Here is a 115,890-nt window from a genome sequence, read left to right on the forward strand (position 1 = left end):
GTGCTCTGCACATAGTAAGCGCTCAATAAATACGATTGATTGATTGATTGATTGCAGAGCACTGTACTAAGCGCTTGGGAAGCCCAAGTTGGCAACATATAGAGACGGTCCCTACCCAACGGTGGGCTCACAGTCTAGAAGACTGTGCCCCCAATCTGGTAGTTGGTAGATCAAAAATCTCCAGTGGCTACCAATCAATCTGCACATCAGGCAGAAACTCTTCACCCTGGGCTTCAAGGCTGTCCATCCATCCCCTGGCCCCCTCCTACCTCACCTCCCTTCTCTCCTTCTCCAGCCCAGCCCGCGCCCTCCGCTCCTCCGCCGCTAATCTCCTCACCGTTAGGCCTCGTTCTCGCCTGTCCCGCCGTCGACCCCCGGCCCACGTCCTCCCCCGGGCCCGGAATGCCCCCAATCCCTCTGCCCCTCTGCCAAGCTAGCTCTCTTCCTCCCTTCAAGGCCCTGCTGAGAGCTCACCTCCTCCAGGAGGCCTTCCCAGACTGAGCCCCTTCCCTCCTCTCCCCCTCGTCCCCCTCTCCATCCCCCCATCTTACCTCCTTCCCTTCCCCACAGCACCTGTATATATGTATATATGGTTGTACATATTTATTACTCTATTCATTTATTTATTTATTTATTTTTCTTGTACATTTCTATCCTATTTATTTTATTTTGTTGGTATGTTTGGTTCTGTTCTCTGTCTCCCCCTTTTAGACTGTGAGCCCACTGTTGGGTAGGGACTGTCTCTATGTGTTGCCAATTGTACTTCCCAAGCACTTAGTACAGTGCTCTGCACATAGTAAGCGCTCAATAAATACGATTGATGATTGATTGATTGATTGATTCTATTTATTTTATTTTGTTAGTATGTTTGGTTTTGTTCTCTGTCTCCCCCTTTTAGAATGTTAGCCACTGTTGGGTAGGGACCGTCTCTATATGTTGCCAACTTGTACTTCCCAAGCGCTTAGTACAGTGCTCTGCACACAGTAGGCTTTCAATAAATACGATTGAGTGATTGATGCTCTACGCATGCGCACAGCTCCCCCCCCGGCGCCCCCCATCTGTGTCTCTGGTAGTTGGTACACGCTCTGCGCATGCGCACAGCTCCCCCTCCCCGCGCCCCGCCATGTGCTTGGCCGTGGTAGTTGGTGGACAGTGTGCGCATGCGCACGGCTCACCCTCCCCGCGCCCCCATCTGTCTCTGTAGTAGTTGGCAGTCGCTCTGCGCATGCGCACAGCTTCCCTTCCCGCGCCCTCCATGCGTGTGTTTGGTAGTTGGTAGATGCTCTGCGCATGAGCACAGCTCCCCCTCCCCGCGCCCCCTTATCTGTGTCTCTGTGGTAGTTGGTAGATGCTCTGCGCATGCGCACAGCCCCCCCCTCCCCCGCGCCCCCCATACGAGTGTCTGGTACTTGGTAGATGCTCTATTTTATAGAGTACTTTACTCTATTTATTTATTTATTTCACTTGTACATATTCTATTTATTTTGTTTTGTTAATATGTTTGGTTTTGTTCTCTGTTTCCCCCTTCTAGACTGTGAGCCCACTGTTGGGTAGGGACCGTCTCTATATGTTGCCAACTTGTATTTCCCAAGCGCTTAGTACAGTCCCCTGCACACAGTAAGCGCTCAATAAATACGATTGAATGAATGAAAATGCTCTGCGCATGCGCACAGCTCCCCCTCCGCGCGCCCCCTATCTGTGTCTCTATGGTAATTGGTAGGCGCTCTGCGCATGTGCACTGCTCCCTTTCCCCGCGCCCTCCCATCTGTCTCTGTGGTAGTTGGTAGACGCTCTGCGCATGCGTACAGCACCTGCACCCCATCTGTTTCTCGTAGTTCGTAGACGCTCTGCGCATGCGCACAGCACCCCTCCCACGCCCTCCCATCTGGTAATTATACTAATGATGGCTTTTATTAAGCGCTTACTATGTGCAAAGCGCTGGGGAGGTTACAATGTGATCAGGTTGTCCAACGGGGGGCTCACAGTCTAAATCCCCATTTTACAGAGAAGTGAGGTGACTTGCCCAAAGTCCCACAGCTGAAAAGTGGCAGAGTGGGGATTGGAACCCATGACCTCTGACTCCAAAGCCCGGGCTCTTCCCACTGATCCACCGCCGCTCTCCCTGTGAGCCCACTGTTGGGTAGGGATCGTCTCTATATGTTGCCAACTTGTACTTCCCAAGCACTTAGTACAGTGTTCTGCACACAGTGAGCGCTCAATAAATACGATTGATAGATTGATTGATCTGTGTCTCTGTGTGTCTCCCCCTTCTAGACTGTGAGCCCACTGTTGGGTAGGGACTGTCTCTATATGTTGCCAACTTGTACTTCCCAAGCGCTTAGTACAGTGCTCGGTACACATTAAGCGCTCAATAAATACGATTGATTGGTAGACGCTCCGCGCATGCGCACAACTCCCCGCCCCCCGCAATTGGTAGACGCTCTGCGCATGCGCAAAGCTTCCCGACCCCTCCCATCTCTATCTCTGTGGTAATTGGTAGACGCCCTGCGCATGCGCAGAGCTCCCCCTCCCCGCGACCCCCCCCCATCTGTGTCTCTGTAGTAGTTGGTTGACGCTCTGCGCATGCGCATAGGGTGGATGAGCGGGTTGAGGCGTTGGATTAAGGCTCCCAGTTCCTTGGGGGCCCTGGGTTCAAATCCCACCGGTGCCAGTGTGTTTTTGATCTTCAATTTTATTCATTCATTCAGTCAATCAATCAATCAATCGTATTTATTGAGCCCTTACTGTGTGCAGAGCACTGTACTAAGCGCTTGGGAAGTACAAGCTGGCAACATCTAGAGACGGTCCCTACCCAACAGCGGGCTCACAGTCTAGAAGGGGAAGACAGAGAAAAAAACCAAACATACTAACAAAATAAAATAAATAGAATAGATATGTACAAGTAAAATAAATAAATAAATAAATAGAGTAATAAATCTGTACAAACATATATACATATATACAGGTGCTGTGGGGTAGGGAAGGAGGTAAGATGGGGAGATGGAGAGGGGGATGAGGGGGAGAGGAAGGAGGGGTCTCAGTCTGGGAAGGCCTCCTGGAGGAGATGGGCTCTCAGTAGGGCCTTGCTGAGAGCAATCAATCAATCAATCAATCGCATTTATTGAGCGCTTACTGTGTGCAGAGCACTGGACTAAGCGCTTGGGAAGTACAAGTTGGCAACACAGAGAGACAGTCCCTATCCAACAGTGGGCTCACAGTCTAACAGAGAACAAAACCAAACGTACTAACAAAATAAAATAGAATAGATATGTACAAGTAAAATAAATAAATAGAGTAATAAATATGTACAAACATATATACATATATACAGGTGATTCAGTCGTATTTATTATTTATTATTTCAAATTCAAATTTCAAATTTATTATTTCAAATTCAAATTAATGAGCACTTACTATGTGCAGAGCACTATATTCGGCGCATGGGAGGTACAAGTTGGCACCATTTGGGGACAGTCCCTCCCCAACGACGGGCTCACAGTCTAGAAGGGGGAGACAGACAACAAAACAAAACGTGGACAGGTGTCGTCATCAGAATACATAATAATAATAATAATAATAATGACATTTATTAAGCACTTACTATGTGCAGAGCACTGTTCTAAGCGCTGGGGAGGCTACAAGGTGATCAGGTGCCCCACAGGGGGCTCACAGTCAATCCCCATTTTCCAGATGAGGTCACTGAGGCCCAGAGAAGTGAAGTGACTTGCCCAAAGTCACACAGCTGACAGTTGGCAGAGCCGGGATTTGAACCCATGACCTCTAACTCCAAAGCCCGGGCTCTTTCCACTGAACCACGCTGCTTCCCCAGGCTGTGAGCCCGCTGTCGGGTAGGGACCGCCTCTAGATGTTGCCAACTTGGACTTCCCAAGTGCTTAGTCCAGTGCTCTGCAAACAGTAAGCGCTCAATAAATACGACTGAATGAACGAATGAATGAAATGTTGCCAACTTGTACTTCCCAAGCGCTTAGTCCAGTGCTCTGCACACAGTAAGCGCTCAATAAATACGATTGAATGAATGAATGAAAAGTGGCGGAGCTGGTATTAGCCAGGTCCTTTGACTCCCCAGGCCCTGGTTCTATCCACTGGGCCTTGGTGCTGCTGTTTAATCAATCAATCAATCAATCGTATTTATTGAGCGCTCCCTGTGTGCAGAGCACTGGACTAAGCACTTGGGAAGTCCAAGTTGGCAACATCTAGAGACGGTCCCTACCCAACAGCAGGCTCACAGTCTAGAAGGGGGAGACAGACAACAAAACCAAACATATTAAGAAAATAAAATAAATAGAATAGATATGTACGAGTAAAATAAATAAATAAAAAGAGTAATAAATATGTACAAACATCTATACATCTATACAGGTGCTGTGGGGAAGGGAAGAAGGTAAGGCGGGGGGATGCAGGGGGGAGAAGGGGGAGAGAAAGGAGGGGGTTTAAGTGCTCTCTATCAATCAATCAATCAATCAATCAATCGTATTTATTGAGCGCTTACTGTGTGCAGAGCACTGGACTAAGCGCTTGGGAAGTCCAAGTTGGCAACATCTAGAGACAGTCCCTACCCAACAGTGGGCTCACAGTCTAAAAGGGGGAGACAGAGAACAAAACCAAACATACTAACAAAATAAAATAAATAGAATAGATATGTACAAGTAAAATAAATAAGTAGAGTAATAAATATGTACAAACATATATACATATATACAGGGAGGGTCTTAAACACTTTTTTGTTTGTGTTATCTGTAAAGTGACAATAATAATAATTGTGGTATTTGTTAAGTGCTTACTGTGAGCCCGTTGCCGGGTAGGGACCGTCTCTAGATGTTGCCAACTTGTCCTTCCCAAGCGCTTAGTCCAGTGCTCTGCACACAGTAAGCGCTCAATAAATACGAATGAATGAATGAATACTGTGTGCCAAACACTGTACTAAGCCCGGGGGTGAATATTAGAGAAGCAGCGTGGCTTAGTGGAAAGAGCCCGGGCTTGGGAGTCAGAGGTTGTGGGTTCGAATCCCGGCTCTGCCCCTTAGCTATGTGACTTTGGGCAAGTCACTTCACTTCTCTGGGCCTCAGTGACCTCCTCTGTAAAATGGGGGTGAAGACTGGGAGCCTCATGAGGGACAACCTCATCACCTTGTCACCTCCCCAGTGCTTCGCAGTGCTTAGATCATTGCTTTGCACATAGTAAATGCTTAACAAATACCACCACTTTTATTATTACAGCACTTGTATATATTTGTACAGATTTATTATTCAATTTTACTTGTACATATTTACTATCCTCTTTATTTTGTTAATTTTGTGCACATAGCTATAATCCTATTTATTCTGACGATTTTGACACCTGTCCACATGTTTTGTTGTCCGTCTATTTTACTTGTACATATTTTCTATCCTCTTTAGTTTGTTAATTTTGTGCACATAGCTATAATGCTATTTATTCTGACGATTTTGACACCTGTCCACATGTTTTGTTTTGTTGTCCATCTATTTTACTTGTACATATTTACTGTCCTCTTTAGTTTGTTGATTTTGTGCACATAGCTATAATCCTATTTATTCTGACAATTTTGACACTGGTCCACATGTTTTGTTTTGTTGTCCATCTATTTTACTTGTACATATTTTCTATTCTCTTTATTTTGTTAATTTTGTGCACATGGCTATAATCCTATTTATTCTGACGATTCTGACACCTGTCCACATGTTTTGTTTTGTTGTCCGTCTATTTTACTTGTACATATTTACTATTCTCTTTATTTTGTTAATTTTGTGCACATGGCTATAATCCTATTTATTCTGACGATTTTGACACCTGTCCACATGTTTTGTTTTGTTGTCCGTCTATTTTACTTGTACATATTTTCTATCCTCTTTAGTTTGTTAATTTTGTGCACCTAGCTATAATGCTATTTATTCTGGCGATTGTGACACCTGTCCACGTTTTGTTTTGTTGTCCATCTATTTTACTTGTACATATTTACTATCCTCTTTAGTTTGTTAATTTTGTGCACATAGCTATAATCCTATTTATTCTGACGATTTTGACACCTGTCCACCTGTTTTGTTTTGTTGTCCGTCTATTTTACCTGTACATATTTTCTATTCTCTTTATTTTGTTAATTTTGTGCACATAGCTATAATCCTATTTATTCTGACGATTTTGACACCTGTCCACCTGTTTTGTTTTGTTGTCCGTCTATTTTACTTGTACATATTTACTATCCTCTTTATTTTGTTAATTTTGTGCACATAGCTATAATCCTATTTATTCTGACAATTTTGACACCTGTCCACATGTTTTGTTTTGTTGTCCGTCTATTTTACTTGTACATATTTACTATCCTCTTTAGTTTGTTAATTTTGTGCACATAGCTATAATCCTATTTATTCTGACAATTTTGACACCTGTCCACATGTTTTGTTTTGTTGTCCGTCTCCCCCTTCTAGCCTGTGAGCCCGTTGTCGGGTAGGGACCGTCTCTAGATGTTGCCAACTTGGACTTCCCAAGCGCTTAGTACAGTGCTCTGCACACAGTAAGGGCTCAATTCCTATTGTCTGCTGTATTACCCTGGGCAAGCCACTTCACTTTTCTGGGCCTCAGTTTCCTCATCTGCCAAACGGGGATGAAGACTGTGAGCCCCACGTGGGACAGCCTGATCACCTTGTATCCCCCCCCCCAGCACTTGGAATGGTGCTTCGCACATAGTAAGCGCTTAACAAATACCACCATTATTATTATTATTGTCTGCTGTGTGACCCTGGGCAAGCCATTTCACTTCTCTGGGCCTCAGTTCCCTCATCTGTAAAATGGGGATGAAGACTGTGAGCCCCACGTGGGACAACCTGATCACCTTGTATCCCCCTGAGCTCTTCGAACAGTGCTTGGCAATTAGTAAGCGCTTAACAGAAACCATCACTATTATTTTTATGAGCGCTTAGAATAATAATGATGGCATTGATTAAGCACTTACTCTTAGCCAAGCACTGTTCTAAGCGCTGGGGAGCTTACAGGGTGATCCCAGGTTGTCCCACGGGCGGCTCACAGTCTTCATCCCCATTTTCCAGGTGAGGGAACTGAGGCCCAGAGAGGTGAAGTGACTTGCTTAAAGTCACACAGCCGACAAGTGGCGCAGCCGGGATTTGAACCCATGACCTCTGACTCCAAAGACCGTGCTCTTTCCACTGAGCCACGCCGCTTAGAACAGTGCTGGGCACATAGTAGGCATTTAACAAAAACCATCTTATTATTTTTAAGAGCACTTAGAACAGCACTGGGCACATAGTAAACGCTTAACAAAAACCATCATTATTATTTTTATGAGCGCTTACAACAGTGCTTTGCACATAGTCAGCGCTTAATAAATGCCATTATTATTATTCAAAGATGCCTTCATTATTATTATTATCATGAGAAGCAGCGTGGCTCAGAGGAAAGAGCCCGGGCTTGGGAGTCAGAGGTCATGGGTTCTAATCCCAGCTCCGCCGCTTGTCAGCTGGGTGACTTTGGGCAAGTCACTTCACTTCTCTGGGCCTCAGTTCCCTCATCTGGAAAATGGGGATGAAGACTGTGAGCCCCACGTGGGACAACCTGATCACCTTGTATCCCCCCCAGTGCTTAGAACAGGGCTTTACACATAGAAAGTGCTTAACAAATGCCATTATTATTCTCTGTGCCTCAGTTCCCTCATCTGTAAAATGGGGATGAAGACTGTGAGCCCCACGGGGGACAACTTGATCACCTTGTAACCTCCCCAGCGCTTAGAATAATAATGATGGCATTTATTAAGCGCTTACTATGTGCCAAGCACTGTTCTAAGCGCTGGGGAGGTTACAAGGTGATGAGGTTGTCCCACGGGGGGCTCCCAGTCTTCATCCCCATTTTCCAGATGAGGGAACTGAGGCCCAGAGAAGTGAAGTGACTTGCCCAAAGTCACACAGCTGGCAATTGGTGGAGCCAGGACTTGAACCTGTGACCTCTGACTCCAAAGCCTGGGCTCTTTCCATTGAGCCATGCTGGGAGGTGATCAGGTTGTCCCACTGGGGGCTCACAGTCTTCATCCCCATTTTACAGATGAGAGAACTGAGGCCCAGAGAATAATAATAATGCTAATGATGGCATTTATTAAGCGCTTACTATGTGCAAAGCACTGTTCTAAGCGCTGGATAATAATAATGACGATGGCATTTGTTAAGCGCTTACTATGTGCCTGTTCTAAGCACTGGGGGGGATACAAGGTGATCAGGTTGTCCCACGGGGGGCTCACGGTCTCAATCCCCGTTTTCCAGATGAGGTCACTGAGGCCCAGAGAAGTGAAGTGACTTGCCCAGAGTCAACCAGCTGACAATCGGTGGAGCTGGGATTTGAACCCATGACCTCTGACTCCCAAGGTCGGGCTCTTGCCACTGAGCCACCCTGCTTCTTAGAACAGTGCTTGGCACGTAGTAAGCGCTTAACAAATGCCATTATCATTATTAATATTTGTTTTTACACATTTATTACTCTATTTTACTTGTACATACCTATTCTATTTATTTCATTTTGTTAATGTGTTTTGTTTTGTTGTCTGTCTCCCCCTTCTAGGCTGTGAGCCCACTATTGGGTAGGGACCGTCTCTATATGTTGCCAACTTGGACTTCCCAAGCGCTTAGTCCAGTGCTCTGCACATAGTAAGCGCTCAATCAATACGATTGAATGAATAAATGAATGAACAGTGCTTGGCAGGTAGCAAGCACTTAACAAATGCCATTATTATTATTAATAATAATAAATGCCATCGTTATTACAATCATTCACAGATGCCCTCATTCATATTTACTATTCTATTTATTTTCTTAATAATAATAATGGCATTTGTTAAGCGCTTACTATGTGCCAAGCACTGTTCTAAGCGCTGGGGAGGATACAAGGTGATCAGGCTGTCCCATGTGGGGCTCCCAGTCTTAATCCCCATTTCACAGATGAGGTAGCTGAGGCCCAGAGAAGTGAAGTGACTTGCCCAAAGTCACACAACTGACAAGTGGTGGAGCCAGGATTTGAACCCACGACCTCTGACACCAAAGCCTGTGCTCTTTTCCACTGAGCCACGCTGATTCTCAATAATAATTGGCACGTAGTAAGTGCTTAACAAATGCCATTATCATTATTAATATATGTTTGTACATATTTATTACTCTATTTATTTTACTTGTACATATTTATTCTATTTCTTTTATTTTGTTAATATGTTTTGTTTTGTTTTCTGTTCTCCCCCTTCTAGACTGTGAGCCCGTCGTTGGGTTGGGACCATCTCTATATAATAATAATAATAATAATAATAATAATAATAATAATAATAAAAATAATAATAATGTTGTGCATCTAGCTTTATTTCTATTTATCCTGATGACTTGACACCTGTCCACATGTTCTGTTTTGTCGTCCGTCTATCTCTTCTAGACTGGGAGCCTGCTGTTGGGTAGGGACCGTCGCTATATGTTGCCGACTTGGACTTCCCAAGCGCTTAGTCCAGTGCTCTGCACACGGTAAGCGCTCAATCAATACAATTGAATGAATAAATGAATGACAGTGCATGGCACGTAGCAAGCGCTTAACAAATGCCATTATCATTATTAATAATAATAAATGCCATCGTTATTATGATCATTCACAGATGCCCTCATTCATATTTCCTGTTCTATTTATTTTGTTAATGATGTGCATCTAGCTTTATTTCTATTTATTCTGACGACTTAACCCCGTCCACATGTTTTGTTTTGTCGTCTGTCTCCCCCGCGTAGGCCGTGAGCCCATTGTTGTGTAGGGACCGTCTCTCTGTTTCTGACTTGTACTTCCCAAGCGCTTAGTCCAGTGTTCTGCACACAGTAAGCGCTCAATAAATATCATTGAACGAATGAATGAATTTATTGAGCGCTTACTGTGTGCAGAGCACTGGACTAAGCGCTTGGGAAGTCCAAGTCGGCACCATAGAGAGACGGTCCCTACCCAACAGCGGGCTCACAGTCTAGAAATACGACTGAATGGATAAATGAATGAACAGTGTTTGGCACGTAGTAAGCGCTTAACAAATGCCATTATCATTATTAATAATAATAAATGTCACCGTTATTATGATCATTCTAATAATTATAATGAATGCCATCATTACTGTGATCATTCTAATAATAATAATGATAAATGCCATCATTGTTATGATCATTCACAGATGCCCTCATTCATATTTACTATTCTATTTATTTTGTTAATGATGTGCATCTAGCTTTATTTATTTCTATTTATTCTGATGACTTGACCCCTGTCCACATGTTTTGTTTTGTTGTCCGTCTCCCCCTTCTAGACCGTGAGCCCAATGTTGGGTAGGGACCGTCTCTAGATGTTGCCAACTTGGACTTCCCAAGCGCTTAGTCCAGTGCTCTGCACCCAGTAAGCGCTCAATAAATGGGGTTGAATGAAGGAATGAATAATAAATGCCATCATTACCATGATCATTCGCAGATGCCCTCAGTGTTATTATTATCATTATTATTATTATTATTATTGGAGGCCTTCCCAGACTGAGCCCCCTCCTTCCTCTCCCCCTCCTCCCCCTCCCCATCCCCCCGCCTTACCTCCTTCCCCTCCCCACCGCACCTGTATATATGTATATATGTTTGTACGGATTTATTACTCTATTTATTTTACTTGTACATATTTATTCTATTCATTTTATTTGTTAATATGTTTTGTTTTGTTGTCTGTCTCCTCCTTCTAGCCCGTGAGCCCGTTGTTGGGTAGGGACCGTCTCTAGATGTAGCCAACTTGGACTTCCCAAGCGCTTAGTAGAGTGCTCTGCACACAGTAAGTGCTCAATAAATACGATTGAATGAATGATGCCATTATCATTATTAATAATAAATGCCATGATTACTATGATCATTCTAATAATAATAAATGCCATCATAATTGTGATCATTCACAGATGCCCTCATTCATATTTCCTATTCTATTTATTTTGTTAATGATGTGCTTTATTTCTATTTTTATTTCTATTTATTTTGATGACGACACCTGTCCACATGTTTTGTTTTGTCATCTGTCTCCCCCTTCTAGACTGTGAGCCCGTCGTTGGGTAGGGACCGTCTCTCTAGGTTGCCAACTTGTCCTTCCCAAGTGCTTAGTCCAGTGCTCTGCACACAGTAAGCGTTCAATCAATACAATTGAATGAATAAATGAGCGAACAGTGCTTGGCACGTAGCAAGCGCCTAACAAATGCCATTATCATTATTAATAATAATAAATGCCATCGTCATTATGATCATTCACAGGTGCCCTCATTCATATTTCCTATTCTATTTATTTTGTTAATGATGTGCATCTAGCTTTATTTCTATTTCTTCTGACGACTTGACACCTGTCCACATGTTTTGTTTTGTTGTCCGTCTCCCCCTTCTAGGCCGTGAGCCCGTCGTTGTGGAGGGCCCGTCTCTAGATGTTGCCAACTTGGACTTCCCAAGCACTTAGGACAGTGCTCTGCACACAGTAAGCGCTCAATAAATGTGATTGAATGAATGAATGAATCTTCCTAAGTGCTTAGTCCAGTGCTCTGCACACAGTAAGCGCTCAATCAGTACGTTTGAATGAATAAATGAATGATCAGTGCTTGGCATGTAGCAAGCGCTTAACAAATGCCATTATCATTATTAATAATAATAAATGCCATCATTATTATGATCATTCACAGATGCCCTCATTCGTATTTCCTATTCTATTTATTTTATTAATGATGTGCATCTAGCTTTATTTCTATTTATTCGGATGACTTGACCCCTGTCCACATGTTTTGTTTTGTTCTCTGTCTCCCCCTTCGAGACTGTGAGCCCGTTGTTGGGTAGGGACCGTCTCTAGATGTTGCCGACTTGGACTTCCCAAGCGCTTAGTACAGTGTTCTGCACACAGTAAGAGCTCAATCAGTATGATTGGGTGAATAAATGAATGACCAGTGCTTGGTACGTAGCAAGCGCCTAACAAATGCCATTATCATTTTTAATAATAATAAATGCCATCATTATTATGATCATTCACAGATACCCTCATTCATATTTACTATTCTATTCATTTTGTTAATGATGTGCATCTAGCTTTATTTCTATTCATTCTGATTACTTGACACCTGTCCGCATGTCCAAATAAATAGAATAGATATGTACAGGTAAGATAAATAAATAGAGTAATAAATATGTACAAACATATATACATATATACAGGTGATTCAGTCAATCAATCAATCGTATGTATTGAGCGCTTACTTTGTGCAGAGCACAGTACTAAGCGCTTGGGAAGTACAAGTTGGCAACATCTAGAGACAGTCCCTACCCAACAGTGGGCTCACAGTCTAAAAGGGGGAGACAGAGAACAAAACCAAACATACTAACAAAATAAAATAAATAGAATAGATATGTACAAATAAAATAAATAAATAGAGTAATAAATATGTACAAACATATATAGATATATACAGGTGCTGTGGGGAAGGGAAGGAGGTAAGATGGGGGGATGGAGAGGCGGGCGAGGGGGAGAGGAAGGAGGGGGCTCAGTCTGGGAAGGCCTCCTGGAGGAGATGAGCTCTCAGTAGGGACTTGCTGAGAGCAATCAATCAATCAATCAATCAATCAATCAATCGTATTTATTGAGCACTTACTGTGTGCAGAGCACTGTACTAAGCCCTTGGGAAGTACAAGTTGGCAACATAGAGAGATGGTCCCTACCCAACAGCGGGCTCACAGTCTAAAAGGGGGAGACAGAGAACGAAACCAAACATACTAACAAAATAAAATAAATAGAATAGATATGTACAAGATAAATAAATAGAGTAATAAATATGTACAAACATATATACATATGTACAGGTGATTCAGTCGTATTTATTATTTCAAATTCAAATTTCAAATTTATTATTTCAAATTCAGTCGTATTTATTGAGCGCTTGCTGTGTGCGGAGCACTCTATTCGGCGAAAGGCGGGGAGGTGGAGGGGAACGCGGGCCGGAGGGAGAAGGGGACGAGGGTCGGAAGGTTGGGGGAGACCAGGGTCAGAAATTAAAGTGGGACCAGGGCTGCCAATTTGTACTTCCCAAGCGCTTAGTACAGTGCTCTGCACATAGTAAGCGCTCAATAAATACGATTGATTGATTGATTGATTGAAAGGCCGGGGGGGACAAGGGCCGGGAGGAAGAGGGGGATCAGGGCCGAGAAGCCGGGGTGGGGGGACCAGGGCGGGGGGTCAGAGCGGGGCCAGGACCAGGAGGTAGAGGGCTACCTGGGCAAGTAGGAAGAGGGGGACCAATCAATCAATCAGTCAATCAATCGTATTTATTGAGCGCTTACTGTGTGCAGAGCACTGGACTAAGCGCTTGGGAAGGACAAGTTGGCAACTATAGAGACAGGACCAGGGCCGGGAGGCAGAGGGATACCTGGGCCGGGACACATTGGTCCCAGGGCTGGGAAGTAAAAGGGACCCAGGGCCGGGACGGAGAGAGACCCAAGGGCCTGGAGGTAATAATAATAATAATAATAATAATTGGCATTTGTTAAGCACTTACTATGTGCCAAGCACTGTTCTAAGCGCTGGGGAGGATACAGGGTGATCAGGTTGTCCCGTGTGGGGCTCACAGTCTTCATCCCCATTTTACAATGAGGGAACTGAGGCCCAGAGGAGTGAAGTGACTTGCCCAAGAGCACACAGCAGACAGGTGGCGGAGGCAGGATTAGAACCCATGACTTCCGACTCCAAAGCCCGGGCTCTTTCCACTGAGCCACGCTGCTTCTCTACTGAGCCACGCGGACCATGGCAGGGCGGCTAAGGGGGAGCGGGGCCAGGAGGCAGAGGGGTACCTGGGCTGGGAGGGAGAGCGGGACCAGAGCAGGGAGGCCTAGGGGTACCTGGGCCCCCTCTGATCAATCAATCAATTAATCATATTTATTGAGCGCTTACTGTGTGCAGAGCACTGGACTAAACGCTTGGGAAGTCCAAGTTGGCAACATCTAGAGACGGTCCCTACCCAACAGCGGGCTCACAGTCTAGAAGGGGGAGACAGACAACAAAACCAAACATACTAACCAAACCAAACTACTGTGATCATTCACAGATGCCCTCATTCATATTTACCATTCTATTAATTTTCTTAATGATGTGCATCTAGCTTTCTTTCTATTTATTCTGATGACTTGACACCTGTCCACATGTTTAAAGTCTCCCCCTTCTAGACTGTGAGCCCACTGTTGGGTAGGGACTGTCTCCATATGTTGCCAACTTGGACTTCCCAAGCGCTTAGTCCAGTGCTCTGCACACAGTAAGCGCTCAATAAATACGATTGATTGATTGATTGATTTTAATAATAATAATAATAATGATGGTAGTTGTTAAGCGCTTACTATGTGTAAAGCCCTGTTCTAAGCGCTGGGGGTGGATACAAGGTGTTCAGGTTGTCCCACGTGGGGCTCACAGTCTTAGTCCCCATTTTCCAGATGAGGGAACTGAGGCCCAGAGAAGTGAAGTGACTGGCCCAAAGTCACACAGCTGACAAGTGGCAGAGCCGGGATGTTTTGTTGTCTGTCTCCCCCCCGTCTAGACCGTGAGCCCGTTGTTGGGGAGGGACTGTCTCCATATGTTGCCAACTTGTACTTCCCAAGCGCTTAGTACAGTGCTCTGCACACAGTAAGCGCTCAATAAATATGATTGATCGATTGATTGATTTAGTCCAGTGTTCTGCACACAGTAAGCGCTTAATCAATATGATTGATTGATTGATTGATTTAGTCCAGTGTGCTGCACACAGTAAGCGCTCAATCAATACGATTGAATGAATAAATGAATTAACAGTGCTTGGCACATAGCAAGCGCTTAACAAATGCCATTATCATTAGACTGTGAGCCCACTGTTGGGTGGGGACTGTCTCTATATGTTGCCAACTTGGACTTCCCAACCGCTTAGTACAGTGCCCTGCACACAGTAAGCGCTCAATAAATATGATTGATTGATTGATCATTATTAATAAAAATAAATGCCATCGTTATTAGGATCATTCACAGATGCCCTCATTCATATTTACCACTCTATTTATTTTCTTAATGATGTGCATCTAGCTTTATTTCTATTTATTCTGACGACTTGACACCTGTCCACATGTTTTGTTTTGTTGTCTGTCTCCCCCTTCTAGACCGTGAGTCCGTTGTTGGGTAGGGACCATCTCTCTAGGTTGCCGACTTGGTCTTCCCAAGCGCTTAGTCCAGTGTTCCGCACACAGTAAGTGCTCAGTAAATACGATTGAATGAATGAATGAATTTATTGAGCGCTTACTGTGTGCGGAGCACTGGACTAAGCGCTTGGGAAGTCCAAGTCTGCACCATAGAGAGACGGTCCCTACCCAACAACGGGCTCACAGTCTAGAAATACGACTGAATGGATAAATGAATGAACAGTGTTTGGCACGTAGTAAGCGCTTACCAAATGCCATTATCATTATTAATAATAATAAATGTCATCGTTATTATGATCATTCTAGTAATAATAATGAATGCCATCATTATTATGATCATTCACAGATGCCCTCACTCATATTTCCTAGTCTATTTTTGTTAATGATGTGCATCTAGCTTTATTTATTTCTATTTATTGTGATGACCCCTGTTCACATGTTTTTTTTGTTGTCCATCTCCCCCTTCTAGACCGTGAGCCTGTTGTTGGATAGGGACCATCTCTAGATGTTGCCAACTTGGACTTGGAATGAATGATTCATAAACCCCTTTTAGACTGTGAGCCCACTGTTGGGTAGGGACCGTCTCTAGATGTTGCCAACTTGGACTTCCCAAACGCTTAGTCCAGTGCTCTGCACACAGTAAGCGCTCAATAAATACGATTGATTGATTGATAAACGGAATAAATAAATAAATAGGATTATTCACGGATGCCCTCGGTGTTATTATTCTCATCAGTCAATCAATCAATCAATCGTATTTATTGAGCGCTTACTGTGTGCAGAGCACTGGACTAAGCGCTTGGGAAGTCCAAGTTGGCAACATCTAGAGACAGTCCCTACCCAACAGTGGGCTCACAGGCTAAAAGGGGGAGACGGAGAACAAAACCAAACATACAAAATAAAATAAATGGAATAGATATGTACAAGTAAAATAAATAAATCAATAGAGTAATAAATCTGTACAAACATCTATACATATATACAGGGGCTGTGGAGAAGGGAAGGAGGTAAGACGGGGGGATGGAGAGGGGGGCGAGGGGGAGAGGAAGGGAGGAGGGGGATATATATTCCCTGTCTCCCCCTTCTAGACTGTGAGCCCACTGTTGGGTAGGGACCGTCTCTAGATGTTGCCAACTTGGACTTCCCAAGCGCTTAGTACAGTGCTCTGCACACAACAGGTAAAATAAATAAATCAATAAATAGAGTAATAAATCTGTACAAAGATATATACATCTATACAGGTGTTGTGGAGAAGGGAAGGAGGTAAGACGGGGGGGATGGAGAGGGGGACGAGGGGGAGAAGAAGGGAGGAGGGGGATGTATATTCTCTGTCTCCCCCTTCTAGACTGTGAGCCCAATCAATCAATCAATCGTATTTATTGAGCGCTTACTATGTGCAGAGCACTGTACTAAGCGCTTGAATAATAATAACGATGGCATTTATTAAGAGCTTACTATGTGTAAAGAAAATAAATAAATCAATCAATAGAGTAATAAATCTGTACAAAGATATATACATCTATACAGGTGCTGTGGGGAAGGGAAGGAGGTAAGACGGGGGGGATGGAAAGGGGGACGAGGGGGAGAAGAAGGGAGGAGGGGGATATATATTCTCTGTCTTCCCCTTCTAGACTGTGAGCCCAATCAATCAATCAATCGTATTTATTGAGCGCTTACTATGTGCAGAGCACTGTACTAAGCGCTTGAATAATAATAACGATGGCATTTATTAAGAGCTTACTCTGTGTAAAGCACTGGGGGCGGTTACAAGGTGATCAGGTTGTCCCACAGAGGGCTCACAGTCTCAATCCCCATTTTCCAGATGAGGTAGCTGAGGCCCAGAGAAATGAAGCGGCTTGCCCAAAGTCACCCAGCTGACAAGCGGCGGAGCCGGGATTTGAACCCACAACCTCTGACTTCAAAGCCCTTGCTCCGTCCCCTGAGCCACGCTGGCAGATCCTGTCGGGTAGGGACCGTCTCTAGATGTTGCCAACTTGTCCTTCCCAAGCGCTCAGTCCAGTGCTCTGCACACAGTAGGCGCTCAATCAATACGATTGATTGATTGATCAATGGAATAAATAAATAAAGAGGATTATTCCCGGATGCCCTCGGTGTTATTATTCTCCTGAGATGGGATGGTCAGTGGGCCGTCCCCTCTCCCTTGTCCCCTCCCCCTGGGTGTCCCCGCCTCCAAAAAGGAGACGGAAGAGGAAGAGAGGGGACAACAACACCCTCCTGCCACCCTCCTCCTTCTCCTCCTCCTGCTGCTGTGCTCCCTGGGCCCTCTCCGTGCCCTCTCTGTGCGGGATGGAGTTGTCCGGCCTGCTCCTGGACGAGGAAGGGGCCTTCTCCCTGGCCGGCTTCCAGGATTTCACGGTGAGGAGGGGAGAGGAGGCCCGGGGAGGTTGGCCTAGATTCACTCCTTCTAATCGCATTTATCATCAATCAATCGTATTTATATTTATTTATTTTACTTGTCCATATCTATTCTATTTATTTTATTCTGTCGGTATGTTTGGTTTTGTTCTCTGTCTCCCCCTTTTAGACTGTGAGCCCACTGTTGGGTAGGGACCGTCTCTGTGTGTTGCCAATTTGTACTTCCCAAGCGCTTAGTCCAGTGCTCTGCACACAGTAAGCGCTCATATACGATTGATGATGATGATTTATTACTCTACTTATTTATTTTACTTGGAAATACCTATTCTATTTACTTTATTTTGTTAGTAGGTTTGGTTTTGTTCTCTGTCTCCCCCCTTTTAGACTGTGAGCCCACTGGTGGGTAGGGACTGTCTCTGTGTGTTGCCAATTTGTACTTCCCAAGCGCTTAGTCCAGTGCTCTGCACACAGTAAGCGCTCATATACGATTGATGATGATGATTTATTACTCTACTTATTTATTTTACTTGGAAATACCTATTCTATTTACTTTATTTTGTTAGTAGGTTTGGTTTTGTTCTCTGTCTCCCCCCTTTTAGACTGTGAGCCCACTGGTGGGTAGGGACTGTCTCTGTGTATTGCCAATTTGTACTTCCCAAGCGCTTAGTCCAGTGCTCTGCACACAGTAAGCGCTCATATACGATTGATGATGATGATTTATTACTCTATTTACTTATTTATTTTACTTGGAAATACCTATTCTATTTATTTTATTTTGTTAATGTGTTTGGTTTTGTTCCCTGTCTCCCCCCTTTTAGACTGTGAGCCCACTGGTGGGTAGGGACTGTCTCTGTGTATTGCCAATTTGTACTTCCCAAGCGCTTAGTCCAGTGCTCTGCACACAGTAAGCGCTCGTATACGATTGATTGATGATGATTTATTACTCTATTTACTTATTTATTTTACTTGGAAATACCTATTCTATTTATTTTATTTTGTTAATGTGTTTGGTTTTGTTCTCTGTCTCCCCCTTTTAGACTGTGAGCCCACTGGTGGGTATGGACTGTCTCTATGTGTTGCCAATTTGGGCTTCCCAAGCGCTTAGTCCAGTGCTCTGCACACAGTAAGCGCTCATATACGATTGATGATGATGATGATGATTTATTACTCTACTTATTTATTTTACTTGTAAATACCTATTCTATTTACTTTATTTTGTTAGTATGTTTGGTTTTGTTCTCTGTCTCCCCCTTCTAGACTGTGAGCCCACTGTTGGGTAGGGACCGTCTCTATGTGTTGCCAATTTGTACTTCCCAAGCGCTTAGTCCAGTGCTCTGCACACAGTAATCGCTCAATAAATACGATTGATGATGATGATTTATTGAGCGCTTACTGTGTGCAGAGCACTGGACTAAGCGCTTGGGAAGTCCAAGTTGGCAACATCTAGAGACGGCCCCCACCCAACAGCGGGCTCACAGGCTAGAAGGGGGAGACAGACAACAAAACCAAACATATTAACAAGATAAAATAAATAGAATAGATATGTACAAGTAAGATAAATAAATAAATAGAGTAATAAATCTGTACAAACATATCTACATCTATACAGGTGCTGTGGGGAAGGGAAGGAGGTAAGATGGGGGATGGAGAGGGGGACAAGGGGGAGAGGAAGGAAGGGGCTCAGTCTGGGAAGGCCTGCTGGAGGAGGAGAGCTCTAATCGTATTTATAATCAGTCAATCAATAGTATTTATTGAGCGTTTATTGGGTGCAGAGCACTTGACTAAGCGCTTGGGAAGTCCAAGTTGGCAACATATAGAGACAGTCCCTACCCAACAGTGGGCTCACAGTCTAAAAGGGGGAGATAGAGAACAAAACCAAACATACTAACAAAATAAAATAAATAGAATAGATATGTACAAGTAAAATAAATCAATAAATAGAGTAATAAATCTGTACAAACATCTATACATATATACAGGTGCTGTGGGGAGGGGAAGGAGGAAAGGCAGGGGGATGGAGAGGGGGAGGAGGGGGAGATAATAATAATCATGAAGGCATTTGTGAAGAGCGTACTATGTGCCAAGCACTGTTCTAAGCGCAGGGGAGGCTACAAGGTGATCATTATTTATTAGATTATTACTCTATTTTACTTGTACATATTTATTCTATTTATTTCATTTTGTTAATATGTTTGGTTTTGTTCTCTGTGTCCCCCTTCTATCAGTCAATCAATTGTATTTATTGAGCGCTTACTGTGTGCAGAGCACTGGACTAAGCGATTGGGAAGTACAAGTTGGCAACATATAGAGACAGTCCCTACCCGACAGCGGGCTCACAGTCGAAAAGGGGGAGACCGAGAACAAAACAAAACATATGAACAAAATAAAGTAAATAGAATAAATATGTACAAATAAAAAAAATAATGATAGCATTTATTAAGCGCTTACTAGACTGTGAGCCCACTGTTGGGTAGAGACTGTGTCTATATGTTGCCAACTTGTACTTCCCAAGCGCTTAGTACAGTGCTCTGCACACAGTAAGCGCTCAATAAATAGGATTGATTGATTGTCTCCCCCTTCTCGACTGTGAGCCCACTGTTGGGGAGGGACCGTCTCTAGATGTTGCCAACTTGTACTTCCCAAGCGCTTAGTCCAGTGCTGTGCACACAGTAAGCGCTCAATTAATACGATTGAGAAGCAGTGTGGCTCAGTGGAAAGAGCGCGGTCTTTGGAGTCAGAGGTCGTGGGTTCAAATCCCAGCTCTGCCAGCTGTCAGCTGGGTGATTTTGGACAAGTCATGTCACTTCTCTGGGCCTCTGTTCCCTCATCTGTAAAATGGGGATTGACTGTGAGCCCCTTGTGGGACAACCTGATAATAATAATAATAATAATAATAGCATTTCTTAAGCGCTTACTATGTGCAAAGCACTGTTCTAAGCGCTGGGGGGATACAAAGTGATCAGGTTGTCCCATGTGGGGCTCACAGTCATCATCCCCATTTTACAGATGAGGTAACTGAGGCTCTGAGAAGTTAAGTGCCTTGCCCAAGGTCACAAAGCAGACATGTAGCACCTTGTAACCTCCCCAGCGCTTAGAACAGTGCTTTGCACATAGTAAGCACCTAATAAATGCCATCATCATCATCAGTAAGTGCTCAATAAATACGATTGAATGAATGAATGAATCCGGTTGTCCCATGTGGGGCTCACAGTCCTCATCCCGGCTCCGCCACTTGTCAGCAGTGTGACTTTGGGCAAGTCACTCCACTTCCCTGGGCCTCAGTTCCCTCGTCTGAAAAATGGGGATGAATCAATCAATCAATCAATCGTCTTTATTGAGCGCTTACTGTGTGCAGAGCACTGTACTAAGCGCTTGGGAAGTCCAAGTCGGCAACATCTAGAGACGGTCCCTACCCGACAGTGGGCTCACAGTCTAGAAGGGGGAGACGGAGAACAAAACCAAACAGATTAACAAAATAAAATAAATAGAATAGATATGTACAAGTAAAATAAATCAATAAATAGAGTAATAAATCCGTACAAACATATATACATATATACAGGTGCTGTGGGGAGGGGAAGGAGGTAAGGCGGGGGGGATGGGAAGGGGAGAGGGATGAAGACTGTGAGCCCCCCGTGGGGCAACCAGATCACCTTGTAGCCTCCCCAGCGCTTAGAACAGTGCTTGGCACATAGTAAGCACTTAATAAATGCCATAATTATTATTATTATCCCCGTTTTGCAGATGAGGCACTTAGGCCCAGAGAATAATAATAATAATAATAATAATAATAATAATAATAATGATGGCATTTATTAAGCGCTTACTATGTGCCAAGCGCTGTTCTAAGTGCTGGGAAGGCTACAAAGTGATCCTGTTGTCCCACGTGGGGACTCACAATCTTCATCCCCATTTGGCAGATGAGGTACTGAGGCCCAGAGAATAATAATAATAATAATAATAATGGCATTTATTAAGCGCTTACTATGTGCCAAGCACTGTTCTAAGCGCTGGGGAGGTTACAAGGTGATCCGGCTGTCCCATGTGGGGCTCACAATCTTCATCCCCATTTTGCAGATGAGGTCACGGAGGCCCAGAGAATAATAATAATAATAATGATGATGGCATTTATTAAGCGCTTTCCATGTGCCAAGCACTGTTCTAAGCGCTGGGGAGGCTACAAGCTGATCATGTTGTCCCACTGGGGGCTCACAGTCTTCATCCCCATTTTGCAGATGAGGGAACAGAGGCCCAGAGAATAATAATAATAACGGCATTTATTAAGCGCTTACTATGTGCCAAGCACTGTTCTAAGCGCTGGGGAGTTTACAAGGTGATCAGGTTGTCCCACGTGGGGCTCACAGTCTTCATCCCCATTTGACAGATGAGGGAACTGAGGCTCAGAGAATAATAATAATAATGGCATTTATTAAGCGCTTACTATGTGCAAAGCACTGTTCTAAGTGCTGGGGAGGTTACAAGGTGATCCGGTTGTCCCACGGGGATTCTATTTATTTTATTTTGTTAATATGTTTTGTTTTGTTGTCTGTCTCCCCCTTCTAGACTGTGAGCCCGCTGTTGGGGAGGGACCGTCTCTAGATGTTGCCAACTTGTATTTCCCAAGCGCTTAGTCCAGTGCTCTGCACACAGTAAGCGCTCAATAAATACGATTGAAGGAATGAATGAATGGGCCTCAGTGACCTCATCTGGAAAATGGGGATTAAAACTGTGAGCCCCATGTGGGACAACCTGATTACCCTGTATCTCCCCCAGTGCTTAGAACAGTGCTTGGCACCTAGTAAGCGCTTAACAAATACCATCAGTATTATTATTATTATTGTAGACTGTGAGCCCGTTGTTGGGCAGGGACTAGATGTTGCCAACTTGGACTTCCCAAGCGCTTAGTCCAGTGCTCTGCACACAGTAAGCGCTCAATAAATGCCATTGAATGAATGAATGAATCCACCCGAGCACTTAGCACAGTGCCTGGCACATGGTAAGTGCTTAACAAACACCATAAAATGAAAGAAAATCCCTTCACTTCTCTGGGCCTCATTTCCCTTATCTGCCAAATGGGGATGAAGCCTGTGGGACTGTGTCCCACCCGATTGGCTTGTCTCCCCCCCTGCCAGCGCTTAGTACAGTGCCCGGGCACCTAGTAAGCGCCTCAGAAATAGGAGAATGATTATTACTGTTAGAGGGGGAAGGCGGACATGAATAGACTGTGAGCCCGTCGTTGGGTCGGGACCGTCTCTATCTGTTGCCGACTTGGACTTCCCAAGCGCTTAGTCCAGTGCTCTGCACACAGTAAGCGCTCAGTAAATACGATTGAATGAATGATAGCAGCGTGGCTTCGTGGCAAGAGTCCGGGCTTTGGAGTCAGAGGTTGTGGGTTCGAATCTCGGCTCTGCCACTTGTCAGCTGTGTGACTATGGGTGTGTCACTTCACTGGGCCTCAGTTCCCTCATCTGGAAAATATTGTGAGCCCCACGTGGGACAACCCGATCGCCTTGTATCCCCCCAGCACTTAGAACAGTGCTTTGCACATAGTAAGCACTTAACAAATGCCAATTATTATTATTATTATTATCTAGAGACAGTCCGTGGCCACATGTTTGGTTTTGTTGCCTGTCTCCCGCTTCTATCATTATTATTATTATTATTCTCTCATTCTCTCTCTCTCTCAGAACTTAATAAATGCCATCATTATCACTTCACTTCTCTGGGCCTCAGTTCCCTCATCTGTAAAATGGGGATGAAGACTGTGAGCCCCACGTGGGACAACCCGATCACTTTGTATCCCCCCCCCCCCCCCCGCGCTTAGAACAGTGCTTTGCACAGAGTAAGCGCTTAACAAGTGCCATCATTATTATTCTTATTATTCTCTGGGCCTCAGTTCCCTCATCTGTAAAATGGGGATGAAGACTGTGAGCCCCACGTGGGACAACCCGATCACTTTGTATCCCCCCCCCCCCCGCGCTTAGAACAGTGCTTTGCACAGAGTAAGCGCTTAACAAGTGCCATCATTATTATTCTTATTATTCTCTGGGCCTCGGTTCCCTCATCTGGAAAATGGGGATGAAGATTGTGAGCCCCACGTGGGACAACCCGATCACCTTGTAACCCCCCATTGCTTAGAACAGTCCTTTGCACATAGTAAGTGCTTAACAAATGCCATCATTATTATTATTATTATTCCCTGGGCCTCAGTTCCTTCATCTGGAAAATGGGGATGAAGACTGGGAGTCCCACGGGGGACTGTGTACAACCAGATGGCCTTATATTTCTAGCCTGTGAGCCCGTTGTTGGGTAGGGACTGTCTATGTTGCCAACTTGGATTTCCCAAGCGCTTAGTCCAGTGCTCTGTGCCCAGGAATCGCTCAATAAACAGGATTGAATGAATGCCCATTCTAAGAATGACTATCACTCTATTTATTTATTTATTTTACTTATTGCTCTATTTATTTATTTATTTTACTGTATTACTCTATTTTACTTGTACATATCTGTTCTATTTATTTTATTCTGTTAATATGTTTTGTCTTGTTCTCTGTCTCCCCCTTTTAGACTGTGAGCCCGCTGTTGGGTAGGGACCGTCTCTACATGTTGCCAACTTGTACTTCCCAAGCGCTTAGTACAGTGCTCTGCACACAGGAAGCGCTCAATAAATACGATTGAATGAATGACCACACAAAACATGTGGATGATGATGGTATTTGTTAAGCGCTTACTGTGTGCCAAGCACTGTTCTAAGCGGTGGGGGGGGGGGGATACAAGGTGATCAGGTTGTCCCACGTGGGGCTCACAGGTTTCACCCCCATTTTCCAGATGAGGGAACTGAGGCCCAGAGAAGTGAAGTGACTTGCCCAAAGTCACCCAGCTGACAATTGGTGGAGTCGGGATTTGAACCCATGACCTCTGACTCCAGAGCCCGGGCTCTTTCCACTGAGACAGGTGTCAAGTCGTCAGAATAAATGATAATGATAATGATGGCATTTATTAAGCGCTTACTATGTGCAAAGCACTGTTCTAAGCGCTGGGGAGGTTACAAGGTGATCAGGTTGTCCCATGGGGGGCTCACAATCTTAAACCCCATTTTACAGATGAGGGAACTGAGGCCCAGAGAAGTGAAGTGACTTGCCCAAAGTCACCCAGCTGACAATTGGCAGAGCTGGGATTTGAACCCATGACCTTCCCCACAGCACCTGTATATATGTATATATGTTTGTACATATTTATTACTCTATTTATTTATTTAGTTTACTTGTACCTATCTATTCTATTTATTTTACTTTGTTATTATGTTTGGTTTTGTTCTCTGTCTCCCCCTTTTAGACTGTGAGCCCCCGCTGTTGGGTAGGGACTGTCTCTATGTGTTGCCAACTTGTCCTTCCCAAGCGCTTAGTCCAGTGCTCTGCACACTGTAAGCGCTCAATAAATACGATTGATTGATTGATCTCTGACTCCAGAGCCCGGGCTCGTTCCACTGAGACAGGTGTCAAGTCGTCAGAATAATAATAATAATAATGGCATTTATTAAGGGCTTACTATGTGCAAAGCACTGTTCTAAGCGCTGGGGAGGTTACAAGGTGATCAGGTTGTCCCACGGGGGGCTCGCAGTCTTAACCCCCATTTTACAGATGTGGTCACTGAGGCCCCGAGAAGTGAAGTGACTTGCCCCAAGTCACCCAGCTGACAATTGGCGGAGCTGGGATTTGAACCCATGACCTCTGGCTCCAGAGCCCGGGCTCTTTCCACTGAGACAGGTGTCAAGTCTTCAGAATAAATGATAATAATAATGATGGCATTTATTAAGGGTTTACTAAGCGCTGGGGAGGTTAGAGGCCCCCCTCCCCCCGTGTGACCCCTGTATGACCCCTGCCTTGTTTTCCCTACTGTCAAGGCCCTACTGAGAGCTCACCTCCTCCAGGAGGCCTTCCCACACTGAGCCCCCTCCTTCCTCTCCCCATCGTCTCCCTCTCCATCCTTCCCCACAGCACCTGGATATATGTATATATGTTTGTACAGATTTATTACTCTATTCATTTATTTATTTATTTTATTTGTACATATCTATTCTATTTATTTTATTTTGTTAGTATGTTTGGTTTTGTTCTCTGTCTCCCCCTTCTAGACTGTGAGCCCGCAGTTGGGTAGGGACCGTCTGTATATGTTGCCAACTTGGACTTCCCAAGCCTTTAGTACAGTGCTCTGCACACAGTAAGCGCTCCATAAATACGATTGATTGATTGATTGATTGATTGATTGATTTCCCCCCGGTTGTCAGTTCCTGCCCGGGCATCGGCAGCTGAGCGAGCGGCTGAGGCGGCGCCTCTACTACGGCTGGGCCCCGGACTGCCGCTTGGAGGAGCTCTCGGGACCCGTGGCTGGTCAGTCGCCCGCAGGGCGCATGCGCGCGAACCGCCGGACGGGGGGCGCATGCGTGGCGCGGGGAGGGGGACCGTGCCGAGGGAGCTGCGCATGCGTGGCGCGTGCGGAGGAAGCCGCGCATGCGTAGCGCTGGGGCGCGGCGCGTGCGAAGTGGAGCGCGCATGCGTTGCGCAGCGGCGTGGGGGGGCGAGCGGAGGAGCCTGCGCATGCGTCCAGCAGGGGAGTGCGTGCAGAGGGAGCCGCGCATGCGCGGCGCTGGGGTGGGGGCGCGTGTGGAGGATGCCGCGCATGCGTAGCGCTGGGGCGGGGGAGCGTGCGGGGGGAGCCGCGCATGGATAGCCGGGGGGGGGGGGGAGCGTGCGGAGGGATTTGCGCATGCGTCACGCGGGGGGGGGGGGGCGTGCGTGCCGAGGGAGCCGCGCATGCGTGGCGCTGGTGGGGAAGAGGTGCGTACGGAGGTGACCGCGTGCGGAGGGCGCGGCGCATGCGTGTCACGGGGGCGGGTCGCGTGCGGAGGGAGGGGGTGGAGCGCGTGCAGGGGGGCGATCTGCGCATGCGTCGCGCGCGGGGGGTGTGTGTGCAGACGGTGCCGCGCATGCGTGGCGCGGGAGGGGGTGGGTGCGCGCGCACCTGTGGCTGTTACGGGCCTCGGCCTGCCCCTTCCCCCACTCATTCATTCAATCATATTTACTGAGCGCTTCCTGAGTGCAGAGCACTGTACTAAGCGCTTGGGAAGCCCAAGTTGGCAACATAGAGAGTCGGTCCCTACCCAACAGCGGGCTCACAGGCTAGAAGAAGCGCTTAGTGCAGTGCTCTGCACACAGGAAGCACTCAAATAATAATAATAGCATTTATTAAGCGCTTACTATGTGCCAAGCACTGTTCTAAGCGCGGGGGAGGTTACACGGTGATCAGGTTGTCCCATGGGGGGCTCACAGTCTTCATCCCGATTTGACAGATGGGGGAACTGAGGCCCAGCGAAGTGAAATAATAATAATAATAATAATAATAATGGCATTTATTAAGTGCTTACTATGTGTAAAGCACTGTTCTAAGCGCGGGGGAGGTTACACGGTGATCAGGTTGTCCCACGGGGGGCTCACAGTCCTCATCCCCATTTGACAGATGGGGGAACTGAGGCCCAGAGAAGTGAAATAATAATAATAATGGCATTTATTAAGCACTTACTATATGCAAAGCACTGTTCTAAGTGCGCGGGGGGGTTTACAAGGTGATCAGGTTGTCCTATGGGGGGGGCTCACAGTCTTAATCCACATTTTAAATCCATACTTCAATCCATACTTCATGCTGCTGCCCGGATTATCTTTGTCCAGAAACGCTCTGGGCATATTACTCCCCTCCTCAAAAATCTCCAGTGGCTACCAATCAATGTGTGCATCAGGCAGAAACTCCTCACCCTGGGCTTCCAGGCTGTCCATCACCTCACCCCCTCCTCCCTCACCTCCCTTCTCTCCTTCTCCATCGCAGCCCGCACCCTCCACTCCTCTGTCGCTAATCTCCTCACCGTTAGGCCTCGTTCTCGACCGTCCCGCCATGGACCCCCGGCCCCCGTCCTCCCCCGGGCCTGGAATGCCCCCAATCCCTCCGCCAAGCTGGCTCTCTTCCTCCCTTCAAGGCCCTGCTGAGAGCTCACCTCCTCCAGGAGGCCTTCCCACACTCAGCCCCTTCCTTCCTCTCCCCCTCGTCCCCCTCTCCATCCTCCCCATCTTACCTCCTTCCCTTCCCCACAGCACCTGGATAGATGTATATATGGTTGTACTCTATTTATTTATTTTACTTGTACATATCTATCCTATTTATTTTATTTTGTTAGTATGTTTGGTTTTGTTTTCTGTCTCCCCCTTTTAGACTGTGAGCCCACTGTTGGGTAGGGACTGTCTCTATATGTTGCCAATTTGTACTTCCCAAGCGCTTAGTCCAGTGCTCTGCACATAGTAAGCGCTCAATAAATACGATTGATGATGATGATGATGATTTTAAAGATGAGGTAACTGAGGCCCAGAGAAGTGAAGTGACTTGCCCAAAGTCACACAGCTGACAAGTGGCAGAGCCGGGATTTGAACCCACGACCTCTGACTCCAAACCCCGGGCTCTTTCCATGGACCCGCGCTGACTTGCCCAAAGTCACACAGCTAACAGTTGGTGGAGCGGGGATTTGAACCCACGACCTCTGACTCCCAAGCCCGGGCTCTTTCCACTGAGCCACGCTGCTTCTCTGTGAGCAGAATGGTCATAATGATGGTCTTTGTTAAGCGCCTGCTATGTGCCAAGCACTTCTAAGTGCTGGGGGGGGATAAGCGCTTAGTACAGTGCTCTGCACACAGTAAGCGCTCAATAAATACGATTGAATGATCATGAGGATGGTATTTGTTAAGCGCTTGCTATGTGCCGAGCACTGTTCGAAGCACTGGGGGGGGGGGATAAGTGCTTAGTATTCATTCATTCATTCAATCAATCGTATTCAGCGCTTACTGTGTACAGAGCACTGGACTAAGCACTTGGGAAGTACAAGTTACAGTGCTCTGCACACGGTAAGCGCTCAATCAATCAATCAATCAATCAATCGTATTTATTGAGCGCTTACTATGTGCAGAGCACTGTACTAAGCGCTTGGGAAGTACAAATTGGCAACATATAGAGACAGTCCCTACCCAACAGTGGGCTCACAGTCTAAAAAATAAATACGATTGAATGCGTCAAACGAATATGGCGTGAAGTAGAGAAGAGAAGCAGCGTGGCTCAGTGGAAAGAGCCCGGGCTTTGGAGTCAGAGGTCCTGGGTTCCAATCCCGGCTCCGCCAACTGTCAGCTGGGTGACTTTGGGCAAGTCACTTCACTTCTCTGGGCCTCAGTGACCTCATCTGTCAAATGGGGATGAAGACTGTGAGCCTCCCATGGGACAACCCGATCACTTTGTAACCTCCCCAGCACTTAGAACAGTGCTTGGCACATAGTAAGTCTTCTAGACTGTGAGCCCACTGTTGGGTAGGGACCGTCTCTATATGTTGCCAACTTGGACTTCCCAAGCGCTTAGTGCAGTGCTCTGCACACAGTAAGTGCTCAATAAATATGATTGATTATTATTATTATTATTATTGCCAAGCACTTAGTACAGTGCTCTGCACACAGTAAGCACTCAATAAATACGATTGAATGAATTATTATTACTTGGCAGAGTTGGGATTTGAACCCATGACCTGACTCCAAAGCCCGTGCTCTTTCCACTGAGCCAAATACCATCATTATTATAATTATTACTACCCAGGCAGAATCACCACAAACGCACATGGGGCCTCACACAAATGGTGTCAGCACAAACACACTTGAGGGGGGACCCCCGTTCACCCAGAAGGAATCCCCACAAACACAAACTGGGGGTCGGCGGCCCTCAAGAAGCTGCGTGGCTCAGTGGAAAGAGCCCAGGCTTGGGAGCCAGAGGTTGTGGGTTCGAATCCCGGCTCTGCCACTTGTCAGCTGTGGGACTTTGGGCAAGTCACTTCGCTTCTCTGGGCCTCCGTTCCCTCATCTGGAAAATGGGGATGAAGACTGGGAGCCCCCAGTGGGACAACCTGATCACCTTGTAACCTCCCCAGCGCTTAGAACAGTGCTTTGCACATAGTAAGTGCTTAATAAATGCCATTATTATTCATTCATTCATTCATTCAATCGTATTTACTGAATGAATAAATTCCCCATCCCCCCCGCCTTACCTCCTTCCCCTCCCCACATCACCTGTATATATGTATATATGTTTGTACGGATTTATAACTCTATTTTATTTGTACATATTTATTCTATTTATTTTATTTTGTTAATATGTTCAGTTTTATTGTCTGTCTCCCCCTCTAGACTGTGAGCCCGCTGTTGGGTAGGGACAGTCTCCTTATGTTGCCGACTTGTGCTTCCCAAGCGCTTAGTCCAGTGCTCTGCACACAGTAAGCGCTCAATAAAGAGAATAAAGAGAAGCAGGGTGGCTCAGTGGCAAGAGCCCGGGCTCTGGAGTCAGAGGTCATGGGTTCAAATCCCAGCTCCGCCAATTGTCAGCTGTGTGACTTTGGGCAAGTCACTTCACTTCTCTGGGCCTCAGTTCCCTCATCTGTAAAATGGGGATTAAGATTGTGAGCCCCCCGTGGGACAACCTGATCACCTTGTTTCCCCCCAGCGCTTAGAACAGTGCTTTGCACATAGTAAGTACTTAACAAATGCCATCATTATTATTATTATTATTATTAATAAAGATGATTGAACGAATGAATGTGCCAAACACAGTAGTCCCCACGCAGTAATCAATCAATCAATCAATCGTATTTATTGAGCGCTTACTGTGCACAGAGCACTGGACTAAGCGCCTGGGAAGTGCAAGTTGGCAACATCTAGAGACAGTCCCTACCCAACAGTGGGCTCACAGTCTAAAAGGGGGAGATGGAGAACAAAACCGAACATACTAACAAAATAAAATATAGTAGATATGTACAAGTAAAATAAATAAATAAATAAATAGAGTGATAAATCTGTACAAACATCCGTATATACAGGTGCTGTGGGGAAGGGAAGGAGGTAAGATGGGGGGGATGGAGAGGGGGACGAGGGGGAGAGGAAGGAAGGGGCTCAGTCTGGGAAGGCAGTAAGTGTTCACTCATTCAGTCAGTCAGTCGTATTTACTGAGCACTTACTGTGCACAGAGCACTGGACTAAGCGCTTGAAAAGTCCAATTCAGCACTAGAGAGAGGCAGCCCCTGCCCACATCGGGCGCACAGCTTAGAAGAGGGAAGACAGACAACAAAACAAGTAGAAGGGCATCAATGGCATCAATATCAATAAATAGAATTGTAGATATATACGCATCATTAATGTAAATAAGTCGAATTATACCATCCCCTGGCCCCCTCCTCCTTCCCCTCCCTTCGGTCCTTGTCCATCGCAGCCCGCACCCTCCGCTCCTCTGCCGCTGATCTCCTCCCCGTTAGGCCTCGTTCTTGCCCGTCCCGCCGTCGACCCCCGGCCCCTGTCCTCCCCCGGGCCTGGAATGCCCCCAATCCCTCTGCCCATCCGCCAAGCTGGCTCTCTTCCTCCCTTCAAATCCCTATGGAGAGCTCACCTCCTCTGGGAGGCCTTCCCACACTCAGCCCCCTTTTTCCTCTCCTCCTCCCCATCCGCCCCCGCCCTCCCTCCTTCCCCTCCCCACACCGCCTGTATATATGTTTGTCCAGATTTATTACTCTATTTATTTTACTTGTCCATATTTACTACTCTATTTTGTTAATAATGTGCATCTAGCTTTACTTCTATTTATTCTGATGACTTGACCCCAGTCCATGTGTTTTGTTTCGTCGTCTGTCTCCCCCTTCTAGACTGTGAGCCCGCTGTTGGGTAGGGACCATCTCTAGATGTTGCTGACTTGGACTTCCCAAGAGCTTAGTCCAGTGCTCTGCACACAGTAAGCGCTCAATAAATATGATTAAATCAATCAATCAATCAATCAATCGTATTTATTGAGCGCTTACTATGTGCAGAGCACTGTACTAAGCGCTTGGGAAGTACAAATTGGCATCACATAGAGACAGTCCCTACCCAACAGTGGGCTCACAGTCTAAAAGGGGGAGACAGAGAACAGAACCAAACATACCAACAAAATAAAATAAGTAGGATAGAAATGTACAAGTAAAATAAATAAATAAATAAATAAATAGAGTAATAAATAAATGAACGAATGAATGAATGTGAGCCCGTTGTTGGGTAGGGACCGTCTCTAGATGTCGCCGACTTGGACTTTCCAAGCGCTTAGTCCAGTGTTCTGCACACAGTAAGCGCTCAATAAATACTATTGAATGAATGAATGAATGTGAGCCCATTGTTGGGTAGGGACCATCTCTAGATGTTGCCGACTTGTCCTTCCCAAGCGCTTAGTCCAGTGCTCTGCACACAGTAAGCGCTCAATAAATACGATTGAATGAATGAATGAATGAATGTGAGCCCGTTGTTGGGTAGGGACCGTCTCTAGATGTTGCCGACTTGGACTTCCCAAGCGCTTAGTCCAGTGCTCTGCACACAGTAAGCGCTCAATAAATACGATTGAATGAATGAAGGAATGAATACCCGCAAGTGCTGTGGGGCGGGGAGGGGGGTAGAGCAGAGGGAGGGAGTGGGGGTGATGGGGTGGGGAGGAGGAGCAGAGGAAAAAAGAAGCAGCGTGGCTCAGTGGAAAGAGTCCGGGCTTGGGAGTCAGAGGTCATGGGTTCTAATCCCGACTCCGCCACTTGTCAGCTGGGTGACTTTGGGCAAGTCACTTCACTTCTCTGGGCCTCAGCAGTTACCTCATCTGTAAAATGGGAATTAAGGGTGTGAGCCCCCCATGGGACAACCTGATCACCTTGTAACCTCCCCAGCGCTTAGAACAGTGCTTTGCACATAATAAGCACTTAATAAATGCAATTATTATTATTATTCTCTGGGCCTCGGTGACCTCATCTGGAAAATGGGGATGAAGACTGTGAGCCCCACGTGGGACAACCTGACCACCTTGTTTCCCCCCCAGCGCTTAGAACAGTGCTTCACACATAGTAAGCGCTTTACAAATGCCATCATCATCATCAAAAGGGGGGTTTAGTCTGGGGGGGCCTCCTGGAGGAGGTGAGCCTTCAGTAGGGCTTTGAAGGGGGGGCAGTGTGATTGTCTGGGATTTGAGGAGGGAGGGCGTCTAGGCCAGAGCCAGGACGTGGGCCGGGGGTCCTAACAGTGCCTGGGCCTCAATCTGTAACAGTGACGGAGCCCTCTAGACCATTCATTCACTCATTCAGTTGTATTTATTGAGCGCTTACTGTGTGCAGAGCACTGTACTGAGCGCTTGGGAAGTCCAAGTTGGCCACATATAGAGGCGGTCCCTACCCGACAGCGGGCTCACAGTCTAGAAGATCGTAAGCTGGTGGGCAGGGAACGCGCCTACCAATTCCTTACTACTCTCTGAAGCGCTTAGTAGAGTGCTCGGCACCCAGTAAGCGCTCAATAAATAGCGTTGAGGAGGGAATGGGAGGGTGACCCCAGCCCCCTCCCCCCGACAGATATCGCGGTGGAACTGCTGCAGAAGGCCGCCCCCAGCCCCATCCGCCGGCTCCAGAAGAAATATGTCTGCCACGTGTCCAGGTGGGCTCCCGGCGAGTGGGATGGGGGGCGGGGGGCGCGGGGTGGGCCCTGAGGGGGTCAGGGGGCATGGAGCGGACCCTGAGGGGTCAGGGGGCGCGGGGCGGGCCCTGAGGGGGTCGGGGGGCATGGATGGACCCTGAGGGGGTCGGGGGGCATGGATGGACCCTGAGGGGGTCGGGGGGCATGGAGCGGGCTCTGAGGGGGTCGGGGGGCATGGATGGGCCGTCAGGGGGTCAGGGGGCATGGAGCGGGCCCTGAGGGGGTCGGGGCGCATGGAGTGGGCTCTGAGGGGGGCAGGAGGCATGGGGCAGGCCCTGAGTGGGTCAGGGGGCATGGAGCGGGCCTTGAGGGGGCAGAGGGTATGGATGGGCCCTGAAGGGGTCAGGGGGCATGGATGGGCCCTGAGGGGGTCGGGGGGCATGGAGCGGGCCTTGAGGGGGGCAGAGGGCATGAATGGGCCCTGAGGGGATCAGGGAGCATGGAGCGGGCCCTGAGGGGGCAGAGGGTGTGGATGGGCCCTGAGGGGGGCAGGGGGCACGGGGCGGGCCCTGAGGGGGTCGGGGGGGCGCGGAGCGGGCCTTGAGGGGGCAGAGGGCGTGGATGGGCCCTGAGGGGGTCGGGGAGCATGGAGCGGGCCCTGAGGGGGCAGAGGGTGTGGATGGGCCCTGAGGGGGTCAAGGGGCATGGGGCGGGCCCTGAGGGGGGCAGGGGGTGTGGGACGGGCCCTGAAGGGGTCAGGGAGCATGGAGCCGGCCCTGAGGGGGGCAGGGGGTGTGAACGGGCCCTGAGGGGGTCAGGGGGCATGGAGCAGGCCCTGAGGGGGCAGGAGGTGTGGATGGGCCCTGAGGGGGTTGGGGGGGCATGGAGTGGGCCCTGAGGAGGCTAGGGAGCATGGGGTGGGTCCTGAGGGGGCAGGGGGCATGGAGCGGGTCCTGAGGGGATCGGGGGTGTGGGGTGGGCCCTGAGGGGGTCGGGGGGCATGGAGTGGGCCCTGAGGGGGCTGGAGGGCATGGGGCGGGTCCTGAGGGAGTCAGGGAGCATGGAGTGGGCCCTGAGGGGCTAGGGGGCATGGAGGGGGCCCTGAGGAGGGCAGGGGGTGTGGAAGGGCCCTGAGGCGGTCGGGGGGCATTGAGTGGGACCTGAGGGGGCGGGGTGTGTGGACAGGCCCGGAGGGGGTCAGGGGGCATGGAGTGGGCCCTGAGGGGGGCACGGGGTGTGGATGGGCCCTGAGGGGGCATGGAGCGGGCCCTGAGGGGGGCAGGGGGCGTGGGGTGGGCCCTGATGGGGTCGGGGTTGAGGGGGTGGCATGGAGCAGGCTCTGAGGGAGCAGGAGGTGTGGACGGGCCCTGAGGGGGTCGGGGGCCATGGAGTGGGCCCTGAGGGGACTGGAGGGCACGGGTTGGGTCCTGAGGGGGTTGGGGGGCATGGAACGGGCCCTGAGGGGGTCAGGGGGCGTGGAGGGGGCCCTGAGGGGGCAGGGGGCATGGAGCAGGCCCTGAGGGGACAGGGGGTGTGGACTGGCCCTGAGGGGGGGCACGGAGCGGGCCCTGAGGGGGCAGGAGGTGTGGACGGGCCCTGAGGGCGTCGGAGGGCATGGAGCGGGCCCTGAGGGGGCTGGAGGGCACGGGGTGGGTCCTGAGGGGGTCGGGGCCATGGAGCAGGCCCTGAGGGGGCAGGGGGCGCGGGGCGGGCCCTGAGGGGGTCAGGGGGCACGGGGCGGGCCCTGATGGGGGCAGGGGGCGTGGATGGGCCCTGAGGGGGCAGGGGGCGTGGATGGGCCCTGAGGGGGTCGGGGGGCATGGAGCGGGCCCTGAGGGGGGCGGGGGGTGTGGGACAGGCCCTGAGCGGGTCAGGGGGCATGGAGCGGGCCCTGAGGGGGTCGGGGGGCGTGGATGGGCCCTGAGGGGGTCAGGGGGCATGGAGCGGGCCCTGAAGGGGCAGGGGGTATGGAGCAGGCCCTGAGGGGACAGGAGGTGTGGATGGGCCCTGAGGGGTTCGAGGGGCATGGAGTGGGCCCTGAGGGGGCTGGGGGGCACAGGGCGGGTCCTGAGGGGGCAGGGGGCATGGAGCGGGCCCTCAGGAGCCGGGGGGCGTGGACGGGCCCTGAGGGGGTCGGGGGCCATGGAGTGGGCCCTGAGGGGGCAGGGGGCATGGGGTGGGCCCTGCGGGGGTCGGGGGGCACGACCTCGAGGGGGTCGGGGGGCGGGCTGGGGCGGACGTGCCACGGGAAGGGGCGCGCACAGCGTCACCCTTGAGGTGAAAGGGGAGCCCGGCTCCATGATGGGGACTGCGTCTTCCACGGTCTTCCATGGACGCCCCTGTAGAAGCAGCGTGGCTCAATGGAAAGAGCCCGGGCTTGGGAGTCAGAGGTCATGGGTTCAAGTCCCGGCTCTGCCCCTCGTCAGCCGGGTGACTTTGGGCAAGTCACTTCACTTCTCTGGGCCTCAGTGCCCTCATCTGTCAAATGGGGATGAAGACCGTGAGCCCCACGGGGGACAATCTGACGACCTTGTATCCTCCCCAGCGCTTAGAACGGTGCCTTGCACATAGTAAGCGCTTAACAAATTGTTATTATTATCATTATCATTATTATTATTATTATTATTATTATTAATGCCTCCCCAGAGCGGGCAGGAGGCTGACGGGCCCCTCGTCCAGTGCCCGGCCCCGGCAGGGTGGGGGAGTGGGGATGGTGAGCCCGCTTTTGGGTAGGGACCGTCTCTATATGTTGCCAACTTGGACTTCCCAAGCGCTTAGTACAGTGCTCTGCACACAGTAAGCGCTCAATAAATACGATTGAATGAATGGATGAATGAATCCCAGAAGCTAAGAGCCGGGAGGGGAGGGGAGGGCAGCTTTATGGGAGGCTCAGTCTTCCTTGAGTCAGAGGAGTGGGCGGTGGGGGGCAGGGGGCTGGCCGGATTGGGCTCCATGTCAGCGCCCCAGGCCCAGCTCGATCCGAAGCCACGCTGCGTGGCTAATAATAATAATAATAATAATAATAATAATAATAATGGCATTTATTAAGCGCTTACTATGTGCCAAGCACTGTTCTCAGCGCTGGGGAGGTTACAAGGTGAACAGGTTGTCCCACGGGGGGCTCACAGTCTCCATCCTCATTTTCCAGATGAGGGAACTGAGGCCCAGAGAAGTGAAGCGACTTGCCCAAAGTCACCCAGCGGACAAGCGGCGGAGTTGGGATTCGAACCCATGACCTCTGACTCCAAAGCCCGGGCTCTTTCCACTGAGCCATGCTGCTTCTCACAATAATAATAATAATGATGGCATTTGTAGAGCGCTTACTATGTGCAAAGTGCTGTTCTAAGCGCTGGGGGGTTACAGGGTGATCAGGTTGTCCCACGGGGGGCTCACAGTCTTCATCCCCATTTTCCAGATGAGGTCACTGAGGCTCAGAGAAGTGAAGTGACTTGCCCAAGGTCACACAGCAGACATGTGGCAGAGTCGGGATTCGAACCCACGACCTCTGACTCCAAAGCCCGGGCTCTTTCCACTGAGCCATGCTGCTTCTCACAATAATAATAATAATAATAATGGCATTTGTAGAGCGCTTACTATGTGCAAAGCGCTGTTCTAAGCGCTGGGGGGTTACAGGGTGATCAGGTTGTCCCACGGGGGGCTCACAGTCTTCATCCCCATTTTCCGGATGAGGTCACTGAGGCTCAGAGAAGTGAAGCGACTTGCCCAGGGTCACACAGCAGACATAGAGAAGCAGTGTGGCTCAGTGGAAAGAGCCCGGGCTTTGGAGTCAGAGGTCATGGGTTCAAATCCCAGCTCCGCCAATTGTCAGCTGTGTGACTTTGGACAAGTCACTTCACTTCTCTGTGCCTCAGTGACCTCATCTGTAAAATGGGGATTACGATTGTGAGCCCCACGTGGGACAACCTGATCACCTTGTACCTCCCCAGCGCTTAGAACAGTGACCTGCACATAGTAAGCGCTTAATAAATGCCATCATTATTATTATTATTATGTGGCAGAGTCGGGATTCGAACCCACGACCTCTGACTCCCAAGCCCAGGCTCTTTCCACTGAGCCACGCTGCTTCTCCAGGCTTCTCTTGCCTAGTGGCAAGAGCCCGGGCTTGGGAGTCAGAGGTCGTGGGTTCGAATCCCGGCTCCGCCACTTGTCTGCGGTGTGGCCTTGGGCAAGTCACTTCGCTGCTCTGGGCCTCAATGGCCTCATGGGGATGTGAAGACTGTGAGCCCCACGCGGGACAACCCGATGACCTTGTATCTCCCCCAGCGCTTAGAACAGTGCTTGGCACATAGTAAGCGCTCAGTAAATACGATTGATGATGATGATGGTGATAAGCGCTTAACAAGCACCACTGTGAGCCCCCTTCTAGACTGTGAGCCCGTCGTTGGGTGGGGACTGTCTCTGTCTGTTGCCGATTTGTACTGCCCAAGCGCTTAGTCCAGTGCTCTGCACACAGTAAGCGCTCAATAAATACGATTGAATGAATTAAAGGGGGACCCAGATGTGCCAGAAAGATCAATCAATGGATTGATGCTGTTTACTGAGCGCTTAGGACTGTGCTAAGCACTTGGGAGAGGACAATATAAGCATTGGGAGACGTGAAGCCAACTTGTACTTCCCAAGCGCTTAGTACAGTGCTCTGCACATAGAAAGTGCTCAATAAATACGATTGAATGAATGAATGAATGAATGATGGCTGCCCACAAGGAGCTTACGGTCTGCTAGTCAGCTGCCTGACCTTGGGCAAGCCACTTCACTTCTCTGGGCCTCAGTGACCTCATCTGTAAAATGGGGATGAAGACTGTGAGCCCCCCGTGGGACAACCTGGTCACCTTATATCCCCCCCAGCGCTTAGAAGAGTGCTTAGCACATAGTAGGCGCTTAACAAATACCACAATTATTATTATTGTTAGAGGGGGAGAGTTCAAAGTAGGCCTTGTGCTACTGTTGCACTTTGTAAGTGCTTTAATACGACACCTACTGTGTGACCCTGCCCAAGTCATTCAGTCGTATTTATTGAGCGCTTACTGTGTGCAGAGCACTGCACTAACTGCTCCACTTTTCTTCTTTGGGCCTCGGTTTCCGCATCTGAGAAATGGAGATTTAATGCCTTCATTTTATTATTATTATTTTTTAACGTTATCTCTTAATAATAACAATAATAATGATGGTATTTGTTAAGCGCTTACTATGTGCAAAGCACTGTTCTAAGCGCTGGGGGGGGATACAAGGTGATCAAGTTGTCTCACGGGGGGCTCACAGTCTTAATCCCCATTTTTACAGATGAGGGAACTGAGGCTCAGAGAAGTTAAGTGACTTGCCCAAGGTCACACAGCAGACTTGTGGTGGAGCCGGGATTCGAACCCACGACCTCTGACCCCAAAGCCCGGGCTCTTTCCACTGAGCCACGCTGCTTCTCTTAAGCGCTTACTATGCGCCAGGCACTGTTCGAAACGCCGGGGTCGATACGCTCATCGGGTCCCTGTCCCATGAGGGGCTCAGTGGGAGGGAGAACGGGAGTTGAGGCGTCTCCATTTTACAGATAATAGTAATAGTAATAATGGCATTTATTAAGCGCTTACTATGTGCAAAGCACTGTTCTAAGTGCTGGGGAAGTTACAGGGTGATCAGGTTGTCCCACGGGGGGCTCACAAGGACGCCGTGGCCCAGGGAAGTGACTTTTCCAAGGTCACACAGCAGTCCCAGCCCGGGTTCTTTCCGCTAGGCCCCGCTGCTTCCTCGGGCAGGGGCCGGGGGACAACGGGCTTGCCGGTTGTGGGTCCGTCGAAAAGTGTGGGGTCCGGGGGTGGGGGCAGTCGGGGCAGGGTGGTGATGATGGGTTGTGTCCGGGTGTCCGTGTGTGTCCGTGTCCCCGTCCCCTCTCTCCCCACAGAGAGGCCTGCGTGTCCCCCTGCGCCATGATGTTGGCCCTGGTCTTCATCGAACGACTCCGACACCGCAACCCGCATTACCTGCAGCACGTGTCCTCCTCGGACCTCTTCCTCATCTCCATGGTAGGGCGGACCACTCCTCCTCTCCTCCTCTCCTCCTCAGACCCCTTCCTCATCTCCGTGGTAGGGCGGCCCACTGCTTCTCCTCTTCCTCCTCCTCCTCCGACCTCTTCCTCATCTCCATGGTAGGGCGGCCCACTGCTTCTCCTCCTCCTCCTCCTCCTCCTCCTTCTCTTCCTCCTCTTCTTACTTCTCCTCCTCCTCAGACCTTTTCCTCATCTCCATGGTACAGCGGCCCACTGCTTCTCCTCCTCCTCCTCCTGCTCCTCCTCCTCCTCCTCAGACCTCTTCCTCATTTCCATGGTAGGGCGGCCCACTGCTTCTCCTCCTCCTCCTCCTCCTCCTCCTTCTCTTCCTCCTCTTCTTACTTCTCCTCCTCCTCAGACCTTTTCCTCATCTCCATGGTACGGCGGCCCACTGCTTCTCCTCCTCCTCCTCCTGCTCCTCCTCCTCCTCCTCAGACCTCTTCCTCATTTCCATGGTAGGGCAGCCCACTGCTTCCCCTCCTCCTCCTTCACCTCCTCAGACCTCTATCCTCATCTCCATGGTAGGGCAGCCCACTGCTTCTCCTCTTCCTCCTGCTCCTCCTCCTCCTCCTCAGACCTCTTCCTCATTTCCATGGTAGGGCGGCCCACTGCTTCCCCTCCTCCTCCTCCACCTCCTTCTCCTCCTCCTCCTCCTGCTCCTCCTCCTCCTCCTCCTCCTCCTCAGACCTCTTCCTCATCTCCATGGTAGGGTGGCCCACTGCTTCCTCTCCTCCTCCTCCTCTTCCTCCTCCTGCTCCTCATACCTCCTCATGATGATGATGATGATGGCATTTATTAAGCGCTTACTATGTGCCAAGCACTGTTCTAAGCGCTGGAGAGGTTACAAGGTGATCAGGTTGTCCCTCAGGGGGCTCACAGTCTTCATCCCCATTTTACAGATGAGGTAACCGAGGCACAGAGAAGTTAAGTGACTCGCCCAAAGTCACACAGCTGACAATTGGCAGAGCCGGGGTTTGAACCCATGACCTCTGACTCCAAAGCCCAGGCTCTTTTCATTGAGCTACGCTGCTTCTCTAGCTACGCTGCTCCTCATCATCTCCATGGTAGAGTGGACCACTCCTTCTCTCCTCTTCCTCCTCCTCCTCAGACCTCTTCCTCATCTCCATGGTCGTGTGGCCCACTGCTTCTCCTCCTCCTGTTCCTCCTCCTCCTCAGACCTCTTCCTCATCTCCATGGTCGGGCGGCCCACTCCTCCTCTCCTCCTCCTCCTCAGACCTCTTCCTTATCTCCATGGTAGGGCGGCCCACTCCTTCTCTCCTCCTCCTCCTCAGACCTCTTCCTCATCTCCATGGTCGGGCGGCCCACTGCTTCTCCTCCTCTTCCTCCTCCTCCTCCTCAGACCTCTTCCTCATCTCCGTGGTAGGGCGGACTACTCCTCCTCCTCCTCAGACCTCTTTCTCATCTCCATGGTAGGGCAGCCCATTGCTTCTCATCCTCCTCCTCCTCCCCCTCCTGCCCCTCCTGCTCCTCCTCCTCCTATTTCTCCTCCTCCTCCTCCGACCTCTTCCCCATCTCCATGGTCAGGCAGCCCACTGCTTCCCCTCCTCCTCCTCCTCCTCTTCCTCCTTCTCCTCCTCAGACCTCCTCATCATCTCCATAGTAGAATGGACTACTCCTCCTCTCCTCTTCCTCCTCCTCCTCAGACCTCTTCCTCATCTCCATGGTCGTGTGGCCCATTGCTTCTCCTCCTCCTGTTCCTCCTCCTCCTCAGACCTCTTCCTCTGCTCCATGGTAGGGCGGCCCCCTCCTCCTCCTCCTCCTCCTCAGACTTCTTCCTCATCTTAGAACAGTGCTCAGCGTGTAGGATAGCGTGGCTTAGCAGAAAGATCCCGGGCTTGGGAGTCAGAGGTCATGGGGTCTAATCCCGGCTCTGCCACTTGTCAACTGGGTGACTCTGGGCAAGTCACTTCACTTCTCTGGGCCTCAGTTGCCTCAACTGGAAAATGGGGGTGAGGACTGTGAGCCCCAAGTGGGACAACCTGATTGCCTTGTATCTCCTCCAGTGCCAAGAACAGTACTTGGCACATAGTAAGTGCTTAACAGATACTATTATTATTATTATTATTATTATTATTATTATTATTACTATTATTATTATTATTATTATCTCCACGGTAGGGCGGTCCACTGCTTCTCCTCCTCTTCCTCCTCCTCCTCTTCCTCAGACCTCTTCCTCATGTCCGTGATAGGGCCGACCACTCTTCCTCCTTCTCCTCTTCCTCCTCCTCAGACCTCTTCCTCATCTCCGTGGTAGGGCGACCCACTGCTCTTCCTCCTCCTCTTCCTCCTCAGACCTCTTCCTCATCTCCATGGTAGGGCGGCCCACTGCTTCTCCTCCTCTTCCTCCTCCTCGTCCTCCTCCTCTTCCTACTCCTGCTCCTCCTCCTCTTCCTCCTCCTCAGACCTCTTCCTCGTCTCCATGGTCGGGCGGCCCACTGCTTCTCCTCCTCTTCCTCCTCATCATCTTCCTCCTCCTCCTCCTCCTTCTCCTCAGACCTCTTCCTCGTCTCCATGGTCGGGCGGCCGACTACTTCCCCTCCTCCTCCTCCTCTTCCTCCTTCTCCTCCTCAGTCCTCTTCTTCATCTCCATGGTAGAGCGGACCACTCCTCCTCTTCTCTTCCTCCTCCTCCTCAGACCTCTTCCTCATCTCCATGGTCGTGCGGCCCACTCCTCTCCTCTTTCTCCTCCTCCTCTCCTCTTTCTCCTCCTCTTCCTCAGACCTCTTCCTCACGTGCGTGATAGGGCCACCCACTGCTCCTTCCCCCTCCTCCTCCGCTGACCTCTTCCTCATGTAGAGAAGCAGCGTGGCTCAGTGGAAAGAGCCCGGGCTTTGGAGTCAGAGGTCATGGGTTCCAATCCCGGCTCCGCCAATTGGCAGCTGTGTGACTTTGGGCAAGTCACTTCTCTGGGCCTCAGTTCCCTCATCTATCAAATGGGGATGAAGATTGTGAGCCCCCTGTGGGACAACCTCATCACCTTGTAACCTCCCCAGCGCTTAGAACAGTGCTTTGCACAGAGTAAGCGCTTAATAAATGCCATTATCATCATCAAGCCACTTCACTTCTCTGTGCCTCAGTGACCTCATCTGTAAAATGGGGATGAAGACTGTGAGCCCCCCGTGGGCCAACCTGATCACCTTGTAACCTCCCCAGCGCTTAGAACAGTGCTTGGCACGTAGTAAGCGCTTAATAAATGCCATTATTATTATTATTATGTCCACGGTGGGAGCCACGACCCTCCAGCCTCCTGGGCCTCCCCCAGCTCCCTCATTGCTTTGCATCATCATCAATTGTATTTATTGAGCGCTCACTGTGTGCAGAGCACTGTACTAAGCGCTTGGGAAGTCCAAGTTGGCAACATGTAGAGACAGTCCCTACCCAACAGTGGGCTCGCGGTCTAAAATAGTAAGCGCTAAACAAATACCATCATCATCATCATTATTATTATTATTATTATTTCCACAGAGGTGCCAAGGGTGGGGATGTGGGGGTGGGTGTCCCTCCCCCGGGGTGACAGTTGACCGCGTGTGACCCCCTCCCCCCCCTCCTCCCCCCGCAGATGGTGGCCAGCAAGTACCTGTACGATGAGGGAGAGGAGGAGGAGGTGTTTAACGACGAGTGGGGGGCCGCGGGGGGCCTGTCCGTCCCCGCCCTCAACGCGTTGGAGCGGGGCTTCCTCCACGCCTTGGTGAGCGTTTCCGCGGCCCGCGCCCCCCCTGCCCGCCCCAGCCTCACGTGGCTCGGTGGAAAGAGCCCGGGCTTTGGCGTCAGAGGTCGTGGGTTCAAATCCCGGGTCCGCCACTTGTCAGCTGGGTGACTTTGGGCAAGCCACTTCACTTCTCTGGGCCTCAGTGACCTCATCTGGGAAATGAGGATGAAGGCTGGGAGCCCCCCGTGGGACCACCTGATCACCTTGTAACCTCCCCAGCGCTTAGATCAGTGCTTGGCACAGAGTAAGCGCTTAATAAATGCCACTATCATCATCAAGTCACTTCACTTCTCTGTGCCTCAGTGACCTCATCTGGGAAATGAGGATGAAGGCTGGGAGCCCCCCGTGGGACAACCTCATCACCTTGTAACCTCCCCAGCGCTTAGATCAGTGCTTGGCACAGAATAAGCGCTTAATAAATGCCACTATCATCATCAAGTCACTTCAATTCTCTGTGCCTCAGTGACCTCATCTGTAAAATGAGAATGAAGACTGGGAGCCCCCCGTGGGACAACCTGATCACCTTGTAACCTCCCCAGCGCTTAGATCAGTGCTTGGCACAGAGTAAATGCTTAATAAATGCCATCATCATTATTATTATTATTCTCTGTGCCTCAGTTACCTCCTCTGTAAAATGAGGATGAAGATTGGGAGCCCCACGAGGGCCAACCTGATCACCTTGTAACCTCCCCAACGCTTAGAACAGTGCTTGGCACAGAGTGAGCGCTTAATAAATGCCACCATCATTATTATTATTATTCTCTGTGCCTCAGTTACCTCTTCTGTAAAATGAGGATGAAGACTGGGAGCCCCCCGTGGGACAACCTGATCACCTTGTAACCTCCCCAGCGCTTAGATCAGTGCTTGGCACAGAGTAAGCGCTTAATAAATGCCACCATCATTATTATTATTATTCTCTGTGCCTCAGTTCCCTCATCCGTAAAATGAGGATGAAGACTGTGAGCCCCCCGTCGGACAACCTCATCACCTTGTAACCTCCCCAGCGCTTAGAACAGTGCTTGGCCCAGAGTAAGCGCTTAATAAACACCATTACCATCGTCAAGTCACTTCACTTCTCTGGGCCTCAGTGACCTCATCTGAAAAATGAGGATGAAGGCTGGGAGCCCCCCGTGAGACTACCTCATCATCATCATCAATCGTATTTATTGAGCGCTTACTGTGTGCAGAGCACTGGACTAAGCATTTGGGAAGTACAAATTGGCAACATCTAGAGCCAGTCCCTACCCACCAGTGGGCTCACAGTCTAAAAGGGGGAGACAGAGAACAAAACCAAACATAGTAACAGAATAAAATAAATAGAATAAATAGAATAGAATGGATATGTACAAGTAAAATAAACCTTGTACTTCCCAAGCGCTTAGTCCAGTGCTCTGCACACAGTAAGCGCTCAATCAATACGATTAATGCCTCATCACCTTGTAACCTCCCCAGCGCTTAGATCGGTGCTTGGCACATAGTAAGCGCTTAATAAATCATCATCATCATCAATCGTATTTATTGAGCGCTTACTATGTGCAGAGCACTGTACTAAACGCTTGGGAAGTACAAATTGGCAGCATATAGAGACGGTCCCTACCCAACAGTGGGCTCACAGTCTAAAAGGGGGAGACAGAGAACAAAACCAAACATAGTAACAGAATAAAATAAATAGAATAGAATAGATATGTACAAGTAAAATAAACCTTGTACTTCCCAAGCGCTTAGTCCAGTGCTCTGCACACAGTAAGCGCTCAATCAATACGATTAATACCTCATCACCTTGTAACCTCCCCAGCGCTTAAGATTGGTGCTTGGCACATAGTAAGCGCTTAATAAATCATCATCATCATCAATCGTATTTATTGAGCGCTTACTATGTGCAGAGCACTGTACTAAGTGCTTGGGAAGTACAAATTGGCAACATCTAGAGACGGTCCCTACCCAACAGTGGGCTCACAGTCTAAAAGGCGGAGACAGAGAACAAAACCAAACATACTAACAAAATAAAATAAATAGAATAGATATGTACAAATAAAATAAATGCCGTTGTTAGTATTATTATTAACCTCCCTTTGGCCCCGAGGCCTGTGCCCGGACCCCGTCCTCCCCCGGTCCGTTCCGCGCCCACCCATGCCAACTCCCTGCACCCAGTTCACCCGCCCCCCGACTTTCGCCCCCCAGGACTGGAGTCTGTACACGGACCCCCGGGAGACGTTCGAGATGCTCAGCTGGCTGGAAGGCTGGTAGGCCCCGGGGAAGGGCGGACCCGGAGGGACGGGGGGCGGAGGGGCACCGGGGGGACGGTGGGCGCGCCCCCCGGCCTCCCCCAGACTCTGACCGCTGTGCCCGGGCGGGGGTCAGCGTGGCGGAGCGGCAGGGCCGACGGCGCGGATGGTTCACCTACACCGACCTGTGCGTCCTCCTGGAGCGGCCCGCCTGGGCCGCCGCCCTCGGTGCCCTGTGCCAACGCCTCACCCTGGTGAGGAACCCGGGGATGGGGGGCACGGGGGGGGACGGGGGGCACGGGCCGTCGCCCTCCCACCCTGGCAGCGCCTCACTGTGCTGACGGGAGGTCGGAGGGCACGGCCCCGGGGGCGGCGGCGGCGGCGGGGCGGGGGGTGCCCACTGCCAGCCCCTCGCCGTGGTGGTGACGGAGGTCGCGGCGGGCGGCGGAGGGCCAGAGGGCACGACCGGGGGTGTGAGGCATTCATAAATCAATCAATCGTATTGATTCCCTTCCTTCCTCTCCCCCTCGTCCCCCTCTCCATCCCCCCCATCTTACCTCCTTCCCTTCCTCACAGCACCTGTATATATGGATATATGTTTGTACATACTTATTACTCTATTTATTTATTTATTTATTTTACTTGTACATATCTATTCTATTTATTTTATTTTGTTAGTACGTTTGGTTTTGTTCTCTGTCTCCCCCTTTTAGACTGTGAGCCCGCTGTTGGGTAGGGACTGTCTCTATATGTTGCCAATTTGTACTTCCCAAGCGCTTAGTACAGTGCTCTGCACATTGTAAGCGCTCAATAAATACGATTGATGATGATGATGATGATTGATTGAGCGCTTACTGTGTGCAGAGCACTGGACTCAGCGCTTGGGAAGTCCAAGTTGGCAACATATAGAGACGGTCCCTACCCAACAGTGGGCTTCAATCGCATTTATATTGCCAACTTGGACTTCCCAATCAATCAATCAATCAATCGTATTGATTGAGTGCTTACTATGTGCAGAGCACTGGACTAAGCGCTTGGGAAGTACAAGTTGGCAACATATAGAGATGGTCCCTACCCAACAGTGGGCTTCAATCATATTTATATTGCCAACTTGGACTTCCCAATCAATTAATATCAATCAATCAATCATATTTATTGAGCGCTTACTGTGTGCAGAGCACTGTACTAAGCGCTTGGGAAGTCCAAGTTGGCAACATCATCATCATCATCAATCGTATTTATTGAGCGCTTACTGTGTGCAGAGCACTGGACTCAGCGCTTGGGAAGTCCAAGTTGGCAACATATAGGGATGGTCCCTACCCGACAGTGGGCTTCAGTCGTATTTATATTGCCAACTTGGACTTCCCAATCAATCAATATCAATCAATCAATCGTATTTATTGAGCGCTTACTGTGTGCAGAGCACCGTACCAAGCGCTTGGGAAGGACAAGTTGGCAACATCTAGAGACGGTCCCTGCCCAACAGTGGGCTTCAATCATATTTATATTGCCAACTTGGACTTCCCAATCAATCAATCAATCAATCAATCGTATTTATTGAGCGCTTACTGTGTGCAGAGCACCGTACCAAGCGCTTGGGAAGGACAAGTTGGCAACATCTAGAGACGGTCCCTGCCCAACAGTGGGCTTCAATCATATTTATATTGCCAACTTGGACTTCCCAATCAATCAATATCAATCAATCAATCGTATTTATTGAGCGCTTACTGTGTGCAGAGCACTGTACTAAGCGCTTGGGAAGTACAAGTTGGCGACGTATAGAGACAGTCCCGGGGGGCCGGAGGACTCGGGAGGGCACAACGGGGCAGCATGATGAGGGAGGGGGTGAAGGGTGTACTTCCCAAGCGCTTAGTCCAGTGCTCTGCACACGGTAAGCGCTCAATAAATACGATTGAATGAATGAAGGAAGGGAAGGCGTGTTTGGGGGTCTGTGGTTGGGGCACCAGTGGGCACGGCTCGGGACGGGGGAGAGGGAGTGCCCCCCGGCTATGGGGATGGGCAGAGAGGTGGGGGGTGAGCCCCAGGGTCGGCGTTGGGTTCGGGTTGTGCCGTGGCTGTCTTCATCATCATCATCAATCGTATTGATTGAGCGCTTACTATGTGCAGAGCACTGTACTAAGCGCTTGGGAAGTCCAACTTGGCTACATATAGAGACAGTCCCTACCCAACAGTGGGCTCACCGTCTTAGAGAAGCAGCGCGGCTCAGCGGAAAGAGCCCGGGCTTGGGAGGCCGAGGTCGTGGGTTCTAATCCCGGCTCCGCCGCTTAGCAGCCGTGGCACTCTGGGCAAGTCGCTTCACTTTTTTTCATTCATTCATTCAATCGTATTTATTGAGCGCTTCCTGTGTGCCGAGCACTGGACTAAGCGCTTGGGAAATACAAGTTATTTATGACACTTCTCTTCACTTCTCCCCCTTTTCGACTGTGAGCCCACTGTTGGGTAGGGACCGTCTCTAGATGTTGCCAACTTGGACTTCCCAAGCGCTTAGTCCAGTGCTCTGCACACAGTAAGCGCTCAATCAATGCGATTGATTGATTGATTGATTCTCTGGGCCTCAGTTCCCTCATCTGGAAAATGGGTGGGGGGTGAAGACTGTGACACGTGGGACAACCCGATGACCTTGCATCCCTCCCCCCCCAGTGCTTAAAACTGTGCTTGGCACGGAGTAAGTGCTTAACAACTACCAATAATAGTCTATAATAATAATAATTATATAATAATAATAATAATAATCAACTTGTACTTCCCAAGCGCTTAGTACAGTGCTCTGCACACAGTAAGCGCTCAATAAATATGATTGATTGATTGATTAATTATGGTATTTGTGACACATGGGACAACCCAATGACTTTGCATCTCCCCCACCAGTGCTTAAAACTGTGCTTGGCACAGAGTAAGTGCTTAACAACTACCAATAATAGTCTATAATAATAATAATTATATAATAATAATAATCAACTTGTACTTCCCAAGCGCTTAGTCCAGTGCTCTGCACACAGTAAGCGCTCAATAAATACGATTGATTGATTAATTATGGTATTTGTGACACGTGGGACAACCCGATGACCTTGCATCCCTCCCCCCCAGTGCTTAAAACTGTGCTTGGCACAGAGTAAGTGCTTAACAACTACCAATAATAGTCTATAATAATAATAATTATATAATAATAATAATAATAATCAACTTGTACTTCCCAAGCGCTTAGTACAGTGCTCTGCACACAGTAAGCGCTCAATAAATATGATTGATTGATTGATTAATTATGGTATTTGTGACACATGGGACAACCCAATGACTTTGCATCTCCCCCACCAGTGCTTAAAACTGTGCTTGGCACAGAGTAAGTGCTTAACAACTACCAATAATAGTCTATAATAATAATAATTATATAATAATAATAATAATAATCAACTTGTACTTCCCAAGCGCTTAGTCCAGTGCTCTGCACACAGTAAGCGCTCAATAAATACGATTGATTGATTAATTATGGTATTTGTGACACGTGGGACAACCCGATGACCTTGCCTCCCCCCCAGCCCAGTGCTTAAAACTGTGCTTAGCACAGAGTAAGCGCTTAACAACTACCAATAATAGTCTATAATAATAATAATTATAAAATAATAATAATAATCAACTTGTACTTCCCAAGCGCTTAGTACAGTGCTCTGCACACAGTAAGCGCTCAATAAATACAATTGATTGATTAATTATGGTATTTATTAAAGTCCAACTCTGTGCCAAGCACCGATCTAAGCACCGGGGCAGATACAAGGTGATGGGGTTGTCCCCCGTGGGGTCACAGTCTCCATCCCCATTTTCCAGATGAGGGAACCGAGGCCCAGAGAAGTGAAGTGACCGGCCCCAAGCCACCCAGCTAACGAGTGGCGGAGCCGGGACTCGAACCCACAACCCCTGACTCCCAAGACGGGGCTCTTTCCGCCGAGCCGCGCTGCTTCTCTAGTAATGGTTCTAGTAGTATATATGTATAGATGTTTGTACATATTTATTACTCTATTTATTTTACTGGTGCATCATCAATCATATTTGAAAATCTGTACAAACATCTATACATATACACAGGTGCTGTGGGGAAGGGAAGGAGGTAAGACGGAGGGATCATCATCATCATCAATCGTATTTATTAAGCGCTTACTGTGTGCAGAGCACTGGACTAAGCGCTCGGGCAGTACAAATTGGCAACATATAGAGACAGTCCCTACCCAACAGTGGAATCACAGTCTAAAAGGGGGAGAGATATAATAATAATAATAATAATAATGGCATTTATAATAATAATAATAATGTCATTTATAATAATAATAATGTCATTCATAATAATAATAATGATGGCATTTATAATAATAATAATAATGGCATTTATAATAATCATCATCATCATCAATCGTATTTATTGAGCGCTTACTGTGTGCAGAGCACTGGACTAAGCGCTTGGGAAGTCCAAATTGGCAACATCTAGAGACAGTCCCTACCCAACAGTGGGCTCACAGTCTAATAATATCTATTAGCTATATTACATATCTGTTCTATTTATTTTATTTTGTGAATAAGACTGGTTTTGTTCTCCGTCTCCCCCTTCTAGCCTGTGAGCCCGCCGTTGGGTAGGGACCGTCTCTCGATGTTGCCAACTTGGACTTCCCAAGCGCTTAGTCCAGCGCTCTGCACACAGTCAGCGCTCGATCAATACGATTGATGATGATGATGATGATGATAAATACGATTGATTGATTGATTGATAGTAATTCTCTCTCCCTGTCTCCCCCCCTTCCTCGCCTCCGTGGTCCAGCTGGCCGGCTTCCCCCTTTTAGACTGTGAGCCCACTGTTGGGTAGGGACTGTCTCTATACGTTGCCGATTTGTTCTTTCCAAGCGCTTAGTCCAGTGCTCTGCACACAGTCAGCGCTCGATCAATACGATTGATGATGATGATGATGATGATGATCAATACGATTGATTGATTGTTTGATTGATAGTAATTCTCTCTCCCTGTGAGCCCACTGTTGGGTAGGGACTGTCTCTATACGTTGCCAATTTGTTCTTTCCAAGCGCTTAGTCCAGTGCTCTGCACACAGTCAGCGCTCGATCAATACGATTGATGATGATGATGATAAATACGATTGATTGATTGATTGATAGTAATTCTCTCTCCCTGTCTCCCCCCCTTCCTCGCCTCCGTGGTCCAGCTGGCCGGCTTCCCCCTTTTAGACTGTGAGCCCACTGTTGGGTAGGGACTGTCTCTAGATGTTGCCAATTTGTTCTTTCCAAGCGCTTAGTCCAGCGCTCTGCACACAGTCAGCGCTCGATCAATATGATTGATGATGACGATGATAAATACGATTGATTGATTGATTGATAGTAATTCTCTCTCCCTGTCTCCCCCCCTTCCTCGCCTCCGTGGTCCAGCTGGCCGGCTTCCCCCTTTTAGACTGTGAGCCCACTGTTGGGTAGGGACTGTCTCTATACGTTGCCAATTTGTTCTTTCCAAGCGCTTAGTCCAGCGCTCTGCACACAGTCAGCGCTCGATCAATACGATTGATGATGATGATGATGATGATCAATACGATTGATTGATTGTTTGATTGATAGTAATTCTCTCTCCCTGTGAGCCCACTGTTGGGTAGGGACTGTCTCTATACGTTGCCAATTTGTTCTTTCCAAGCGCTTAGTCCAGCGCTCTGCACACAGTCAGCGCTCGATCAATACGATTGATGATGACGATGATAAATACGATTGATTGATTGATAGTAATTCTCTCTCCCTGTCTCCCCCTCTTCCTCGCCTCCGTGGTCCAGCTGGCCGGCTTCCCCCTTTTAGACTGTGAGCCCACTGTTGGGTAGGGACTGTCTCTAGATGTTGCCAATTTGTTCTTTCCAAGCGCTTAGTCCAGTGCTCTGCACACAGTCAGCGCTCGATCAATACGATTGATGATGATGATGATGATGATAAATACGATTGATTGATTGATTGATAGTAATTCTCTCTCCCTGTGAGCCCACTGTTGGGTAGGGACCGTCTCTAGATGTTGCCAATTTGTTCTTTCCAAGCGCTTAGTCCAGCGCTCTGCACACAGTCAGCGCTCGGTCAATACGATTGATGATGATAATGATGATGATCAATACGATTGATTGATTGATTGATAGTAATTCTCTCTCCCTGTCTCTCCCTCTTCCTCGCCTCCGTGGTCCAGCTGGCCGGCTTCCCCCTTTTAGACTGTGAGCCCACTGTTGGGTAGGGACTGTCTCTAGACGTTGCCAATTTGTTCTTTCCAAGCGCTTAGTCCAGCGCTCTGCACACAGTCAGCGCTCGATCAATACGATTGATGATGATGATGATGATCAATACAATTGATTGATTGATTGATAGTAATTCTCTCTCCCTGTGAGCCCACTGTTGGGTAGGGACTGTATACGTTGCCAATTTGTTCTTTCCAAGCGCGTAGTCCAGTGCTCTGCACATAGTAAGCGCTTGATAAATATGATTGATGATGATGATGATAAATACGATTGATTGATTGATTGATATAGTAATTCTCTCTCCCTGTCTCCCCCCCTTCCTCCCCTCCGTGGTCCAGCTGGCCGGCTTCCCCCTTTTAGACTGTGAGCCCACTGTTGGGTAGGGACTGTCTCTAGACGTTGCCAATTTGTTCTTTCCAAGCGCTTAGTCCAGTGCTCTGCACATAGTAAGCGCTCGATAAATACGATTGATGATGATGATGATAAATACGATTGATTGATTGATTGATTGATAGTAATTCCCTCTCCCTGTGAGCCCACTGTTGGGTAGGGACTGTCTCTAGACGTTGCCAATTTGTTCTTTCCAAGCGCTTAGTCCGGCGCTCTGCCCACAGTCAGCGCTCGATCAATACGATTGATGATGATAAATACGATTGATTGATTGATTGATTGATTGATAGTAATTCTCTCTCCCTGTGTCCCCCCCTTCCTCGCCTCCGTGGTCCAGCTGGCCGGCTTCCTGGCGGTGGCTTACGTGAGCGGCGTGGCGGTGCTGGTGGCCTCGGGGACCGTCCTCCAGCGAGCGGCCGGCCCCGCCGCCCCCAGGGCCTGCCCGCCGGGCCCGGGCCTCCTGCCCGGCCCCTCCCGGCCCGCGGCCCCGCCGGCCGGTGGCTCCCAGCCGCTCCGGCCGCCCTCCCGCCCGGCCCCTCCGGCCCCGCCGGCCTCCTCCCCGGTTGCCCCGCGGCGCTGCCCGATCTGCCGGCAAGTCCTGGGAGACCCCGCCGGCTTATGCCACCATGCCAACCGCACGGCCCCCGCCCGGTCCCCCGCCCCACGGAGTCCCCCGTCGCCCGGCCCGCCCGCCCCGTGGCCCTGGGGCATCCCGGCGACCCCGGCCCCGCTGCGGCCCCAGCAGTGTTCCCTGCTCAGCGCGCTGGACCTGGCCTTCACCGTCCCGGGATAGGAGCCCCCCGCTCCCACCCCCATCTCCTCCCGGGGGGCGGGAGAAAGTCAGCCCGGGCCTAAAGCTCGGTGCCGCCAACTCCCCATCACCCCCCTCTCCCCAGTCTCGGGCTTCATCGTCAACCGTCGTCGTCGACATCATCGATCGTATTTATCGGGCGCTTACTGTGTGCGGAGCACTGGACTAAGCGCTTGGGAAGGACAAATTGGCCACATCGAGAGACGGTCCCTACCCGACGGCGGGCTCACAGTCTAAAAGGGGGAGACGGAGAACAAAACCAAACGACTAACAAAAGAAAATAAATAGAATAGATATGGACAAATTAAATAAATAGAGTAATAGATATGTACAAACATGTTCAGGGCGGTCAACGCCCCCACCCCGTCTCCCCGGGGTCTCTTCCTGTGACTTCGTGGCTGGTTGTCACGGCGACGGTGGCGATGTCGCCCGGAGGAGCCTCCCATCTCCTCTCTCACACCCTCTCCCTCGTCTCTCTCACACTCACACATGGGTGGGAGGGTCGCCCGCCACAGGCGGGCTGCCCCTCGCCCTCCTTCCCGCCCTGAGGGCAGGCCGGCCCACGGGCACGGGAGAAACTCCGGCTTTGTATTGGAATTTTTCACGCTTTTTCTAGAGGGATCGATTGAGGTGTCAATAAAGTTTCCGCAGCACGGTCCTAGTGTGTGTCGGCGGGCCGGAGCCCAGGCCCCGGCGGGTCTCCCCAATGCCCTCCCGCCGCGGGGTCCCTCGCCCATCTCCCTCCTCGGGGTGCCCTTTCGGGGCGGGTCACGTCGGTGGGTGGCGTCCAGCCCACAGCCCGGGCGGAGGGTCGTTGCCCGCCGCGGCGGAGGGGGGTGGGGATGCGGGCCCTGTTTAGACTCGGGGAAGAAAGAAGGGGAGGGGAGAGGAGAGGCTGGGCATCCTTATAATAATAATAATAATGATGGCATTTGTTAAGCGCTTACTGTGTGCCAAGCACTGTTCTAAACGCTGCGGGGGGGATACAAGGTGATCAGGTTGTCCCACGAGGGGCTCACAGTCTTCATCCCCATTTGACAGACGAGGTCGCTGAGGCCCAGAGAAGTGAAGTGATGATGATGGCATTAAGTGCTGAGAGAGACAGAGAGAATAATAATAATGGTATTTGTTGAGTGCTTACTATGTGCCAAGCACTGTTCTAAGCGCTGGGGGGGATACAAGGTGATCAGGTTGTCCCACGGGACGCTCACAGTCTTCATCCCCATTTGACAGATGAGGTCGCTGAGGCCCAGAGAAGTGAAGTGATAATGATGGCATTTATTAAGAGCTTAGAGAGACGGAGAGGATGAGAGAATAATAATAATAATGGTATCTGTTAGGCGCTTACTATGTGCCAAGCACTGTTCTAAACGCTGGGGGGGATACAAGGGGAGCCACGGGGGGCTCACAGTCTTCATCCCCGTTTGACGGATGAGGTCGCTGAGGCCCAGAGAAGTGAAGTGATAATGATGGCATTAAGTGCTTAGAGAGAATGAGAGAATAATAATAATGGTATTTGTTGAGTGCTTACTATGTGCCGAGCACTGTTCTAAGCGCTGGGGGGGGATACAAGGTGATCAGGTTGTCCCACGGGGAGCCCACAGTCTTCATCCCCATTTGACAGATGAGGTCGCTGAGGCCCAGAGAAGTGAAGTGATAATGATGGCATTTATTAAGTGCTGAGAGAGACAGGATGAGAGAATAATAATAATAATAATGGTATTTGTTAAGTGCTTACTATGTGCCAAGCACTGTTCTAAGCACTGGGTGGGGGGGGGGGATACAAGGTGATCAGGTTGTCCCACGGGGGGCTCCCAGTCTTCATCCCCATTTTACAGATGAGGAACTGAGGCCCAGAGAAGTGAAGTGATAATGATGGCATTTATTAAGAGCTTAGAGAGACAGAGAGAATGAGAAAATAATAATAATAATGGTATTTGTTAAGCGCTTAGTATGTGCCAAGCACTGTTCTAAGCACTGGGGGGGGGGGGGGGAATACAAGGTGATCAGGTTGTCCCACGGGGGGCTCCCAGTCTTCATCCCCATTTTACAGATGAGGAACTGAGGCCCAGAGAAGTGAAGTGATAATGATGGCGTTTATTAAGTTGTGAGAGAGAGAGAATGAGAGAATATGAATAATAATAATGATAGCATTTATTAAGCGCTTACTATGTGCCAAGCACTGTTCTGAATGCTGGGGGTGATACAAGGGGATCCAGTTGTCCCACGGGGGGCTCATAGTCATCCCCATTTTACAGATGAGGGAACTGAGGCCCAGAGAAGTGAAGTGATAATGATGGCATTTATTAAGTTCTGAGAGAGAATGAGAGACTATGAATAATAATAATGATAGCATTTATTAAGCACTTACTATGTGCCAAGCACTGTTCTAAGCGCTGTGTGGGGGGGGGGATACAAGGGGATCCAGTTGTCCCACGGGGGGCTCCCAGTCTTCATCCCCATTTGACAGATAAGGTCACTGAGGCCCAGAGAAGTGAAGTGATAATGATGGCATTTATTAAGTGCTGAGAGAGACAGAGAGAATGAGAGAATAATAATAATAATGGTATTAGTTAAGTGCCTACTATGTGCAAAGCACTGTTCTAAGCACTGGGGGCACTTTTAGCACTTCTAGCCTGTGAGCCCACTGTTGGGTAGGGACCGTCTCTATGTGTTGCCAACTTGTACTTCCCAAGTGCTTAGTACAGTGCTCTGCACACAGTAAGTGCTCAATAAATACGATTGATTGCTTGATTGGGGGGGATACAAGGTGATCAGGTTGTCCCACGGGGGGCTCATAGTCTTCATCCCCATTTTACAGATGAGGGAACTGAGGCCCAGAGAAGTGAAGTGATGATGGCATTTATTAAGTTCCGAGAGAATGAGAGAATATGAATAATAATGATAGCATTTATTAAGCGCTTACTATGTGCAAAGCACTGTTCTAAGCGCTGGGGAGGTTACAAGGTGATCAGGTGGTCCCATGGGGGGCTCGCATTCTTCATCCCCATTTTACAGATGAGGGAACTGAGGCCCAGAGAAGTGAAGTGATAATGATGGCATTTATTAGGTGCTGAGAGTGAGAGAGAGAATGAGAGAATAGGAATAATAATAATAATAATGATGGCATTTATTAAGCACTTACTATGTGCAAAGCACTGTTCTAAGCGCTGGAGAGGTTGCAAGGTGTTCAGGTTGTCCCACGGGGGGCTCACAGTCTTCATCCCCATTTTACAGATGAGGGAACTGAGGCCCAGAGAATTGAAGTGACTTGTCCCAAGTCACACAGCTGACAACTGGTGGAGCCGGGATTTGAACCCATGACCTCGGACTCCAAAGCCCGGGCTCTTTCCACTGAGCCACGCTGCTTCTCTGTTGATATCAGTCTCCCCTGCTTTAGATTGTAAGTTCATTGTGGGCAGGGAACGTGTCTGTTTATTGTTGACTAGTCCTCTCCAAAGCGCTTAGTCCAGTGCTCTGCACATAGTGAACGCTCAAGAAATACAATTAGATGAATGAATGAATAAGTGGGGTGGGGCTGGGATAGGGGGATGAAGAAAGGGGGCACGTCAGGGGGACGCAGAAGGGAGTGGGGGATGAGGAAAGGAGGCCTTAGTCTGAGAGGGCTTCTTGGAGGAGGTGGGACTCCAATAATAACAATAATAATGGTATTTGTTAAGCGCTTACTATGTGCCAAGCACCGTTCTAAGCGCTGGGGAGGATACAAGGTGATCAGGTTGTCCCTTGAAGGGCTCACAGTCTTCATCCCCATTTTCCAGATGAGGGAACAAGGCCCAGAGAAGCGAAGTGACTTGCCCAAAGTCACACAGCTAAGTGGGATTTGAACCCATGCCTTCTGACTCCCAAGCCCGGGCCCTTTCCACTGAGCCACAGTAAGCCTTTGAATAATAATAATAATAATAATAATAATAATAATGATGGCATTTGTTAAGCGCTTACTATGTGCAAAGCATTGTTCTAAGCGCTGGGGAGGATACAAGGTGATCAGGTTGTCCCTTGAGGGGCTCACAGTCTTCATCCCCATTTTCTAGATGAGGTCACTGAGGCCCAGAGAAGTGAAGTGACTTGCCCAAAGTCACACAGCTAAGTGGGATTTGAACCCATGACCTCTGACTCCTGAGCCCGGGCTCTTTCCACTGAGCCATGCTAAGGCTTTGAATAATAATAATGTTGGTATTTGTTTAGTGCTTACTATGTGCAAAGCACTGTTCTAAGCCCTGGGGTAGATACAAGGTGATCAGGTTGTCCCACGAGGGGCTTGCAGTCTTCACCCCCATTTTCCAGATGAGGTCACTGAGGCCCAGAGAAGTAAAGTCACACAGCTGACAAGTGGAATTTGAACCCATGACCTCTGACTCCCGAGGCCGGGCTCTTTCCACTGAGCCACGCTAAGGCTTTGAATAATAATAATAATAATAATGTTGGTATTTGTTAAGCACTTACTACGTGCAAAGCACTGTTCTAAGCGCTGGGGTAGATACAAGGTGATGGGGTTGTCCCATGAGGGGCTCGCCGTCTTCACCCCCATTTTCCAGATGAGGTCACTGAGGCCCAGAGAAGTAAAGTCACACAGCTGACAAGTGGAATTTGAACCCATGACCTCTGACTCCCAAGCCCGGGCTCTTTCCACTGAGCCACGCTAAGGCTTTGAATAATAATAATAATGTTGGTATTTGTCAACTTGTACTTCCCAAGCGCTTAGTACAGTGCTCTGCACACAGTAAGCGCTCAATAAATACGATTGATTGATTGATAAGCGCTTACTATGTGCAAAGCCCTGTTCTAAGCCCTGGAGTAGATACAAGGTGATGGGGTTGTCCCATGAGGGGCTCGCCGTCTTCACCCCCATTTTCCAGATGAGGTCACTGAGGCCCAGAGAAGTGAAGTCACACAGTGGGATTTGAACCCATGACCTCTGACTCCCAAGCCCGGGCTCTTTCCACTGAGCCACGCTAAGGCTTTGAAGGGCCGGGTGAGCTGGGCCGAAGGGGTCGCGGGTCCGGGAGGAGGGGTGGGTTAATGGGTGAAGGATTGCGGGCCGGGCCCGGGCGAAGGTAAGCGCCCCACGGACTAGTCGCCGGTCACTGGTGGCTGGCCACCGGCCCCCGCTCCTCCCCTGCGCTCCGCTCGGCTGCCCCGGCCTAAGACGGCGGGGGTCCGGCCCCCGGGCATCAGGGGCCTGACATCGGGCCCCCACCCCAGGGCGACACCAGGGCGACGGGGCCGGCCGGAGCAGCCGGGACGGACCATGAGCGGGACCCCCCTGCCAACCCCACGGGGCTCCCCCGCCGGGCCGCGGCCTTCCTGGGGCCTCTGCGGCCTCCTGGCTGCCCAGGTAGGGTGGGAGCGGGAGTGAAATGTAGGCCTGGTTTGGGAGTTGGGGAGGGATGCAGGGAGACAGGTGGGCCCGGGATTGGGGGGGATGCGGAGGGCTGGGGTGGGAAGGTGTGAAGCCAGGAATGGGTTGGGGGGAGGCCTGGGAGGAGAGGGTTGGACAAGGAGGGCAGGATCGTGGGTAGGGAGGCGGCGTATGGGGGGCAAGGAAGGAGGGGTAGGGTTGGGGAGAGGGGAGGGGGCTTCCAGGGGGGCGAGGAAGGTGGGGGCAGGATTGGGGAGAAGGGAAGGGGCTTACAGGAGGGCGAGGAAGGAGCGGGCAGGATAGGGGAGAGGAGAGGGGGCTTACAGGGGGGCAAGGAAGGGAGGGGCAGGATTGGGGGGAAAGGAAAGCGGCTTACACGGGGGCAAGGAAGGAGGGGGCAGGATTGGGAGAGGAGAGGGGGCTTACAGGGGGGGCAAGGGAGAAGGGGACAAGATTGGGGAGAAGGGAAGGGGCTTACAGGGAGGCAAGGAAGGAAGGGTAGGATTGGGGAGAGGAGAGGGGACTTACAGGGGGGCGAGGAAGGAGAGGGCAGGATTGGGGAAAGGGGAGGGGGCTTACAGGAGGGCAAGGAAGGAGAAGGCAGGATTGGGGAGGGGGAGGAGGTTTACGGGGGGCAAGGAAGGAGGGGGCAGGATTTGGGAGAGGGGAGGGGACTTACAGGAGGGTGAGGAAGGAGAGGACAGGATTGGGGAGAGGGGAGGGGGCTTACAGAGGTTGAGGAAGGAAAGGGCAGGATTGGAGAGGGGGGGTTTATGGGGGGCAAGGAAGGAGAGGGCAGGATTGGGAGAGGGGAGGGGGCTTACAGGGGGGCAAGGGAGGAGGGGGCAGGATTGGGAGAGGAGAGGGGGCTTACAGGGGGCAAGGAAGGAGGGGGCAGGATTGGGGAGAGGGGAGGGGGCTTACAGGAGGGCAAGGGAGGAGGGGGCAAGATTGGGGGAAAGAAAAGGGGCTTACAGGGAGGCGAGGAAGGAGGGGTAGGATTGGGGAGAGGGGAGGGGGTTTACAGGGGGCGAGGAAGAAGGGGGCGAGGAAGAAGGGGGCAAGATTGGGGAGAAGGGAAGGGGCTTACAGGGAGGCAAGGAAGGAGGGGGCAGGATTGGAGAGAAGGGAAGGGGCTTACAGGGAGGCAAGGAAGAAGGGGGCAGGATTGGGGAGAGGGGAGGGGGCTTACGGGGGAGCAAGGAAGGAGGGGGCAGGATTGGAGAGAGGAGAGGGCGCTTACGGGGGGCAAGAAAGGAGAGGGCAAGATTGTGGGGAAAGGAAAGGGGCTTACGGGGGGCAAGGAAGGAGGGGGCAGGATTGGGGAGAGGGGAGGGGGCTTACAAGGGGGGCAAGGGAGGAGGGGGCAGGATTGGGGAGAGGGGAGGGGGCTTATAGGGGGGCAAGGAAGGAGGTGGCAGGATTGGGGAGAGGAGGGGGGCTTACAGGGGGGCAAGGAAGAAGGGGGCAAGATTGGGGAGAGGGGAGGGGGCTTACAGGGAGGCAAGGAAGAAGGGGGCAGGATTGGGGAGAAGGGAAGGGGCTTCCAGGGGGGCAAGGAAGGAGGGGTAAGGTTGGGGAGAGGGGAGGGGGCTTATAGGGAGGCAAGGAAGAAGGGGGCAGGATTGGGGACAGGGGAGGGGGCTTACAGGGGAGCAAGGAAGGAGGGGGCAGGATTGGGGAGAGGAGAGGGGGCTTACAGGGAGGCAAGGAAGGAGGGGGCAAGATTTGGGAGAAGGGAAGGGGCTTCCAGGGGGGCAAGGGAGGAGGGTACAAGATTGGGGAGAAGGGAAGGGGCTTCCAGGGGGGCAAGGAAGAAGAGGGGCAGGATTGTGGGGAGGGGGTGGACCGGAGCACGAGGGAGAAGCAGCCCCAGAGAAGGGGGCGTCCTGGGGGAGGAGAGTCCAGGGTGGGGGCCGTTGGAGGTGGGTGGGGGGTCTTCGGGCCCTTCCCCTGAGCCCCCGCTTCCCGCCTGGCGTCGCCATCGGCGGGCAGCACGTGTTGGTGTTGGCGTCCCTGCTGTGCCTGTCCCACCTGCCGCTGCTGGGGGAGGCCCCGGGGGGGCCCGGCCCCCGGCCCCCGGCCCAGCTCCTGGCCTCCAGCCTCTTCTCCTGCGGCCTCGCCACCCTCCTGCAGGCCTGGGTGGGCAGCAGGTGAGCCGGACCGGGCCTCGGGTGGGCACCACCAGGGTAGGCCCCGGGCCTGGGCCGCCCGGCCCACCTTCGCCCCAACATAGCCCCCCATTGGACTCGGGCTCCAATGCCCAGGGTCTCTGGGGTTGGGGGGTCCCACTCTAGTGGAGGGAGCCCAGGCTTGGGAATCAGAAGGACCTGGGTTCTAATCCCGGCTCCGCCACCTTGTGACCCGTGTGACCTTGGGCTTTACTTTAGTAATAGTGTTGGTATTTGTTAAGCGCTTCCCCCTGCTCTGCACACAGTAAGCGCTCAATAAATACGATTGAATGAATGAATGAATGAATGGGGCGGGGGGGTCCCACTCTAGTGGAGGGACACCAGGATTGGGAGTCAGAGGGACCTGGGTTCTAATCCCGGCTCCGCCACCTGTCTCCCGTGTGACCTTGGGCTTTACCTTAATAATAGTGTTGGTATTTGTTAGGCACTTCCCCCTGCTCTGCACACAGTAAGCGCTCAATAAATACGATCGAATGAATGAATGAACGAATGGGGGGTCCCACTCTAGTGGAGGCTTGGGAGTCAGAAGGACCTGGGTTCTAATCCCGGCTCCGCCACCTGTCTCCCGTGTGACCTTGGGATTTACTTTAATAATAGTGCTGGTATTTGTTAAGCGCTTCCCCCTTCTAGACTGCGAGCCTGCTGTTGGGTAGGGACCGTCTCTTTATGTTACCAACTTGGACTTCCCAAGCGCTTAGTCCAGTGCTCTGCACACAGTAAGCGCTCAATAATTACGATTGAATGAATGAATGAATGAATGGGGGGTCCCACTCTAGTGGAGGGACCCCAGGCTTGGGAGTCAGAAGGACCTGGGTTCTAATCCCGCTCCGCCACCTGTCTCCCGTGTGACCTTGGGCTTTACTTTAATAATAGTGTTGGTATTTGTTAGGCGCTTCCCCCTGCTCTGCACACAGTAAGCGCTCAATAAATACGATTGAATGAATGGGGGGGGTCCCACTTACTGGAGGCTTGGGAGTCAGAAGGACCTGGGTTCTAATCCCAGCTCCGCCACCTGTCTCCCGTGTGACCTTGGGATTTACTTTAATAATAGTGTTGGTATTTGTTAAGCGCTTCCCCCTGCTCTGCACACAGTAAGCGCTCAATAAATACGATTGAATGAATGAATGAATGAATGGGGGGGTCCCACTTAGTGAAGGCTTGGGAGTCAGAAGGACCTGGGTTCTAATCCCGGCTCCACCACCTGTCTCCCGTGTGACCTTGGGCTTTACTTTAATAATAGTGTTGGTATTTGTTAGGCGCTTCCCCCTGCTCTGCACACAGTAAGCGCTCAATAAATACGATTGAATGAATGGGGGGGTCCCACTTACTGGAGGCTTGGGAGTCAGAAGGACCTGGGTTCTAATCCCAGCTCCGCCACCTGTCTCCCGTGTGACCTTGGGATTTACTTTAATAATAGTGTTGGTATTTGTGAGGCACTTCCCCCTGCTCTGCACACAGTAAACGCTCAATAAATACGATTGAATGAATGAATGAATGGGGGGTCCCACTCTAGTGGAGGCTTGGGAGTCAGAAGGACCTGGGTTCTAATCCCGGCTCCGCCACCTGTCTCCCGTGTGACCTTGGGCTTTACTTTAATAATAGTGTTGGTATTTATTAAGCGCTTCCACCTGCTCCGCACACAGTAAGCGCTCAATAAATACGATTGAATGAATGAATGAATGGGGGGTCCCACTTAGTGGAGGCTTGGGAGTCAGAAGGACCTGGGTTCTAATCCCGGCTCCGCCACCTGTCTCCCTTGTGACCTTGGGCTTTACTTTAATAATAGTGTTGGTATTTATTAAGCGCTTCCACCTGCTCCGCACACAGTAAGCGCTCAATAAATACGATTGAATGAATGAATGAATGGCGGGGTCCCACTTAGTGGAGGCTTGGGAGTCAGAAGGACCTGGGTTCTAATCCCGGCTCCGCCACCTGTCTCCCTTGTGACCTTGGGCTTTACTTTAATAATAGTGTTGGTATTTATTAAGCGCTTCCACCTGCTCCGCACACAGTAAGCGCTCAATAAATACGATTGAATGAATGAATGAATGGCGGGGTCCCACTTAGTGGAGGCTTGGGAGTCAGAAGGACCTGGGTTCTAATCCCGGCTCCGCCACCTGTCTCCCTTGTGACCTTGGGTTTTACTTTAATAATAGTGTTGGTATTTGTTAAGCGCTTCCACCTGCTCCGCACACAGTAAGCGCTCAATAAATACGATTGAATGAATGAATGAATGAATGGGGTGGGGGGGGGTCCCACTTAGTGGAGGCTTGGGAGTCAGAAGGACCTGGGTTCTAATCCCGGCTCCGCCACCTGTCTCCCGTGTGACCTTGGGCTTTACTTTAATAATAGTGTTGGTATTTGTTAGGCGCTTCCCCCTTCTAGACCGCGAGCCCGCTGTTGGGTAGGGACCGTCTCTCTATCAATCAATCATATTTATTGAGCACTTACTGTGTGCAGAGCACTTTACTGAGCGCTTGGGAAGTACAAATTGGCAACATATAGAGACAGTCCCTACCCAACAGTGGGCTCACAGTCTAAAAGGGGGAGACAAAACCAAACATACTAACAAAATAAAATAAATAGAATAGATATATACAAGTAAAATAAATAAATAAATAAATAAATAAATAGAGTAATAAATATGTACATACATATATACAGGTATACGGTTGGCTCTATGTTGCCAACTTGTACTTCCCAAGCGCTTAGTCCAGTGCTCTGCATACAGTAAGCACTCAGTAAATACGATTGAATGAATGAATGAATGAATGGAGCGCTTACTATGTGCCAAGCACTGTTCTCCGAGAAGCAGCGTGGCTCGGTGGAAAGAGCCCAGGTTTTGGAGTCAGAGATCATGGGTTCGAATCCCGACTCCCCCAATTGTCAGCTGTGTGACTTTGGGTGAATCAATTCACTTCTCTGGGCCTCAGTTCCCTCATCTGTAAAATGGGGATGAAGACTGGGAGCCCCCCTGGGGACAACCTCATCACCTTGTAACCTCCCCAGCGCTTAGAACGGTGCTTTGCATATAGTAAGCGCTTAATGAATGCCATTATTATTATTATTTTCTGGGCCTCCGTTCCCTCATCTGTAAAATGGGGATGAAGACTGTGAGCCCCTCGTGGGACAACCTGATCACCATGTAACCTCCCCAGCGCTTAGAACAGTGCTTTGCACATAGTAAGTGCTTAATAAATGCCGTCATTATTATTATTATTATTCTCTGGGCCTCCATTCCCTCATCTGTCCAATGGGGATGGAGACTGTGAGTCCCACGGGGAACAACCTGATGACCCTGTATCCTCCCCAGCGCTTAGAACAGTGCTTGGCACATAGTAAGCGCTTAATAAATGCCATTATTATTATTCTCTGGGCCTCCGTTCCCTCCTCTGTCCAATGGGGATGAAGACTGTGAGTCCCACGGGGGACAACCTGATCACCTTGTATCCTCCCCAGTGCTTAGAACAGTGCTTGGCACATAGTAAGCGCTTAATAAATGCCATTATTATTATTATTATTATTGTTCTCTGGGCCTCCATTCCCTCATCTGTCCAATGGGGATGGAGACTGTGAGTCCCATGGGGGACAACCTGATCACCTTGTATCCTCCCCAGTGCTTAGAACAGTGCTTGGCACATAGTAAGCGCTTAATAAATGCCATTATTATTATTATTATTATTCTTTTCTGGGCCTCCATTCCCTCATCTGTCCAATGGGGATGAAGACTGTGAGTCTCACGGGGGACAACCTGATCACCTTGTATCCTCCCCAGTGTTTAGAACAGTGCTTGGCACATAGTAAGCGCTTAATAAATGCCATTATTATTATTCTCTGGGCCTCCGTTCCCTCATCCGTCCAATGGGGATGAAGACCAGAAGTCCCACGGGGGACAACCTGATCACCTTGTATCCTCCCCAGCGCTTAGAACAGTGCTCGGCACATAGTAAGCGCTTAATAAATGCCATTATTATTCTTCTCTGGGCCTCCGTTCCCTCATCTGTCCAATGGGGATGAAGACTGGGAATCCCACGGGGGACAACCTCATCACCTTGTATCCTCCCCAGCGCTTAGAACAGTGCTCGGCACATAGTAAGCACTTAATAAATGCCATTATTATTATTCTCTGGGCCTCCGTTCCCTCATCCGTCCAATGGGGATGAAAACTGTGAGTCCCACGGGGGACAACCTCATCACCTTGTATCCTCCCCAGCGCTTAGAACAGTGCTCGGCACATAGTAAGCGCTTAGCAAATGCCAACATTATTATTATTACTGACCACTCAGGGGAGGGAAGGGGCCACCCGGGCTGGTCCAGTGTGGTCCAGGAGTTTGGCCGCTCCTGGCCACGGCTCAGGTTGGGGGGTGGGGGGCAAGAAGTAGGGAAGCAGCGTGGCTCAGTGGAAAGAGCCCGGGCTTTGGAGTCGGAGGTCATGGGTTCCAATCCCGGCTCCACCACATGCCTGCTGTGTCACCTTGGGCCCTTCACGTCACTTCTCTGAGCCTCAGTGACCTCATCTGGAAAATGGGGATGAAGACTGGGAGCCCCACGTGGGACAACCCGATCACCTTGTATCCCTCCCCAGCGCTTAGACCAGTGCTTTGGCACATAGTAAGCGCTTAATAAAGCCCATCATCATCAAGAAGGGACCCCCAGCCCCCGCTCCGTTGGCTACCATGTTGTCTCCCAAGGCTCCCACTGGTCCAGGCCCCAACTTTCGAGTTCCTGATCCCGGCCCTGGTGCTGACCGCCGTCCGCCCGCCCGCCGACCCTCCGCAGCTCCTCAACAACGGTCAGTGTCCGGGCGGGGAGCGGCCCCTCAGACCGCCGTGGGAGGGGGATCATCATCATCATCACCATCAATCGTATTTATTGAGCGCTTACTATGTGCAGAGCACTGGACTAAGCGCTTGGGAAGTCCAAATTGGCAACATCTAGAGACGGTCCCTACCCAACAGCGGGCTCACAGGCTAGAAGGGGGAGACAGAGAACAAAACCAAACATACGAACAAAATAAAATAAATAGAATAGATACGGACAAATAAAATAAATAAATAAATTCAAAAGGGGATGCCACCGTTGAATCAATCAATCGTATTTATTGAGCGCTTACTGTGTGCAGAGCACTGGACTAAGCGCTTGATAATAATGGCGTTTGGTAAGCGCTTACTATGTGCAGAGCACTGTTCTAAGCGCTGGATACAAGGTGATCAAGCTGCCCCACATGGGGCTCCCAGTCTTCATCCCCGTTTGACAGATGAGGTCACTGAGGCTCAGAGAAGTGAAGTGACTCAATCAATCAATCAATCAATCAATCGTATTTATTGAGCGCTTACTATGTGCAGAGCACTGTACTAAGCGCTTGGGAAGTACAAATTGGCATCACATAGAGACAGTCCCTACCCGATAGTGGGCTCACAGTCTAAAAGGGGGAGACAGAGAACAGAACCAAACATACCAACAAAATAAAATAAGTAGGATAGAAATGTACAAGTAAAATAAATAAATAAATAAATAAACAGAGTAATAAATATGTACAACCATATATACATATATACAGGTGCTGTGGGGAGGGGAAGGCGGTAAGGCGGGGGGATGGAGAGGGGGACGAGGGGGAGAGGAAAGAAGGGGCTCAATCTGGGAAGGCCTCCTGGAGGAGGTGAGCTCTCAGCAGGGCCTTGAAGGGAGGAAGAGAGCTAGCTTGGCAGATGGGCAGAGGGATTGGGGGCATTCCAGGCCCGGGGGAGGACGGGGGCCGGGGGTCGATGGCGGGACAGGCGAGAGCGAGGTACAGTGAGGAGATTAGCGGTGGAGGAGCGGAGGGTGCGGGCTGGGCAGTAGAAGGAGAGAAGGGAGGTGAGGTAGGAGGGGGCGAGGTGATGGACAGCCTTGAAGCCCAGGGTGAGGAGTTTCTGCCTGATGCGCAGATTGATCGGTAGCCATTGGAGGTTTTTGAGGAGGGGAGTGATATGTCCAGAGCGTTTCTGGACAAAGATAATCCGGGCAGCAGCATGAAGTATGGATTGAAGTGGAGAGAGACACGAGGATGGGAGATGAGAGAGAAGGCTAGTGCAGTAGTCCAGACGGGATAGGATGAGAGCTTGAATTAGCAGGGTAGCGGTTGGGATGGAGAGGAAAGGGCGGATCTTGGCAATGTTGCGGACTCGCCCAAAGTCACCCAGCTGACAGTTGGCAGAGCCGGGAGTCGAACCCGTGACCTCTGACTCCAAAGCCCGGGCTCTTCTCCACTGAGCCACGCTGCTCCTCTATAATAATAGCATGTATTAAGCGCTTACTCTGTGCAAAGCACTGTTCTAAGCGCTGGGGAGGTTACGAGGTGATCAGGTTGTCCCACGGGGGGCTCACAGTCTTCATCCCCATTTGACAGATGAGGGAACTGAGGCCCAGAGAAGTGAAGCGACTTGCCCAAAGTCACCCAGCTGACAAGTGGTGGAGCTGGGATTCGAACCCATCATCATCATCAATCGTATTGATTGAGCGCTTACTGTGTGCAGAGCACTGGACTAAGCGCTTGGGAAGCACAAGTTGGCAACATATAGAGACGGTCCCTACCCAACAGTGGGCTGAACCTATGACCTTTTGAATGTTGCGTCGGGCTTCCCCCAACGCTTAGTCCAGCACTCTGCACGAGGGAAGCGCTTAGTACATAGGAGCGAACGAATGAATGGAGGGATGAGAGTGGGCGAGGGGTCCGTCGGTGGGCCAGTTGTGTTTATTGAGCACTTACCGTGTGCAGAGCGCTGTACTAAGCGCTTGGGAGAGGGCACTACCACAGAGTCGAGAGGCCCTGCCCTTGATCGAACGAATGAACGAAGGAATGAGAGTGGGCGAGGGGTCTGTCGGTGGGCCAGTCGTGTTTATTGAGCACTTACTGTGTGCAGAGCGCTGTACTAAGCGCTTGGGAGAGGGCACTACCACAAAGTTGAGAGGCCCTGCCCTAATAAATATGATTGAACGAATGAACGAAGGAATGAAAGTGGGCGAGGGGTCCGTCGGTGGGCCAGTCGTGTTTATTGAGCACTTACTGTGTGCTAGAGCTCTGTACTAAGCGCTTGGGAGAGGGCACTACCACAGAGTCGAGAGGCCCTGCCCTTGATCGAACGAATGAATGAAGGAATGAGAGTGGGCGAGGGGTCCGTCGGTGGGTGGGCCAGTCGTGTTTATTGAGCACTTACCGTGTGCAGAGCGCTGTACTAAGCGCTTGGGAGAGGGCACTACCACAGAGTTGAGAGGCCCTGCCCTAACAAATAAGATCGAATGAATGAACGAAGGAATGAGAGTGGGCAAGGGGTCTGTCGGTGGGCCAGTAGTGTTTATTGAGCCCGTCTAGACTGTAAGCCCATTGTTGGGTAGGGACCGTCTCTATATGTTGCCAACTTGTACTTCCCAAGTGCTTAGTCCAGTGCTCTGCACACAGTAAGCTCTCAGTAAATACTATTAAATGAATGAACTTGTACTTCCCAAGCGCTTAGTACAGTGCTCTGCACACAGTAAGCGCTCAATAAATATGATTGAATGAATAAACTTGTACTTTCCAAGCGCCTAGTCCAGTGCTCCGCACACAGTAAGCGCTCCATAAATACGATTGAATGAATGAATGAATGAGTGAATGAGTGGTGTCTATTGAGTGCTTACTGTGTGCGAAGCACTGGACTGAGCGCTTACTGTGTGCGGAGCGGCTGCTTCTGGGGACCAGGTGGGGAGGGCCAGGGGGCCGGGGGGTCTCTGGGTGTTGGCCCTGGCAGCCACCTCCCCAACTCTGAGAAGCAGCGCGGCTCAGTGGAAAGAGCCCGGGCTTTGGAGTCAGAGGTCATGGGTTCGAATTCCGGCTCCGCCAATTGTCAGCTGGGCGACTTTGGGCAAGTCGCTTCACTTCTCTGGGCCTCAGTTCCCTCCTCTGTCAAATGGGGATGAAGACTGGGAGCCCCCCGGGGGACAACCTGATCACCTTGTATCCCCCCGCAGCGCTTATGACAGTGCTTGGCACATAGTATTCATTCATTCAATCGTATTTATTGAGCGCTTACTGTGTGCAGAGCACTGGACTAAGCGCTTGGGAAGTCCAAGTTGGCAACATCTAGAGACGGTCCCCACCCAACAGTGGGCTCACAAGCTAAAAGGAGTAAGCGCTTAATAAATGCTATTATTTAATAAATTATTTAATAAATGCTGGGGAGCATCGTGGCTCAGTGGAAAGAGCCCGGCCTTTGGAGTCAGAGGTCATGGGTTCGAATCCCTGTATATATGTATGTACGTATTTATTACTCTATTGTATTAGAGAAGCAGTGTGGTTCAGTGGAAAGAGCCCGGTCTTTGGAGTCAGAGGTCATGGGTTCAAATCCCGGCTCCGCCAATCGTCAGCTGTGTAACTTTGGGCAAGTCACTTCACTTCTCCGGGCCTCAGTGACCTCGTCTGTAAAATGAGGATGAAGACTGTGAGCCCCCCGTGGGACAACCTGATCACCTTGTAACCTCCTCAGCGCTTAGAACAGTGCTTTGCACATAGTAAGCGCTTAATAAATGCCATTATTATTATTATTATCATTATTATTATTATTATTATTATTATCATCTCTGTGCCTCTTCTAGGTTCCCAGGTCCCCGTCTTGACCCATGAGTCTCTCCAGGAGGTGGGTACCTGGGGTGGCGCAGAGGATTTGGGGGGAAGGAGGATGGGCATAATGGGGCAGCGGGGACGATTCAGGGGGCTGGAGGGAGGGATGGTGGGGGGCGAGCGGGAAGGATGCATGACCTTGGTCAAGTCACTTTTTTTTGACGGCATTTATTAAGCGCTTACTATGTGCAAAGCACTGTTCTAAGCGCTGGGGTAGATACAAGGTAATTAAGTTGTCAATCAATCAATCAATCATATTTATTGAGCGCTTACTTTGTGCAGAGCACTGGACTAAGCACTTGGAAAGTCCAAGTTGGCAACATCTCGAGACGGTCCCTACCCAACAGTGGGCTCACAGTCTAGAAGGGGGAGATGGACGATAAAACAAAACACGTGGACAGGTGTCAGGTCATCAGAATAAATAGAAGTAAAGCTAGATAATAATAATAATAACGATGATGGCATTTATTAAGCACTTAGTATGTGCAAAGCACTGTTCTAGGCACTGGGGAGGTTACAAGGTGATCAGGTTGTCAATCAATCAATCAATCAATCATATTTATTGAGCGCTCACTGTGTGCAGAGCACTGGACTAAGCACTTGGGAAGTCCAAGTTGGCACCATCTAGAGACGGTCCCTACCCAACCGTGGGCTCACAGTCTAGAAGGGAGAGACAGACAACACTCAATCAATCAATCAATCAATCAATCATATTTATTGAGCACTTCCTGTGTGCAGAGCACTGGACTAAGCGCTTGGGAAGTCCAAGTTGGCACCATCTAGAGACGGTCCCTACCCAACAGCAGGGTCACAGTCTAGAAGGGAGAGAAAGACAACAGTCAATCAATCAATCAATCAATCAATCGTATTTATTGAGCACTTCCTGTGTGCAGAGCACTGGACTAAGCACTTGGGAAGTCCAAGTTGTCACTAGAGACGGTCCCTACCCGACAGTGGGCTCACAGTCTAGAAGGAAGAGACAGACAACAATCAATCAATCAGTCAATCAATCGTATTTATTGAGCTCTTCCTGTGTGCAGAGCACTGGACTAAGCGCTTGGGAAGTCCAAGTTGGCAACATCTAGAGACAGTCCCTACCCAACAGTGGGCTCACAGGCTAGAAGGGAGAGACAGACAACAATCAATCAATCAATCAATCAATCATATTTATTGAGCGCTTCCTGTGTGCAGAGCACTGGACTAAGCGCTTGGGAAGTCCAAGTTGGCAACATCCTGAGACGGTCCCTACCCAACGGTGGGCTCACAGTCTAGAAGGGAGAGACAGACAACAATCAATCAATCAATCAATCAATCAATTAATCGTATTTATTGAGCGCTTCCTGTGTGCAGAGCACTGGACTAAGCGCTTGGGAAGTCCAAGCTGGCAACATCTAGAGACGGTCCCTACCCAACGGTGGGCTCACAGGCTAGAAGGGAGAGACAGACAACAATCAATCAATCAATCGTATTTATTGAGCACTTCCTGTGTGCAGAGCACTGGACTAAGCGCTTGGGAAGTCCAAGTTGGCACCATCTAGAGACGGTCCCTACCCAACGACGGGCTCACAGGCTAGAAGGGAGAGACAGACAACAATCAATCAATCGTATTTATTGAGCGCTTCCTGTGTGCAGAGCACTGGACTAAGCGCTTGGGAAGGACAAGGTGGCAGCATATGGAGACGGTCCCTACCCAACGACGGGCTCACAGGCTAGAAGGGAGAGACAGACAACAATCAATCAATTGTATTTATTGAGCGCTTCCTGTGTGCAGAGCACTGGACTAAGCGCTTGGGAAGGACAAGGTGGCAGCATATGGAGACGGTCCCTACCCAACGACGGGCTCACGGTCTAGAAGGGGGAGACGGATGATAAAATATATTAACAGCAGGAGGGCGGGAAGGTTGGGAAAGGGGCCTCCGGGTGGTCCGGACCCCCCCGACGTGGCGGCGTGACCCCCGTCCGTCCACCTGGGTGACCCCCCCCCCCCCGGTCGGTCTCCCCGGGCCGGCCCCAGGTGTCCGGCGCGGTGTTGGTGTCCGGCCTGCTGCGGGTGACGGCGGGCCTGCTGTCCGGGCCGGCCGGGCTCCTGGCCCGCTGCGGCCCGCTGGTGGTGGCCCCGACGCTGGTCGTGGCCGGACTGACCGCACACAGGGAGGCCGCTCGGCTCTGCGCTCAACACTGGGGCCTCGCCATGGGGTACGTTGGGCCCTGCGGGGGGCCGGGGGGCGACGGGGCGAGGGGTCCAAAGTAGGCCCAACCCACCCGTCCTTTAGACTGTGAGCCCACTGTTGCGTGGGGACCGTCTCTCTATGTTGCCAACTTGTCCTTCCCAAGCGCTTAGTCCAGTGCTCTGCACACGGTAAGCGCTCAATAAATACGACTGAGGATGATGACGATCACCGGGGGGCAGAGGGGCCCAGTCCCAGCCGCTTTTCAGGGTCAGGGGGGCGTTAGTGATGATGATGATGGTGATGGCATTTGTTAAGCGCTTACTATGGGCAAAGCGCTGTCCTAAGCGCTGGGGGGGATACAAGGTGATCAGGTGGTCCCACGGGGGGCTCACGGTCTTCATCCCCATTTTACAGATGGGGTCATTGGGGCCCGGAGAAGTAAAGTAATAGTAATAATAATGATGACATTTATTAAGCGCTTACTACGCCACGCTGCAGCACATAATAATGATGGCATTTGTTACGCACTTGCTATGTGCAAAGCACTGTTCTAAGCGCTGGGGGGGATACAAGGTGATCAGGTGGTTCCACGGGGGGCTCACGGTCTTCATCCCCATTTTACAGATGGGGTCATTGAGGCCCGGAGAAGTAAAGTAATAGTAATAATAATAATGACATTTATTAAGCGCTTACTACGCCACGCTGCAGCGCATAATAATGATGGCAGTTGTTACGGGCTTACTGTGTGCAAAGCGCTGTTCTAAGCGCTGGGGGGGATACAAGGTGATCAGGTGGTCCCACGGGGGGCTCACGGTCTTCATCCCCATTTTACAGATGGGGTCATTGAGGCCCGGAGAAGTAAAGTAATAGTAATAATAATAATGACATTTATTAAGCGCTTACTACGCCACGCTGCAGCGCATAATAATGATGGCAGTTGTTACGGGCTTACTGTGTGCAAAGCGCTGTTCTAAGCGCTGGGGGGGATACAAGGTGATCAGGTGGTCCCACGGGGGGCTCACGGTCTTCATCCCCATTTTACAGATGGGGTCATTGAGGCCCAGAGAAGTAAAGTAATAGTAATAATAATAATGACATTTATTAAGCGCTTACTACGCCACACTGCAGCGCATAATAATGATGGCAGTTGTTACGGGCTTACTGTGTGCAAAGCGCTGTTCTAAGTGCTGGGGGGGGATACAAGGTGATCAGGTGGTCCGACGGGGGGCTCCCAGTCTTCATCCCCATTTGACAGAGGAGGGAACTGGGGCTCAGAGAAGTGAAGTGACTTGCCCAAGGTCGCACAGCAGACATGTGGCGGAGCGGGGATTCGAACCCGTGACCTCTGACTCCAAAGCCCGGGATCTTTCCACTGAGCAACGCTGATCTCTGGCCTCATTCATTCATTCAATCGTATTTGTTGAGCGCTTACTGTGTGCAGAGCACTGGACTAAGCGGTTGGGAAGGACAAGTCGGTAACAGATAGAGACGGTCCCTACCCAACAGTGGGCTCACAGTCTATTCATCATCAATCGTATTTATTGAGCGCTTACTGTGTGCAGAGCACTGGACTAAGCGCTTGGGAAGGACAAGTCGGTAACAGATAGAGATGGTCCCTACCCAACAATGGGCTCACAGTCTATTCATTCAATTGTATTTATTGAGCGCTTACTATGTGCAGAGCACTGGACTAAGCGCTTGGGAAGGACAAGTCGGCAACATGCAGAGATGGTCCCTACCCAACGACGGGCTCACGGTCATGGCTCACGGCTGAATAAGCAGCGTGGCTCAGTGGATAGAGCCCGGGTTTTGGAGTCAGAGGTCATGGGTTCAAATGCCGGCTCTGCCAATTGTCAGCTGTGTGACTTTGGGCAAGTCACTTCACTTCTCTGGGCCTCAGTTCCCTCATCTGTAAAATGGGGATGAAGACTGTGAGCCCCCCCGTGGGACAACCTGATCACCTTGTAACCTCTCCAGCACTTAGAACAGTGCTTTGCACATAGTAAGCGCTTAATAAATGCCATTATTGTTATTGTTATTCATTCAATCATATTTTTTGAGCACTTACTGTGTGCAGAGCACTGGACTAAGCATTTGGGAAGTACAAGTTGGCAACATGCAGAGACGGTCCCTACCCAACAACGGGCTCACAGTCTATTCATTCCATCGTATTTATTGAGCGCTTACTGTGTGCAGAGCACTGGACTAAGCGCTTGGGAAGGACAAGTCGGCAACACGTAGAGACGGTCCCTACCCAACAATGGGCTCACAGTCGAGAAGGGAGAGACAGACGACAAAAGCCTGAGCCCGGCAGTCCGAAGGACTTGGGTTCTCATCCTGGCTCCGCCACTTAATAATAATAATAATAATGATGATGGCATTTATTAAGCGCTTACTATGTGCAAAGCACTGTTCTAAGCGTGAACAGATGAGGTCACTGAGGCCCAGAGAAGTGAAGTGACTTGATGATGATGATGATGGTGATAATGGCATTTATTAAGCGCTTACTATGTGCAAAGCACTGTTCTAAGCGCTGGGGAGGTTCCAAGGTGATCAGGTTGTCCCACGGGGGGCTCACAGTCTTAATCCCCATTTTACAGATGAGGGAACAAAGGCCCAGAGAAGTGAAATGACTTGATGATGATGATGATGATAATAATGGCATTTATTAAGCGCTTACTATGTGCAAAGCACTGTTCTAAGCGCTGGGGAGGTTACAAGGTGATCAGGTTGTCCCACGGGGGGCTCCCAGTCTTCATCCCCATTTTGCAGATGAGGTGATCAGGTTGTCCCACGGGGGGCTCACAGTCTTCATCCCCATTTTACAGATGAGGGAACTGGGGCACAGAGAAGTGAAGTGACTTGATGATGATGATGATAAAGGCATTTATTAAGCGCTTACTATGTGCAAAGCACTGTTCTAAGCGCTGGGGAGGTTACAAGGTGATCAGGTGGTCCCACGGGGGGCTCACAGTCTTCATCCCCATTTTTCAGATGAGGTCACTGAGGCCCAGAGAAGTGAAGTGACTTGCCCAACGTCACCCAGCTGACAATCGGTGGAGCGGGGATTCGAACCCATGACCTCTGACTCCAAAGCCCGGGCTCTTTCCACTGAGCCACGCTGCTTCCCTAGCACACTTGTCTGCTGGGTGACTTTGGGCGAGTCACTTCACTTCTCTGGGCCTCGGTCCCCTCATCTGTAAAATGGGGATGAAGACCGTGAACCCCACGGGGGACAGGGACTGTGTCTACCCTGATTAGCTTGGATCCACCCCAGCGCTTAGTACAGTGCCTGGCACCTAGTAAGCGCTTAACAAATAGCACAATTATTAACTTTTCTTGGGGTCCGGACTCAAGCCCTTCTCCCACATCCCTTCCTCCAGTGTCACCCCCTCTCACCACCCCGCACTCCACCATAATAATAACGATGATGATGTTAAGCGCTTAGTCCAGTGCTCTGCACACAGTAAGCGCTCAATAAATACGATTGAATGAATGAACAGTGCTTGGCACAGAGTTAAGCGCTTAACAAAAGGACCATAATCATAATAATGATGATGATGAGAAGCGGTTAGTCCAGTGCTCTGCACACAGTAAGCGCTCATTAAATTGGGAAGCAGCGTGGCTCAGTGGAAAGAGCCCGGGCTTTGGAGTCAGAGGCCGTGGGTTCAAATCCCGGCTCCGCCACGTGTCAGCTGGGTGACTTTGGGCGAGTCACTTCACTTCTCTGGGCCTCAGTTCCCTCATCTGGAAAATGGGGATGAAGACTGCGAGCCCCTCGTGGGACAGCCTGATTACCTTGTATCTACCCCAGCGCTTAGAACAGGGCTTGGCACATAGTAAGCGCTTAACAAATACCAACATTATTATTACATTATTATTAAATAAGATTGAATGAATGAATGATGATGGTGATGAATGAAGAAGTAGGATGGAATGAATAATAATAATAATGATGGTATTCGTTCATTCGTATTTATTGAGCGCTTACTGTGTGCAGAGCACTGTACTAAGCGCTTGGGAAGGACAAGTCAGCCACAGATAGAGACGGTCCCTACCCCACAGCGGGCTCACAGGCTAGAAGGGGGAGACAGACAACGAAACAAAACATGTAGACGGGTGAATTAAGCGCTTACTATGCAGAAGCCCAGAGAAGCAGCGTGGCTCAGTGGAAAGAGCCCGGGCTTGGGAGTCAGAGGTCATGGGTTCGAATCCCGGCTCCGCCACATGACTGCTGTGTGAACTTGGGCAAATCACTTCACCTCTCTGAGCCCCAGTTCCCTCCTCTGTCAAATGGGGATGAAGACTGTGAGCCCCCCCGTGGGACAACCTGATCACCTTGGGACCTCCCCAGCGCTTAGAACAGTGCTTTGCACATAGTAAGCGCTTAACAAATACCATCATTATTAGTATCATTATTAAACGCCCCGGCCGTGACCGTGAGCCGCGGACCCCACCCCCTGAATGATAATCACTGTGCTCCTTGGAGAAGCAGCGTGGCTCAGTGGAAAGAGCCCGGGCTTTGGAGTCCGAGGTCATGGGTTCAAATCCCGGCTCTGCCAATTGTCAGCTGGGTGACTTTGGGCGAGTCACTTCACTTTTATGGGCCTCAGTTCCCTCATCTGTAAAATGGGGATGAAGACTGTGAGCCCCACGTGGGACAACCTGATCGCCTTGTATCCCCCCCAGCGCTTAGAACAGTGCTTTGCACATAGAAAGCGCTTAACAAATACCATCATTATTATTATGTAGACAGGTGACTTAAGCGCTTACTATGCAGAAGCCCAGAGAAGGAGCGTGGCTCAGTGGAAAGAGCCCAGGCTTGGGAGTCAGAGGTCATGGGTTCTAATCCTGGCACCCCACATGTCTGCTGTGTGACCTTGGGCAAGCCACTTCACTTCTCTGAGCCTCAGTGACCTCATCTGTCAAATGGGGATGAAAACTGTGAGCCCCACATGGGACAACCTGATTGCCTTGTATCCCCCCACCAGCGCTTAGAACAGCGCTTCGAACATAGTAAGCACTTAACAAATGCCATCGTTATTATTATTATTAATAATGTGCGAAGCACTGACCGAATGACTGAATGTTGTGATTCTTACGAGAAGCAGCGTGGCTCGGTGGAAAGAGCCCGGGCTTTGGAGTCAGAGGTCGTGGGTTCAAATTCTGGCTCCACCAACTGTCAGCTGTGTGACTTTGGGCAAGTCACTTCACTTCCCTGGGCCTCAGTTCCCTCTTCTGGAAAATGGTGATTAAAACTGTGAGCCCCACGTGGGACAACCTCATCACCTTGTAACCTCCCCAGTGCTTAGAACAGTGCTTTGCACATAGTAAGCGCTTAACAAATACCATCACCATTATTATTATTATTATTGTCAGCTGGGTGACTTTGGGCGAGTCACTTCACTTCTCTGGGCCTCAGTTCCCTCATCTGTAAAATGGGGATTAAAACTGTGAGCCCCCGGTGAAACAACCTCATCAACTTGTAACCTCCCCAGCACTTAAAACAGTGCTTTGCACAGAGTAAGTGCTTAACAGATACCATTATTATTATTATTATTATTATTATTAACTGTCAGCTGGGTGACTTTGGGTGAGTCACTTTACTTCTCTGGGCCTCAGTTCCCTCATCTGGAAAATGGGGATGAAGACTGGGAGCCCCCCGTGGGACAACCTGATCGCCTTGTAACATCCTCAATCAATCAATCAATCAATCAATCAATCAATTGTATTTATTGAGCGCTTACTGTGTGCTGAGCACTGGACTAAGCGCTTGGGAAGTCCAAGTTGGCAACATCTAGAGATGGTCCCTACCCAACAGCGGGCTCACAGTCTAGAAGGGGGAAACAGAGAACAAAACCAAACATACTAACAAAATAAAATAAATAGAATAGATATGTACAAGTAAAATAGAGTAATAAATATGTACAAACATATATACATATAATAATAATAATAATGGCATTTATTAAGCGCTCACTATGTGCACAGCACTGTTCTAAGCGCTGGCGAATTTTTTTTACAAGGTGATCAGGTTGTCCCATGTTCACAGTCTTAATCCCCATTTTCCAGACGAGGTCCCTGAGGCCCAGAGAAGTGAAGTGACTCGCCCAAAGTCACACAGCTGATGAGTGGCGGAGCCGGGATTTGAACCCGTGACCTCTGACCCCAAAGCCCGGGCTCTTTCCACTGAGCCACGCTGCTTCTCTGTACATATATGCAGGTGCTGTGGGGAAGGGAAGGAGGTAAGACGGGGGGGGATGGAGAGGGGGATGAGGGGGAGAACAGTGCTTGGCACATAGTAAGTGCTTAATAAATGCCATTATTATTATTATTATTATTATTATTATTATTATTATTATTATTATTGTTATTACGCACTTTCTCTGTGTCAAGCACTGGGCTAGATACAACAGAATCAGGTAGGAGCGGTCCCTGTCAACTGAATATTGTCATTTTTAGGCTGATCTTCCTGATGGTGGTCTGCTCCCAGCACCTGGCTTCCCGCTCAGTTCCCGCGTGCCCATGGAGCCCTGCCCCGCGCCCGTCGCTTCCAGTCTTCCGCCTCTTCTCGGTAGGCGGGAAAGAAGCCCCCCGTGGGAGGTGGGAGCGGGCCGACGGGGGGTGGCTACTTGGGGTGGCTACTTGGGGTGGCTACGGGGGGCTGGAGTTTCCCCGGGGGGGCCCGGGGAGAGGAGCAGGACATCCGGGGCGGAAGCCAGGCTGCCGCTGTAAATCAATCAGTTGGATCGATTCCGTTGCCAACTTGGACTTCCCAAGCGCTTAGTCCGGTGCTCTGCACACAGTAAGCGCTCAATAAGTACGATTGAATGAATGATTGATGTACAGAGAAGCAGTGTGGCCTAGTGGGTAGAAGCCAAGAGAAGCAGAGGAGTCAGAGGTCGTGGGTTCATTCATTCATTCATTCATTCATTCATTCATTCAATCGTATTTATTGAGCGCCTACTGTGTGCAGAGCACTGGACTAAGCGCTTGGGAAGGACAAGGTGGCAACGTCTAGGGACGGTCCCTACCCAACAGCGGGCTCACAGGCTAGAGAAGCAGCGGGGCTCAGTGGAAAGAGCCCGGGCTTTGGAGTCAGAGGTCATGGGTTCGTTCATTCATTCATTCAATCGTATTTATTGAGCGCCTACTGTGTGCAGAGCACTGGACTAAGCGCTTGGGAAGGACAAGATGGCAACATCTAGGGACGGGCCCTACCCAACAGCGGGCTCAGTGGAAAGAGCCCGGGCTTTGGAGTCAGAGGTCATGGGTTCGTTCATTCATTCATTCAATCGTATTTATTGAGCGCTTACTGTGTGCAGAGCACTGGACTAAGCGCTTGGGAAGTCCAAGTTGGCAACATCTAGGGACGGGCCCTACCCAACAGCGGGCTCACAGGCTACAGAAGCAGCGGGGCTCAGTGGAAAGAGCCCGGGCTTTGGAGTCAGAGGTCATGGGTTCAAACTCCAGCTCTGCCAATTGTCAGCTGGGTGACTTTGGGCAAGTCACTTCACTTCTCTGGGCCTCAGTTACCTTATATGGAAAATGGGGATTAAGACCGTGAGCCCCCCGTGGGACAACCTCATCACCTTGTAACCTCCCCAGCGCTTAGAACAGTGCTTTGCACATAGTAAGCGCTTAACAAATAACATCATTATTATCATTATTATTCATTCATTCATTCAGTCATATTTGTTGAGCACTTACTGTGTGCAGAGCACTGGACTAAGTGCTTGGGAAGGACAAGTTGGCAACATACAGGGACGGTCCCTACCCAACAGCAGGCTCACAGGCTAGAAGTGGGAGACAGACAAAAAAACAAAACATATTAGCAAAAGAAATAGATAGAACAGTAAATATGTACAAGTAAAATAAATAGAGTAATAAATTTCAAACCCCGGCTCTGCCAATTGTCAGCTGTGTGATTTTGGGCAAGTCAATTCACTTCTCTGGGCCTCAGTGACCTCATCTGGAAAATGGGGATGAAGACTGTGAGCCCCCCCGTGGGACAACCTGATCACCTTGTAACCTCCCCAGCACTTAGAACGGTGCTTTGCACAGAGTGCTTAACAAATGCCATTATTATTATTATTATTATTATTCATTCATTCAGTCGTATTTATTGAGCGCTTACTGTGTGCAGAGCACTGGACTAAGCGCTTGGGAAGGCCAAGTTGGCAACATCTAGAGACGGTCCCTACCCACCAGCGGGCTCACAGTCTAGAAGGGGGAGACAGACAACAAAACCAAACATATTAACAAAATAAAATAAATAGAATAGTAAATACGTACAAGTAAAATAGAATAATAAATTTCAAACCCCGGCTCCGCCAATTGTCAGCTGGGTGACTTTGGGCAAGTCACTTCACTTCTCTGTGCCTCAGTTCCCTCATCTGGAAAATGGGGATTAAGATTGTGAGCGCCCCGTGGGACAACCTGATCACCTTGTAACCTCCTCAGCACTTAGAACAGTGCTTTGCACCAGAGTAAGTGCTTAAAAAATGCTATTATTATTATTATTATTATTTTTATTATTATTATTATTATTATTATTATTATTATTGTTATTATCCAAGCCTAAGAGTCAGAAGGACGTGGGTTCCAATCCTGGCTCCGCCACATGTCTGCTGGGTGACCTTGGGGGAGTCACTTCACTTCTCTGGGCCTCAGTTCCCTCCTCTGGAAAATGGGGATGGAGACTGTGAGCCCCACGGGGGACAGGGACTGTGTCCGACCTGATTAACTTGCGTCTATCCCAGTGCTTAGAACGGTGCTTGGCACATAGTTAGCGCTTAAAAAGTACCATTATTAAATTAATCAATCATTCAAGAGAAGCAGTGTGGCTTAGTGGAAGGAGCCCGGGCTTGGGAGTCAGAGGTCGCGGGTTCTAATCCCGCCTCCGCCAACTGTCAGCTGGGTGACTTTGGGCAAGTCACTTCACTTCTCTGGGCCTCAGTTCCCTCATCTGAAAAATGGGGATTAAGACTGTGAGCCCCCCGGGGGACAACCTGATCACCTTGTAACCTCCCCAGCACTTAAAGCACTGCTTTGGACATAGTAAGTGCTTAACAAATGTCTTCACCTCTCTGGGCCTCAGTTCCCTCATCTGTAAAATGGGGATTAAGACTGTGAGCCCCCGGTGGGACAACCTGATCACCTTGTATCTCCCCAGTGCTTAGAACAGTGCTTTGCACATAGTAAGTGCTTAACAAATACCATCGTTATTATTATTATTATTATTATCATTACTATTACTATTCCCAGGGCCTCAGTTCCCTCATCTGTAAAATGGGGATGAAGACCGGGAGCCCCACGAGGGACAACCCGATTACCTTGTGTCTCCCCCAGCGCTTAGAACAGTGCTTGGCACATAGAAAGCGCTTAACAAAAACCACCATTATTATTATTATTATCTTGATTTTCCGAGAAGAAGCATGCCTAGTGGGTAGAGCCCGGGCCTGGGAGCCAGAAGGACCTGGGTTCTAATCCCGGCTCCGCCTCTTGTCCGCTGGGTGACCTTGGGGGAGTCACTTCACTTCTCCGGGCCTCAGTTCCCTCATCGGGAAAATGGGAATTGAGACTGGGACCCCCATGTGGGACAGGGACTGTGTCCAATTTGATTAATTCGTATCTACCCCAGCGCTTAGTACAGTGTCTGGCACTTATTAGGGGCTTCACAAATACCATAAATATTAAGAAGCTTCCAGTTTACTGTGTGCAGGAGAGTGGGAGAGTCAGTCAGTCGTATTTATTGAGCGCTTACTGTGTGCAGAACATTGGACTAAGCGCTTGGGGAAGGGCAATACAACAGCCACATTCCCTGCCCACAACGAGCTGACAGTCTAGTGGGGAGGGGGAAAGACATGCATTCATTCACTCATTCAATCGTATTTATTGAGCGCTTACTGTGTGCAGAGCACTGGACTAAGCGCTTGAGAAGTACAAGTTGGCGACATAGAGAGGCGGGCCCTACCCAACAACAGGCTCACAGTCTAGAAGACATCCAATCATATATACTGAGCGCTTATTAATAGTAATAATAATAATAATGTTGGCATTTGTTAAGCGCTTACTATGTGCAAAGCACTGTTCTAAGCGCTGGGGAGGTTACAAGGTGATCGGGTTGTCCCACGGCGGGGTCACAGTCTTCATCCCCATTTTCCAGATGAGGGAACTGGGGCTCAGAGAAGTGAAGTGACTTGCCCAAGGTCACACAGCAGACATGGGGCGGAGTCGGGATTCGAACCCATGACCTCTGACTCCAAAGCCCGGGCTCTTTCCACTGAGCCATGCTGCTTATTCGTTCATTCATTCATTCAATCGTATTTATTGAGTGCTTACTGTGTGCAGAGCACTGTACTAAGCGCTAGGGAAGTGCAAGTTGGCAACATATAGAGACAGTCCCTATCCAAAAATGGGCTCACAGTCTAGAAGACATCCAATCATATATACTGAGCGCTTATTACTAGTAATAATAATAATAATAATAATAATGATGTTGGCATTTGTTAAGCGCTTACTATGTGCAAAGCACTGTTCTAAGCGCTGGGGAGGTTACAAGGTGATCGGGTTGTCCCACGGCGGGGTCACAGTCTTCATCCCCATTTTCCAGATGAGGGAACTGGGTCTCAGAGAAGTGAAGTGACTTGCCCAAGGTCACACAGCAGACATGGGGCGGAGTCGGGATTCGAACCCATGACCTCTGACTCCAAAGCCCGGGCTCTTTCCACTGAGCCATGCTGCTTATTCGTTCATTCATTCATTCAATCTTATTTATTGAGTGCTTACTGTGTGCAGAGCACTGGACTAAGCGCTTGGGAAGTACAAGTTGGCAACATATAGAGACGGTCCCTACCCAACAACGGGCTCACAGTCTAAAAGATATCCAATCATATATACTGAGCGCTTATTAATAGTAATAATAATAATAATGTTGGCATTTGTTAAGCGCTTATTATGTGCAAAGCACTGTTCTCAGCGCTGGGGAGGTTACAAGGTAATCGGGTTGTCCCATGGCGGGGTCACAGTCTTCATCCCCATTTTCCAGATGAGGGAACTGGGGCTCAGAGAAGTGAAGTGACTTGCCCAAGGTCACACAGCAGACATGTGGTGGAGCCTGGATTCTAACCCATCAATCAATCATATTTATTGAGCGCTTACTGGGTGCAGAGCACTGTACTAAGCGCTTGGGAAGTACAAATTGGCAACATATAGAGACGGTCCCTACCCAACATTGGGCTCACAGTCTAAAAGACCCCATGACCTCTGACTCCAAAGCCCGGGCTCTTTCCACTGAGCCATGCTGCTTATTCATTCATTCATTCATTCATTCAATCGTATTTATTGAGCGCTTACTGTGTGCAGAGCACTGTACTAATCAATCAATCAATTGTATTTATTGAGCACTTACTGTGTGCAGAGCACGGTACTAAGCGCTTGGGAAGTACAAATTGGCAACATATAGAGGCGGTCCCTACCCAACAGCGGGTCACAGTTATTGCGTGCCAAGCACTGTACTGAGCCCTTGAGGGCGGACAGTAGAACAATAAACAGACATATTCCTTGCCCACAACGAGCTCATTCGTTCAATTCATTCATTCAATCGTATTTATTGAGCGCTTACTGTGTGCAGAGCACTGGACGAAGCGCTTGGGAAGTCCAAGTTGGCAACATCTAGAGACGGCCCCTACCCCACAGCGGGCTCACAGGCTAGAGGGGGAGACCGACATTAATATAAACAGATAAATCAATAAATTGCAGATATATATATAGATACAGAAATCAATAAATGAGAGATATGGACATCAGGGCTGTGGAGAAGTGGGGAGGGGATGAAGAAAGGGAGCGAGTCGAGGCGATGCAGAGGAGAAGAGACTAGACTGTGAGCCCACTGTTGGGTAGGGACCGTCTCTATATGTCGCCAACTTGGACTTCCCAAGCGCTTAGTACAGTGCTCTGCACACAGTAAGTGCTCAATAAATACGATTGAGTGAATGATTGATTGATATATACTGATATAGAAATCAATAAATGAGAGCTATGGACATCAGGGCCGTGGAGAAGCAGGGAGGGGATGAAGAAAGGGAGCGAGTCGGGGCGATGCAGAGGAGTGGGAGAAGAGACTAGACTGTGAGCCCACTGTGGGGTAGGGACCGTCTCTAGATGTTGCCAACTTGGACTTCCCAAGCGCTTAGTACAGTGCTCTGCACGCAGTAAGCGCTCAATAAATACGATTGAATTAATGAATGAAGGAAAGGGGGGCTTAGTCAGGGAAGGCTTCTGGGCGGAGGTGGGCCTTCAATCAGGCTGGAGAGGACACAAGGGAAGCAGCGTGGCTCAGTGGAAAGAGCCCGGGCTTTGGAGTCAGAGGTCATGGGTTCTAATCCCGGCTCCACCGCTTGCCAGTTGGGTGACTTTGGGCAAGTCACTTCACTTCTCTGGGCCTCAGTGACCTCATCTGGAAAATGGGGATTGACCGTGAGTCCCCCCGTGGGACAACCCGATCGCTTTGTATCTCCCCCAGCGCTTAGAACAGTGCTTTGCACATAGTAAGCGCTTAATAAATGCCATTATTATTATTGTTATTATTATGGGGTGTTAGAAGACGTCCCTGCCCTGGAGAAGTTTCCAGCTGTGGGGCTCCCCCCATAAGAGCCCGGGCTTGGGAGTCAGAGGTTATGGGTTCTAATCCCGGCCCCGCCGCTTGTCCACTGGGTGACTTTGGGCAAGTCGCTTCCCTTCTCTGAGCCTCAGTTCCCTCATCTGTCAAATGGGGATGAAGACGGTGAGCCCCACGTGGGACAACCTGATCACCTTGTATCATTCATTCATTCAGTCGTATTTACTGAGCGCTTACTGTGTGCAGAGCACTGGACTAAGCGCTTGAGAAGTCCAGGTCGGCAACATCTAGAGACGGTCCCTACCCAACAGTGGGCTCACGGTTTAGAAGGGGGAGATGGACAACCGAGCAAAACATATTAACAAAATAAAATAAATAGAATAAATATGTACAAATAAAATAAATAAATAAATAGAGTAATAAATATGTACAAACATATATACAGGGACCGTCTCTCTATGTATCCCCCCCAGCGCTTAGAACGGTGCTTCGCACATAGTAAGCGCTTCACAAATGCCATCACTATTATCATTTGTATTATTATTATCCGTCTTACCTCCTTCCCTTCCCCACAGCACCTGTATATATGTAGATATGTTTGTACAGATTTATTACTCTATTTATTTATTTTACTTGTACATATCTATTCTATTTATTATATTTTGTTAATATGTTTGGTTTTGTTCTCTTGTCTCCCCCTTCTAGACTGTGAGCCCACTGTTGGGTAGGGACTGTCTCTATATGTTGCCAACTTGTACTTCCCAAGCGCTTAGTCCAGTGCTCTGCACACAGTAAGCGCTCAATAAATACGATTGATTGATTGATTGATTGATTGTCCTCGGCCGCAAAGCCCCCCCAGGGTTTAGCGGAGGGGATGGGTCTGTTTATTGATCCATCATCCGCTACTGAGCGCTTAGTTCAGTGCTCTGCACACAGTCAGCGCTCAGCAGATAGGATCGAATGATGCGTTCTTTCTGACGTATTTATTGAGTGCTGATTGTGTGCAGAGCACTGGACTAAGCGCTTGGACGGTACAATTCATCAACAGATAGAGACAGTGTCTGCCCTCAACGGGCTCACAGTCTAGAAGGGGGAGACAGACAACAAAACAAGTAGGTAGGCATCAATACCATCAGAATAAATAGAATTATAGCTATCTACGCATCATTAATGAGAGTAATAAATATTCTTTCATTCATTCAATCGTATTTATTGAGCGCTTACTTCATTCAATCGTATTTATTGAGCGATGACTGTGTGCAGAGCACTGTACTAAGCGCTTGGGAAGTACAAGTTGGCCACATCTAGAGACGGTCCCTACCCAACAACGGGCTCACATTCATTCATTCATTCAATCGTATTTATTGAGCGCTTACTGTGTGCAGAGCACTGGACTAAGCGCTTGGGAAGTACAAGTTGGCCACATCTAGAGACGGTCCCTACCCAACAACGGGCTCACATTCATTCATTCAATCGTATTTATTGAGTGCTTACTGTGTCCAGAGCACTGGACTAAGCGCTTGGGAAGTACAAGTTGGCGACATATAGAGACGGTCCCTACCCAACAGTGGGCTCACAGTCTAGAAGGGGGAGACAGACAACAAAACAAAACATGTGGACAGATGTCAAAGTCATCAGAACAAATAGAAGTAAAGCTAGATAATAATAATAATAATGATGATGGCATTTATTAAGCACTTACTATGTGCAAAGCACTGTTCTAAGCGCTGGGGAGGTTACAAGGTGATCAGGTTGTCAATCAATCAATCAATCGTATTTATCGAGCGCTTACTGTGTGCAGAGCACTGGACTAAGCGCTTGGGAAGTACAAGTTGGCAACATATAGAGACAGTCCCTACCCAACAGTGGGCTCACAGTCTAGAAGGGGGAGACAGAGAACAGAACAAACCATACTAACAAAAAAAATTAAAAAGAATAGATATGTACAAGTAAAATAAATAAATAGAGTAATAAATCTGTACAAACATATATACATATATCCAGGTGCTGTGGGGAGGGGAAGGAGGTAAGATGGGGGGGTTGGAGAGGGGGACGAGGGGGAGAGGAAGGAGGGGGCTGAGTGTTGGAAGGCCTCCTGGAGGAGGTGAGCTCTCAGTAGGGCCTTGAAGGGAGGAAGAGAGCTAGCTTGGCGGATGGGCAGAGGGAGGCCATTCCAGGCCAGGGGGCTCACAGTCATCATCCCCATTTTACAGATGAGGTGACTGAGGCCCAGAGAAGTAAAGTGACTTTCCCCAAATCACCCAGCTGACAAGTGGCGGAGCCGGGACTTGAACCCATGACCTCTGACTCCAAAGCCCGGGCTCTTCCCACTGAGCCCCGCTGCTTCACGCACATCATTACCAAAATAAATCGAACAGTAAATATGTACAAGTAAAATAAATAGAGTAATAAATCCGCACAAATAGATATACAGGTGCTGTGGGGAGGGGAAGGAGGTAAGGCGGGGGGATAGGGAGGGGGACGAGGGGGAGAGGAAGGAGGGGGCTCAGTGTGGGAAGGCCTCCTGGAGGAGGTGAGCGCTTAGTATGGGCCCCCCCTCACCTCAGGCCTCCTCGTTTGCACAGGTCCTGGTCCCGGTGGTCTGTGTCTGGTCGTTCTCGGCCCTCCTGGGTCTGGGCCGCCCCCCGCCATCCCACCTGACCGGCCCGGCCCCGGCCCCCTGGCTCTGGTTCCCTCACCCAGGTAGGAGCTTCTCCCCCTTTCCCCCTCCCCTGACCTCATTCATTCAATCGTATTTATTGAGCGCCTACTGTGTGCAGAGCACTGGACTAGGTGCTTGGGAAGTCCAGGTCGGCAACATCTAGGGACGGTCCCTACCCGACGACGGGCTCACGGGCTAGAAGGGGGAGACGGACGACAAAACAAAGCATGGAGACAGGTGTCAATGCCATCAGAATAAATAGAATTATAGCTATATGCACATTCATTCATTCAATTGTATTTATTGAGTGCTTACTGTGTGCAGAGCACTGGACTAAGCGCTTGGGAAGTCCAAGTCGGCAACATCTGGGGACGGTCCCTACCCGACGACGGGCTCACGGGCTAGAAGGGGGAGGCGGACGACAAAACAAAACATGGAGACAGGTGTTAATGCCATCAGAATAAATAGAATTATAGCTATATGCACATTCATTCATTCAGTTTTATTTATTGAGCGCCTACTGTGTGCAGAGCACTGGACTAAGCGCTTGGGAAGTCCAAGTCGGCAACATCTGGGGACGGTCTCTACCCGACGACGGGCTCACGGGCTAGAAGGGGGAGACGGGCAACAAAACAAAACATGGAGACAGGTGTCAATGTCATCAGAATAAATAGAATTATAGCTATATGCACATTCATTCATTCAGTTTTATTTATTGAGCGCCTACTGTGTGCAGAGCACTGGACTAAGCGCTTGGGAAGTACAAGTTGGCAACCTATAGAGATGGTCCCTACCCAACAGCGGGCTATTATCCACCCCAGCGCTTAGAACAGTGCCTGGCACATAGTAAGCGCTTAGCAAACACCAGAATGATGATGATGTTGATGACGACAAACACCATAATGATGATGATGTTGATGACAACAAAACATGTAGACAGGGGTTAAAATCGTCAGAATAAATATGGTTACATAGTAGGCCCATAACAAATACCATCGTTATTATTATCCACCCCAGTGCTTAGAACAGTGCCTGGCACATAGTAAGCACTTAACAAACACCAGAATGATGATTCATTCATTCAATCGTATTGATTGAGCGCTTACTGTGTGCAGAGCACTGGACTAAGCGCTTGGGAAGTCCAAGTTGGCTACATCTAGAGACGGTCCCTACCCAACAGCGGGCTCACAGTCTGGAAGGGGGAGACAAACAATAAGATAAAATATATTAACAAAATAAAATAAATAGAATAAATATGTACAAATAAAATAAATAGAGTAATAGATGATGTTGATGACCACAAACACCATAATGACGATGATGATGATGAGGTTGATGACAACAAAACAAAACATGGAGACAGGGGTCAAAATAGTCAGAACAGATACAGTTACATAGTAGGCCCGTAACTAATGCCATCGTTATTATTATCCACCCCAGCGCTTAGAACGGTGCCTGGCACGGAGTAAGCGCTTAACAAACACCAGAATGATGATGATATTGATGACGACAAACACCATAATGACAATGATGATGAGGTTGATGACAACAAAACATGTAGACAGGGGTCAAAATTGTCAGAACAAACACGGTTACACAGTAGGCCCGTAACAAAATACCATCGTTATTATTATCCACCCCAGCGCTTAGAACGGTGCCTGGCACGGAGTAAGCGCTTAACAAACACCAGAATGATGATGATATTGATGACGACAAACACCATAATGACAATGATGATGAGGTTGATGACAACAAAACATGTAGACAGGGGTCAAAGTTGTCAGAACAAATACGGTTACATAGTAGGCCCATAGCAAATACCATCGTTATTATTATCCACCCCAGCGCTTAGAACAGTGCCTGGCACGTAGTAAGTGCTTAACAAACACCAGAATGATGATGATGTTGATGACGACAAACACCATAATGACGATGATGATGATGTTGATGACAACAAAACGTGTAGACAGGGGTCAAAATCGTCAGAACAAATACGGTTACATAGTAGGCCCATAACAAATACCATCGTTATTATTATCCACCCCAGCGCTTAGAAAGGTGCCTGGCACATAGTAAGCGCTTAACAAACACCAAAATGATGATGATGTTGATGACGACAAACACCATAATGACGATGATGATGATGATGTTGATGAGAACAAAACAAAACATGGAGACAGGGGTTAAAATCGTCAGAACAGATACAGTTACATAGTAGGCCCGTAACAGATACCATCTTTATTATTATCCACCCCAGCGCTTAGAACGGTGCCTGGCACATAGTAAGTGCTTAACAAACACCAGAATGATGATGATGTTGATGACGACAAACACCATAATGACGATGATGATGATGTTGATGACAACAAAACGTGTAGACAGGGGTCAAAATCGTCAGAACAAATACGGTTACATAGTAGGCCCATAACAAATACCATCGTTATTATTATCCACCCCAGCGCTTAGAACGGTGCCTGGCACATAATAAGTGCTTAAGAAACACCAGAATGATGATGATGTTGTTGACGACAAACACCATAATGACGATGATGATGAGGTTGATGACAACAAAACAAAACACAGAGACAGGGGTCAAAATCGTCAGAACAGATACAGTTACATAGTGGGCCTGTAACAGATGCCATCGTTATTATTATCCACCCCAGCGCTTAGAACGGTGCCTGGCACATAGTAAGCGCTTAACAAACACCAGAATGATGAAGATGTTGATGACGACAAACACCATAATGACGATGATGATGAGGTTGATGACAACAAAAGAAAACAAAACAAAACATGTAGACAGGGGTCAAAATCGCCAGAACAGATACAGTTACATAGTAGGCCCATAACAGATACCATCGTTATCATTATTATCCACCCCAGCGCTTAGAAAGGTGCCTGGCACGTAGTAAGCGCTTAACAAACACCAGAATGATGGTGATGTTGATGACGACAAACACCATAATGACGATGATGATGATGATGTTGATGAGAACAAAACAAAACATGGAGACAGGGGTCAAAATCGTCAGAACAGATACAGTTACATAGTAGGCCCGTAACAAATACCATCGTTATTATTATTCATTCATTCATTCAATCGTATTTATTGAGCCCTTACTGTGTGCAGAGCACTGTACTAAGTGCTTGGGAAGTACAAGTTGGCAACATATAGAGATGGTCCCTACCCAACAGCGGGGTATTTTTAACCCCAGCGCTTAGAACAGTGCCTGGCACATAGTAAGCACTTAACAAACACCAGAATGATGATGATGTTGACGACAAACACCATAATGACGATGATGATGAGGTTGATGACAACAAAACAAAACAAAACATGTAGACAGGGGTCAAAATCGTCAGAACAGACACAGTTACATAGTAGGCCCGTAACAAATGCCATCGTTATTATTATCCACCCCAGCGCTTAGAACGGTGCCTGGCACGTAGTAAGCGCTTAACAAACACCAGAATGATGACGATGTTGATGACGACAAACACCATAATGACGATGATGATGAGGTTGATGACAATAAAACAAAACAAAACAAAACATGGAGACAGGGGTCAAAATCATCAGAACAGATACAGTTACATAGTAGGCCCATAACAGATACCATTGTTATCATTATTAACCACCCCAGCGCTTAGAAAGGTGCCTGGCATGTAGTAAGCGCTTAACAAACACCAGAATGATGGTGATGTTGATGACGACAAACACCATAATGACGATGATGATGATGATGTTGATGAGAACAAAACAAAACATGGAGACGGGGGTCAAAATCGTCAGAACAGATACAGTTACATAGTAGGCCCGTAACAGATACCATCATCATCAATCGTATTTATTGAGCGCTTACTGTGTGCAGAGCACTGTACTAAGCGCTTGGGTAGTCCAAGTGGGCAACATATAGAGACAGTCCCTACCCAATAGTGGGCTCACAGTCTAAAAGATTATTATCCACCCCAGCGCTTAGAACGGCGCCTGGCACGTAGTAAGCGCTTAACAAACACCAGAATGATGATGATGACGTTAATGCTGATTCTTCTTCTTCTCCTCGTCCCCACCTCCGGCCCCGACCCGTGCGGCGTCCCCAGGTGAGCGGGGCCGCCCGGCGCTGACCCCGCGGGCGGTGGCGGCGGGCACCGCCATGGCCCTGGCTTCGTCCGCCAGCTCTCTGGCCTGCTACGCGTTGGCGGGGCAAGTCCTGCGCCTGCCGGCCCTGCCCTCGGACGCCTGCAGCCGCGGCCTGGTGACCGAGGGCCTGGGCAGCCTGCTGGCCGGGGGGCTGGGCGGCCTGGGGGGCAGCGCCGCCAGCTTTGCCAACGTCGGGGCCATCGGCCTCACCCAGGTACTCCTCCGCGCCGGCCGGGGCGGTCGGGGGGCCGGGCGAGCCCGCTGTCGGGTAGGGACCGCCTCTATAGGTTGCCAACTTGTCCTTCCCAAGCGCTTAGTCCAGTGCTCTGCACACAGTAAGCGCTCAATAAATACGATTGATTGATTGATTGATTGATGGTAAGCGGGGGCGGGCTCATTCATTCATTCACTCAATCGTATTGATTGAGTCTTAGACTGTGAGCCCAATGTTGGGTAGGGACTGCCTCTATATGTTGCCAGTTTGTACTTCCCAAGCGCTTAGTACAGTGCTCTGCACATAGTAAGCGCTCAATAAATACGATTGATGATGATGATGATGACTAAGCGCTGGGGAAGTCCAAGTTGGCAACATCTAGAGACCCAACAGCGGGCTCACAGTCTAGAAAGTGCTTGGGGGTGACCCCCCCCGCCCCCCCCCATGCGTGTTTGTGTTCGAGCGCTTAGTCCAGTGCTCTGCACACAGTAAGCGCTCAATCAATACGATTGAATGAATGAATGAATGGATGAATGGGAGACACTGCTCATTCATTCATTCATTCAATCGTATTTATTGAGCTACTGTGTGCAGAGCACTGGACTAAGCGCTTGGGAAGGACAAGTTGGCAACATCTAGAGACGGTCCCTACCCAGCATCATCAATTGTATTTATTGAGCGCTGACTGCGTGCAGAGCACTGTACGAAGTGCTTGGGAAAAGTTGGCAACATCTAGAGACGGTCCCTACCCAGCATCATCAGTCGTATTTATTGAGCGCTTACTGTGTGCAGAGCACTGGACTAAGCCCTTGGGAAGTCCAAGTTGGCAACATCTAGAGACAGTCCCTACCCAACAGCGGGCTCGCAGTCTAGAACGGGGAGACAGAGAACAAAACCAAATATATTAACAAAATAAAATAAATAGAATAGATATGTGCAAGTAAAATAATCAATAAATAGAGTGATAAATCCGTACAAATGTATATCCATCTATGCAGGTGCTGTGGGGAAGGGAAGGAGGTAAGATGGGGGGATGGAGAGGGGGAGTAGGGGATTCTTCCTTGCACTCTCCCAAACGCTTAGCACAGTGCTCTGCACACGGTCGTGTGCTCTGCACACGATCCCGGCCCTGCCACTTGTCAGCTGTGTGACTGTGGGCAAGTCACTTCACTTCTCTGGGCCTCAGTGACCTCATCTGGAAAATGGGGATGAAGACTGGGAGCCCCCCATGGGACAACCACATCACCTTAATAATAATGTTGGTATTTGTTAAGCGCTTACTATGTGCAAAGCACTGTTCTAAGTGCTGGGGGAATACAAGGAGATGAGGTTGTCCCATGTGGGGCTCCCAGTCTTCATCCCCATTTTACAGATGAGGGAACTGAGGCCCAGAGAAGTGAAGTGACTTGCCCAAGGTCACACAGCAGACAGGTGGGGGAGGCGGGATTCGAACCCATGACCTCTGACTCCCAAGCCCGCACTCTTTCCACTGAGCCACGCTGCTTCTCTTGTAACCTTGTAACCTGCCCAGCGCTTAGAACAGTGCTTTGCACATAGTAAGCGCTTAATAAATGCCATTATTATTATTATTCATTCAATCATATTTATTGAGCGCTTCCTGTGTGCAGAGCACTGGACTAAGCGCTTGGGAAGTATAAGTTGGCATCATCTAGAGACGGTCCCTACCCAACAACGGGCTCACGGTATTTGTTAAGCGCTTACTAGGGGCCAAGCACTGTTCTAAGCGCTGGGGTAGGTATTTGTTAAGCACTTACTAGGAGCCAAGCACTGTTCATTCATTCATTCATTCAATCAATCGTATTTATTGAGTGCTGACTGTGTGCAGAGCACTGTACTAAGCGCTTGGGAAGTCCAAATGGGCAACATATAGAGACGGTCCCTACCCAACAGCGGGCTCACAGGCTAGAAGCGCTGTTCTAAGCGCTGGGGAGGTTCCAAGGTGATGAGGCTGTCCCACGGGGGGCTCACAGTCTTCATCCCCATTTGACAGATGGGGTCACTGAGGCACAGAGAAGTGAAGTGACTTGCCCAAAGTCACACAGCTGACAGTTGGTGGATGACAGTTGAGCGCTTACTAGGTGCCAAGCACTGTTCTAAGCGCTGGGGTAGGTATTTGTTAAGCGCTTACTATGTGCCAAGCACTGTTCTAAGCGCTGGGGAAGATACGAGGTGATGAGGTTGTCCCACGGGGGGCTCACAGTCTTAATCCCCATTTGACAGATGAGGTCACTGAGGCCCAGAGAATAATAATAATAATGATGGCATTTACTAAGTGCTTACTATGTGCAAAGCACTGCTCTAAGCGCTGGGCCGGTTACAAGGTGATCAGGTGGTCCCACGCCGGGCTCAAAGTCTCCATCCCCATTTGACAGATGAGGTCACTGAGGCTCAGAGAATAATAATAATAATGGCATTTATTAAGCGCTTACTATGTGCAAAGCACTGTTCTAAGTGCTGGGGAGGTTACAAGGTGATCAGGTTGTCCCACGTGGGGCTCACAGTCTTAATTCCCATTTGACAGATGAGGTCACTGAGGCCCAGAGAATAATTAATAATGATGGCATTTATTAAGCGCTTACTACGTGCAAAGCACTGTTCTAAGCGCTGGGGAGGTTACAAGGTGATGAGGTTGTCCCACGGGGGGCTCCCAGTCTTCATCCCCATTTTGCAGATGAGGGAACGGAGGCCCAGAGAATAATAATAATAACGGCATTTATTAAGTGCTTACTGTGTGCCAAGCACTGTTCTAAGCACTGGGGAGGTTACAAGGTGATGAGGTTGTCCCACGGGGGGCTCCCAGTCTTCACCCCCATTTTCCAGATGAGGGAACTGAGGCCCAGAGAAGAGAAGTGACTTGCCCAAAGTCACCCAGCTGACAAGTGGCGGAGCTGGGATTTGAACCCAAGACTCTGACTCCAAAGTCCGGCGTCTTTCCACTGAGCCACGCTGTGAGCGCTTAACAAGAACCACTATTATTCCAGCGCTTACAATAATGCTTGGCACCTAGTAAGCGCTTAACAAGTACCATCATTAAAAGGGATGGGGCTGAGAATCGTTCAATCGTAATTATTGAGCGCTCGTGGTGTGCAGAGTGCTGTACTAAGCGCTGTGGGGAGAGTCCAATACAGCAACAGAGCAGGCACGGTCCCTGCCCACAGCGAGCCGACAGGCCAGAGGGGGAGACGGGCATTAGTGTAGATCGGTCCGGCCATGGTACTTATGGAGCGCTGACTGCGCTCAGGGCACTGTACTGAGCGCTGACCGCTGTACTGAGCGCTGACGGTGTGCAGAGCACTGTACTGAGCACTGACCGCGCGCAGGGCACTGTGCTGAGCGCTGACCGTGCGCAGGACACTGTGCTGAGCGCTGACCGCTCACAGAGCGCTGTACTGAGCGCTGACCGTGCGCAGGACACTGTGCTGAGTGCTAACCGCCCGCAGGACACTGTGCTGAGCACTGACCTGGTGCAGGACACTGTGCTGAGCGCTGAGCGCTCGCAGAGCTCTGTACTGAGCGCTGACCGCTCACAGAGCGCTGTACTGAGCGCTGACCGCTCACAGAGCGCTGTACTGAGCGCTGACCACGCGCAGGGCTCTGTACTGAGTGCTGACCACGCACAGGACACTGTGCTGAGCGCTGACCGCGTGCAGAATACTGTGCTGAGCGCTGACTGCTCGCAGAGCTCTGTACTGAGCGCTGACTGCCCACAGATCGCTGTACTGAGCGCTGACCACGCGCAGGGCTCTGTACTGAGTGCTAACCGCGCACAGAGCACTTTACTGAGTGCTAACCGCGCACAGAGCACTGTACTGAGCGCTGACCACTGAACTGAGCGCTGACGACGCGCAGAGTGCTGTACTGAGCGCTGACCTTGCGCAGAACACTGTGCTGAGCGCTGACCACGTGCAGGACACTGTGCTGAGCGCTGAGCACTCGCAGAGCTCTGTACTGAGCGCTGACCGCTCACAGAGCGCTGTACTGAGCGCTGACCACGCGCAGGGCTCTGTAATGAGTGCTAACCACGCACAGAGCACTGTACTGAGCGCCGACCACTGTACTGAGCAATGACGGCGTGCTGACCACTGTACTGAGCGCTGACGGCGTGCAGAGCACTGTACTGAACGCTGACCGCGTGCAGAACACTATGCTTAGTACAGTACTCTGCACACAGTAAGCGCTCAATAAATATGATTGATGATGATGTGCTGAGCGCTGACCGCACGCAGGCCACTGTGCTGAGCGCTGACCGCTCGCAGGGTGCTGTACTGAGCCCCGACCGCGCGCAGAGCGCTGTACTGAGCGCTAACCGCGCGCAGAGCACTGTACTGATTGCTGTACTGAGCGCTGACCACTGCACTGACCGCTGACGTTGCGCAGAGCACTGTACTGAGCGCCGACCGTGCGCAGAGTGCTGTACTGAGCACTGACCACGTGCAGAGCACTGTACTGAGCGCTGACCACTGTACTGAGCTCTGACCGCGCCCAGGACACTGTGCTGAACGCTGACGGCGCACGGAGCGTTGTACAGAGCGCTGACTGCACGTGGAGCGCTGTACTGAGCGCCGACTGTGCTCCTCCAGGAGGCCTTCCTCTCCATCCCCCCCATCTTACCTTCTTCCCTTCCCCACAGCACCTGTATAGATGTAGATATGTTTGTACAGATTTATTACTCTATTTATTGATTTATTTGATTTGTACCTATTTATTCTATTTATTTTATTTTGTTAATATCTTTTTGGTTTGTTCTCTGTCTCCCCCTTTTAGACCGTGAGCCCGCTGTCGGGTCGGGACCGTCTCTAGATGTTGCCGACTTGGACTTCCCAAGCGCTTAGTCCAGTGCTCTGCACACAGTAAGCGCTCAATCAATACGATTGATTGATTGATTGATGATTGATTGATTGGAGCACTGTGCTGAGCGCTGGGGCGGGTGTGAGGGAGCGGCGCAAGGGCCAAGGCCTTCCTTCCCCGTGGCCGTCGAGCTTGGGGAGTCCAAGATGGCAACGTCTAGAGACGGGCCCTACCCAACGGCGGGCTCACAGGCTAGAAGGGGGAGACGGAGAACAAAACCAAACGTATTAACCGAATAAAATAAATAGAATAAATATGGGCAATAAACTAAATAATAGAGGAATCAATCTGTACTGTGTTGTCGCCGAGGTAGGTGGGCTGGCGTCGAGAGGTGCAGCTGTCGGGGCTGCTGTGCGTGGCGTTAGGCCTCTCTCCGCGCCTGGCGCAGGCCCTCGTCGCCCTCCCGCTGCCCCTGCACGGTGAGTCCCCCCCTGCTCCCACTTACTCAACGCCCCTTCTCCCCCCCGGGGCACTGGGGGAGACTCCCCCAGCTCCCCTGCCGCCCCCCGGCCTGCCCACCGGCACCCGCCATTCCCTCGTTCAGTCGGATGGATTGAGCGCCCGCTGGGTGCCGAGCGCCCGACTGGGCGCCTGGGAAGTCCAAGTTGGTGACATCATCATCATCATGATCATGATAATGATAATAATAATGGCATTTATTGTGGACTGAGCGCTTGGGAAGTCCAAGTTGGCAACATAATAATAATAATAATAATGATTATAATAATAATGATGATAATGGCATTTATTGGGGACTGAGCGCTTGGGAAGTCCAAGTTGGTGACGTCGTCATCATCATCATCATGATAATGATAATGATGATAAGAATAATAATGGCATTTATTGGGGACTGAGCGCTTGGGAAGTCCGAGTTGGCAACATAATAATAATAATAATGATAATAATAATGATAATGATAATGGCATTTATTGTGGACTGAGCGCTTGGGAAGTCCAAGTTGGTGACATCGTCGTCATCATCATCATCATGATAGTGATGATGATAATGATCATAATAATGGCATTTATTGTGGACTGAGCACTTGGGAAGTCCAGGTTGGTGACGTCGTCATCATCATCATCATGATAATGATAATGATGATAAGAATAATAATGGCATTTATTGGGGACTGAGCGCTTGGTAAGTCCGAGTTGGCGACATAATAATAATAATAATAATGATAAGAATAATAATGATGATAATGGCATTTATTGTGGACTGAGGGCTTGGGAAGTCCAAGTTGGTGACGTCGTCATCATCATCATCATGATAATGATGATGATGATAAGAATAATAATGGCATTTATTGGGGACTGAGCGCTTGGGAAGTCTGAGTTGGCAACATAATAATAATAATAATAATGATAATAATAATAATGATAATGGCATTTACTGTGGACTGAGCGCTTGGGAAGTCCAGGTTGGTGACATCGTCATCATCATCATCATGATAATGATGATGATAATGATCATAATAATGGCATTTATTGTGGACTGAGCGCTTGGGAAGTCCAAGTTGGTGACATCGTCATCATCATCATCATCATGATAATGATAATGATCATAAGAATAATAATGGCATTTATTGTGGACTGAGCGCTTGGGAAGTCCGAGTTGGCAACATAATAATAATAATGATAATAATAATAATAATGATAATGGCATTTACTGTGGACTGAGCGCTTGGGAAGTCCAAGTTGGTGACATCGTCATCATCATCATCATCATGATAATGATAATGATCATAAGAATAATAACGGCATTTATTGTGGACTGAGCGCTTGGTAAGTCCAAGTTGGCGACATAATAATAATAATAATAATAATAATGATAATAATAATAATGATAATGGCATTTACTGTGGACTGAGCGCTTGGGAAGTCCAGGTTGGTGACATCGTCATCATCATCATCATCATGATAATGATAATGATGATAAGAATAATAATGGCATTTATCGGGGACTAAGCGCTTGGGAAGTCCAAGTTGGTGACATAATAATAATCATAATAATGATAATAATAATGATAATGATGATAATGGCATTTACTGTGGACTGAGCGCTTGGGAAGTCCAGGTTGGTGACGTCGTCATCATCATCATCATCATGATAATGATGATGATAATGATCATAATAATGGCATTTATTGTGGACTGAGCGCTTGGGAAGTCCAAGTTGGCAACATAATGATAATAATAATGATAATGATAATAATAATGATAATGGCATTTATTGTGGACTAAGCGCTTGGGAAGTCCAAGTTGGCAACATAATAATAATAATAATAATAATAATGATAATGGCATTTATTGTGGACTAAGCGCTTGGGAAGTCCAAGTTGGTGACATACTACCACTACTACTACCACTACTAATAATGATAATGGCATTTATTGTAGACTAAGCGCTTGGGAAGTCCAAGTTGGTGACATAGTAATCATAATAATAATAATGGTAATAATAATAATGATAATGGCATTTATTGTGGACTAAGCGCTTGGGAAGCCCAAGTTGGTGACATAATAATAATAATAACAATAATGATAATAATAATGATAATAATGATAATGGCATTTATTGTGGACTAAGCGCTTGGGAAGTCCAAGTTGGCAACATAATAATAATAATAATAATAATAATAATGGCATTTATTGTGGACTAAGCGCTTGGGAAGTCCAAGTTGGTGACATAATAATAATAATAATAATAATGATAATAATAATAATAATTGCATTTATTGTGGACTAAGCTCTTGGGAAGTCCAAGTTGGCGGCGTAATAATAATAATAATAATAATAATAATAATAATAATAATAATAATAATAATAATAATAATTGTAATAATGGCATTTATTGTGGACTAAGCGCTTGGGAAGTCCAAGTTGGTGACATAATAATAATAAAATGATAATGGCATTTATTCATTCAATCGTATTTATTGAGCGCTTACTGTGTGCAGAGCACTGGACTAAGCACTTGGGAGGTCCAAGTTGGTGACATAATAATAATAATAATAATGATAATAATAATGGCATTTATTGTGGACTAAGGGCTTGGGAAGTCCAAGTTGGTGACATAATAATAATAATAATGGCATTTATTGTGGACTAAGGGCTTGGGAAGTCCAAGCTGGTGACATAATAATAATAATAATAATAATAATAATAATAATAATAATAATAATAACAATAATAATAATAATAATGGCATTTATTGTGGACTAAGCGCTTGGGAAGTCCAAGTTGGAAACATAATAATAATAATAATAATAGCATTTATTGAGCACTTAGTACATGCAAAGCACCATTCTAAGCGCTGGGGAGGTTCCAAGGTGATCAGGTTGTCCCACGGGGGGCTCCCAGTCTTCATCCCCATTTTCCAGATGAGGGAACTGAGGCCCAGAGTAGTGAAGTGACTTGCCCACAGTCACCCAGCTGACAATTGGCGGAGTCGGGATTTGAACCCACGACCTCTGACTCCAAAGCTCGGGCTCTTTCCACTGAGCCCCGCTGCTTCTCTAGTGAATGACTCTCCCAGGCCCCCCGTCCCGCCCCTGGTCAGTGAGTGACCCCTCCTCCCCCCTCCTCAGTAAGTGACCCCCTCAGTGGAAAGAGCCCTGGCTGGGGGTCAGAGGTCATGGGTTCTAATCCTGGCTCCACCCCAAGTCTGCTGTGTGACCTTGGGCAAGTCACTTAACTTCTCTGAGTCTCAGTTCCCTCATCTGTAAAAATGGGGATTAAGACTGTGAGCCCCACGTGGGACAACTTGATCACATTGTATCCCCCCCAGCGCTTAGAACAGTGCTTTGTGCATAGTAAGCGCTTAACAAATGCCATAATAATAATAATAATAATTATTATTATTATTATCCCGGCTCCGCCAATTGTCAGCTGGGTGACCTTGGGCGAGTCACTTTGCTGCTCTGGGCCCCAGTGACCTCATCTGGAAAATGGGGATGAAGACTGGGAGCCCCACGGGGGACAACCTGATCACCTTGTAGACTCCCCAGCGCTTAGAACAGTGCCTGACACATAGTAAGCGCTTAACAAATGCCATATTATTATAATTATAATTATAATAATTATTATTATTATTATTACCTCTCTGGGCCTGTGACCTCCTCTGTCAAATGGGACAAAAACTGTGAGCCCCCCGTGGGACAATCTGATGACCTTGTTTCCGTCCCAGCACTTAGAACAGTGCTCGGCACCTAGTAAGCGCTTAACAAATGCTATTATTAAGAGAAGCAGCGTGGCTCAAAGAAGCAGCGTGGCTCAGTGGAAAAGATCACGGGCTCTGGAGTCAGAGGTCATGGGTTCAAATCCCGGCTCTGCCAACTGTCAGCTGTGTGACTTTGGGCTAGTCACTTCACTTCTCTCTGCCTCAGTTCCCTCATCTGGAAAATGGGGATTAAAATTGTGTGAGCCCCCCGTGGGACAACCTGATCACCCTGTAGCCTCCCCAGTGCTTAGAACAGTGCTTTGCACAGAGTAAAAGCGCATAATAAATGCCATCATTATTATTATTATTCTGTGGGCCTCAGTGACCTCCTCTGTCCAATGGGGACGAAGACTGGGAGCCCCACGGGGGACAATCTGATGACCCTGTATCCGTCCCAGCGCTTAGAACAGTGTTTGACACCTAGTAAGCACTAACAAATGCTATTATTATTATTCTGCGGGCCTCAGTTCCCTCCTCTGTCCAATGGGGATGAAGACCGGGAGCCCCACGGGGGACAACCTGATCACCCTGTATTCACTCCTTCATTCAATTGCATTTATTGAGCGCTTACTGTGTGCAGAGCACTGGACTAAGCGCTTGGGAAGTACAAGTTGGCAACATCCAGAGACGGTCCCTACCCAACAGTGGGCTCACAGTCTGTATCCCACCCCAGCACTTAGAACAGTGCTTGGCACTTAGTAAGCGCTTAATAAATGCCATTATTATTATTATTAGTAGTAGTAGTAGTGGTAGTAAGAGAGCAGTAGAAGAGAAGTTAGAGAAGCAGCGTGGCTCAGTGGAAAGAGCCCGGGCTTTGGAGTCATAGGTCAATCAATCAATCAATCAATCAATCAATCAATCAATCGTATTTATTGAGCACTTACTGTGTGCTGAGCACTGGACTAAGCGCTTGGGAAGTCCTAGTTGGCAACATCTAGAGACGGTCCCTACCCAACGGTGGGCTCACAGTCTAGAAGGGGGAGACAGACAACAAAACCAAACATACTAACAAAATAAAATAAATGGAATAGATATGTACAAGTAAGATAAATAAATAGAGTAATAAATATGTACAAACATATATACAGGGTCCCGCTGTATATATGTCAGCTGTGTGACTTTGGGCAAGTCACTTCCCTTCTCTGGGCCTCAGTTCCCTCATCTGTCCAATGGGGATGAAGACTGTGAGCCCCACGGGGGACAACCTGATCACCTTGTATCTCCCCAGCGCTTAGAACAGTGCTTGGCACTTAGTAAGCGCTTAATAAATGCCATTATTATTAGTAGTAGTATGTTTGGTTTTGTTCTCTGTCTCCCCCCTTTTAGACTGTGAGCCCACTGTTGGGTAGGGACCGTCTCTAGATGTTGCCAACTTGTACTTCCCAAGCGCTTAGTACAGTGCTCTGCACATAGTAAGCGCTCAATAAATACGATTGATGATGATGATGATTACTAGTAGTAGTAGTAAGCACTTAGCAAATGCCGGCATTATGTATTATTACTCAGTAAGTGACCCTCCCTGCCCCTAGTCCTTTGCCCCGCTCAGTTTGGTTTTGTTCCCTTTTAGACTGTGAGCCCACTGTTGGGTAGGGACCGTCTATGTTGCCAACTTGGACTTCCGAAGCGCTCAGTACAGTGCTCTGCACACAGTAAGCGCTCAATAAATAGGATTGATTGATTGATTGATCAGTGAGTGACCCCCTCTGCCCTTGTCCCCGTCTCCCTGGCGTTGGCCGGTGATTGATTGATTGATTGATTGCCCCTCCGTCCGTCCATCCGTCCATCCGTCCCCGTCCGGTGCCCGGTGTGGTCTCGGTGATGTGCCTTTGGGCCGTGCCAGGCGCGGTGCTGTGGGTGTCGCAGGCCCCAGTGCTGTCGGGGGGCCTGGCCCGCTTCCGCGCGGCCCACCTCCACTCCGGTCGCAACGTCTTCCTGCTGGGCCTGGCCGTCTTCATGGCGCTGCTGCTCCCGAGGAGGTTCACCCCCGACGACGCCCCGACGGCGCTGCAAACCGGTACGGGGCGGGCGGGCACCCGCGGCGGGCATCGACGGGCAGCATCGACGGGCAGCATCGACGGGCAGCATCGACGGGCAGCATCGACGCGAAACGGGCACCGGGGGGCGCTGCGGAGCTGTGGGGACCGGGGCAGCGCCGCGGGGCGGCCACCGGGGGGCGCTGCGGAGCTGTAGGGAGCGGGACGGTGCCGCGGGGCGGCCACCGGGGGGCGCTGAGGAGCTGTAGGGAGCGGGACGTTGCCGCGGGGCGGCCACCGGGGGGCGCTGCGGAGCTGTGGGGAGCGGGACGGCGCCGCGGGGCGAACACCGGGGGGCGCTGAGGAGTTGTAGGGAGCGGGACAGCGCCATGGGGGGAAGACCGGGGGGCGCTGCGGAGCCGTGGGGAACGGGACAGCGCCGGGGGCGGGCACCGGGGGGCGCTGCGGAGCTGTACAGCGCTGCGGGGCGGGCACCGGGGGGCGCTGCGGAGCTGTAGGGAGCGGGACAGCGCCGCGGGGCGGGCACCTGGGGGCGCTGCGGAGCTGTAGGGAGTGGGACAGCCTTGCGCGGCGGGTACCGGGAGGCGCTGCGGAGCCGTAAAGAGCGGGACAGCGCCGCGGGGCGGGCACCTGGGAGCGCTGCGGAGCTGTAGGGAGTGGGACAGCGCTGCGGGGCAGGCACCGGGGGGCGCTGCGGAGCTGTAGGGAGCGGGACAGCGCCGCGGGACGGGCACCGGGGGGCGCTGCGGAGCTGTAGGGGGCGGGACAGCGCCGCGGGGCGGGCACCGGGGGGCGCTGCGGAGCCGTGGGGAGCGGGACGGCGCCGCGGGGCGGGCACCTGGGGGCGCTGCAGAGCTGTATGGAGCGGGGCAACGCCGCGGGGCTGCCACCGGGGGGCGCTGCAGAGCCGTGGGGCGCGGGCATGGGGGGCACTGCAGGGCGGCCGCCGGGGGGCGCTGCGGAGCTGTGAGGAGCGGGACAGCGCTGGGGGGCGGGCACCGGGGGGCGCTATGGAGCCCCGGGGAGCGGGACGGCGCCGCGAGGCGGGCACCGGGGGGCACTGCGGAGCAGGGGGGAGCGGGACGGCGCCGCGGGGCGGGCACCGGGGGGCGCTGCAGAGCTGTATGGAGCGGGGCAACGCCGCGTGGCGGCCACCGGGGGGCGCTGCAGAGCCGTGGGGCGCGGGCATGGGGGGCGCTGCGGGGCGGCCGCCGGGGGGCGCTGCGGAGCTGTGAGGAGCGGGACAGCGCCGGGGGGCGGGCACCGGGGGGCGCTGCGGAGCGGTGGGGAGCGGAACATTGCTGTGGGGCGGTCACCGCGGGGCGCTGCGGAGCCGTGGGGCGCGGGCATTCATACATTCATTCAATCGTATTTATTGAGCGCTTACTGTGCGCAGAGCACTGGACTAAGCGCTTGGGAAGTCCAAGTTGGCAAATTATAGAGACGGTCCCTACCCAACAGCGGGCTCACGGTCTAGAAGGGGGAGACAGACATCAAAAAAAAAAAGCGGAGCCGTGGGGAGCGGGACAGCGCCGCGGGGCGGGCACCGGGGGGCGCTGCGGAGCTGTGGGGAACGGGACGGCGCCGGGGGGCGGGCACCGGGGGGCGCTGCGGAGCGGGGGGGAGCAGAACAGCGCCGCGGGGCGGGCACCGGGGGGCGCTGCGGAGCCGAGGGGAGCGGGACAGATCCACGGGGCGGCCACCGGGGGGCGCTGCGGAGCTGTGGGGAGCGGGACGGCGCTGCGGAGCTGTGGGGCGCGGGCAGCGCCGGGGGGCGGGCGCCGGGGGGCGCTGCGGGGCGGTAGGGAGCGGGACAGCGCTGGGGGGCGGGCACCGGGGGGCGCTGCGGGGCGGGCCCGGGGGAGCGGACGGGCCCCTGGGGGCGCTGCGGGGCGGTCACTGGGAGGCGCTGTAAAGCTGTGTGGAGCGGGAGAGCGCTGCGGGGTGGGCCCGGGGGAGCGTACGGTCACTAGGGGGCGCTGCAAAGCTGTGGGGAGCGGGAGAGAGCTGGGGGGCACGGGCACGGGGGAGCGGACGGTCACTGGGGGGCGCCATAGAGCTGTGTGGAGCGGGAGAGCTTTGGGGGGCGGACACCGGGGGGCGCTGCGGGGCGGGCCCGGAAGAGCGGACGGGCACTGGGGGGGGGGGCCCGGTCGCTCGGGGGCGCTGCGGAGCTGTGTGGAGCGGGAGGGCGCTGGGGGGGCGCTGCGGGCATCGGGGGGCGTTCGCTGTGGGGCGCTGCAGAGCTGTGGGGAGCGGGAGAGCGCTGGGGGGGCGGGCCCGGGAGAGCGGACGGGCACTAGGGGGCGCCGTAGAGCCGTACAGCACTGGGGGGGGGGGGACCCGGGGGTGCGGGCGGGCACTGGGGGGCGCTGCAGAGCCCTATGGGGAGAGGGAGAGCGCTGCGGGGTGGGTACGGGGGAGCGGGCGGGCACCGGGGGGCGCTGTAGAGCTCTGTGGAGCGGGGGTGGGCGGGCCTGGGGGAGAGGACGGTCACCGGGGGGCGCTGTAGAGCTGTGTGGAGCCGGACAGCCCGGAGGGGGGTGGGGTGGGCCCGGGGGTGTGGATGGGCACTGGGGGGCGCTGTAGAGCTGTGTGGAGTTGGGGGCACGAAGAGGCCCTGGGACGCGGTGGAACGTGCCGGCGTTGTGGGGCGGTCACTGGGGGGCGCTGTGGAGCAAATGGGCTAAACTAAAGGGTTGCGTGGGGCGGTCACCGGGGGGGCAGGAGGGCGCTGTTCTGGGCCGGTCGCTGGGGGGCCGGTACGGGGGGTGGAGCGGGCGGGCACGAGGGGGCGCTGTTGAGCTGTGTGGAGCGGGACGGTGCTGCGCCGTGGTCACTGGGGGGCGCTGTGGAGCAGATGGGCACTGTAGAGCTGCGTGGGGCGGTCAGTGGGGGGCGCTGTGGAGAAGTCACTGGGGGGCGCCGGAGGCGGGAGGGAGCCGTTCCGGGGCGGTCACTGGGGGGCGCTGTGGGGCGGGAGGGCGCTCTTCCGGGGCGGTCCCTGGGGGGAGCTATTTCGGGGAGGTCCGTGGGGGGGCGCTCCCCCGGGGAGGTCACGGTGGGGGGGGGGCGCCGGGGGCGGGAGGGAGCTGTTCATTCATTCAGTCGTATTGATTGAGCGCTTCCTGTGTGCGGAGCACCGGACTAAGCGCTTGGGAAGTCCAAGTCGGCAACAGATAGAGACGGTCCCTATCCAACAGTGGGCTCACAGTCTAGAAGGGGGAGACGGAGAACAAAACAAAATATATCCATATATACAGGTGCTGTGGGGAGGGGAAGGAGGTAAGGCCGGGGGGTTGGGGGGGAGGGGGAGAGGAAGGAGGGAGCTGAGTGTGGGAAGGCCTCCTGGGGGAGGTGAGCTCTCAGCAGGGCCTTGAAGGGAGGAAGAGAGCCAGCTTGGCGGATGGGCAGAGGGATTGGGGGCGTTCCGGGCCCGGGGGAGGACGTGGGCCGGGGGTCGGCGGCGGGACGGGCGAGAACGAGGCCTAACGGGGAGGAGATTAGCGGCGGAGGAGGAGCGGAGGGTGCGGGCTGCGATGGAGAAGGAGAGAAGGGACGGGAGGGAGGAGGGGGCCGGGGGATGGACGGATGGACAGCCTGGAAGCCGAAGGTGGCCGTCACTGGGGGCGCTGTTCCGGGGCGGTCCGTTGGGGGGCGCTGTGGGGCGGGAGGGCGCTATGCCGGGATGGTCACTGGGAGGGCTTTGTTCCCGGGTGGTCACTAGGGGGCGCTGTGGGGGCGGGAGGGCGCTATTCCGGGGCTGTCCGTGGGGGGGGGCGCTGTGGGGCGGGAGGGCGCTATGCCGGGGCGGTCACTAGGGGGCACTGTGGGGCGGGAGGGTTGCTGTCCCAGGGCGGCCACTGGGGGCGCTGTTCCTGGTCGGTCACTGGGAGGCTATGGGGGGCGAGGGGGCGCTGGGGGGCGGGGGGGCGGGAGGGCGCTGTTGCGGGGCGTTCACTAAGGGGCGCTGTGGGGCGGGAGGGCGTTGTTGCGGAGCGGTCACTAGGGGGCACTGTGGGGCGGGAGGGCGCTGTTGCGGAGCGGTCACTAAGGGGCGCTGTGGGGCGGGAGGGCGTTGTTCCGGGGCGGTCCGTGGGGGGGCGCTGCGGGGCGGGAGGGCGCTGTTGCCGGGATGGTCACTGGGAGGCGCTGTGGGGCGGGAGGGCTTTGTTCCCAGGAGGTCACTAGGGAGCGCTGTGGGGCGGGAGGGTGCTATTCCGGGGCGGTCCGTGGAGGGGGGGCGCTGTGGGGCGGGAGGGAGCTATGCCGGGGCGGTCACTGGGGGGCGCTGTTCCGGGGCGGTCACTAGGGGGCGCTGTGGGGCGGGAGGGCGCTGTTGCGGGGCGGTCACTAGGGGGCGCTGTGGGGCGGGAGGGCGTTGTTCCGGGGCGATCACTAGGGGGCGCTGTGGGGCGGGAGGGCGTTGTTCCGGGGCGGTCACTAGGGGGCGCTGTGGGGCGGGAGGGCGCTGTTGCTGGGCGGTCACTAAGGGGCGCTGTGGGGCGGGAGGGCGTTGTTATGGGGCGGTCCGTTGGGGGGCGCTGCTGGGTGGGAGGGCGCTGTTGACAGGATGGTCACTGGGAGGCGCTGTGGGGCGGGAGGGCTTTGTTCCCGGGTGGTCACTAGGGGGTGCTGTGGGGCGGGAGGGCGCTATTCCGGGGCGGTCCGTGGGGGGGGCGCTGTGGGGCGGGAGGGCGCTAATGCTGGGGCAGTCACTGGGGGGCGCTGTTCCGGGGCGGTCACTCGGGGGCGCTGTTCCGGGGTTGTCACTAAGGGGCGCTGTGGGGCGGGAGGGCGCTGTTCCAGGGAGGCCACTTGGGGCGCTGTTCCGGGGCGGTCACTAGGGGGCGCTAGGGGGGTGGTCACTGTGGGGCGGTCACTGGGGGCGCTGGGGCGGCGGGAGGGCGCAATTCCGGGGCGGTCACTAGGGGGCACTGTGGGGTGGGAGGGCGTTGTTCCGGGGCAGTCCGTTTGGGGGTGCTGTGGGCTGGAGGGCGCTATGCCGGGATGGTCACTGGGAGGCGCTGTGGGCGGGTTGGCGTTGTTCCTGGGCGGTCACTAGGGGGCGCTGTGGGGTGGGACGGCGCTATGCCGGGGCGGTCACTAGGGGGCGCTTTGGGGCGGGAGGGCGCCGTGCCAGGGTGGTCACTGGGGGCGCTGTTCCGGGGCAGTCACTAGGGGGCGCTGGGGGGGAGCGGAAGGGCGCTATTCCGGGGTCCGTCTGCTCCACTGGGTGGGGGGGAGGGCTGGGACCGGAAGTGAGTGCGCCCAAACCGGAAGTGGGGGTAAATGGCGGTGTGCCCCCTGCCCTCTGTGGTGGGCAGCTGGGGGGCATTGCCCCTCCTTCCCACCGTCCCCGGTCTCTCTCTGTCTCTCCCTCCCTCCGCACCCACCCCCAGGCTGGCCCCCGCTGGACGTGCTGCTGCAGTCCCTCCTGGCCACCCCGGTGCTCCTCGCCGCCCTGTTGGCCTTTGTGCTGGACAACACGGTGCCCGGTGAGCCGCCGGGGGCAGGCCGGCCCGCGGAGGCCGCGCGCGGGCGAGGACCAGGGCGAGCCCGGGAAGGGTCGCGGCCCCTGACCGCCTTCTCTCCCCCCCAACCCTCCGCCACATCTGCCCACTGCAGGGACCAGAGAGGAGCGGGGGCTGCCACCGCTGCTGTCGCCACCGTGTCCCCCGGGCCACGAAGCCCAGGCCCCACAAGCCACCGCCGCCTCTGCTCTCCTCCGTGGCCCGGCAGACGAAGCTGACCAGGCCGACCAGGCCGACCCCGCCAATCAGGCCGACCCCGCCGACCAGGCCGACCCCGCCAATCAGGCCGACCCCATCAACCAGGCCAACCACGCCAATGAGGCCGACGAGGCCAACCGGGCCTCCCAGCTGTCCGGGCTCCCCCGTCCTCTGAGGGCCCTGTGGCCTCTGCTCCCCGGGCCCTTCCGCCGCCTCTGCCCGCCGCCCTCAAACAGCGGGGCCAAGGGGCAGGACCGCCCCCAGCCCGGGGAAGCCGTCGAATTGTTGCCCGTCCCCGGAGGGCCCGGGGCCGTGTGAGCACCTCGGCCCTTTCCGCTCTCGCTCTTCCCCGGGACGCCTCGGCGGGGCGCGAAGAAGAAGGCCGGGCACAGAGCAGCACCCCTGCGGCCTAGGGATGGGTGGCGTCCAACTCCAGGACTCTAGGCCCTGCTCACCCACCCCCAGGACCCCAGACTCCGCTCTCTCCCTCTCCCGGTGGGGGGTGGGCCCCGTGATGGGTGTCACGGCTCCGCTTTGGGCCCGTTGAGCTGGGCTGGCCGCTCTGCCGCCCGTCTCCCCCGAATGGGAGCGGGGGGCATGAAATGACCCTATAAAGCCAAATGACCTCATGCCCTTCCCAGAGACTGGTCGCCGTGTATCTGTGTCATCGCCGGTAATCGGTCGGTCCTACAGGGCTCCGTTCTAAGTGATTGGGAGGGAACAGTAGAACAGACACACATTCCCTGCCCGCAGTGAGCTGACAGACTAGAGGAGTCGATCAGTAATCAGTCTCGCCACCGGCCCCTCTCCCACATCCTTCCTCTGGCTTGGAACTCCCACCCACTTAGTAATAATAATAATAATGGCATTTGTTAAGTGCTTACTATGTGCCACGCACTGTTCTAAGCGGTGGGGGGGGATACAAGGTGATCGGGTTGGCCCACGGGGTCTCACAGTCATCATCCCCATTTTACAGATGAGGGAACTGAGGCCCAGAGAAGTGGCTCGCAGCAGACAAATGGCAGAGCGGGATTAGAACCTGTGACCTCTGACCCCGAAACCTGTACTCTTCCCACTGAGCCACGCCGCTTCGCCATTTCATTTATTTATTTATTCTTAAATGGTATTTGTTAAGCACCTCTCTGTGCCTCATTTACCTCATTTGTAAAATGGGGATTAAGACCAAGCCCCATGTGGCACATTCATACACTCAGTTGTATATCGAGTGCTTAACTTTGTGCAGAAAACTGGACTAGGTGCTTGGGAGAGGACAATAATAACGATGGTATTTGTTAAGCACTAACTATGTCCCAGGCGCTGTTCTAAGCGCTGGGATGGATAGATACAAATTCATTCAATCGTGTTTATGAGCGCCTACTGTGTGCAGAGCACTGGACTAAGCGCTTGGGAAGTATAAATGGGGTTGGACCCAGTCCCTGTCACACGAGGGGCTCACCCTCTTCATCCCCATTTGACAGATGAGGGAAATGAGGCCCAGAGAAGTGAAGTGACTTGTCCCAGGTCACCCAGCAGACAAGTGGGGGAGTCCGAATTAGAACCCAGGACCTCCTGACTCCTGGGCCTGGGCTCTTTCCACTGTGCCACACTGCTTCTCAGTAGAATGATAAGCAGTGACAGTCGCTGCCCATGAGGGCCTCACAGAAGCAGCATGGCTCAGTGGGAAAAGCCCGGGCTTTGGAGTCAGAGAGAATGGGTTCTAGTCCCGGCTTTGCCAATTGTCAGCTGTGTGACTTTGGGCAAGTCACTTCAATCAATCAATCAATCAATCGTATTTATTGAGCGCTTACTGTGTGCAGAGCACTGTACTAAGCGCTTGGGAAGTAAAAGTTGGCAACATATAGAAACAGTCCCTACCCAACAATAGGCTCACAGTCTAAAAGGGGGAGACAGAGAACAAAACCAAACATACTAACAAAATAAAATAGAATAGATATGTACAAGTAAAATAAATAGAGTAATAAATATGTACAAGCATATATACATATATACAGGTGCTGTAGGGAAGGGAAGGAGGTAAGATGGGGGGATGGAGAGGGGTACGAGGGGGAGAGGAAGGAAGGGGCTCAGTCTGGGAAGGCCTCCTGGAGGAGGTGAGCTCTCAGTAGGGTCTTGAAGGGAGGAAGAGAGCTAGCTTGGCGGATGGGCAGAGGGATTGGGGGCATTCCGGGCCAGGGGGAGGACGTGGGCCGGGGGTTGGCGGCGGGACAGGCGAGAACGAGGCCTAATGGTGAGGAGATTAGCGGCGGAGGAGCGGAGGGTGCGGGCTGGGCTGGGGAAGGAGAGAAGGGAGGAGAGGGAGGAGGGGGCCAGGGGATGGATGGATGGATGGATGGACAGCCTGGAAGCCCAGGGGGAGGAGTTTCTGCCTGATGTGCAGATTGATTGGGAGCCACCGGAGATTTTTGAGGAGGGGAGTAACATGCCCAGAGCGTTTCTGGACAAAGACAATCCGGGCAGCGGCGTGAAGTATGGATTGAAGTGGGGAGAGACACAAGGATGGGAGATCAGAGAGGAGGCCGTTGCAGTAGTCCAGACGGGATAGGATGAGAGCTTGAACGAGCAGGGGAGCGGTTGGGATGGAGAGGAGAGGGCGGATCTTGGCGATGTTGCGGAGCTGAGACCGGCAGGTTTTGGTGACAGCTTGGATGTGAGGGGTGAACGAGAGAGCGGAGTCGAGGATGACACCAAGGTTGCGGGCTTGTGAGGCGGGAAGGACTTCACTTCTCTGGGCCTCAGTGACCTCATCTGGAAAATGGGGATTAAGACTGTGAGCCCCCCATGGGACAACCTGATTTCCTTGTAAGCGCTTAGAACAGTGCTTTGCACATAGTAAGAGCTCAATAAATGCCATCATCATTATTATTATTATTACTCCACCACTTGTCAGCTGTGTGACTTTGGGCAAGTCACTTCACTTCTCTGTGCCCCAGTTCCCTCATCTGTAAAATGGGGATGAAGACCGTGAGCCCCCCGTGGGACAACCGCATCACCTTGTAACCTCCCTAGCGCTTAGAATAATAGAAATAATAACGATGGAGTTTGTTAAGCGCTTACTATGTGCAAAATACTGTTCTGAGCGCTGTGGGGGGATACAAGGTGATGAGGTTGTCCCACGGGGGGCTCACAGCCTTCAACCCCATTTTACAGAGGAGGTCACTGAGGCACAGAGAATAATAATAATGGCACTTATTAAGCGGTTACTATGTGCCAAGCACTGTTTTAAGCGCTGGGGGGGGGGGGATACAAGGTGATCAGGTTGTCCCACGGGGGGCTCACAGTCTTCATCCCCATTTTCCAGATGAGGAAACTGAGGCCCAGAGAAGTGAAGTGACTCGCCCAAAGTCACCCAGCTGACAGTTGGCGGAGTCGGGATTTGAACCCATGAGAAGCAGCGTGGCTCAGTGGCAAGAGCCCGGGCTTTGGAGTCAGAGGTCACGGGTTCGAATTCTGGCTCCGCCACTTGTCAGCTGGGTGACTTTGGGCGAGTCACTTCGCTTCTCTGGGCCTCAGTTCCCTCATCTGGAAAATGGGGATGAAGACGGTGAGCCCCCCGTGGGACCACCTGATCACCTTGTAATCTCCCCGGCGCTCAGAACAGTGTTTTGCACATAGTAAGCGCTTAATAAATGCCATCATCATCATCATCAGGACCTCCGCCTCCAAAGGCCGGGCTCTTTCCACTGAGGCACGGTGCTTCTGTCAGAGCAGTGCTTCGCACATAGTAAGCGCTTGACAAATACCGTCATTATTATTATTGTTATCATTATTATTATTATTATTAGTGGCTCCAACCTGATAGGCTGCTTGAGCGCTCAGAGCAGTGTCTGGCCCGTAGTGAGCGCTCCCCCAGGCCACGCCCACCACACGAGGCCTCGCGAGGCCACGCCCATCTGACGCTAAGCCCCGCCCAGGTCGCGCGAGATCCCGCCCATCTGACGCTAAAGCCCCGCCCACCGCCCCAAGCCTCACGAGACCACGCCCATCGGAAACCAATCCCCGCCCAAACCGCACGAGACCACGCCCACCTGACTCTGAAGCGCCGCCCACCCGGCGCCCAGGCCCCGCTTACCGCCCCGAACCTCGCGAGACCACGCCCTCCTGAGCCTAAAGCCCCGCCCCAAGCCTCGCAAGACCACGCCCTCCCGAGTCTAAAGCCCCGCCCAGCGCCCCAAGCCTCGCGAGACCATGCCCGTCAGACTCTAAAGCCCCACCCCCGCCCCAACCTTCGCGAGACCACGGCCACCTGACTCTAAAGCCCCACCCCCGCCCCAACCTTCGCGAGACCACGCCCACCCGACGCCCAGGCCCCGCCCACCTCCTCAAGCCTCGCGAGACTATGCCCGTCTAACTCTAAAGCCCACCCACCTGTCACCCAGGGGCCGCCCATAAGCGAGACCACGCCCACTGACGCCCAGGCCCCGCCCACTGCCCAAAACCGCGTGAGGCCACTCTGACTCTAAAGCCCCGCCCACCGCCCCAAGCCTGGCGAGACCAGGCCCGTCTGACTCCAAAGCCACGCCCACTCGACGCCCAGGCCACCCCTAGCTCCCCAGCCCTCGCGAGACCACGCCCACACGACAGTAAAGCCCCGCCCCCGTCCCCACGCCACAAAGCCCCGCCCCCCGGCCCCTACGCCCGGCGTGGCCGCGCGCATCCGGCTCCCTGAGCCCCGCCCTCCGTCCCCGCCCCCTCCGGGGCGGTGATTTTTGGCGCCTCCCGGGCGGGAGCGGAGGAGGCGTTGCCGCCGCTCACGGTAGGGAGGGGTTGGGGGCGGGGCCGTCCCGCGGATTTTCCCGTTGAGGCCGGGGCGCGGGGGTCGGGGGGACGGGGCGGGGCTCCCCACGGTGGCTGTACAGCGCGGCTCGGGGGACCCACGCAGTGTGTCGCCGCCCCATTATTTTCCCTCCTCCCTCATCACCCCGACTGCGCATGCGCCCTGCCTCCCGCCCGTCCAATCAGCGCCCGCGCCCGCCCTGCGTCCCGCCCTTCCAGCCGGCGAATGCGCCCTGCCCCCCGCCCTTCCAATCCGCGCATGCGCTCGTCCTGGGTTCCGCCCTTCCATCCGGCGCATGCGCTCTCCCCCGTCCAACCTTCCAGCCAGCGCATGCGCCCTCCTCCACCCTTCCAGCTGGAGCCCGTCGATACCCCGCCCACGTCATTCATTCATTCATTCATAAGTATTTATTCATTCATTCACTAATCGTATTTATTGAGCGCTTACTGTGTGCAGAGCACTGTACTAAGCACTTGCGAAGTACAAGTTGGCAACATCTAGAGACGGTCCCTACCCAACAGCGGGCTCACAGTCTAGAAGGGGGAGACAGAAAACTGCCAATCGTCAGCTGTGTGACTTTGGGCAAGTCACTTCACTTCTCTGGGCCTCAGTTCCCTCATCTGTAAAATGGGGATGAAGACTGTGAGCCCCCTGTGGGACAACCTGATCACTTTGTAACCCCGCCAGCGCTTAGAACAGTGCTTTGCACATAGTAAGCGCTTAATAAATGCCATTAAAAAACATATTAACAAAATAAAATAAATAGAATAAATATGTACAAATAAAATCCTCCCCCTGGCCCGGAATGCCCTCCCTCCGCACATCCTCCAAGCTCGCTCTCTTCCTCCCTTCAAAGCCCTACTGAGTGCTCACCTCCTCCAGGAGGCCTTCCCAGACTGAGCCCCCTCCTTCCTCTCCCTATCCCTCGCCTTACCTCCTTCCCCTCCCCACAGCCCCTGTACTTATGTTTGTACGTATTTATTACTCTATTTTACTTGTACATATTCATTCTATTTATTTTATTTTGTTAATATGTTTTATTTTGTTGCCCGTCTCCCCCTTTTAGACTGTGAACGCGCTGTTGGGTAGGGCCCGTCTCTATGTGTTGCCAGCTTGGACTTCCCAAGCGCCTAGTACAGTGCTCTAAACACAGTAAGCGCTCAATAAATACGATTGAATGAATGAATGAAAATGCGCTCAGCGCCCCCGACCGAGCTAGCTCTCTTCCTCCCTTCAAGGCCCTGCTCAGAGCTCACCTCCTCCAGGAGGCCTTCCCACACTGAGCCCCCTCCTTCCTCTCCCCCTCGTCCCCGTCTCCATCCCCCCGCCTTACCTCCTTCCCTTCCCCACAGCACCTGTATATATGTAAATATGTTTGTACATATTTATCACTCTATTTATTCATTTATTTTACTTGTACATATCTATCCTATTTATTTTATTTGGTTAATATGTTTTGTTTTGTTGCTTGTCTCCCTCTTCTAGACTGTGAACCCTCCGTTGGGTAGGGCCCGTCTCTAGATGTTGCCACCTTGGACTTCCCAAGCGCTTAGTACAGTGCCCTGCACACCGTGAGCGCTCAATAAATACGACTGAATGGATGAATGAATGAATGAAAATGCGCTCAGCCCCCACGACCGCCCTTCCAGCTGGCGCATGCGCTCACTTCCCCGTCCGCTCTTCCAGCCGGCGCATGCGCTCAGCCCTCCCGACAGTCCTTCCAACCGGCGCATGCGCTCACACCCCCCTCCCGCCACCCTTCCAGCCGGCGCATGCGCTTACTCCCCCGCCCGTTCTTCCAGCCGGCGCATGCGCACACACCCATCTACCCTTCCAGTCGGCGCATGCGCACACACCCCCAGCCACCCTTCCACCCTGCGCATGCGCTCCCTCCTCCGTCGGCTCTTCCAACGGCGCATGCGCTCACCCTCCTTTTCGGTCACCCAGGTGATTAGGGCATCTATCCTGGTCTCCGCCTCAGTTTACCTGTTTTGGCCTGGGTGTTAGGGCCAGGGCAGGAGCCGGCTAGACTATTACCCCCCTCCCCCCCCGCAACATCTCTGCCTCAGTTTACCTTGGGTCTGGGGGTAGGGGCCAGCTAAACTTTCCCGCTCGTCTGTGCCTCAGTTTACCTTAGGCCGGGGGTTGGGGCTGGACTTGCTAGGCTGCACCCCCCCCCCCACCACGTCTCTGCCTCAGTTTAGAGCCCGTGCCTCGAGTCAGAAGGACCTGGGTTATAATAATAATTTTGGCATTTGTTAATGATAGCATTTGTTAATGATAGCATTTATTATGCGCTTACTGTGTGCAAAGCACCGTTCTAAGCGCTGGGGAGGTTACAAAGTGATCAGGCTGTCCCACGGGGGGCTCACAGTCTTGATCCCCATTTTACAGATGAGGGAACTGAGGCCCAGAGAAGTGAAGTGACTTGCCCAAAGTCACACAGCAGACCAGGGGGCAGAGCCGGGGTTTGAACCCGTGACCTCCGACTCCAAAGCCCGGGCTCTTTCCATTGAGCCATGCTGCTTCTCTATTTGTTAAGCGCTTACTATGTGCAAAGCACTGTTCTAAGCGCTGGGGCAGATACAAGGTGATCAGGTTGTCCCATTTGGGGCTTACAGTCTTAATCCTCATTTTCCAGATGAGGTCACTGAGGCCCAGAGAAGTGAAGTGACTTGCCCAAAGTCACACAGCTGACAAGCGGTGGAGCCGGAATTTGAACCCACGACCTCTGACTCCCAAGCCCGGGCTCTTTCCACTGAGCCACGCTGTTTCTCTAATTCCGCCTTTGCCACTTGTCTGCTGGGTGACTTTGGGTGAGTCACTTCACTTCTCTGGGCCTCAGTTTCCTCATCTGGAAAATGGACATTAAGACTGAGCCCCATGGGGGACAGGGACTGTGTCCAACCTGATTAACTCGTGTCTACCCCAGTGCTTAGAACAGTGTTTGGCACGTAGTAAATGATGGCATTTATTAAGCGATTACTATGTGCAAAGCACTGTTCTAAGCGCTGATGCTTAATCAGTACCATAATAATGATTATGATTTACCTTTGCCCTTGGGGTTGGGGCCAGGGTGGGGGCCGGTTTGTTTGTCACTGCTACCTCCCCCCAACCTTAGTTTATTCATTCATTCATTCATTCATGCAATCATATTTATTGAGCGCTTAACTGTGTGCGGAGCACTGTACTAAGCGCTTGGGAAGTACAAGTCGGCAACATCTAGAGACGGTCCCTACCCCGCAACGGGCTCACAGTCTAGAAGGGGGAGACGGACAACAAATCAAAACATGTAGACGGGTGTCAAAATCGTCAGAACAAATAGAGCTATAGGCATATCATTAATAAAATAAATAGAATAGTCAATATGTACAAGTAAAATAAATAGAGCAATAAATCTGTACAAATAGATATACAGGTGCTGCGGGGAAGGGAAGGAGGGAGGGCGGAGGGGAGAGGAAGGAGGGGGCTCAATCTGGGAAGGCCTTTTTTTTTTTAATGGCATTTATTAAGCGCTTACTATGTGCCAAGCACTGTTCTAAGTGCTGGCGAGGTTACAATAATAATAATAATGATGGCGTTTATTAAGCTCTTACTATGTGCAAAGCACTTCTGGAGGAGGTG

General features: G+C 51.1%; 2 protein-coding genes across 2 annotated transcripts; both read left to right on the forward strand.

Annotated features, from left to right (window-relative positions):
* The first annotated feature begins 17,484 nt into the window (after positions 1-17,484).
* CNPPD1 (cyclin Pas1/PHO80 domain containing 1) lies at positions 17,485-52,618 on the forward strand. The gene is made up of 8 exons (XM_038754001.1): positions 17,485-17,624; positions 25,912-26,014; positions 33,094-33,175; positions 39,066-39,186; positions 42,790-42,918; positions 45,121-45,182; positions 45,301-45,418; positions 52,163-52,618. Exons 1-8 carry the CDS (start codon positions 17,556-17,558, stop codon positions 52,616-52,618), a joined length of 1,140 nt encoding a protein of 379 aa, XP_038609929.1. The 5' UTR covers positions 17,485-17,555.
* A 5,121-nt stretch (positions 52,619-57,739) lies between these two features.
* On the forward strand, positions 57,740-107,983 carry SLC23A3 (solute carrier family 23 member 3). Its single transcript, XM_038746676.1, has 12 exons — positions 57,740-57,992; positions 60,012-60,169; positions 64,900-65,000; positions 68,819-68,859; positions 70,858-71,039; positions 77,477-77,588; positions 86,222-86,339; positions 90,403-90,656; positions 95,839-95,944; positions 101,586-101,759; positions 107,142-107,237; positions 107,368-107,983. Exons 1-12 carry the CDS (start codon positions 57,906-57,908, stop codon positions 107,787-107,789), a joined length of 1,851 nt encoding a protein of 616 aa, XP_038602604.1. The 5' UTR covers positions 57,740-57,905; the 3' UTR covers positions 107,790-107,983.
* Positions 107,984-115,890: the final 7,907 nt, after the last annotated feature.

The sequence above is a fragment of the Tachyglossus aculeatus genome, chromosome 1 (assembly GCF_015852505.1).
Source record: "Tachyglossus aculeatus isolate mTacAcu1 chromosome 1, mTacAcu1.pri, whole genome shotgun sequence".
Taxonomy (NCBI): domain Eukaryota; kingdom Metazoa; phylum Chordata; class Mammalia; order Monotremata; family Tachyglossidae; genus Tachyglossus; species Tachyglossus aculeatus.

Excerpts from the sequence above, each read along its gene's own strand:
- CNPPD1 (XM_038754001.1), top strand. The coding sequence starts at position 17,556 with ATGGAGTTGTCCGGCCTGCTCCTGGACGAGGAAGGGGCCTTCTCCCTG. Across the intron at positions 39,187-42,789 it reads ACCTCTTCCTCATCTCCATG|ATGGTGGCCAGCAAGTACCT; the intron begins GTAGGGCGGACC and ends CTCCCCCCGCAG. Across the intron at positions 45,183-45,300 it reads CTCAGCTGGCTGGAAGGCTG|CGTGGCGGAGCGGCAGGGCC; the intron begins GTAGGCCCCGGG and ends GGCGGGGGTCAG.
- SLC23A3 (XM_038746676.1), top strand. The coding sequence starts at position 57,906 with ATGAGCGGGACCCCCCTGCCAACCCCACGGGGCTCCCCCGCCGGGCCG. Across the intron at positions 68,860-70,857 it reads CCCATGAGTCTCTCCAGGAG|GTGTCCGGCGCGGTGTTGGT; the intron begins GTGGGTACCTGG and ends GGCCGGCCCCAG. Across the intron at positions 90,657-95,838 it reads GGGCCATCGGCCTCACCCAG|GTGGGCTGGCGTCGAGAGGT; the intron begins GTACTCCTCCGC and ends TCGCCGAGGTAG.